This window comes from Calypte anna, chromosome 13 (assembly GCF_003957555.1).
Source record: "Calypte anna isolate BGI_N300 chromosome 13, bCalAnn1_v1.p, whole genome shotgun sequence".
NCBI lineage: Eukaryota > Metazoa > Chordata > Aves > Apodiformes > Trochilidae > Calypte > Calypte anna.
Window position 1 is genome coordinate 12605298 of NC_044259.1, and position 142515 is coordinate 12747812.

Here is a 142515-nt window from a genome sequence, read left to right on the forward strand (position 1 = left end):
TTCAGCCTCCAAATGCTCATCCAACAGTGGCAGAAACTGATGGCTGCAAGATGCTCTCCACCAGTATTCCTGGGGAAGGTGGGGGGGATTCATATCCTGGGCATATCCCCACACTCCCCACTGCCTCACTGCTCAGGACCCAGGTTAAGCACCCATGGGTGCTGGGCACCTGCTGCATGGCTTGGACCCTCTCCAAGGCTGAACATCATATGCAGGGGTTTCCCAAGAGAAGAACAGTCCAGATTCCTCTTGCTGATGGCAGTAATTTTTTTGTACATTAAGAAAAATCCTGAAGCTGATTGTATGTCTGATATAGAAGGCATGGCAGGATGCTGCAGAGACCATTTGGCACATCTCTCTCTGTGTTTAGTCCTGGTCTTGTGCTCCAGGGACACATCTCAATGTGGAAAGCCCTGGCGTGTCTGCTCCAGCCTTGTCTGGCAGGTCGTTCCCTGCTATTTTAATTCTTCACTTGGGAAGGTTTTTCTTGACACCTGAATGTGATTTTTCTCTATTTACATTTTATAGCTCTTGCTCCTTTCCCCTTCATAGGGCTGAGTGCAGTAACCTGAGATGATATTATCTGTATCATTTAAGTTTTTATGTACTTTGGTTAAATTTTCTCATAATCAACTGCATTTTCCCCTTTCTTCTGGCTACCTTCATCACTAAATGTTTTAGTGCTGGGTTCAGCATCTTTATCCTCCTTTGCCCTTTCCAGGTTATTTTTAATGGTGTAAGCAGAGTTTATCACACTTAAAAAATAACCAGGTAAGAGAGAGTTTGGGCACGTAAGTGTTCTTGATACACTGCAGATCCACCCTGAAAAGGCCTCAGATACAAGTGTTGCTCCTCTCATTCCAGAGTTCATCCAGCATCCTCCAGCTTCAGATCAGTGATACAAAGACTACTCATGTTCATAGGAACACCAAAAAACTCCCTCAAATCCAGCTCTACATTGCTCTCACACGTGCATTGGAGAATCTGCTTCAAGTTCCTCCTTGCTAAAACCATGCCCATGGGAAGAACATTTTGAAAGCTGGTACCTGTTCCAAGTACTAATGGCTTCTGTAGGAAACAGAAAAGTGAGACTGAAGGCTAAGATGTTCAAAGCTGCCTTAATTAGTAGAGCATGAGCTTCCAAATTCCTTGAGAAGTGCAGCAAATATTGGCTTCAAAAATCACGGTGTGCTCAGAGAAGTGGGAACCAGGGAGTTTGGGGACATCTTGCCTGCAGTCTGCTTGGCTGGCTCCACTGAACTTGGAATCAATCTGATTCATTGCAGCAGCTCTGAATTCAGAGCAAAGGGAGCAGATGAGGCTCGTTGCCTGTTCCAGCCAGAGAGACTGCAACAACAGTTGAGGTTTTCATTTAAAAAAAAAAAATAAGGTTAGTTAAGTAGACAGCCAGGAATAGACTGTCTGCCTCTCCATCCCCAAACTGAGCCCCACTGATAATTATGCACAAACTGTCAGGACTGTTTTGGGAAAGCTGTTTTGGGAAAACAGTGCTAGAATAAAGCAGCCTGGTGTAGTTTTGTGCAAACCACAGGCTTGGGCTTTGCCTGGAGAACTGGGGTTCTCATGGATCACCAGAGCCCAGAGAGGAGAACAGGTACCATTCAGTCCTTGCAAAGTGCAGCAAGGGCTCTTCCTCCTCAGCTGCAAATGATCCAGATTAGGCAGCTAGATCTGGGGATAGGCAATGGATTCAGGTTATTCCTGGGGAAAAGCACGTCCTCATGCAAGGCAAATCTCTCCATGTGCTGGTTCAGCTCTTCACAATGGGTGATGCATGAGGCTCACATCCCTCCTTGCTTCATCCTCTGTTCTAGTATTTATCCTCCCAGCAAGCCACTGCTGCCTCATTCTCCAGGACTGTGCTTCCACTTACACATCAGCAATTTCTCCAGCCACAGGAGATCAGTGATATTACTCACTTGATTTAAGGCCAAGAGAGTTAAAAGAGTGTAACTCTCCAGGAAACTCTTCCAACAGCTTGGTTGCTTTTGCACCTCTCCAGGCTGCAGACAGATCCAGACTCTTCTTCCTTCCACTTTGCACCAGCCTGGAGGAGCAACTGCTGGCAATGGCATTGCTTTCCAAACAACACCCTAAGCATTCTCCACCAGCATCCAGCTTCATCTGTGTCCTGCTTTGGGCCAGGATAGAGGTAATTTTCCGTTTTGTACTTTTGCTTTCAGCTAAGTCTCTTGTAAGGAGCTGCACGTGCTGAAATTAACAGCAAGTTTCTCAGTCAGTGTCTGCTTCTGGGACTGATACCACTCGATGTTTATAGTTACAGCTAGAGACTGGTGTGCAGAGCCAAGGGCACTGCTCAGCTCTGAGGAACATTTTACCCTCCAGAAGGAGAAAAGGAGTAAAGAAGCCACACTTGCAAACCCTCCTTTGGGGGAGAACAGACAAGATAAATGACCAAAACTGACCAAACAGAGTATTCCATCCCATACATGTCATACTCAGTATAAATTTGAGGGATCACAAGGGTCAAACCCCTTCTTTTCCTTCCTGCTTCCCCTTCTTTTCCTGTGCCTGTTTGCTTTGGCATCCTGGGAGGATTCCATCCATTCCTCTGCCTGTGCTCCTGATCCATGCCAGCCTGAGTCTGTGTGTTCGTGCCTTCAGCTCCTGACTGCTGCTGACTCCAGGATTCCAGCCTGGACTTTCCCAGGGCTGCCCTGCAGCCTCGGTGGTGATGTGAGAGTTATTGGGGGAAAGGGGAGAGGAACGAGGGATCAATTTTCCTGTATATTTGTATATATTTAGTAATTTTTCCTATTTATCATTACTGTTTTATTAAAGTTGTGTAGTTTAGTTTCCAACCTGTAAGTCTCCTTATTCTCTCTCCTTCCTTTACCTGGGAGGGGAAGGGGGTTAATAGAGAGCATCTGACATTTGGTTTAATTGCTGGGCCAGTGTTAAACTGGGACAGATTTATTGGTGCTGTTAATTTCAGCAAGTGCAGCTCCTTACAAGAGACTTAGCTGAAAGCAAAAATATAAGACAGAAAATTCCCTTTATCCTGGCCCAAACCAGGACAAACTTCTTCCTCCTTTCCCACACTTCTGAGCTCTGTTTAACCAAAGTAAAAGCAGGCAGACTTTCCTATTGACCACAGGGATTTCGCTTCCTCAAGTGGATCTACTGGGAATATCAGCATTTTATTTATTTTTATGTTAAAAGATGTGCATTGGTCTGTCTCATGCAGATAAATCCTCAGCTCAGTCATACCTCAGGCAGCTCCCTATCTTGCTTCCCAGCTAGGGGACAAGGATTCATGGAAGCTGGTGGTGTCTCTCCATCCCTGGGAGGGATGAGGAGAGGGCTGGATGCACTCCTGCAGTGCTAGAGTTTGCAATTTCGTTTTAAAAACGTGTAATCATCCTCATTTCTGTGAACTATTCAAGCATTTGCATTGTTTCACAGCATCTCCAGTGGAGACTGGAAGCAGCCCCAGGTTTCTGGGGAGCCCAGCAGGATTGCTGCAGTGGGATGTGCCAGAAGACAACCCCCACAAAGCAGCAGGGGAGGGCTGTGCTCCTGCCAAGAGGTGAGAGTTCCTGGGCATTGCCTTTTATTGGCAAGGAAAAAAAGGGAAAAAAAACCCCAACAATCAATTCTGTTCATGTGAGATCTGAGCTGAGCATCAACCAATAAACTCTGAAGGATAAAGAAATGCCACAGGAAAAAAAAAAAAAAAAAAAAAAAGGTTGTGACAGAGCCATGTCTAAGGTTCATTCATTTTTTAAAGATTGGTTTTCCTTTTCTCCTCCTGAATAAAAATGAGACTTCCAAAAAAAAAAAAAAAAAAAAGAAAGTATCACCAGTGCACCCAAAATGCCATCCAAAGGATGAGTGGAGGAGTTGACTTTCCCTATGGGTGCAGCCATCTGGCACAGGGCACAGATCCCCACTCCAACCCCAGGGTGGTAACGTGTATCTGCAGCATCTGTGAACCCAAGAACAAAACCAAATCATAATGGTATTTTGATTACCATTTCCCCCTTGCTATTAGAGGCAGATATGCCATCCCTCTGGCACTATTTTGTCCCCATATAATGTGTGATTAGGTTGGCTCAACAGCTGGAGGCTTGGAAAGCCAGGTCCTGTCCCACTCATAACCACTCAGCAGGAGAGAGGGGATCTGACAAAAATACATCTCCCTTGCAGGGATACAAAGGACCCACTGCTTTCCATCACCCAGCCCTGCAGGAGTCTCAGGGTTGGTATCTGGCCCTTCAACAAGCCAGGCTTTTCCCTGAGGAGATGCAGACAGACACAAGAAGGCAGAAGAGCACTGATTCCCTACATCTTTGCCATCTCAGTTCCATGCTGTCATGCCATCTGGGGGCTTTATCCCAGGAGCTCCTGCCACATTCACTCCTGTTATCACTTTACAATGCTCCCTCGCCCTCTCCTAGCATCTGCTGACCTAATCCCTCTGGTCACCCCTGTTCCTCATCCTTCATCCGAGGCTAAATGATGCCACCACCCACTTCTGCTGCACTCTGCCCTGCAGCATCTAAACACACAAGCTGCAAAACAGGCAACCCAGGTTGCTAGCAAAGAGAGCTTCGAATTAGGACTGAGCTGCTAGTAATTTATCCCATATTTATTTTGAAAAGATGCCTAGGGAAGGTACAGTGTTTCCCTTTCCAGTTAGATGCTTAACAGCTACAGGCTTTCTTCTTTCTCAGAAACATAAAACCATGTTTATTCTGCACGTACTAAATTAATATCCAAGGCATTGCTTTCAACAGGTCAAAATCAGAGCTCTGTCTCCAGAAACACTTCAGGAAAAAGAGGACAGGGAGGAATGCTGGAATTTTAATAGGAAAAAAAATCATCTATTTATTTTGGACTGAGACAGCTGCAAGGGTTATAAATTATTTTACTGGGTAGCTCCAGCAGGATTCACTCCATCTTAAAGCAAGAAGAAAAGACCTGGAGCATCCATTTCCAGTGTGATCCCTGAGGAGCAGCCAGACTTCAGTTCCTGAAAGGCTCTTTAGGGGATTTGATCATTCAGGATGCTTTGAAACATAAAGTTCTTCTCTACATGCACACCAACCATGTTCTGTTCCCAGTTAAAACTTGTACAACAACTCCACTGAAGTCAATTTACAAGGCAAACATTTAATTTAGCAAGCAGGCTCACAATTCTAAATTTAAACATACGTCAAGCCAGCTAGTATCTTTGTTTTAATTAACTATCAAACTTCATGGCTGTCATTTCTGGATATAATTGAGGAAGTTCTGCCAAGGGCAGACTGTAATCCTGTGTGCATACCTACAAAAATGTCTGCTGCTCCACAACCACTTTTCAAAGGGCTTTTGCAGGAGCAAGGGGACAGTGGATGTTATTATAATGCTAATATAATAATAATAATAATAATAATAATAATAATAATAATAATAATAATAATAAATATTATGTTATTATAAGGGTCCACGTGGCAGTACACTGGCACTGCAGTATTAAATCAGAGGTATTGTACCTTTCCAGTCTAGATTCTCACAGTACCAGGTTATGCATACGTAGCTTTACTGGTGTACAGTTTTAGTGACTCTGCATTATTCAACATCAGCCAAAGTCTTTGGGCTGCTGGAGGTGATTCCATGATGATAAAGGGAATGTGTTTTGCTCTAAAGGCAGGAGCAAAGAGATTTCATGGCTTGGCATCTTCTCTACCCATGGCAGAACAATGGAAGCATCAACATTTCTAGTAAAGAAATCAGCCGGTGACACACTCTCATCGATGATTAAAATGAAAGTACAAGCCACCTTAACGTGAACTTAGACTTCAACCTGCTCTCTAAATGAAATTCTTTCCTTAGCACAGCAGCCGCTGAAATCTGCGGGAAGATGCCATCTAGCGGGGTGTGGAAGTTTATTTAAGTTTAAATCCGCTGCCTGGTGGGGGGCGAGGGTGGCAAGAACTGCGAATGCCGAGGTGTGTAAGGGTTGGCAGAGACTTTCTGTTGTTGCTTGTCTAGGAGCTAAAAATTTCCCCACACGGGTTTACATTGGAAGAGGCCAAAAATTTCTTTTGCCAGAGCCCCCCGCAGGGCACAGGATTGTCACAGAGCAGCACAGCAGCTTGCAGGACATCTTCCTCATCACAAAGGCTCTTTGCACTTCGTTTAAGAAATTAACCCAGTCCCCCTTTTAGGAAAAGCGGTACCGCCATTGTTTGCTTCTTAAAAAAACCCAAAACATCATCCCCTGCCTATAAATTATCTAGTTTACGGCACAGTAGAAGCCACTTAATTGGTACCCAAACAAAAAGCATTCCTTTTTAATGAGACCCATCGCTGGGGAACTGATTTGGAGCAATCCCGCCTGCGGGTAGGGCCAGCCAAGGAGTCGGGTGGCTTCTCCATCCTTCCAGAGGGGGGAACGCCACCTTTGTCCCCCGTTTGCAGTTTGTCCATGGGGCGAGCTGCAGCCTTTTGGGGAGTGCCCTGACCCCTCTGGAGGGCACCTGCAACCTTCCAGGCTGCTGGGTTTCCCCAGCAGAACCCAGCCCAGGCCCAGGGGTTCGTTTAAAGCCGGGGACCGGTTCTCTCCCTCCGGTCTCATCCCTCCCTCCATCCCAGCCCCTGGTGTTTTGGAGGGAGGGTGTTACCCGTGTCTGAGCATCTGCCCACCCCAGAGCGCCCGGCCAGCGGCTGCCGCAGGGGACATCGCCCAATAGCCGCGGGCAGCAACACCGGAGCGCTAATTGCGGAGCCGCTCTGGAGTAATTAACCACCTTGGCATCCCACTCCGGTGTCCCACCCTCCCCACCCCAGGCCCCCCAAAACGGCCGCTCGGATGCCGCTCCCCGCCGTCTCCTACGGCCCCCACCCACCCCGGCTTCCTCCGAGAGCGGTAATTAGAGCCTCATTAGGGGGAGCCTCATTAGCGGCGGGTGAAGGGGGGGTGCCCTCCGGCTGCGATGGGCGGAGCCGTGACAAAAGCCACGCCCCCCCGCGCGCGCGGAGCAGGGCGGAAGTGCTGGAGTTGCCGCGCGCAGCTGCCGCCGCGCGTGGGGGAAAGTTGGGGTCCCTGAGGGAGGCGGCGGCGGCCGCCGTGACCCCCCCTCCATCCCCACTCCCCCACCTCATCCTCCGTCTCCTCCTCCTCCTCCTCCTTCTCGGCGGCGGCTCCGATGCGGCGGAAGCAGAAGCGGCTGCTGCAGGCGGTGGGGCTGGCGCTTGCCGCCCTCGTCTTCTTGCCCAACGTGGGGCTTTGGTCCCTGTACCGGGAGCGGCAGGTGGAAAGCAGCGGGGCAGCCGGGGGGGAGGCGGCTGCGGGGCCGGCGGGGGCAGCGGAGGGGGAAGAGGCGGTGAGTGGCGACGGGGGAAGGGTGCGGGGTGTGGGGGCTGAGCGGCCCCCGTGTGCGGGGGAGGGGGTGGGGAGGAGGGGGGGCGCTGGGTGAGGGATGCGGGGTGTGACTCGCGTGGGAGTGGGAGCAGCGGTCAGGAGGGGGTTGTAGAGGGGGAAGGTGCGACCCTCTGCCTTATCACAGGAGGGAAGGCTCGGCTAGGGCTGGGGAGGGGGGAAGCGAGAAGCAGCAGCCGCCCCTTGTAGAGGAGGGGGTGAGGAAAAGGGGTGCAGGGGTGGGGTGCTGTGCCCCCGAGGATGGAGCCCTTGCTGTGTATCCAGTGTCTGGGGGGGGGGGGGAGACTCGGCAGTTCGTGGATTTGGGGACCTGGAGGGGCTGGTTGCTTTTTTTGGCTGTGGTTGGTTATGGAGTAAAGCGACGTCTTCGCTCCTTGCTCCAAGGAGTGAGGAAGCGGCACTTGCCCCACACTTGCAATGAAAAGAGCAGTAATTCTGCCTCCCCGGGGTGCTCCTTCTGTGCCATTTATCCTCACCCGCCTTGGAAAGGTTCTGGGAACAAGCATCACCCTTACCTCTGGGGCTCTACAGAGCTTAAGGCAAGGGTTAGCAGAAAGTGCCAGGCAGAGCCTGAGGATTATGTCTGTGTGCTGATAGTCCTTTGGGAAAAGAGAAGTAGATAACTCATCCTGAGAGAGGCAAAGGATGCCTGCTGGATACGTGGCCTGATGATATTACAGCACATGACTGCATTCCTTTCTTGTCCCACTGGTGTAGTAGTAAATTTAAAAGACAAACCCTTCTGCTTAGTGTGTGAGACAGGAAGGCTGGATCACCCAAATTAGACGTTTGGAAGCTCTGTTTAGCTGCGTTTAGTTTTAGCTGTGTAATTGCTCTATCCCCTTCTGGGTTTGGCTTTGTACCATTAAGAATGATTGGGACTTAAAAGCTTGAAATGTCAGTGTTTAAGCATCAGTTCAGCAGCGACTCGACGAGGCTCTGCTTGTTTGAAACCACTTAAAACTCTTAGTTGTCTAAACCTTTCCCTCCTTGGAGATTTGCCACTATGACTGCACTGTGAAGGTGGATAAATCTTCTGTGTCAATTTCTGCTCTGAAAGAGAAGGCTCTCAAAAAGAGGTAGTGTCAAACTGAGACTGAACTCTTCCCAGAAGAAATGTGATTTCAAATTCAAGCATTTAATGCAAGTCTAGATATAACCATGATCATATCCTTGCAATGTCCCATGCTGGTAGGGGAAGGGGTCAGCCATAACACATAAATTTGTAGCAGATTTTCAAACCTGCACGGGATTCCCTGTGCACTGATTATTACATGCCTGGAGTTCCTGATGTTACTGCCTTGTGCTTGTGTTTCTGTTGGATGCAGGGAATTAATTTTGTATGACTGATAAAAATCAAGCCCTGCTTGATAGCTTCACACAATACAGTGTTAATGGGGAAATGAAGCTCCTTGTAAAATCACATGTCTTCTGGAGGTTGGGAAGAGAAAGTTGGTACTTATTTGTATCTTCAGAGTGCTTTGTTGGATGGAGGTAACAGCTCATTCTGGTTAAATCTATAAGGGGTGAAAAAAACAGTGGCAAGCTTTTTATTTTCTGAAATTGTTTTTGCATTGTGGGCTTTGGGTAGCTGTAAGGTAGGCAGTTTCTACACTTCTATGTATGCTCAGTGTTCTTGGTATTTAGATCTCCTTTACTGGCCGTGTTGTACAGGATGTTGACTCTGTTTTATTATGTTCAAAGTATGGCAGCTGCCAGTAAACTGAGATCTGCTTTTGTTTTGCTGGTGTGTTGAGCTGGGCAGGAAATGTCTGTGCAGCTTGCAGGAGAATTTACAATAAAACCTCCCAGTACTCTTGTAAATCAGAGTTACTGTGTTTTAGGCTGAAAGCATCATATTCCAGTCTAATTAATGTAGAGTTATGATCTGCACTGGGTCTGTGAGTGAAGATATACTTGTATCACATGCCTTTTTTTTTTTAAGGATTGGGCCCTGCAATGGTAGTTCCTGTTACAATGAGCAAAGGAAAACAAACCCTAAAGGACAATGGGCTGTCTTGGTAAAAATAACTTTAGATGGAGGAAAATAGACACAATTTTTTTCACTGTTGTCACAGAGTTATCTGCCAGCTGACTGCAGAGAGGTTTTCTGGGGGGAGGGCATCCTCAGATTCAATGGTTCCAGCCTCTCTTTCTTGGTCCTGATGAGCATTCATGGGTTTTGTACTTACTAATCAACTTCCAGCTTGTAAATGAATGTGCTGTTTGTCTGCTTGTTCACTTGGATTTCTTAACACCAAAACTCCAGATGATAGGAGGCTATATTATAAGTTACATTCATAGCAGTTGGAAAAGATTTTCTTCTGTTCCAGGCTTTAATTTGCCTTTTTGTACAGGCTAATCTTAGAATTGAAGACATTTCAGAAGTGATATATAATGGAGCTTTTCAATGAAATCTCTGTCCAGGCTCATTCTTTTATCTTTAAATGGTGTCTGCTGTTTCAATCAGTAATTTTTATCTTCCAAAGTAACAGCAAAAAGGGGGGGGGGAGAAGATTTTAAGAATTAAAGCTTATAAACCAACCCCTAGAACACAGAGTTGTGATGGTAAAATTTTGAAGTTTAAAACCCTCTTGGGGTTTGTTTAGTTGTCCATCTTGTGCTGCCTTAAAAATGGCAATATATCAGTGTAGGTGCTCTAGCCTTATTTAATCTCTCTAGTGCCTGAAACAAACATGTCAGAAAATTAAGCAATTAGAAGCCGTGTAAATATATTCTAGGAAAGATTATGCAAAATGGTTCCTGTAGAAGTGCCTAGGCAGCTAATTGCTTCTGTATTTACATGTTCAGGGGAAACATTATGGTGGCTGAAAATCATGTACTGCTTTAATAAGGTGGTTTAGGTCTGTGTTGCTTCTTTTTACCTCTGGGCTTCTTCTGCAGCTCTGTTGGGTGCTCCTTGCTGCACAGGGCAGGATTGGCCTCAAGTCATCAAGGTCTTGGCCTCAAGGTCATGCTGCAGATATCTTTAGAAAGACTGATGCATTGGGTTACTCTTCACTCCAGCTGCATGCTCAGAAGTTTCCTTTATCAGTGTCTATGTGCAGAGGCTTAGCAGATGATGAGAGCTAGGAAGTACTTTTTTCATGGTGTGCATAACAGGTTTTGCTAGCACTGTGGCTTGAGATGGAGGTGATGGCATTGAGGTTTTGTCTGATGGCAGAAGAATGAACGTGGTAGCTTCTTCATCAGTGTACTTTGCTCACCAGTATGTGTGTAGCAGTATGTGTATAGCTCATGCAGAGTGACTTTTGTCTTCATTTTTTTCTGTTTTCAAACAATAGGTACCCAATAGGTAAAACCGTATGATCTGTATGTGTGGGGATAGGAAAAAGCAAGAGAAATGCAGCCATTCCATTTATTTCTTGGATCTCTACAGCTCGGAGATTACTGGGCATCCTCAACCAAAATCTTTAATTGCTGTGTAGTTCTGCAGTACATAAAAGAGAGTTTCTGGGCTGGTAGTTTATGCTTAGGGTAATTCAAGTGATTTCTAATGCTCTGCAGAGATACTGCTCTGTACCCTTCTGGTCAGGCTGGAGATGTGTAAGCTGTGTGATCCCTGCTGTTATGGGAATGTGTCATTTGAACTCAGGGGGATACTGACTTCTCTTTGAATTGCTGGCTAAAAGCATTGTACCAAATTAGATGCCTTTCACTGCAAGTGTTTTTATCTGATATGATGCATGCTTTATGGAGTCACGCTGTAGCTTCTTGTAGTAGTAATTTGTGCTCTATAAATTCACTCGAGAGCGTGATGGAAGTATATAAATCACATAGGTGATTGTGTGGTGCCCTCTGCTGCCAGCCGGCTGGAGTGGGATGTACCTGCCTGCTGATCGGTTGTGATTGAGAAACCGACTGCAAACTGGTGATTGAAAAATGGTTGTCAGAATGGTCCTCTTGGAAAGTCTGAGGCTGTAAACTTTGCCTTTAGTGCAATTAAGCTTAAAGCTTCCAGCTGCTACTGCTGAAAATAAAGCTCTGCTGATGGGCTGGGTGGGGAAGGATGCTGTGCTGCTTTCCAGAGCGCTGCTGCTCATGTCCTCAGCAGATCAGCTTTGCCATTCTGACCTGGGGGCAGCTGTGAAGCTGTCAAGGGCTGTCATCTTCATGTTGCCACTGGTGAAAGCTAATAAGGAAGAGGATGGTTTAGCAGAGTCTGCTGCCAAGGCTGGGGAGAGAGGAGAAAGACTTTGGAAAAGCAAGAGGAAAACCTTTCTGCTCTCTGCCAGCCCACAAGTAAATAGAACATTGGACTTCCCACACTTCCCAGTCAGCTTTGTAGGCAGTCAGACTGGTTGAGCCCTAGACCTTGCTCAAAGGCTTGGTCCCTCTCAGACCTGTCAGTGACTGCTGTGTTAGCAGTTGTATTCACTACTCAGTTATCAGCTGATATAAAAGCAAACTTTAAATAGAGTTTATTTTGGTGAGCAAAGTATTAAAAAATGGCATCTAAAATGAAATTCAGGTGCTACAGCTGAGCAAGCTGTTTGAATTTGAGTGACTGATTTCCAGCGTGGGCTACTCTAAAGTGGAACATTTCAGTGCACTTGTAAAACAAGCAGCTTTTCCAGTGGTAGGAAAGTGTGGACCACACTTCTCATTAGCTGAAGTGAACATGAAGAGGTTAAACCATCTCACAGCTGGGAAGCAGAAAGTAAAATATAGCAAAGCTGTTTATTATGAAACTGGAGCTTTTAGTGGTCTTCACTCAGGGTTTCATTATCCCTTTTGGTGTTATTTACTGTAATGGCAACATAGAACTTAATGAGGAAATGGCCCGTGTTCTAGATCTCCTATGCAGTGTGAAAATAGATAGTTTATTGTATTTACTGTTCTTCAGGGGCTTGTTGCTTTCATGAGCAAGAACTCCTATTATTGGACAAGTGTTTGTGTTTCACCACACAGTTCTTAGTTGCTGCAATGGTACCTTTCTTTATGGAAGCAAGGTTTCAGCAGGAAATCTTTTTGGCATCTGACATCCAGACTTCTGAGGTCACCAGTGAAAACCATGAGCGTGTTTTTCCTGTATGAAAATGTATCCTTCCTGTAGGAAAATGTATCCAACTGTGAGAGACACCAAAAAATTAAGAGGAACTTCAGTTTTACATTTCCTGGCAGATAAATGCCATGAGTTTGACTAAACAGATAGAAACTCTAATTGAAAATTTCTTCACCAGTGAGGAAAGTTGGGGAAATTATAAACCAAAATTCTAGTTACATGGTATCATCTTCCACTCCCAGTTGAAATACATTTAGAGGCATCCTTATAAAAAAGGGAAGAGCTGCAGCAACCTTTCTGTCTCTCTTGCACAAGCTTCCCTGTGCAGCCAGCTGTACCCTTACTTACACAGTGTAAGAACAGATCTTGTCTAACTTAAACCTTGAGGAAACTGTTATCCAGGTGTAAAAGCAATCTGCATGCTGCTCCTGTTCCTTTGCATCCTTTTCCTATACCCAGCAACACAGGCAGGATGCCTTCATCTTCCTTCTGGAAAGCGAAGAGCTGGCGTGATGCATTAGGAGTTTGTAGGAGCTTTGCCACTGTGTGCTTGGAATATCACCAGGAAAAAAAGTGCTGCATAAAATGGTTTAGATTCAGTATGAAAGCAGGGATTGCAACCTGCTAGCTTGGGATCCTGTTGACTTTAGCAGAGCTGTCATCACTGGGCTTTTATGAAGTGCACCTAAAGTGAAGTGCACTTTGCTGAGCTCCATGGTGCTACAGGGTGATGCAAATGCCTATGTAAACAAAGCTGCTGTGATATTTACCATCAGTCTTCTCTGGTGTCCGTCATGCTTCGTGTTTTCCATCCTGTTAACTCTGTAGAATAACTTCCAAGTTGTGCTGCTTTAAATTGTTTCATAGTAACATGAATAATGCAAGATATTGTATAGACACAGGGAGAGCAGTGGCTTCAGTGACTTTGTGCATATGAAATCTCTTAATAGTACTGGGTAATCTCACTGAAGTGACTAAGTGTGTGTGTAGATTTTCTTAATGGGTCAGACTGGAGAGGAATTTTTCCATGGCTGAATGGATTGAAAAATGGCTTTACTGTGATGGTAAGCAGACTTGGTTATTTAAATAATCAAGTATTTAAATACTGTTTAAATTTTATTTCAGTCAGGTTGAGGTAGATTGAGTTGAAGCAGAATAGCTACTTTTGTGTCTGTATCTATTCTGGAATCAGGTTGGGAATAGCCTGGATTTGGACTTTGTATTAACCCAGGCTAATGTCCTCGGACAGAACAGTTTCTATCAGTCAGCCACATCTTTCCTCTCAACACAGCTTGGCCTGGGATTCCTCTGCTTCTAGAGAGAAGTATAAAAGACATTTTTATTTGACTTCAGGTCCTAAATTGTTTGCAAAACCAACAGATGCCAGTGGGGTTTTTTAGCAGTTAACAGAAAGTGTGAATCTGTTCATCACCTTCCAGAATCCTAAACAAATCCTGATGCTTGAGTCACTTTCAGGAAGATAACAGGGTGATGCTTGATTTCCAAATCCATGGATAATAGGCACCCCCTTACGAATTTTAAAATTTTATTTTCTACTTTTGGACTGCCTTTGTCTTGCTTAAGATGAATAAACTTTTAAATTCTCGGATTTACCTCCAGATCTGTCATGCTGCTTATGACTTTGTACAATGCAGGGCTCTAGGAAGTGTTCCTGGTCTTTTTTTATTCAACATGAACCTCTCAGTGGTAATAGAATCTTTTCTGTCAGTGTAACTGACATTTGTGGTATTTCCTCTCTTTTGTGTTACCCTGGTTAGGTGCAGCTTTGTTAAGAGTACAAGTAGTACTGGATATCAAAATATGGCTGACTTATGAGACTGCACCTCATTTTGTTGGATTTACAGGGTCTGGCACATGAATGGAGGAAGCTACAGATAAGTAAATCAATACATAGCACAATAAATTGCCAAGCAGTCTCCTTTTCAGGTGCCTGGGTAGAAGAGTAACTTCTGTGCCCGAGATCTGCTGGCAGGTCTGCATCCAAAGTTGTGTGCACCCCCTAAAATAGAAGGAATATGTCACTTCACAGTTCTACTTATTGTTCATAAACTTAAGCTTTAAATTGCAGCTTCAAAGAAGGGAGGCTTACCATTTCTTGGTCTATAAGTTTGCTTTTTTCTTAATAATAAGCTCTTTTCCTTTTTGCAGTTCCTTCATTTTCTATAATCTTAGCTCTAAGGTAAAAAGAGAACCCTCTTGAGCATGTATCTATAATTAAGGCTTTTAAGCCACAGTTACAGTGGAGTGTAAGCAGTGTTCTGGTTTTGCTGATACCCAGGGAAGAGACTTGCTTCACTAGAAAAACTGTTGATTTTATTATAATTGAACTCTCTGTTATCCCAGTCAGGGGAGTTCTGTCTAATACTGCTTCATGCCTTCCCACTTTGATAAGTTATTTTTCTAAGACAGATGACTGTTAATGGCATATTCTTTTTAGTCCACAGGAATAACAATATTTTATTTATTCTGCTTGTAATTTTCTTGGGAAAACAGGCTGCCAGCTATTGTGAATAGTGCCCCTCATGAGTATATTCACAAAACTTGAGGAAATGTCATCCAGCTCATTTTGAAGGTTGTACTTCTTTGGGTCTTCCTGCAACTCTGTTCAGGCATCTGAGCTAAAACACAGCTCTCATTAACTGTAGCAGTGTGGCATTCAGCAGACTTTCCTCTTTTGAAGGTCATGATATCAGTACATGTGTCCAACAAAGAGGCTGAGCTGAAATTCCTCACTTAGCCTGGGTGTTCTCAGGTCTCTGGAACTGCAGTGGGCAAGAGCACACTCAGAGCCAATGACTAAATGGTAGCTGATGGCTTAAAATTTGCACCCTACCTAACTTCATTATATTGCTCTGTCCTTTACTTTTCTGGATTATTGAATCAAACTGAAATGACCAGTTTAAACATATTAAGGGTTTAAAATGGAAACCCTATTTTAAATGAGTTGGTGTAATTCCTGTGGGTATTATGATTCTTTCATTGGCCAGAAATAGAAAGTGAAGGAAGGGGAAGAGGGTAGAGTCAGCAAAGGCTTAAAAATACATAGCACAGCTCAGCGTGGTGGAGTTCACTCTGGATGTTTATTTGGTGGTTGTGTCTTTCAGTCTCAACTCCATATTCATTTTTCAGCCATAATACTTTTTTTTTTTCCAATTACCACAACAAGTAGCACAAAGCAACATCGTCTAAAAACTACTTTACAAACAGTGACTGCTGGCATTGGTCTCTTAAGCTGTGCATTGCTTCTGCAGCAAAAAACCTTCTTTCTGTTCATCTCCTCACTGCTAAGATCTGTTCCTCACATGTAGCTGAGCTGACACATTTCCCTGATGTAGCTTTCAGCAAGAGAACCTGGCCTATTCCATGTGGATGTGGTTCACAAGTTTTCTGATGAAGTCAAACTTAGAAAAAGCATTTCAGAATATTTTTAAATGTGTAGAAGCTGCAGCTGTTTACTGAAATAAAGGCCAATCAAAGCAAGTATTGAAGAGTGGTTTTCCAGGTACAAATATTTAAACTTGTGTCTTAAACTTGGATGTCTGTAGATGGACTCTTCCTGCTTCCTCTTCCAGCAGAGCTGTTTGGTAATAAAAATAAAGGATCTGCAAAACAACAGTAAATCAATCTGTCTCCTTGCAAGAACTTTCTGGATCCCTGAAGTCTTCCTTCTTGTTTGGAGGGAAATCATCATCTTTTTTCAAAACATCAGATTAGAATGACATTTTGTCTAGGTTAGTCAAAGTCTTGTAGCGTTTTAGGGCTTTATCAGTTCTTATTTGGAATCACTGTCAGCTCTCTCTACTACATACAGAGCTGTTTTGCTTCTGCCCTCTTGATCAACAGTTTTTTCCTAGGTTAAGTTGTTATGAAAAGCTCTGCTCTGCTTGCTCTCTGAAATCCTTTGCTTCCAGTTATGTGAAAGCTAAGGTTACTTTTCAAAGGAAAGTCATGGTCTTCTCCATCTTGGGTCTTCCAAATAATCACAAGCAAATATTTAGTGGCCAGTCTTATTTTTTTCTCAGTGCAAGATGGCACAGGCTTGTCTTTGTATAAATTACCTTTACTTGTGTTCAAATTAATTTCAGATATTACTTCTACCTAGTTCATGACACAAGTAAGAAAATATTTTTTTTTCCATGACTGAAAAGAGGTAGGTTTTTTTTTTTCTTTGAGTTTACCTTGCATTTCTCAGCCTTCAAATGAAGTCCTAAGAAGAAATTTTCACAGGGACTAGTAAGCATGAGCTGTTGCTTAATAAATAAAACAGGTGAAACAGTTTGAGTGTTCTTAATGTTTAGACCAAAGTTTTCAAAGATGTCTTAGAGGGTGATGTTCCTTTGAAAAATTAGAGTCTTTGTGACTTTGATCTGGGGAATGATATAAAAATAACCATGTAACCAGGTCTGGCATCCCATAAGATATTTTTTTCTTTTTCATTTTTAAGAGTGAGCAGCTCCTTCAGTTCTGCTCAGACTCACTTTAATCTTAACTCTGCTTCCTTGAAAGTGCCTCTCTTTAGAGACTCTACTTTCAGCTCAGATAAGTAAAATAAAAAGAAATTTCTTCAATATAGAAAATCAGAACCCCAAAAGCTAGATAAATACAGACACAGCTATATTGTAAAGGGCTTCCATTAGGCAAGTAAGTTATTTTCTGTAACATTACAGAAGGTCACTTAAATTTAGCCCGACTGTCAGTTCATGTTAGCCACTACATTACAGGATTATTCTGGATCTCAAAAAGAAGTGAACCCTGTGATTATCTTCTGTCTTCTCATTTATCTTCCAGGTGGCCTATTGCCAGGCTTTAGTGTATGATAGCCAAGCAATAAAGAATAACCCTTTCTTTTCTGCCCCTGTGGATGTTAGTTTTGCTGATCCACCAAATACACTCTTAACTACCACTTCACTTTGGTTCTCATGCTGTGTTGGAAATATCCAAAACTCCTTTTGATGTTTTTACTGTTGCATGCTGCCTGATTTGTATTTTGTAGCTGTTTTGGCTTGTGGTTCAAGATATTAATTCAGCTTGCAGGGCAGGGGGGAATCTCCCTTCAGAAACCCAGCATCTGTTCCCTGGTGACTTTCACAGTGGCAAGGAAGTTATGGTGGAGCACACAAAGTGCTGGGAATTGGACTTCTCAAGATTATTTTGCTTGCCTGGTTCTGAGGGCGTGGAAACAGGCTACAGAAACATCTGCCAAGTATTGGATGACCTGAGATTTTCGTAAAGAAACTGGCACAAGTGTATTTGGATATAGATACAAAGACCAGAGGACTACCCGAGTTATTGTGACCATTTTCCTTCTATTGCTGCTGAGTCTCTGGAAATTCTCTTCTTCCCCCATTCTGCCCCAGACCTTTTTCTGATCTCCAAATGTGGCTTGTGTCCTCTGCTTCTGGGGATGTGGAATTCTTATCTGCTGTGTGGAAAGGTCCTACTTGTGTTGTCCTTGATTTTGGATTGCTGCAGAGCATCTGTGTATAAAAGATAATCTTTTCTTTCGCCTTAGTTGAGTGTTTTCTGCAAACAGGAACTTGGGCCAGCTGATTACAGAAAGAGAGTCCTTGGCAAAGCAATTACAAACTAACAAGAAAGTGTTTTGAACCTCAATATCTGCCAAAGCTCTTTTCCTTGCATTTTGGCCAAAGCTGTTATCAACATAAAATAATACTGGTTACCATGGGTGGAAGGCCTAAGCTCTGGAAACAAGTGATGTCTTGTAGCTTTCCATGTGCTGATATTTTTATAATAAGAGGCTGCTCACAGTAGGAATGCATCTGAGAAGCTGTGAATTGATGAATGTGAGCAGAGAGTTCTGGCATTGCTGAGAAATTAGCTGGGAATAGTCAGTTGTGTAAATGAACTCAAATATTGGCTTAACCTGAAAACATTAAATGAAATAAAGAACCACAAATTTTCTCTTTGGATATTTGAAAACAATTAATATGAAAACTTGTTTTTTAAATTTGTTTTCTAGAGAGCAGGAGCTTTCAAGCCTAATGCAGTAAAGTCTTATTTTTATAGTCCTTGAACACAAAACCTGACAGACTGTATTTGCCAACATTTACATTGCTCTGGTGACAGTGCTGCTTTTTAAAGGATGCCAGAGGAAATGCTCTGTGCCTGACCATATGCCAGTGATTAGTGGGACCAGTGCTGCAGAATGAAGTGGAAGAGATATGGTTGTGTATACAAAAAGCAGAATGTAGGGGAATGTAGGGGTTTATGGATTGGAATATTGGATATGGAAAATAGTTATTTTCAGGATTATCTGTATCTAACTGACATGCCATCTTTCAAATTAGTTGAGGTTTAACTGAAAGGACAACTGGTGCCTTTCTCTGTTTCCCTCAATTTCTTCTTCATTCAGAAAACTGCCCTTGTTCATGTAATACAGGTATTTGTACACTTTTTTTATGTTAGTGAATTTAAAGCCCTAGGAAGCGAGAGACTTTGGTACCCAACTGTTTTGGTGTATTTAGGCCTAGGTGGATTTAAGGGCCCAGGCAGACAGTGATCCTTGGATAGTGATTCCCAACTGTTCCTCTCCAGCCCTGATATTCTGGGTCCAGGGTTCTTGGCATTCAGGCCCATGGAGTACATGCTCACATTTTGCTTCTGAGTAGCTGAAGATCTCTACAGACCTTACTTGAAGGCCCCCACAGCCCACTGTTTCAATTACAAACCTGGAACATGAGTATCAAGTCAGATAGTGTTGCAATATTGCAATATCAAAGTTTCTTGTGTGTTTTGCCCTTTCCATCATCAATGTAATCATCATCTAAGTGCTGTAAAAGATGTTCTCCTTCCTGACTCTGTTCTTCACACTTTGTATGTTACACTACTCCAAAATTTTCTGTTTTATATAAATGGGAGAAAAATGCCCTTTTTTCCTTATCACAATTGATGTCTGTGTTTGAACTTTACTACTATTTGTTTATGAAAACTGCTTGTTTTCCCCTCTGAAATCTTTGGCAGGGCAGCTCAATACAACTTGGATTATGGGAAGTCACAAGAGGTTAGAGATTCCCTGAGAACTAGTAAAAAGAATCTATTAGACTGCTGAGTAGCATTATCCTGCTAGCATCAAAATTAGATTGCTACTTTTTCTAGAGTAGACATTTGCCTATTAATATTTAAAGAAGTAATGCAAGAAGCCAAGTTATTTCCAATTAAATCCAAGTTGTGAAGTAATTGTCTTGAGCTTGGTACAGCTGTGACTTCCCTGTCTTATGCTTCTTTTATGTAGAATTTTTCCTTGCATTTAAGAGTTTTTAAGGCTATTTTAGGTCTGTTTTTTTAGCTAGCCTATAAAGCTCATGCTTTTGAGTAATTCTTGAGATAATTAGAAAACCAGAATTAAATTTTTTAGACCCTTCAGGGAAAAGTGATGGCTTGATCATGAGGATTGATTTGTGTTCCTATAGCATGCAGCAGACCCTGCCAGAAATCTGCAAGGTAGAAATAAAAACACCCCAAAGGAAGACTGCTTCCCATAAGGTAACATCAACTGGAAGTATAATTTCCTTCCTTAAAGTTGCTTTCTAGAAAATGCCTTAAAATCTAGATTGTTTGCTAATACTTGTACCAAAACAGCAGCTTCTTGGCAGTGCAATAATTTGATTTTATACTGTGTCACAAATGCTGCACAGCTTTCTGAAAGGGACAGCTGCATTTTCACTGGTGGCTGAATCCAGCTTTTAAATATCTTGGGAGTTTTCAGTTGTCTGATCCATGTTGTCTCTCTAGGTTTTGTAATTGCTTCATACTTGAATCTGCTGGCTCAGGCAGGAGATTTCTGGGTCCAGTTTCTTCTTCCTTAGCTTGTCAGAGCTGTGAAAGGATCTGACTTTGGAAGCTTTGATTATTTTTAATCTCTCCCTAACAGTTGTTAAGGAATTTAAGGTCTAAACATTTTAAGAGGAGCACGGGCTTACCTCATTTGTAAGTCCCACCTTCACAGTAACAAGATGTCTTCTGCAAAACATTTTCAAGCTCATGGAATTTGGATCCATTAATTCCAGGTTCATGTGGGATTTTGACTGTATCTGCAGGTAGTCTGCTTCTCTTTAGCAGAAATAGATGTACAAATGGCTCTTTGAAAGGTTTCTGCTCTTGGGTAGGAAAAGAAAGGCAATGGCTGTGACTGGAAGCTCAGCAATATCCCTTCAGTCTTCATCTCTTCTCTTCTGGTGGAAGGCTCTTGAAAAGTTTGTGTCTCTTCCTCCTGAAGTGTCCCAATGCACTGGTAAGGAAAACTTGTGCATATACTCCAGCGATCTTCCCTATTGAGGAGAGAGAAAAAAATACCAAAGAAATTTTTTTCCCATCCTATTTATAAACTGTGTCAGCTTAACATGAGAGAATTTGGGCATGTGTTCAGTGCTGCTGGATTATGCAGTTAGGATTCTGCTCTGGCTTCCTAAATGAGAACAGTGTGTAACACATCACCAGTCAGTGTGTGTGTTAATCTGTTCCTGGTTCTGTGCTGTGTGCAAGTCAGCAAGAAGGGTCAGGAATTAAATAGAGAGGAGATCAATTTGTGCATCTGGGTCTTGTTTGTAATCACAGAGTACAAAGCTTCTAAAGCCTCCAGAAAATCTCAGTGGCTCCTCTGGCAGAGAAGACCCTGAAAGGTGCTTGGTTATAAAGTATTCTTAAAATTTAATGAAATATAATCCAATATTTTAATTGCATGTTGGGGCTTATGAATTTAATGTTGACTTTAGCCATTCCCCTTAGTACCTAAGGGGGCTGAATATTGAACAATGAATCTTCTCCAAAAGATCTTAATCTGTTCCTTGTTACTGGTCTTGGACAACCTGAGGCCAGTATGCAAGAGGTTACTGAGATCTGCAGACAAAGTGGTGGGAGTACTAAACAATGCTCTTTAGCTAAAGAACTGCAGAACAGCTATCCAAAGGATTTTATTGTACTTCAACCAGTAGCCACAAATGCTGGCTTGTGTCCCTGGAATGCAGAATGTTTGAGAAATGACACAGTTTGCAGCAGGAGTTAGCCAAGATTTAGTTTAGGTACAACCCTGCCTGGTTCATGCTGTGCCATCACTTCAGTCAGCCCTGAAATGTTGCAGGTTTTTGCTTCTTTGCTGTTGTCTTCTGCTTACTAACTCTGTCTTTGTTATTCCCTGGATAGTCAGTGTCAGTGTTTCTCTTATACCTTTGCTGCTTTAGTGATTCTGGCTCTTCCTGATGGTTTACATTCAAGCCCAATATAGATTGGGCAGTGAGAGATCTGATGTAGTTCTTGCCAGCTGAGTATTCACTGACCACAGGAGAGGCACAAAGGGTGTCCCATTCCAGCTGCAGAGGCTGATATGGGAAAGGGACTGAATATTCTTCCCTGGAATAATGGGCTTTAAGGAGAAGAGGAAATAAAAGTCCATTTCTTAATCTTGTCCTCAGACAGCATCCTGTATAAAAAGAAAATGGCTGTTGTGGAAGCACTTTCCTTGTGTGTGTTTATATAGCAAACTGTAAATCATAGAATCATAGAATTGGCTGGGTTGGAAGGGACCTCAGAGATCATCAAGTCCAACCCTTGAACCACTACTGCTGCAGTTCCCACCCCATGGCACTGAGTGCCACATCCAGTCTCTTTTCAAATATCTCCAGACAGGGAGAATCCACTACTTCCCTGGGCAGCCCATTCCAATGTCTGATCACCCTCTCCATAAAGAAATTCTTTCCAATCTCCAACCTAAACCTCCCCTGGCACAACTTAAGACCGTGCCTTGCTGAGAGTTGCCTGGGAAAAGAGACCAACCCCCCCCTGGCTCCAGCCTCCTTTCAGGGAGTTGTAGAGAGTGATGAGGTCTCCCCTGAGCCTCCTCTTCTCCAGCCTGAACACCCCCAGCTCCCTCAGCCTCTCATAGGGTCTGTGCTTGAATCCTTTCACCAGCCCAGTTGCCTCTTTTGGACCTGCTCCAGGACCTCAATATCCTTAAACTGAGGGATATTGTAAGGTGTTTTGGTATCTTGCAGTGTAATGTAGCATTTAGAAACTGGGTTCCGTTCAGTGCACAGCTTTCAGAACGAAAGGTATCCTCTGTGGCTTTTGTTGCTTCAGCTTTCAGATTCTGGTGCTAGAAGGAAACCTGCTCTACTTGGGAAAGTTTCTCGTTGGAAGAAGTTAAAAAACAGCACCGCAGCAGGGGATAATCTCCTCAAACTAATCTCTTGGGCACTGCACGTACTTGATAGACATTTCAAGACCTAATCCTTCTCTAAAGAGTAAAGGAAAGTTCATTTGGTATCTGGACAAAGACCCTTTGGCTATCTGGACTTGACTTAGTTGTCTGCTGCTTGCTTCTGGGTGAGGAAGTGCTGTCTGAGCTGTGGATATAAGGTGCTATGCAGCATATTTTCATAGTACTTAAGCTCCCTTGACCTAATTCCCTTGCTTTTTTACTGGAGCATGGATTAGCAGTGGCTTGGCAGAGTAAAAGTAAGCAGCATTTAATTCTTGTAAGTCAAGTCTTGTGTGACTAACTTGGGTAATGCTATCTTTTTGGAAAAAACAGGGCAAGCTCCTCAAATGAATATGGTAAATGATAGATGGGTGATCCTTGTGCCAGATACTGATGTGATAGATAAATTGAATGTCAAGGTTTGGATGGTGTTGGCTACTTGTGACTGCAGCTTTCCTTCTCTAAGTCACAACTGATCTCTGCTCTAAGCTAGAGCAAGCTTCCTTGGAGGTCTAGACACATTCCACAGGATTCCAGATTATTCTGAAAATACTTTCTAAATGCTGTCTTAATTAAAGATTTCTTTAAATCAGGATTAAGTTATTACCATGTTCCAGGCATTTTCTACAAGTCTTTGAAAGCCGCTGGTACATTCCTTTCAAAGTTGTTCTACTGCCTGTTAGGAGTTACAAAGTAATATTGTGTCACTTGCTGGTTATAAATAAGTTCAAATAAATGTGTTGTTTGGTTGTGGTTTGTTGTTGGTTTTTTTGGAACATGTTGCCTTTTTGTGAACTGACACTATCCAAGAAGGCCAATGGCATCCTGGCCTGGATCAGGAACAGCGTGGCCAGCAGGTCCAAGGAAGTGATTCTGCTCCCTCGTGAGGCCACACCTCGAGTCCTGTGTCCAGTTCTGGGTCCCTCAGTTTAGGAAGGATATTGAGGTGCTGGAGCAGGTCCAAAGGAGGCAACCAGGCTGGTGAAGGGACTCGAGCACAGACCCTATGAGGAGAGGCTGAGGGAGCTGGGGGTGTTCAGCCTGGAGAAGAGGAGGCTCAGGGGAGACCTCATCACTCTCTACAACTCCCTGAAAGGAGGTTGGAGCCAGGGGGGGGTTGGGCTCTTTTCCCAGGCAACTCTCAGCAAGACAAGAGGGCAGGGTCTTAAGTTGTGCCAGGGGAGGTTTAGGTTGGAGATTGGAAAGAATTTCTTTATGGAGAGGGTGATCAGACATTGGAATGGGCTGCCCAGGGAAGTAGTGGATTCTCCGTCCCTGGAGATACTTGAAAAGAGACTGGATGTGGCACTCAGTGCCATGGTCTATTATCTGCAGCAGTAGTGGTTCAAGGGTTGGACTTGATGATCTCTGAGGTCCCTTCCAACCCAGCCAATTCTATGATTCTATCATTGAGTCCCTCTTAAGGATTTTGCAGTTGTGTTGGTTTTGTCCTTTATCGGTGATGGAAAGGGAGGGTATTTCTGAAATCCTTGGATATGCCAGACTAGATAGTGCTGTGTAAGACAACAGAATACCAGCCATCTCAAATGCTTTTGGTTTGTTTTGCAAAACCTGCTGCTGCTTCTAAAATACTGGCTGACCAGACATTTATGGGTTTTGTACTTTAAAAAAAAAAACAAATTTCTTTGCGTGGAGCTGCTGTCAAGTTCTCACAATTGTGTTGCTGCAAGTATTTAATAGACTGTTTAGGTGATTTGAAGATAAGTACTTAAGATATGTGCCTTTGAAGACAAGTTGTGCTGTCTGGGTCTGTCCCCCCCCAAGCTGTGTGAGTGAAGGTGCTTGTCTGCCATTAAAATAGTGATTAGAGCCTCAAATGTAAACTGTTTTTAATTAGCTGTGTACCAACAGGGACTGAGTGCATCTTTTGGACTGTACTGCTGGTTTATGGTTTTAATTGGGGTTTTAGGATTTTTAAAGACACTCTAACTAGCTGCATTCTGTGTATCCAGTGGAAAAGGCTGTGTGTTGGGAGAAGTGAATTTCTGTAACAGTGAAACAGAGTTCTTAGCTTAAAAGATGTGTTTGTGAGAGAGCCCTGAGCGAGTGGCTTCAGTAGAGTTGTCATCTTTTCCCAGTGAGTGCCATTAACTTCTGCAGAGTTTGGTGTTCAATTTCCCCTGACTCAACCAGCTTTAGGAAAACCTGGCTGCTGGTTTGAAGATGAAAGCAGTGCAGAGGTGTCTTTCTGAGCTTCCAGTTTGCCTTTGACGTTTTACTGCTCAGTTCTATAAAATTGGAAAAAGGTTTAAAAAAAATAAAATTGGAGCCTTTTCAGTTGATGTTGCTTTTGCTGGAACCAATGAGCAGCTGTGGAGCTGCTTTTTAAGATGATGTTGAAATTCTGACTGGAAACTGCAAGAGCATTTCAAAGCACTCAGCTCCAAAACAATTGTAATGTATTTTATATATTGTAATGTACACAATGCTAAATTTTATTACAATAAGTGAAATTTTATTCTTATCTACTTGCTTTGCAGTCTTCTAATGTACCAAAACCCGTGTAATTATCTACACTTAGTAAAGATTCTGCAGTGGGAATGGATGACTCTTTATGTTTGCTGTGCAACTGTTAAGTAACATTGAAAGGCTGCTAAGTGGTCAGTCAGCAGAAGTGTTATTGGGGAACTACACAGCTACTGAGCAGATAAAAGCTGAAGACAAATTTGGAAGTGTATTTTGTGTTCTGAAAGAAGGATGGGAAGTGGTTCTTTTGACCTTTGCACTTAAATCAGAAACTAAGCAATGAAGACAGTAAGTCAGTTCAATTATGGGGTTAAGAAAAAGATTTCTTTCCTAGGAGGTATGATAGTTATTTATCTCCTAAGTTTCCCAGGAGATGTGAACTGAAAATAAGTTATTCCACTTAGACCATAGGGGTTGCCACACCAGCCCAAAATTCATCAAGTTAAATAGAAGCCTGCTTTCCTCTACTTTCCATTAGAGGTAGGATCATTTCAGCTGGAATAGCCACTTTTCCAGAACGTTTTGCTTGAGTAGTCTCTCAAGCCAAAGCCATGGAAGGCTTTTTAATACAGTAATTTGGCATGAATGAATGCAAAGTTAGGCAAAGCATGCTGAGCTGGTGGCAGCTGAAGGCTTGTATAGAAGCACTCCCTAAAGGAAGGGAAAAGGAAGGGAAAAAAGCTTTTCTGAGGGCCTTGTCAGCAGCAGGTTTGTGTGCAGAGTGCTGAAACTTTGCCCCTGTTGTATTTCCTGGAGCAAGTCCCCAGCCCTGTAAGTCCAGCTATACCTGTGATGTTGCTGAACTTTTCCAGCCTCAATGCTCGTGTACTTTGTGCTGATTTATATAGCTCAAGAACCTCTGGAGCAGAGAAACACTAACACCTTGTTTGCTTGGCTTTCATTCAGAGGGAATGGAAGATCAGGGTCAAAATTGAGTTTCTGACTGGGTTAAAATCCGTGCTCTCCTTTGCTATATAAGAAGCTGTAAGCCACTGTTTATTTGAGGCAGATATTAAATTAAAAGCCCACGATGTGGAGTACTTGAGATGTAATTTTGTGCACCCATACTGGTGATAAGCTGGATAAAACAATTGCAGGAAACTTGTTTCTGGGGGAAAAGGGAAAGGTGATATTCAGGATATGACACTTTTATGATAACTTCTGGAGATCATTTCTCTTATCGAGAAGATTTTTTGATATTTGACTGATACAATCAAAACCAGCTGCCATATGGGAATTTGAAGGTTTTTTTAAAGCATTTTTTTAAAAGCCCAAGAAGTCCAATTAGTAGAATTCAATTCATAGGAGTTTAAAAATTAATGTTAAGTTACCTTATAAAATATAGATCACTTGAGACTTAAACTAAAAGCAGGCATATGGTTTTGATTTTTTTCTTTCCAATGCTGGCACGGTACTGAGGTGAGACAACTCTTTTCCTGGTGCATTATAACCAGCTGCAGAAGTTTTAGACATTTCTTCTAAATGGGATTTGACAAATGTCTCCTAGAAGCCAGCAGCTCTAAATATTCTGAGGGAATGTTAAAAATAAAGGTTTAGAAATTCTAAACTTTGGAAAGTTTAGAAACTTTCAATGTCTGAATCAAGAAAATTTACTTTCTGCCCTCTCCAGGGGACTTTCTTGCTAAAAATGTTCTTCTGGGAGACATGCACAGGTGCTTGTCAAAATTCATATAGAGACTGGAACAAATACTGCCATGGATGGCCTTATGTAGTATGTTACTCACTGGTCTTCTATTGCTAATACTGGAAGGTGGATGCTAGATTGAAATTCAACATGTAACTGAATGCTGAACTGAAATTTATAACAACTATGCACATTTTTCAGCAGTCAGACAGAACAGAAGTATGTATTTGAACATATAGAAACGTTGTGTGCATCAGTGAGGACAGAGTGGCCTCTGCTACAGAAACCTTCATGATATTTCAATTAACCTGCACAGAATTAAAGAACTTAAAATGGTCTTGCTGTGCTTTTGTCTTTGCTGCATAGCTTTGAATGGGACACTTGCCCAGAAGAGCATCCACATGCACGCATATATATATATATGTATATATATATATATGTATGTGTGTATATGTGTTATATATATATATATATTATATATATGTGTGTGTATATGTGTTTTATATATATGTATGTGTATGTTATAAAATGTTGCTTGTCTATTCAAATGTTATGGCTTTGAGGTAGAGAAGGGGCTATGTGTTTTTGGAGTATGCAGCAGGTGCCCTGGACTCAAAATACAGATAGATTGATTAATCACTGCATAAACCATTCACTCATTTTTCCATACCCTGAGAAAGGTTGGCAAAATCTCTGCGTTTTGCTGGAGACACCTCATTAAAATGTGATTCAGTTTGCAGCATCCTGAGCTCTTGGTGTGGTCAATGCAGGAGAGAGAGAGAGAGAGGAGACATCCTGAGAGGACAAGCAGAGCCTGAAGGCTGACTACACGAAATAGGTAGAGGAAATAGCCCCCTAGGCAGGGATGTGCTGAAGAGAGGATACATCTAATAAGGATTGTTTGTGTTAGTAGTTCATCCAGTAACTGTGGTCCTAATTGTTTAAAATTGCTGGGGGGTTGCCAAAAATCGTTATAGAGAGTTTTAAATGGAAATGAGGCTTGCTTAAGGGTTACCAGAAGTTTTCCGTGCAAAGAATTCTTTGGTAAAAAGATATTTCAGAACGATGTATGTATCTTTATATATGTAAAAGACTAACTATGCATCTAGCTTGTACCACAGAGGGTAAGCAAAGGGAATTTCCTTGCCCATCTGTTGTACCCCTAAAGACCTCTCCTCCAGCTTCGGACCAATTTAAATATAAGTCAGATTGTGCCCATTGAAGTCTCCTGTGTCTGCCTGGCACTGGGGAACAATTCCAAGGGAAGATTAGAGATGGCTTCAAGCATCAGTGAGTAACTACTTGAGCAGGGACCTGCGTGCTTTGCTTGGAGGGACAGGGATCCAGCCCTGCAGCAGGGAGGTGAATCAAGCTAATGCGAGTCTAATGATTTGGATTTTGCTGCTTCACATTAGTGTTTAAAACTGCTTAGATATAATCCCCCTAGCAAATCTCTCCATGCTTTGAGATAGTGAACACTGACTGCTGCACACTGATTTTTAAATACGAGTTGGTTATACTGAATTCTTGTGCAGCTGAACAAAGAATCTCACTGATGCCTGGCAAAGAGAAGTTTTCATGTTTGATTCTGTTTGTGTAGGAGCATAATATGGCTTTTTGTACTGATGTGCTGTAACAAATGAAACATTCAGCCAAAGGGTTGGTTTTGATACTTGCCAGTTGTGTGGTGTCCCTGGAAAATGTATGTATCAAATATTCGGGTTGAGGGAGAACTCTGCTAATTTGCTGTACAGCTACTGGTTGCATATGATTTGTCTTACAAATTATTATTAAGAAAGTTTGCACTGAAGGTTGCTGTTCATAATATCAATCATTTCTCAGTGGTTGCTTACTTGAGCCACAAAGAAATTTTTGCCCCTGTCACCCAGGATGTTTCTGTTTTCCCCAGATCTTGCTCTGGTTTCTTGTCATGACATCATCAAGAAAAAAAAATCTCAGTATGTGCCCCCCAGCTGCAGCTATATCAACGTACTTCTGCTTATAGGTCCCTTCTCTGTACTATGTATGGCGTCCAAAGATTTCTCATTTCTGATTTAAAGACAAGCCACAGTTTATTTGCTGAAGCATCAATCAAAAGTATGCAGTGTTTTTATGCAGCAGCTGGAAGACTGATCTTAATACTTCCAAATCCATAATAGCAATGAATTTTGGCTTGCATCTTCTTGTAAGGAAAAGGAAACTATCCTACCTTTAATGGAAAGTAGCAGGAAGTTGGTTTCTATTTAACTTGATGATATTTGGGGTAGTGTTGCATCCTTATGGTCCGGGTGGAATATTTTGGCCTGTCCAGAACAACTCCTCGTTTTTGAAAAGAAATTTAAAGTCATTTTCGAGGGTAAAGTATTTGATTTCCCCACATTATCACCATGTACTATAGTTTCTCCATACTTTCCTACTTGGATGAAAACTTTTAGCTTTCTCTAGTCAGAGCTGTTATTTAAATTGTTCCAGACAGAATATTTCTTGCTGAAGTTGGAGCATTAAGTGATGAAGGCTTTTAACTACATGGGCATTGGGGTTTTGTTTCATGCATTGATTTCTCTGAAGCTTTCAAAGAAGATGACTTAAATAACACTGGTCGTGTGGAGTTGTTGTTTAACAGGGATCTTCTTTGGCTATCACTGAGATTAAAATGTTAGTATAGGCTTGATGCAGGTCTCAAAACTAAAGCAAAGGCCTGTTTAATTTTTTATATAGGGCTGGCAATTTAAATGAAGCAACAAATTAGATTAAACTCTTTGGAGGTGTTAAAAATGGGTGTACTAAGCAGCCAAAAAAGTGATGAATTTCCAACCTACTAGTAAACATTTATTGAATCCTGAGGCTCACACTGAGGTTTCTGTTTTTACAGAAGCAATGCAGATGTGAATTGTAGTTTGTGAGTGACAGATATAGCAGGAAGAATAAGAAATTAATTGCCTGAATAATGAGACAGTAACTAATCAATGTGAGTTAAAGATGTGTTTTGATGCGAGGTGTGTCAGTAGTAGAGGTGATTTGATGATCTTGCCCCCTTTTTGCAGTTTACTTCCCCCTCCATTTTGCTGGTACAGTTTTGGATGGGGACCTACTGTAAGCTAGATCATGAGATGAGCTGGATTTGAAACAGCAATAAAGCTTTTTGACTGAGCTTTTCTCCTAAAAATGATGGGGATAGAACAGCAGTGTAATTCAGCAAACTGTTTTTGCTGAGCTATGTAATGGAAAAAGACTGTTGGTCTTGTCTAGTCAAAGAATTTGCAAGGATTTACTCCAGATCATGGACAAAAGTGTCAGGATTTATCAGTCATAGATTAGTTTTATTTGAAAGTACTTAGCAGCCTTGATTTTTTGTAATGTGAATTGAAAAGTGATTCCACTAAATTGCATGTATTGTCGTATTTTTTACTTCTGGCAAGATTGACATCTCATTACAGTTCCTCCTAATGTAATTTGTGAAAATCCAGTCCTATGTAGGCTGCTTCTGAGCAGTTGTCCTAAATGGGATTACTGAAACATTGACATTTATCTGAACTTTTTACTTCTGTAATTCATAATAGCCAACTGGCTATTGCTTTTTGGGATGGTGAGCTTGTCTTGCCTCTTTGCACAATGGTAAATTTAGGGAAATACATAAATAATTTCCTAATCTGGGAGCACCATATGGACATTTAAATCTTGAATTCTCTTTGCTTGTTTTAAGAAATGTTATTAGAAGTAAAGACTGGATCACTTAGTGTGTGGTCTCCAGAGTATTTTATAATATGAGGTATGGGAAAACAGATTTAGTTGAAGGCATCTGAGAAGTGATACTGAGAGAAGTAAAATCTTGAGGAGGAGTGAAAATATTTCATTGCTCTCTTTGCATGTTGAAGTGAATTCAGATGCATCTGAAAGACCAGTCTGGCAACTTGCTGTGCAGCACTGAGGCAGTCATTTTACTGTATGTTAGATATGAATAATGAAGTGATCTGAGTCCATATTCAGTGTGCATCTCTTAATCACATAAAATTCAAAATTGAGTTGTTTCCTAGCCTTAAATGCCTGGGTTATTTATGAGTCTCTTGCCTTTCTAGCAGAAGTGTTAACTTTCACATGTAGCATTTTATTTGCATTTTCAAAAGAGTTGCTTTTTTGTAGTGCCTTAAAATATGTAGCTTGTCTCCCAGAAGTCTTGGGTGTGCCAACATCCAAAACTAGAACTGTGTGTATTTAATAGATATAGTTTGGGATTCAGGCTAATATTCTTGGGGGGGGTGGAAAGCAAGCTTGTCATGTAGCATCATGTAGCATCATGTTCCATGATCTCATTGGGTGAGATCACCCACAGGCTTAGGTGTGGCTGGCTTTGGTTTGGGCTAAATAATCTCTCTACTTTTTACTGCTAGTTTTGGTAAGCAGTATGGTGGGGTTGTTTTCTTGAAGTTTGGCCAACTAGCCTTCCCTTTGCAGTTCTACTTTTAAAGTCATCTTTCTTACCACAGCTTTTATCTCCTGTGGGTCTTTTCCCTCAGAGTGACACTGCAGAGATGATGTTTGCCACAGCAGGTTAGTTGATTAAATGTTGTGACAAACTACAGCTACTTGAAAGCATCTGCTGTCATCTTTAATTTTACAGTGTTAAATTACTCTGTTTTAGGTGCCAAAACTTTCCATCTTCCTTTTACTGAGGTCATTATTTGTGGCTCACCTGTTAACATGTCATCCCCTTATGTCTTCCTTTAGGGAGAGGAGAACAGATGTTGCTACTTATGGAAAGATGCTTCAGGCACTTGCTGCAGGAAATGGTCACCATGCTGTCAAAAGCAATCTTTATGGGCAGGCTGGTCTTTCAGAAGGAGATGTGTTTACAGAGCATGAAATTAACATTTTTGCACAGAGGCAAATAATTGCTTACAACAGAGACTTGAGTAGTAGATTTGAAGCTTGAATTATTAGTAGTAAGGTCAGATGGAACATGCAGTGATATCCACCTACTAAGCAAAGTAATTTTGAACTTTAGCTGTTTACTTATGCTGAAAGGTGTCACTTTTGTTAAGAATTGTGTTGCTGTATCTTTATATTTGATGTAGTACCTTCAAAATAATTATTGAATAGGAAACTATTTTTTGACTTGCAGAAGGCAAAAAAACCCATTTCCATTATGTCTTGAATTATTACCTAGTGGTATTCTAGCAGTGGCAGAGGTTTTAAGAGACTTTAAAGATAGGATGTGTGAAACTGGCTGTTGTCATGAACAGAAGGGTTTTCTGTGAAGCTTTGTGGTCAGGAGATGGGTGTAAAGGGCATTGGTCTTAGGAAGTGTTGGCTGTTCTAAGCTTCTCTCACTGATCAGGTCAGAGCTTTTTCATGAGCAGTGGTGAAAAACTGTTTCTAAAGAATGGATATTGGCAAAATTAATCAGAGTGATTCTATGCTTATGACACAGATCAAGTCTTGAACTTCAGTCTTCTATGGTAATAAGACCAGTTCATCATCAGTAATTGCATCGCTTCGTTCCTGGTTTCCTCAGCCTGCTTACTCCTTCAAGGTGACTTCCCCACTCAACAAATGTGCATGTCTGGCAGAATGTTGAAAAACCACAGAGCTTGAAGTAGATTACCTTTTTGTAAAAGAAATTTTTCTTCCAGTCCAATTAAGCACATCACAGAAATTAGTCTGACTAATGTTACAGCTAAGTGTCCAGTCAAAGTTCAAAGTGGAGGTAGTTTTTCCCACAGCTGCAAATGGTGCTTAAGGCTTGAAGTGCTCCTTTTTCAAAACATCTGTGCTTATTCAGGGAGGGAAAAATAAAAAACATTTCGAAAGCTGTTTTGAAAACCTTTTTAAAATCCTGCAACTTATAGCCATGATTTTTCCCATTGCTCTTCTCTGGGACATTATTCTTGTCTGTACTGAAAGTCAGCGAATGTAGCCCTTGAAAGGAACACCCAAGCCCTTCTTGTGTTGAGATGCATACAGTGAATTAGAGATGCTCTGTAAAAAGACCTGCTAATAATCTACCCTCTTTGAAGTATTCTCTACCAACAGGAACTTTTTTTTGGCCTGTTTAATAAGATTTGGTAGAACAAACACTTAAGCTTATGTCAGGAGTTTCTATTATTCTCCCCTCTGTCTTATGGACAGCCATGCATCTTATTTTTTAATTGCCTTTTTTTTTTTTTTGTCTATGCTTAAACAGTAATCTTTCAGTATGAGGTGAGACTAGCAAATATACTGGACACCAGCCAAATTGGGTCCTTGTTTATTCTGGTGCAACAAGCTACAGAATTTCTATTTCAGAGACTGTCCTGTTACACAAAAATTCTTCAGTCCCATGGAGCTTCATTATAGCAAGATCAGACCATGTGCTGTGGAGGAAAATTTATATTTTATTATAGGGCTAAATGCTATGTTTTTGTAATGAACCTGGAGTAAATGTTCCAAATAACTTGGTTTCTTTGGAATATTGTTCTACTGTGCTATAAAAACTAGAGTAGATCTAGGAAAACAGGAAATATTGTGGTATATTTAATGTGATTCACATTGAATTCTTATGAGACTGCTCAGCTGCCAGAGTCCTCACTTATTTTAAGCTTTCAGAAAGTAGATAGTGAAGATTTTTGGATTTCTGTTTTCAGTGTTTGCTCAAGGGAGAGATTTCCCTGCAGACCTTTGTGATAAAATGACACTCCTCATTCTTATTGCCTCTTCATCCAAAATAGAACGTATTAATTTATCATGTAGCTAAAAAGTCTCTTCTCTAATTTCATGTTTTGCTTTTCATTTCATGTCTTGCCACATCTTTACAGTGTGGAAATGTGTGAGGACTATTTGTAATGCTTGCCCACCTTGCTTTCTGCCCAGTGATCTCTGCTGCAGTCAGCATACTCTTTTTTTTTTTTCATTTTTCTGTTATGAGGTGTCTGTAAATATCTTGGGATGTTTTTTCAAACAGTAAGGTACAGATTGATACACTCTGTGATGTATCATCACCCAGAAATAATAAAACAGCTGCTGAACAACTGCATAAGAAGTCACTAAAGTCTTGCATTTGTACAGTCAATGCCTTCTTTACTCAGCCTTTTTATTGTATCCCAAATTCTTTGATGTGTTCTGTTGTCAGGACCACTTTTGCATTTTAATTCTGTTCTTCACTTAGCTGGCAACATCAGCAGATTTAACAAGCACACTTTTCCTTCCAGTGTTGAAATCGATAGATAATTTTACAGGGTCTAGAAAGATTCTGGCAAAGGTCATTTTAGCACATGACCTGAATGTTTGCATCAAGATATGTAAGTTTTTATTAGATTTGAGTGTATTTCAAGTTGCATATTAACAGTAAGAAGGCTCAGGTTTGCATCATTAAGTAGAGTGATGCCTCTCTTTTCTCTCCTGTCTGCCCAGTTGGTATCAATGCCAAGCAGAAAGCAGCTTTAATCTTGACACTGCTGTCATTAGTTAGGCATGTACAGAGTTTTGGTATCTTTATCTGCAGCCCTGCTTTTCATCAGTTCCCCAGAAGTGTTTTGTTGTCTTTCAGTTACTGGAAATCTCTTCCATCTTCTACAGGCACTTGGAGATAATGTCTCTGGGACTGACAACCAGGTTCTATTTTTTCCCTATTGTGCCCTAACCAGGCTCTGTGTGTCCTCTTGCTCCTCTGGCACTATGAGCAGCCAGGTAGTTTCTTGCCATGTTCATAGAATCGTAGAATCAGAATTGGCTGGGTTGGAAGGGACCTCAGAGATCATCAAGTCCAACTCTTGAACCACCATTGCGGTTCCCAGCCCATGGCACTGAGTGCCACATCCAGTCTCTTTTTCAATATCTCCAGGGACAGAGAATCCACTACTTCCCTGGGCAGCCCATTCCAATGTCTGATCACCCTCTCCATAAAGAAATTCTTTCTAATCTCCAACCTAAACCTCCCCTGGCACAACTTAAGACCCTGCCCTCTTGTCTTGCTGAGAGTTGCCTGGGAAAAGAGCCCAACCCCCCCCCTGGCTCCAACCTCCTTTCAGGGAGTTGTAGAGAGTGATGAGGTCTCCCCTGAGCCTCCTCTTCTCCAGGCTGAACACCCCCAGCTCCCTCAGCCTCTCCTCATAGGGTCTGTGCTCGAGTCCCTTCACCAGCCTGGTTGCCCTCCTTTGGACCTGCTCCAGCACCTCAATCTCCTTCCTGAGCCGACGGGCCCAGAACTGGACACAGTACTCGAGGTGTGGCCTCACCAGCACTGAGTACAGGGGCAGAATCCCTTCCCTGGACCTGCTGGCCACGCTGTTCCTGATCCAGCCCAGGATGCCATTGGCCTTCTTGGCTTGCAGTGGTCACTACGAGGGAGCATCTCTAGGGGAGAGCAATGTCCCTACACATGACCCAGCCTCTAGAATCAGCATTTCATTGCAGAGTCCATGATCCTTTCCTGGCCTTGGGGTAGCCTCATCTCTGCTCAGGGTGGAGACATGGGTAATTAAAAGCCTTGGGGTGCCAGAAAGATTCATGATGTGCACAACTGAAGAACAAACAGTTTGGGATTTTTGTGCTTGGCTTTTTGTTTCCAATGGAATAATGCAGCTTGTGCCTGGTGTCAAGGAGCAGCTGGAGCTTCTTGGTGAGAGGAGCTGCTTACAGGAATGCTGTAAGGGTCCTGTTGGAGAGGGTCCTGTAGCTGTTACCCAGCTGTCATGGGGGGTAGTTCTGTGTGCTGCCTTCTGTGCTAGGGGAATCTTGAGATGCAGACAAAGCACAAGAACATCAAATCAACTGGCACTGTAAATATGGGGAAATAGGAGGTATGTTCTGATAGCAATGATCTGTGCACTTGCTATTGCTAGATGTGATGTACGAGTTGTCTGAGCAGCAGTTAAATAACTTCTTAGGAAGAGGGGCATGCTAAATGTTGGGATTTAGTGCTGATGCTTTCAGTTTAATGTAACACTCAAGAAGCATCAAGACTGCCAGAATTTGATAGAGAATTAACTTCAAAATCCTTAAAATAGCTAAAATGAAAATGATGTCACTCTGTTTCTGAAAACCAGAAAAATGTGATTTTGCTGTGTTGCTGCTAACAAAATGCTCTTCTGAGACTGGTGCTAACAGCATGAACCAGAAAACAAAGCAAAAAGTAGGCTTTTTCAGAGCAACACCTGGAGCAGTAGTAGATATTCAGTCAATTTTTTTTTCCTAAAGCAAAGCTGTTGCAGTGATATGGATACTGTGGATTTCTCAGTGATTGGAAGGCAAGTGAGCGGTGTCAGCTTTCAAACTGCCTTGCTCACCCTACCTTAGAAAACACAGTGCAGTCTCTTGTCTTATGCCTTTCTCCATCACAGAGTGCAAGGCATCGTGGTAATATAGTTTGCACACTGGGAAGTCCCAAAATTGTGTGGTTTTCTCTTGATTTGTCATTTTTATAGAAACTATTTAGACTTTTGTCCTTTGGGTAGGTTTTGTTCTGTCCTCATTTCAAAAATTGGTGAAGTATTAGCAGCCATTTCTTGTATTTTACTAGGGTTTTCCAAGGACCTGGTGCCCATCCAGGTAGATTCCATTTTATGAAAGGCACAAACTTTGTTCTTTCATCATTCAAATTGTTACATATTCATAGAATCATAGAATTGGATGGGTTGGAAGGGACCTCAGAGATCATCGAGTCCAACCCTTGAACCACCATTGCGGTTGCTAGGCCATGGCACTGAGTGCCACATCCAGTCTCTAATATTCTAATATTCTGTATATTATCTAATATACATATCTAATATTCTGTAATTGTTTTTATAAAATGACCAAACAAAAATTTTCAGTCACCTGTTGGTCAGATCCACCTCTGTGCAGCACCCATCTTAGCTGTAATTTTGCATTGGTTACTGTGATTTTCACATCTATCATATTCCTGTGTTGAGGATACATGGGATGTTTATTGTGATGTATCTAATGAGATTTCTGAATTTTTGCTAGTGTTCAAAATATTTGGAAGTTGTGTTGATTGGCTTACCATTCCTTAAATCAAGAGTTTATAACTCAAATACAGGGAATTAATGGAAATTATGGAATTACTAGATTTCATGTCCTGCATTTTTATTAAATCTCCATATAGATTACTCAAGAGTTCCTGCATATGCAGCATAATCTTTAAATCTAATTGGTAAGTCAGATTTTGGAAATGGCACTCTGAAGTGTGTCCTTGTAGAAAACTACTGCAGCTTGTGTGCCATTTTTACCTGTTAAATGGAGCGTGGATATATGCAGACATCTGGAGGGTTCTGCTTCAAATGTCCATTACTCAAATTGATCTCCAAACCTGCTGTTCACTCTTCTCTCTGTGACTATAAGGCTTGTTGTACTTAAGGCAGCTTCAGGTAGCACAGAATGATGTGGAAATAACATAAATCTCTATAGTTATCATACTCATAACTTCATCAAGGAACTGCAGTCACAGACCAGCTCTTGGCCACAGGTACTACATAGATGTGAGTTCCTTGGGAGAGCTCACTTAGTTTTAAGTTTCCAGAAAGCAGGTAAAGCTGTAAAGCAGAAAGGGAAAGTGGGAGGAGAGGGAAGTCTTTCATCTCCTTTCGAATGGCAGTTCAGAGATGACTTGGCTACATCTTCATACTTCATGTATTTGCTGTCAAAACCACTCCTGACTGTCACACCTCAGGCAGGGTGAGTAATGGGTTGTGTCTCCCATCTCTGCTGGAGGACAGCCCAGGGAGTGACATCTTGTTTGGGGAATTTTACAACGTTGCTGTGTGTTAAAGCAAGGTCAAAGAAATTTCCTTATTGCTTGAAGGGGAATACAAGAAGTTTTCAGATGTGACTAAATGCTTGCAAGAGCTTATTCCACAGTTTTAAGCAGATCACTGACATGCTTCTCTGTGGGAAATGGAGCGTTTCTGTTGATGGAAAAGGCTGTAAGCATTTTAGTGAGCAGAAAAGATGAGAAAGCTGTCTTGAGCAAATTAAAGCAGTGAGTCCTGTTCTGAAGTCTAAAACTAGGCCAGCTGGGGTTTTAAAAGCTGAAAGAGAAACCTGAGACCAAAACTGCTGCGTGTCACAAGGTGTGGAGAAACTCGGGGCAGCTTTCACTGCTTGGTGCTCTGTGCTGATTTTGGAAAGGCACTGTATATTGGATTTGGAGACCTGGATTAAATTAGTCAGACAGTAAATTGAGAACAGCAAACACTGCAAGACAGTAATATTATTTCTAAGGGAAAATGAAAAACAAAATATAAGGTAGTTGGTTAGACATCAATGACTAAGCCGGATTTCATATTGATGTCTTCAGCAATAATAAGTTTTCAACTTAGTTTAATTATAAAGACAAATATAAATTACATTAATATACAAATAAAAGTAAAGTTTTAAGACTTTTATTAGCTGATAAAGCCATACTTTCAGCTAGTGTCCTTGAATGTTCTGCAGAAAAGGCTTTGTGTCTGTATGTGCTGACCTCTTCAGTTGCTTCTGGTGCTGCTATGTCATGGGGTAAGGACTGATCCATGAGTGCCTTTAGTATTTATTTGTAGCTTTACTTTCTGAAGGAATCAGGTTATTTTCATTACCCTGAAGTGTGGCTTTCTCATAGAAAAGCACAAATCTGAATGGGCCGATTTCAGTGTTGTTCGTGTTTCATGTGGAAGTGAAGAGGATGCTGGCCAAATGGTATCGTGACATCCTGCAGGACGGTTTTAGGTCTGGTTTGAACCTGTTGCTTGGATCTGAGTTGCAACACAGCTGTGAAGACATACTTGGCTTTTTGTCTTTGAAAGCACTTAAGCATGACACATGATGAGCTGCCATTTACTCCTCAATTGCCTTTTAATAGTTCTTTAAATGCTGAAGGTATGAATTATGTTAATGTAGCTTTTAAATTGTTGATGGACTGAAATAGCTTCAAAAAAATGAACCTTTTGAAAACACTTGGATCACAAGACAGGGCTTTTAGCAGCTTTTTTTTTTTTCTCTAGTAGTATGCTATCTCTTGTTCCAGTAAACGAAGACCTTTGACCAAGGTTAATGCTCACCTTCCTGACCTAGGATGAATGCCTCCAGCTGGTGCTGGACATCTTTTTATTTTTCATGAGGTTATCTGAAAGTCTCAGCTGTTTCCATGCCAGTATGAAGGATGGAAGCTGTTTGCTCTGCATGAGTGTTGCACCAATTTATTGTTCAACACATGCTAGTAGATCTCTGACAAATAAACAAAAAAAATGTTTATTTCTTCATGGTGTGGTAAGATTTGATGTCTATTTAGTAATGAAAGGGATGGTCCCACAATCATTAAACCCTGGGTGCTTCTTACTGCAGGGAGAGGGAGGATTCCTCCTGGCTTCTCCTTGGCCTTACTTCTCTCACATTTCTTTCTGGAACTCCTGTGTACCGTGTTTTGAGACTGAAGAGAAGCTGTCTGTAAATGTTTCTTATCATTGCTTTGCTGTGGCACAGTTGATGACACCTAGGTTGTACCAAAGGTGCATGCTCTTGAGTCTTCCACTGAATCCACCTAGTAAATGGAGGAATGCTTTCTATTTGCTTCTGTGATTTTGGATTGTTTTGTCATCTTCAGCATCTTGTAGAACATAAATTCAAGATAAACTTGCTGAGGTGCTGGGATAAATGAAGAGACCTAGGACAGAACAGATGCCCTGTTTTTATACTGCATCCAAATATCATATCTAATAGGGTCTAATCATAGCTCCTTGGATTAAAATAAAATCAACAAACAATAAAAAAGTTTGAACAGGGTTTGAGAAGTATAGAGCGTTGTGATTAGCATATGCACTTCAGCAGGTTCTTTTTTTCCTTGTGTACAGAAAACTCTTGGCTCACATCCCCACCCTCCCTTCTTTCATTCTGGCTGGAGTCAGGCACACTAAATAGAGATTAAACAAAAGATTAAAATTCCATTTTTGTGCATTTGGCATTTGAACGCTGATCAATTGCTTTGGCAGCAAGTGAAGTAACAGCCTCGCAGACAACAGAAGGGGCTTATTTACAGCAATCTGTCTAAATCCATTCTCAGTGTATTGCTTAATATGCCTTTTGACTTTAATTCATTTTCAGTTTTTAAAAAATGAAGAATGGAAACAGGCAGGAGATTAGTTTATGATATTGCTGGAGAGATAATCACTCCTTAGTGATAAACAACTTGAGGAAAAGAAAATGGGTTTGATCAGAAATGGAACTTACAGCCTTGCTGTAGGAGATAATGGATAAATTCAATGGCTTGTGCACTTACATAGCTTGACTTAGATGATCATCATGAACCCTTCATGCTTTTAAATCTTTTTTTGCTTTGTTGTTTACAGCTGACCATTTCAGAGACTAAGAGATTTTTTGCAAAAGGTAGAGCAAAACAGAAAATTGCCTTACAGATCTATTTTATAGTTACAGAAGTCCAGGTCTGTAAAGGCAGTTTACCCTAACCATGCAGCATTGATAACTACAATATTCAAACAAGTGTCACTGTATTCCACAGTTTAATATAAGGGGGGAGATGTGCTGGTGGGGTTCGAACAAAAATGTTATGCCTCCTGCTATTCCATTGGATTTAATGAGAAACTAGGATAAAATTGACATGAAATGTAGCATTACAGGTAATGTGGTTTCCTGAAAATAGGATGTGATCAATAGTTAAAGCAAAAGTCAGTCCTTGGAACTTCCTGTGTTCTGCAGATTGCTCGGATGTGTCTAGAGCATCTGTTGGAGGGGGATCATCAAGTGGTGTCATTTGCATAATTGAGTCAAATCCCATGTAGCATCCCATGAGGAAAGCACTAACAAAACCAGCATTCTTTTCCCTCTGTGTTGTGTCTGAATTTCTAAAGCTCAGACATCTTATAAAACGAGAAAATAAGAAAGACAAAGGAAAAAAAGGAGCCTCCAAAACAAAATCAGTGTCAGCAACCTGACCATTTTCACAGTGAGACTTGGAGCTGAGTGTATGCACCTCTTCCTTCTGCCCATTATTTCTGCTGCCTCCTCTGCTAATGGTGATGACATGAACATAAACATTGCAGCTAAGGTGAGGAAAGCAATGTTTTATCATTCACATCGACTTTTTTGGTAGTCTGCAGAAATTAAGTTCCTCTTTGAAGTGTGATTTTAAATAAGAAATACGATGCTAATCAGCCTGCTGCAGCTGCCCCTCCCATTCAGGGCTGTGTGGATGATGTGTGCTGGCAAGGTCACTGAAGCAGAGGCACTGATACTAATTTTTTAGCACTCAAAGTCACCTCAAAACTAATATTCAGACATTGTTGACAGAACCTGTAACACAGCAGACGTGTCAGATACAGAGTTTCAACAGCGATCTGCAAAACCAATGTCAGCATTGGAAGTTTGCTTGCAAGGGGTGCAGTGAGCAATATTCTAACCCCATAAGATTTAGCCAAGTTGAATTAAATTTAATGGAGCATTTCTGAATTTGATTGACTACTGTAACTTCTCTGGCCAAGACTAAAAAACCTCCAGAATGCAGCATGTCTGTCATGACCATTTGCAGTTATCTCTAGCTGTCAAGATCTTTAAAGCCACTTAGAGACTCATGTCGACCCAACAGAGATTGATGTTGTGTGAATCTCGTTTGGTTTTAGTTGAGCAGGGGAGCAACATTGTGAGCACTGCAGGCAGAGGAGCAGATAATGAGTCACCCTATACAGCCCTTATTTTATTTTGCTGGTGCCAACAAGGTCTGTCCTTGTCAGTCTCCAAGACAGACCTATACAGAGCCTGTTTTTCAGGAGTTCAGTGTTGATAATTCTTATTCCTCCAAGTCCAACACTGCAGTTTGAGAAAGCCTACATGGTACTCTGTATTTTCCCCTCTTGCTTAATTTCAGATATACAGATTTACTGAGGTTTTTCTCTTGGTGTGAGTGGCCTTTACAAGCTGAACAACATTTTTGTGCACAGATGTATTTGGGACCAAGAGAAGGCCTCCATCTTGGTAGATTTTCTGCTGTCTTCCTGCCTACTTTGGGCTCTGTTTGCAATGCAGTGGGATTATTCTTTTCCATTTTCTAACAGTGCTGGAGCATGCCCTGCTACTGCCTGCTTTCACTCAGCATTGCAGTGATTAAATTGCTTGCACTGGGCTGTTGCTTGCTCCAAGGGTATTTAAATGTATGTTGCTGACCTCTCTGAAAAATGGCTTGAAGCTGTGCAGAAAATTTACTTCCCTCTTCATGTCCTCTGTGGAGCAGAGAAACACAAGGGTGACTCCAGCTCAGAGCCTGGGGGTGCTCATCCTGAGCAGGGCTGGCTGCAACTGCTTTTTTATGGCTTTTAGGTTGCTGTTTGGCCTGATGAGCACTGGCTGCTTTGGAGCAACAGCTTTGTAGTAGTAGGAGATGCCCCTTCTGGAACAGCTGATGGCCTAGTGGCATGGCTTCAGAGGATGCTGAAGAAGCTGGTGTGAAACTTTGTTGGAGTGGTTATGCTTTGAATTGGTTTCCCATAATCTATGAGCTATTGCAGAGGCAACTCTTCTGTTCTGCTTGCGTATTTTGACATGAGAGAAATCCACACAGGTACCTGCAGCAATGGATGGCTAGCTTATAACTGGTTTTCTTCAGAGGAAAGGAGGGTGCCTGTGCCTCTAATTCTAGTTTAAATTACCTGAGACCCAAGAAGAGGTGGGGTTTAAACCACTCTTACCAGTGCCCTGTAAGGCAATTGGATTCCTTTTTGCTGGCGGGTGTCTTTCTCTTCCTCTTTTTCTCCAGGTTGCCTGGCATCTCCTGGTGACTTTGTAGGGGTTTGGCATAGGGTGCTGGGTTACCACGTGCAGAATGGGTGTTGTGAGGCTCAGAGTCACATTTTGTATTTCTCCTTTCAAATCTAATCCCTAGACACTCGTACTCTCCTTTTCAGGGGTGGGTGGGAATTCTAGAAGTGCAAGTAAGGGATTTACGTGTGTTGAATTGCAGCAAATGACAGAAGTGATAGTGGCATTGTAAACAATTCTCCTGGTGTGTTCATTCAGTCCAGAGTGCTATAAACAAGACACAAAAGACTGAAAATATTGAGGTTTTAGATTTGCCAGTTGTGTCTGTGCCCAGTATGACACTTGTGCACAAGCCTAGTGCTCAGAAAGTTGGCAAAACTCTCCTGGCAAAGCTGTGCTTTGGTCTGCGAGAGCTTTCCAAGACTTTTCCTGGCAAGGGAGTGTCCTGAAGAGGAAACTGGCCAGTGAGCAGGCCTGGAAAAAGAGGGATCTTGCAAGACAGAGGCAAAAATCTCACAGAGAGTACTGTGCTCTGTGAGTTACTTAGTGAGGATGCTCAGGAGGGTGGCTTGTTGTCTGAAAAAGTGGAAGCCAATGTGGTGGCCAGGCAGGCAGGCACATTGGGCTGCTGCAGTAGCACAGGGTGGCTGCTTCATCGTGTTGAAAATGTCATCCATATGACATTAAAACCAAGCTGCAACTTCTGCTGTCTGTCACACAGCTGTCATCCAGACCTCATGCTAGCTGGCAGGAGCTAGCAAAAGCTAGGTAGAGTTTGCATAAATTATTTGTGCAAATGTTAGGTCAGTGCCTCTCATAAAACCTCTTTTCCTCAGCAAATGCAGGTGTTCAACATGTGCAGTCAGCTGTGAACTGAAGACATTGCTGGTGATTTCGTTTTACACCCTGATAGGTGCAGAGTGAAATTCAGGAAGGTACACCACCAGTTCGTGTATTTGAAGATAAGAAAGGATTTAGAAGAATAGAGTTTGTGTGCTAAAGGGTCTGTAATTAGCAACATAAAAACCAGCTATTACTTTTTACTTCTATAACTTTGGTGTGGAAGAGAAAAACATAACAAATATGCCAAAAATTAGGCAATCATGCGATAAATTAAAGGAATCAAATACAGCATCTAAGCAGAGCTTTAACAGGATTTTACTTAAAACTGGTCACTTTTCCTCTGGCTGTCCTTTCTTGCTAACCAGCCTGTTCTGGCAGTTGCCTGGTTTACACCACTGTTAAGTTCCTTAATACTTGTTCACATCATGAAGTAGCTGTGTGACTGATTTCTTGCCCATCCTGAGAGCACATCAGTTCTTCAGTGAAAAGAAAATTAAATGGCAGGAAGGATAATGCTCTGAAGTTTTGACATTAGTAAAGTGAAATGTGTAGCTGAGTGTCTGGTTTCATGAATGAAACTTGACATGTCCCAGGTATGTTACCATCTGCAAAATGTCAAGAAGCTGAGTGTAAATCATTTTGTGATCTGGGATTGAAAAGATCTAGATTGATTTAAAATCTCTTTTGTGGAGGAAAAGAAAAAGAATAAAGAAAAGGAAATAGGTTCTAATAGTTCACAGGCCAGACTTCAATCACATTGAGCTCTGTTACTTTTAGATTGATTTACTACCCTTTGGCATGGCAATACAACCAGCACAACTCAAGGTTTTCAGGCAGTTCCTTTGATAAGAGTTACCACCCATAGCAGAGCAGACAGTGCAAAGCATGTACCTGTGTTCAGCTGCTCTGGTTCATATTGACATCTTATCTGAAACCTTTTTTCACTGGTGGTTTTGGAAGCTAATACACAGGGCCCCCTTGCTGCTGAGTGTTGTAGAAGAGAAGTGATGCCATGGGGATAATCTGCAGAACCTTCACAGCAAGCTTCACACCAAGGTTCTGTCAGACTGCAGTGAGGTGAACTGCCTCAGACTGAAGTCTAGTGCATTGGAATTACAAGTAAAATGTCCAGATATCCTGTTTTCCCTAGACAAGTATAGGTATGAAAGTAAAGATTTTGTAATTTAACTACTCAGTCAAATTATGTGTGTATCCCAAATACCAAAGATGCTCAATAACCCTGCAAGGTTACTATGCCAACCATTGCTTTTTGGTGGGTGATCGGTTTGATTGACCCATTAGTGAGACTTGAAATCTCTTGCCCTCAAAGAATGGAAGCATGTTTTTCTCTCTAGGAAGTTCTAGCCTATGGAGTTCTCTCTGCAGGTCATGGGGAATGAAAAGGGTAAAGCCACAACTTCTTTATGTAACTACTTCTGCAGTAATGATGCTACAAATTACTTGCACTTATACTCTACCAGCATATTACCAAAAAAAATTGAAAACTCTTTTTTAAAGATGTTAGACCCTAAATTCTACTTACATATTTCACATTCATATATATATATTTGTCATGTGTCTTGAGAATGTCAGTGTTTGAGACATCATGGTTTTCTTTCCACATGCCATAATCTCTTTGATCCTGAATTCACCCCATCTTTCATTTGCTAACTTGTTCCTAAAGCACCTATTGCTTTTGAATTTCATGAACAACTTCATGAAAACAGGAGCTCTAATTGGGTTCAGTGCAAACTCATGCCTTGTGTAAAATTTGCTTTTAAGTTGAGCAGTAGGAATCTTAATGAATGACCTTTTAAATCTTATTTTGATCTTATTCAGGTATAGTACTGTTCTCATTAATAATGATCCTGCAATAGGTCTCCCTATTCCAGCTCTATTGTTAATTAAATAGGACGTAAGATGTTCTGGATGTTTTCAAAATGAAAATGGGAGCTTTTAATAGATTCTCTTATTAAAAATACTGGTCTGCATGTATGATGGTGTACTGAAAAAAAAATTCTCAGAACAGCTATAGGTAAAGTATTGATCTGAGGCATGCAAAACTTGTCTCCTCTCTTATCCTTTTCAGGGTAAAAACTACCTACTTGTGATTGCCTCACCTTTAGGCAGATCTCCTCTAACAGGAAGGGGGAGGCTATTAATAAAAGAATTTGCACGCTTTGTACCTAATATATTCTATCTTTTGTTTAAAAGGCATCATACGTGAGGCAAAAGAAAGACCCTTATTTTGGTGATGGACAGAGGAAAAAAGACTGGCATAACAAAGAAGCTATAAGGAGGGACTCTGAGCGTGTAGGTATGTAAGATTACAATTAAAATGTTTTAATACAGATTAAAACTTAATTTTATTTAATTTGGTAGGCTGCATACAGAGCAGCATGCTCAGCTTCAGGGTCAAAATGATCATAACATGATGCAACATTTATTTTGTGTTGAAGCTAGTTACATCTTTTTTTCCCCCACTCAACAATAACCATTTTGAAGTGAAAATGTGTTAGTAACATCTTGGTGTTTTTATGATAGGTGCAATATTGAATTTTTAAAAGCTTACAAAAAAAAAATGTGCCTGTACCTCTCAAAAATGGGAGCCTAGAAAGGAAGAAGAGAGTTGAAAAGTGTTCTAGATTATAACGTTTGTGTAGGTTTTATTCCATAGTTCTAGGTTTTGTCATATGTTGTATAAAAGGGCCCATTTTAAGCATCACAGCTTGACACTGGTGTGTCTGCAAGGGCTCTGCCTCCTCTGTGCAAGAGCTCAGGTTGTTAAATATACATATCCATCTGTGCTGAAAAAAAGCAACAGTGGTAAGATATTCAGACCATATGTATTCATTCCACAGGGAAACAAAAAGCATTCTACAGATTCTTCCCAGCATTGTCATAGTCCCTTCATCTGTCTCTGATGTTGTAAGGAAGCCTTAACTTCTATTGTTTGCACAACTGAGTGGTTTGTAGGAAAACTGCTTATCAAATAAAATTGTTAGGTTGACATGATTGACCCCATGCTAAATATGACATACAGCATAAAATTAATGAAGGTTTTTTCAGAAGATTATAAGATGACTGCTCTCTTTTAGACATATGAAGTAATTTGTGTCCAGTTAAGCACCAATTAGTAGTAATGATGCATGTTTGCTTTCTGTCTGTAGGAAATGGAGAACAGGGAAAACCTTACCCAATGACTGATGCAGAACGAGTGGACCAGGCATACAGGGAAAATGGCTTTAATATCTTCGTAAGTGATAAAATTTCTCTGAATCGTTCTCTTCCAGACATCAGACATCCAAAGTGAGTATACAGTTTGCTTTTCTACAAGTGAAATTTTACAAGCCCTAAATTACACATCTGCAGGAGTATGCTCTATTTTCATTATGAACTCTTGTACCTTTGTTCATCAAGTGCTGTCCTTTCACAGATGAGTCCTGTTGTCTCTGTAATAAAGAGCAGTGTATATTAATTGCAATGAAAATATAGGAGACCAAATCAGAGGGGAAAAAAAAATAATCCTCTTTCCATTTAATTTTCTTAAAATTATCAAAAATTTGCAAGCCTGCACAGACCTCTCACAGCTTCACAGCTCAGTTCCTGAGCCCAATAATATAGCAAACAATTTAAGGTGGAGTTATTTATTTCTGAAATGGAAACTGATGTAAATATCCGACTCAGTTGACAAATGCCATCATCAGGTGATGACTTTGTCACTAAGAACTCCGTCCAATTTTGACATTGGGTGTGAAATGAAAATAAATTACTCAGGAGTAGAACACTGCAAGTATTTATGAAGAATTTTATTAGATACTGACATCTTCCCCATAAAAATTTCACTATGGGTTACAAGTAGAAACTGGCTTCCATTGCATGCTGACTTTTGAGTTCATCTGATTTTGGACATTGTCCTTTAAGATGGTGTCAAATTGGATTTTGTGCAAGCCAGGGGCAGTTTTTCATTAGCAAAAATGTTTCAGTTAGGACTTACCCTTATTTTATACAAAACTAAGAGATTTTTAAATAGTGTTTGTGTGAAAGCGTTGTTAGACATTTGAATGAAAGCTTGTTTTGTATAAAGCTATTTTTATCAACATTTAGTGAATCTGAATTCAATATCTGCTTAATTCATTGAATTTCCAGAAGTCAGGTTTTATAATTTGTTAGCTGCACATTTGAGAGATTCTTTAGCTGTCACAGCAAACTAATCAAGCATGGCACCCTTTTTCAATATATGCTCATAAACCAGAGCAGTAACTATAGCCTCATAAATATTTTAGACATGCAGCTGAAATGCTTAAACATGGAGATATATCAGGTAACTGAAGATTCTTGTTGATCAGCCCACACTCAAGTTCTAGGAAATACAGTTTGGATTTGATAACCTAAATTATACCTGGCCTCCATTTACAGGGACTGCCATAGGCTCTGAGAATTGAAACTTCAGACACTGTCAACATTTCTATGTCTGATTTAATGTATTACCTCACATTCTTCCTTGATTCCCAAAATTGCTGACTCCTCATTGCTAATTCTGCTTTCTAAACTGTTTTAAAATATGAAACATCTAAGTCCAGTCCCCAGATAAAATTTAATAAGTGTCTGGATCACCAACAACTTTAGCTGTGATTAATGATACTGCTGCAGCTGCTTTGCCTGTTGTTTGACACATCTTTTCCCCCAGTGTAGCTGGTTATAACTGTGGAGGTCTCAAGGAGGGAATCAACAGCATGTGTATAATGGATGCTAGGATTAGCTGGGCAGGGAGGGGAGTTATGTATGATGGAGATTTGCATTAAAGGAATGCACAACTGAAAGGGTCTGTTGTGCCTTTCCTGGGCCCATTAAAATATATACTTGAAATGGTATGGTTTGTGTTGTTTGTGAGCTTGATGAGGGCAATTTGTAACAAAGTTCAGCTAAAACAAAGTCCATAAGGAGCATTCTAGAAAGAAGTGAGCTGTGTTTTAGAGCAATTATATTACCTAGCCTTTTACATAAGGTAAGAGATAACAGACTTGGTTGGTTGGGGCTGTGCTTGCAGACAGTGGGGAATATAAGGAGGAGAAAGGTAAACTGGGGAAAAATGCAGCATCTGTCTTGTCCTAAGCTTTGGGGCCATAGTTGGCATTTCCCCCAAAGCTGGCCTGGGTGGGTGGAGACAAAGAAGTGGCCACTGTTTGTTCACTTCTGAAATGGTTTGTATGGGCCTTTATGTACCAGATAGTGTCACCTCTGCTTTCTCTTAATCCTGGGATCTGAAGGGTTAGGAAAGCACATGTACTTGGATCTACCCGATACAGATACAGTTGCTTGTTTCAGCAGTTGTCTTCCCCTGCTAATGTTTCCTTTAAGTGCTTCTGAGTTTTTTAATATTAAATTCTAATTTTGCAGGTCTTGTAAAACAATTGTAGATGTGGTAGCTGGAGGGAAACAATTTTATCCATGCTTGAATGTTAAACATAATAGCTGAAGTTTGCTGCTTGTTGAAGTTAGAAAACGAGAATTCTAGCTTAAGAAGAGTTAGAAGAGATTTGGAGGCTCTTGTTTCATATTGGAACAGAATTATAACTAGTGCTATCTCAGAAGAGGTTAAAATTGCAATGCCAAGGGCTGGATGAAAGCAGTCCATGCAGTTTTATTTTGCATCTTGCATCTGTGCATTACAGCAACAGCCTGCAAGCTCTTGGCAGCACCCCAAGACAATTCATTAAACTCAGAATAAGCTACTGTCCTTTCTCAGCACCACAGTCACTTCCTGTAACCACACATTTATTGAGCTTGTATAATGTAGGTGCATCCTTCTCCATTCCCTGGGAAAGGTACCAGGGAAAAGCTACTACTGGCAGAGCCGCTATTGTTCTCATCTGCCCTTCCGGGGAGAAGGGAGGGGATTCTCTGCTTGCAGGCACTGTATTGTGCACACAGAGAAAGCCTTGCCTGGGAGAAGTCTGCAAATCAGCTCTGGTGCAGGCTGTGCAAGAGTTCCAGTGTTGTAGCAGGGCAGAGAGCAGAGTATGACCTCCCTACCCTGGTAGTGGAGAGGGCAGCCAGCCCTGCTGGCAATGTCATTAATAGATTCTAAAAATCTCTGTTCGTGTAGGCACCTCATCTGTTTTGCACTGGATGTGAGAGTTCTGGGAATGAAACAGATTTTTGTTCCCTAGTGAGCAACTGCTGGGTATTTTCTAACTAGAGTTGTTTGTGGTACAGCCTTAGATCTTACCTGTTTAACAAGGTTCAGACTCCACTGTTAGAGCTGCACCCGCAGGAAAATAAATCCTGTGCCCACTGCTGCAGTTTGAATTTTCTTCATGAAGCTACCATGAAAGCTTGCCCCATGAGCAAGGGCGGGTTACCCCTGTTTCAAATCTAAGAAGATTAATGCTGTGGGTAAATGCCCCAAAATTCAAGGAGTCCCTACAGGGCTGTGACTCTTGAGCCTTATCCAAGTTCTGCAGTGCTTTGTGTTGAAAGCCCAGCTCCACCAGTTCTGTCTGCAGAACTGATCACAGGTGTCAAACTAGACTTGCTGAAAAAAATGGAAAAGATAAGATTGATTGTGTAGAAAAAATATTACCTGAATAATTTGTTCAGCATGACAAAGGAAGCATTTGGTGTAGAGGCTGGAAGTTGACCTGTTACTGAGGGAGGTGCATTTGGTTATGGAACAGTTCTTACTATGCAATCAGCATGTCTCTTCTATCTATTGTTCACCAAATTCAAACTTCTGGGACTGTTTAGGGAAGCCAGTGTCCCACTAAATCCTTACTCCCTACAGATTTCATTTAAAATTTTTTGGATTGCAGATATACATACATGTGATTAGAGTTACCTGCTTCTCTGAAATCTGGGAACAAGCAAGCTAAACCAATGTACTGGTAGTGCCTAGAAAAGTCACATTCAGCTTCTGAAACAACCCTTAGAAATCCCTCCTCGTGATCTTTGAGGTGTGAGGGTAGGACAAACAAGTATTCTGGAAAATTCTGTATCCAGAGTTACAACTGCAGTTTCATTAAAAGAAGCTTTAGCACCTATGAGATCCTTCTGACTTTGTATGTTGCTTACTGACCATTAATAGTCCTCACTTCACATGGACTGTTTTGTTGTTGGTTTTTACTTTGGCCAGGTAGACTGGATGAAGTCAACACTGTCTTGATAAGTGGGTTTTTTTGAGGCACTTTGCATCAATTTGAGGAATAAAGGAACTAAGTTACTTGATGGTAATCAATATGGAAGTGCTGTTGTCTTGTCACTGCCTTTTAACCTTACTCTACCTGTGTCCAGCTGCAAGAATAAGCTGTACCTGGAGAAGCTCCCAAACACGAGTGTGATAATTCCATTTCACAACGAGGGATGGTCCTCGCTCCTCCGGACAGTGCACAGCGTCCTGAACCGCTCCCCTCCTGAGCTGATAGCAGAGGTAGTGCTGGTGGATGACTTCAGTGACAGAGGTATGACAGTTTCTATTTAACAATCTCCATCAATGTTTACCTAGCTAAGGAAACAATTAACTTGCAAATATGTGTATAAAGACTTCAGACTGTTTAACTTGTCAACAGCAGAGCTCAGGTGAACCTTGCTCCGGTATTTTTGAGAGGCCAAAAGTCTAGCAAAAAAACCTCTTGTTCCATATCTAGTTTGTGCTGGTTTAGCTGCTGATGGCACAGGCTGTCCTGTGTTTTGAATAATGTGAATGAACAGAGAAGCTGGTTTTAAAAATTTGTTAAGGGCCTGTGTAGCCTGTAACATTTAGCACCAGAGCTGAATTAAAAAAAAATAAAAAAATTAAGAGCTCACTCCTCATATTCTGCCTTTTTTTTCCCTAGACACAGAAAACAGTTAAAGTCTTTAAAAGGTGTCCAGCTCAGAATGCCTATGATTTGGCTTGCTTTTCTCCTGAATTTTGCACTCCTGAAAAGTAAATCTGCAACGTCCAAAACTGACTGCTCTCACTTTGCTGACTGCTTACAACTGCACTCTTTATTTTCTTTATTTGCCAGGAGTATTTGTTTAGGAGTGGGTTTGTGCTACATGCAAAGTCTTGTAGTCACTGTCATTAAACCACAAAAACCACTTATATTTGTTGCACCAATGCGTAGAGGTAGTTGCTGAATTTACTTGTTCTGTAGCAGAAAGGCAAGCCATCTTTTTCTCTGAACCATTTAGATCTAGCAGCTCTATTTTTTTCCTTTAAAATCACTAAAACTATTTAGCTCTATCAGCTGTAGAGTTCAGCCCTGCCACTGAAATTAATCAGCCAGGGAAAAGAGCTCTCTACAAGGGTACTAAAAGATACACCTCCAAAAACCTGACACACAGGAAGTTCTTAAAATGAGCTTGGAAACAGGCTCATGAGGATTTAGTGTTCTGACCTATGCTGACTTTCAAATAAGCACTGTCCAACAGCTTTAATATTTGTTCTAAAGTATGTCTCTAGTTTGCAAGCAAGGCATGCTGGTTTGAACAAATCAACATTCTATGAAATAAGAATTTCTTTAGAGCATTTTCAGACTAAACTGGAGAGAGGAGAAAAAAAAAAAATGCCAACCTCCCAACAAGGTCTCTGATTGCTTCTCAATCTAGAAGCAAATTAAACAAGCTCATGCTGTAGCCACAGCTGAATTGTACAAAGAAGTTCTTTTGAGAGAAGTGAAAGTGATGAAATCTATTTTCCTGTAGATGTAGTTTCTTCGTTCTCTAGATGGGTTCTTCTGACCAGGCTAAAGGGAGCACTCGTGGCTCTCCCACCCCTGCTTCTCATTAGTCTGTAAATAAGTTGTTTGTTTCTGGAGCTCCTCTCCATCAGACACCCTTCTTTCATGCAATGGTTGCAAGATGTAGCTGAGATTAATAAGAGTGCAGCATCCATTTGTAGATGGATATAAAAGACTATTGGACAGTGAGCTAAATCTTCAAGGGAAGAGAATAACACAGTGCTAATATAAACTTTTTTTAAAAAAAAAGCATTTTCCTGCTAGCTCAGGTAATGCAGTCCTTCTGGATACTTTAATGCGTGAAACAAAACTGCAGAGAAGTGGAGGCTCCTTAACCCTTCATGATCTTGGCTTGGAAAACTGCTGGTTATAAATCTCTAGGTTCACTCATCTGAATTTAAAAACAAACAAAAATAATAAACAAGCAAAAGGTCTGGCTGCTGTGCTCTGCAGCATACCTGAGTGGCAGCTGTGTTGTTTTGCATTATTGGAGCACTTGGAAAGATGAATTATCATCTGCAGTCTTAACTGTTTATTTCTTAATTTGTTTGAGACAGTTTTGTGATATTCAGCAATAAACATTTTTCAAACAAAAAAGGCTATCACAATGACAGCAAATCTTAACAAGCAGCAAAAGCTTTGCAAGTCATGTTTTTGAAATGTTTACTATGCTTTGGTTTTGAAAAATTGAAATGTACTGGAGCAACTTGCTGTCTGGATGTTTTTGTGTGTGTGCCTGTCGTTTGATGTAAATCATCAAAATCTATTCTGCCTTCACACAAATTTAGTGCTGGATTCCACATCAGCCACGTTGCTCTGGGAAATCTACCTGTCAGTGGGATCAGGCTAATGCAGAAATCCAGTTTGCCACGATGTGCAGTCTGTGTTGTTTCCTCCAGTAGCTGTCTGTGAATCTTTCTTTTTGGGAATTCCCTGGATTGTTGAGTTGGCTTAAAAGAAGCTGCTTTCCAGCATGTGCCATAGGTCACAACAGAGTAAATACTGTGAATACTATTTTGTACTTTCTCTAATAGAAGTCTCTAGTATCAACATAACATTCCCAATAAGACTGCAATAGCTTATGCTTTTCCCCCTCCCCCCCAAACTTAGTTGGAATATCTGTGTTATAAGGACTTTCAAATCATAAGCATTTCAAGACAATCATAGGGATTTAATGTGCAGAAGAATATAGGTTATATTGAAGAGGGTGGAGTCACTCATTCAGAAGACTTTGAGAATATGAATCAACCTGCCCAATATTGTCTGCCTCTTTCTTCATGCTACTGAGAACAGTTAGATACCCACAGACTAACCTCCTCCAAAATAATACCTACCCTTCTGGTGAATGGAAATCAGAATGCAGCACATGGGAATTATGACTTTAAAATTCCTGATCATGACAATGCTTCACTGTGGCAGTCCTGTGTGGATTTGGGGCTTCGTTTTTAATTTGTGTAGCTATTCTTTGGTTGTGATCTCATTTAAATTAAACCTTTTCATATGCTGGCTTACAGGGTACTAATTATATCCCTCTGAGCTTGTTGTTACCAGAATGTCCCTAAGTAAACTAAATGGTTTTTTTCTTGTATATTACTTTTCTCCTGGGGACTGTCAGATGTGAAATTTGTTTGCTTTTTGATTATTTAATGGCAATGCTGCTGACTGGTAAGTGGGTTCTATTATCCCATAGAAATGGGAGGAGGGGGAGAGAAGTTGAAATGCAGGTCAGTTTGTAACACCACAGATTTTAGTATTAGTGCTGATGGCATTTTATAATTGATAGCAGGCAACACATAATAAACAGGCAGCTCATGGATTCTTTGGGGTCTGGTTCAGTCCCTAGACCTACAAGCTGAATCTGGCTGTGGTTGTGAGAAAGATTGCTCATCTCTGGTGTCTGTCTTGTACAAAATGGATTATTGGTCTCCAGCTAATTCTTGTAGCTTGTAGACACCTCTGCTGTATATATGCCACCTCTATGTTTGCACGAACAAATATAAAGCTGTCCTCTGTCTCCCTAGATAAATAAGCAGCCTTAAGCTGAAAGAGCAGAGGGCATATTTTTGCTTTGCAGAATGCTTGTCTAAATGTTCTTTGGTTTTCCCCCAATATGTATTTGGTAGTTCTTCACAGCAGTGGCACGTGGGGTATACACTGTGTAATGAATGTCATTTAAAAGAGGTGTCTTGCTGTGGACTTGGGGCTAGCTGTGTGCAGAGAGGAAAATGAGAGTGCCATACAGGGGGTTCAGAAGTACTTTGGGTTTATTGTGTGACTTAGCTTGATGGAAATCAGTGATTGTGCTTAACTGCTTGTATTTCAGATGAAAGTCACATTTCAACATTCAGTTCTTTGCATGTTGACTGACAGCCTGTTCTTATGCATTTTTAAGGCTGCTTTTATGTAAATGACACTGTTTTAGAACAAGTGTTGTCCCTCATTGAAGAATGACAACTGCAGCATCAGTCATCTCTAAGACATGCATTATATGCAGAGCACTATGTTGATACAGTAATAAAGCTGAATGTGACAGTCCTGAAAACACTGCATTCTCCAAACATTAGGATTGTTCTGGAAGTGTTAACTCAGCTGTGCTATATTCCTTATGGCACTGTGTGTGTGTAGTAGCAGTACATGAATCCTTTACATCCTTCTTGCAGTAACCAGTCAAAATCTGCACCTGTAACTGGGAGGCAGTAACAGTTTTAGCTGAAATACCTCAATATATTTAACCCAGTATGACAATGACATTTGCAAAGTCAACCTTCTGGGTTTTAAATTAAACTCAGTGTATTTTAGGATGTGGTTATCCAGGAGGCCTTCATACTTGGCTATGTTTGATTTGGAGGAGAAAATCGTGTTATAAGTCAGGTGTATGGGATCTCATTTTCCCCTGTGGAGGTTATTAGGAAAGATCTGGATTTCAGCTTTGTCTCCCTTTCAAGACTACCCTGTTTCCTTGAGCCTTATTTTAATTCATGATAATTATAGTTATATAGAGGTCCTGGAAAAGTGTATTTCTTTGGTCATTTTTAAATTTTTCTTATTCTTTCCCCACGTTTATCCAGTCCATGTCCTGTTTGGGAGACAAAACATTATGAGCCCAGACTTTTGGCCATTTCTGAAAGTCAGCAAGAGGCTTTTAGTGAAGGAGTCCAAGGAGTGTTTTCTACAAACCAGTGTCATCTCAGCTCTTGGACTTAACCAACATTTTCCCTTTTTCTGTGGTCACTCCCCTTGCATGGGGCTGGTCAGCTTCCTTTCCTTTGCATCACCTTCCTCTCTCCACACCACCCTGTAGCTTGCTTGAACATTTACTGGCAGGAGAGTCTCAGAGCCCACCTGTTCACCAAGTGTCAGAGCACCAGTCAAATCCCCCTTTTTCCCTTTTGAAGATAAATCCCCATGACTTTTTAAATCTATATTGCAGTACAAGTCATTCTGGACATAGCCATTTGGGATAATCTGAATGGAAATACAAATGTGGATAAGGCCACTTGGCTGAACCACATGCAGTGTAGTTTGGTCTGAAGGGCAGGAGCTGCTCAGTAGTGTACTGAGGGGAAAAGGCATCAGGTGATTAATCTGTTATTTGGTGCAGCATCAGGGATGTAGCAAATACAACTCTGTTCCATTAACCACATCTGCCAGGCCTTAATTGAAAGAAATCATGTTCTTTGTATCTAAAATAGAAAAAGGCGTAATACTTAAATTCTTTTTGATCTTTAAATGGAGCAGTAAAGGATTTATGCAGCTAAAACGATTATCTTTTCATCTTTAGCCACATGCATTGCAAAAGTAATTTTTTTTTCCTTCTTTAATGTGGTAGAGTGCATCTGGTTAGTGTATCTCTGAATATGGAGTGACTGTGCTCAGAACAAAGTGGTGACAGTCTTTCTTACTGAATTTTGAATATGATTCCTTTAAATCTTTTTACCTTCATGAATTAAGAGAAAAAAAATAGCCCAAGCTATTCTTAGGAAACTAAGCTTTTCCACAGCCTTTTCTTCAATGATGCTTCCAAGGTCTCCTGTGGAAGTTGTGGTAACTGCTGTCTCCAATGATAAAAAGATTATTTTTGTGCATTAAGTCACAGATTAATAATGATTTTTCCTTGCTGTTAGAATTGATTGTGCATTATCACAGGTCTGTTTAGATTCATTAATAACAGCTTTGAGGTAACTGTCAGCGAGATCCACCCTCTTGTAGGTTTCAGAAGATTGGTACTTTAGATAGAGAAACTTGGAAGTCTTAGAGAACAATTGTCTACTTTCATTAGAATTTATTTGTGTGTCATGAAACATACTCATTTTGTTTGTATCTCGTTAAATCTCAGGCTCTTAATGCTCATTCTCTGGGCCTTCTCATTTTTCTTGTGGTTTAATGATACCAAGTACAGAAAGTCACAGTGAGGTTACAATTAAGTTCCAAGAATTTCAGTATTAATTTGCTTCTAAAGGAAGCCAATACTGATGTCATTTTTCCATGTAGAAAGTGATTTGGCTTTGAATATCACTGATTATGGTAGTGGTACAAATATTACAAAGTGAAATGGGCTTCAAAGTCATTTAAGTCATTGTCACACATAGCTCAGGTGTCATGTTTGTTATCCAGAGCCCAGTGTGACTTGCTGGTAGAACAGCTGAACCTTTATACTGGTGTAAGAGTGAATTTATGAAGGGACCAATACTCTGTTCAGAAGTGAGCATCAGAGGGAGTGGAGTAATAAAATAAAACTTGGTGCAGATGTCTGATTTTTTGTTCATGAAAGAGTATTTTGTTATTCTCTGTTGCTGGCAGCATCTTTTGAGTGTGGGATACTCAGACAGCTGTTAGTGGCAGAGCTTGCTTTGGATCCATAGTGAAATGTGGATGAGATTCAATTTTTTTTTTTTTTTTTGAGTATTCATTTTTAATGTGTCTTTAAACACCATCCTGTGTATCCCCATATTAAAAGGATATCTGAAACCTGCATTGTTCAGTTAGACAAGGGATGGAGAGAATTAAAAATATATCCTCTAGTGTTTTAAGGGAGCTGAGAGCCCATTGTTGTTTACTTCAGCTTTTTTAATTAGCCAGCCAGTTTACTTTTCATCATCTTGTATTTATTACTTCATGATCAGTTGCTGTGTCTGAAGGATTTTTCTAGAAAGGAGATGAGATGGCTTAAAAGGTTCAGTTTACTATGACCTCTTTCTAAGCTAATTATTATGTAGCAATGGATGTCTGGCAAACCCAAGTTTAAAAAAATAATTGAGGAGCATAGTTTCCATTACAGCTCATTAAATAAATCTAACTGCATGGCTTGCTACTAAGAAACCCTACACATGTAGCTTGTATTATTAGTGGAAGTTTGCAGGAAAACAGCTTTTAATTTTTTTTTCCTCACCTTGAGGTACATGTCCTCATCTGCTAGGAGTGAAAAATCTAAATATCTGCCAGCTGCAGTGCAAATCAGCATTTTAATGCTTTACAGCTGCTTCTCTATAGAAGTTAATTAGAAATGTGATTCAAACACCCTCTGCCAGTACTCGTATATGATGTCTATTATTGGTAATCATAATTTCTGCTATTTAAGTATGCATTTTGGGTGGTATTAAGAAAGCAGATGTTCCTACGTAGGGACTTTGATAAAGGTGGAAACTTCTTCACTTTGAAAAAAAATTGGAAGGTAATCCTACTGCAATTTAAAAATAAAAGTAGATAATCAAAGCCACATTTCTTTCTTGTGTAGTTTTAATTTCAGTGATATTTTCTTAGTAAAGAAATACCACACTCATTTTCTCAATATAGGATCTATTTTTAAGTGCTATGAGGACTAGTTTCTTATTACCAGTAAGTCAAGTATATGGTGATGTCTTGATTGGAACGTGGTGGACAACCATGCTGAACAGTGGAAGTCAAAGCTCAAAAAATAAAAGCAGAGCACCTTCAGCTGCAGGTAGTATCCTCTTCCTTCTGTCATTCAACTCAAGTGAATGTCAGGTGAGATCAGTATTGTCCCTGAGATGGTTTAGCTTTGTTATCAGCAATCCTGGATGTGTGCTTCAGGATTTAAGAGATAAATTGACCTTCCTGGCTGATGTCAGTAACTTACACTAATAGTTAAATTTCTTGCCAATAAAATAAACAAGAGCATTTGGAACTGATTGTGAAGAGGTGTAGAAAAAAAGAGTGAGTTTGTAAAATATACTTCTGACATGTCAAAGTTTGTTACTTCCACAATTTTTCTGTCTAATACAAAAAGTGGAGTATAAAATTTGCAGGATTCTGAACCAGTCTGGTGTGGATGTTGGCCTCAGACTGCTGGAAGTGGTGATGGATTGTCTGAAATGTTTTGCCGTGTTTTTCTTGCTCATACAGCAGGACTGTAGATATTCTTTCAGTTAAACAACTGGATAATCAAAACCACTTATTTGGCCTTAAGATGAGGGCATAGATTCCCTGGTTTGAAGGCAGTATTTGGGACAGTAATGCCCTTCCTGCTAGTCACCATGGCTACATCAAACTTGAGCTGAATATTAAGTGTGCTGCAAGGAGTTCACTTCTGTTTCAGCTGCTACAAAGGCAATGTAGGCCAAAAACTGCAGCTCTCTGGTTTGTATGTCAGCAAAATATTCTCTCTGATGTTAAAAGCAATTAACAAGCAAATGACCAAGAATCACCAAATCACCTCTTTAAATCAAATGCAGTCAAGAGAAGAGGGAAAAAACACTAAGTGGATGTTTTAGTCTTGATACATATTTAATGAAATGGGAAGGGAGAAGAGTAAACTAATGAGAAGGACTCTTCCCCTGAGAAAGATGGGCTACAGCACAGGAGGAAAAACTGATATTGTGAGTTGACCAGGGAGTCTTTATGCAGGAGTTAAGAACTGATGCATACACCACAGGTTGGCTTCACTGCTTTTATGAATAAAAAGTGCTTAAACCTTGCAGCATGAGTAATGATAAGTAAATGGATTTTTCTGAATTCCCCCAGGAAGAAACAATGGGAATAGACTTCCTTTACAAATGAAACTTTTCTGAGACATTAAGAAATTATGCTATAGGTAAAAATGATTATTCAGTGTGTATTTACCTGCTTAGAAATGCATCCTGCTAAACTTTCCCTAGGATTTAGGTGTTGATGATGCAAATAAATGTGAATTTTCTGATTTAAGGTTGCACCTTTGTTTCAGCATTCAATCCTACTATCTCCTGAAAGCCATAACTGAGCAAGGTTTGTATGTCTTCTATAGGGTGAAGGAATGTATGAGTAAATTCCCTTGGCAAATTCAGGAAGTAATGGATGATACAGGTAAGAGAGCAGAAGTTTATGCACTTGAGTTTATTGGAGCACACAGCCCAGGCTTGCACAAGTGGTTTTTGCCCCAGCAGCTTGCAGTCTGCTTTATTTCTTAGGGTCCACTTTTGTGTACTTCACTGTATCTAAAATGGAAGCTTTGTTTTAAAACATTTAGAAAAAGAACAAAGTCAATAATATTTCCAGAAACCTAACTCTTAATCTTTGTTACAATCTAAACAGTGACTACTGGTATCTTAGCAAATAAAGAAGTACACTTCCAGCTATTGCCATGCACAGAAACTCTTCTCCTCCCCATAGTTTTTGTTGATAAAAATGTGCTGAGGCCCAACACTGATAGAGAACAGGCAGTGAGAATTGCCCTCTAAGTAGTTTCCCCCTCCTCGCAGAAGTGTAACTGGTGAAGAAGCAGATAATAATTTTCTCCCTTTCCAGGCCTTTGCTTTTAGAAGATTCAGCTTGGAAGGCTGTGATCTGCTTAATCAGTTTGCTATTACTGGGACTGGTGTTCAGAGTGAATTTCATTATATCAGTTTATTATCTTACCAACCAACCTCAGTAATCAGAGGGTGAAAACACTGAAAGAAAATGAAAACTCGTGTAAGTGCTGCCTGTTTAGATAACAGCACATTTTGGTCTTCAAAAGTATTGCTCATCTGCACAAAAGAACAGGGAGAGCAGTTAATTTGAATGATGTGGAGCTTTCTGTTTCAGGGAGGCCTGGCTTGCACATTGTGAGAGATTCTGGAAAAGCATAATTCATTCTTAAATTGTTAAACAGCATATTAGGGCCAAATATCTTAATGATGATGAATGGATTGATTTGTAATCTTAAGCATTTCTGTGTGTGGGAGGGTGGGGATGGGAGGCTGAGAGAACCTGTAAACAAATGACAGGTTAACAGTTGCACTTCAGGTTTTGGTGGTTGGAAACTATCTGTCTGCTTGAAAAAAAGGAATTCTACAGATCCTGCAGTCCTTTCCTGTGCCCTGCTACAAGTTTCCTTGCTATGCTACAAGTGGTCACCAGGCTAATGGCATCTGAGGACAGCTGTAAGCAGGGCTGCTGCTGAAACCTCTCTGTTCCCTTCACCCAGGGTTATTTTACAGCTCATAATAAAGAAAGCAGTAGGTCTTGACTGCTTCTGCTAATGTATACACTGTATATCAAGTTTATTGCAAAGTCTTGTAGCAAGCTACCAGCCTGATTTTTAATCTGCAGATAATCTTGTTCTCATTTATATGGTTGGGCTGCATTACTTTGCCCAGCGTAGGAGCAGGCATTGGAATCCATCCAGGTCACCTAACAACTTTCATTAAAGAAAATTGCCCTTGTAATAAAAATTACTTGGTGTGACAAGATTCTGTAATATATTTTTTTAGAGTCTCATAAAATTTTATAGCAGTTAATGCCTCCTGTTTGTTTTGTTTTGTTGTGGTTTTTTTTCTTTTAAAAGCAAAAATTGACTTAATTGTGACAGTACTTGTAATAGAATGAAATATTTTCTACCTGGGTGTGTAGAGGCCAGACTGGGGGACAGGAATAGCTCAGGGATAAGGAAATAAGAAAACCTTTTATTTAGAAAGCACATTTTGTTGTGGTTTGTATGTCTTTTGTGAGGTTGCTTGAAAGTCTGTGACTCTTTAGTAAGGGCAAACAGATACAATAAAGCCTTCTCACTTGCAGTTCATGTTACAGAAGTCTAAATCTTTAAAATACCGTGATCAATCATGGACTTTTCTGCAGTAATTGGGAGCAGTGTACCTGAGCATCATCTCTCCTTGCTCTAAGGAGATACCCATGTATATTTTACCTTGGGTGTAGATTAAGTAGGGTGTACCTCCTGGTACAAGCTTATATATGCTTGAAGTGATGATTGTTTGTTCTCTTTTCTGATAAACTAATGCTTTGTGATAAATTAAAAATGATAAGGGGTGAGCTAGCTGTGATGTTAAACAGTAGTGGCTGCTTTTTTAATTTTTTTTTCCTTTCTTTATAAGTCTAACCACTGCCTCAGGAGGAAGGCAGCTGCACTAATAATGTATCTATTCTCTATAGAAGGCCCCCATTTGAAATATCTGTAATTGAGTGGACAAAATTTCTGGTTGTTTGAGAGGATCTATTCAGAAAAGAGTTGAAAAGGATGAGGGGAAAGTGAAAAGTGTGCTAGATAGCAAGAAGTACTAAGGGCTCTGTTGGGCAGGGAAACCTACATAGCTACTGTGGGACAATTAGACTTGTCAGGCAAAACACTAAAATGTTAAATAGAGCTTTGAAAAGGGCAAAGAGCTTGCTAGGAATACTTTAAAAGCAAAGAAGCTGATACGGGTGATCTTTGAAGAATAACAGGTGATGGCTGCTTCAAAAAGGTGGTGCAGAATGTGTGTTAGTCACAGGAATTTGAAGCACTTTTTTCCTCCAGTAGCTAAAACCCTGAAGCACAATTGCTGGGTTGGCACCATGGAGGAGAGCTTATAACTTAGTTTCTTTTATTTGCCCCTTTGCTCTTTTTAAGAGAGAAATTCCAATCCCCAGCTTCCCTGGTGCCCTGTTCAGGGCTCTTCCACACAGTCTGCCTTTTCATCCCTCTCCTTTCATGCCTGCTTTGGAAGCCAAGGAAGACTGCTGTATGGATGGAATGGATGTGTGATAAACCTGTGAGATTGTTTGTAATGGAATGATTGCCACTACCCAAGTTTGTTATGTCAGATTTTAAGATTAGCTAATTATTTAGATTTGACAAACCAGCTTGTGCCTAGCAAGGGTTGTTTCCTCAATCAGTTGCTGATGGAAGCTGATAGTGTGGTGCATTAATGAACAGTTCCTGGCACACTCTGAATGGGGTTTGCTGTCAACTAAGTCAAAACTTCAGATGCCTAAAGATCAACCCATTAGTGATGATTAGGCTGGTGTCAGCTAGTAGCCTATTTTTAGGTTTTTCTTTGGTGCTTCACTCTTTGATGTAAAGACAGCTGTGTGCCCCTCACTCTTTATGTAGACCAAGCTTTTTATTTCCACATCTAAACAAGCTGTCCATTGTTTTGATCACTCAGTGATCCTTTTCTGCTGGTCTCCTGTTTGAATCCTTGTTAATTGTGGTGACTGCAAATGTCTGTGCTAATTCAGATGTGGCTTCAGTCTATATTCAGTAGCAAAAATATTTCCATATTTAAATGCAAATATCGCCTTTGATAAGCATTCAAATAGCCACCCAAATATATACAGTGGCTATGCTTGCCTTGTCAGCTTGCAGTGATGTCTGACTAGCTAGGCTGTTTGCTGGGTTTTATTTATGCATGGTTGGTTTTTTCTGTGTTTTGAAGGAAGAAAATTCAACTTAAATGTACTGGGTGCAGTTTACTTTTGAAGGTAAATTATCTTGTGTCTCTTCCAAGCTTCACTGGTTTTCCAAAAACATGTTTGAGAGCACCTACTCCAGTGAAGTTCTCTCACACTTTAGCCTGCCTTGTAATTCTTTTTCTTATTCTGCTCCTTGCTTTATCCTGAATTCTTCCACCTTCTCGTAGTTCCCCTCCCCCCCCCCCTTTCTTTTTTTTCTTATTGGTCCTAAGGTTTTGGAACATCTTCAGAAGCTTTGATTAAGCAATAATTTTTAAACCCTGAATTCAAAATAAATCATTCTTTCTTTTTTTCCCTGTTGCCACATTTGTTAACTGTTAGGCCAAACTTCCAAAGAAATCTCCCGGTAATCAAGGAGCTGAATTTTTAAGAAATGATTTGTTACAGTGTTGAAATTTCTCATTTTCATACAGAACACCTGAAGAAACGCCTGGAAGATTATATGGCCCAGTTCCCCAATGTAAGAATCCTCCGAACCAAAAAGAGGGAAGGGCTGATAAGGACTCGAATGCTGGGGGCTTCTGTGGCCATAGGGGATGTCATCACCTTCTTGGATTCCCACTGTGAGGCCAATGTGAACTGGCTGCCACCTCTGTTAGGTAAGCTTGTGGTGCTGTACATGGCTGGAGCCTGACCTGCTAGAGAGCTGGCAACAGATGTTGGTGTTGGATCAATTTTATTTCGCCCCTGCTGCTTTCCCCTCATGCTGTTAGTGGACAGAAGAAAGATGAAATGCCTTAAAAGAGAAAACAAACAAAGCGAACAAAACCCCCCAAAATAACCAGCCAGAAGACTCAGGTGAATTGCTGTCAACTTGTAGCCTTTAATACAGGATTTTTTCAGTTCTAGAGGCCTTCGCTGTAAAATAAACCCTATCATACTCTTTGCTTAATTAAAGAGCAGAGATAATATTCTTCTCTTTCCTCACTAAATTTAATTTTATATGATTTAGAACTTGCTAGAAGAGTAAACTATTCCATGGTTCAACAGCTGCAGAGAGAAATGGCTTTATGATGCAGGGAATATCTGGATAGTTTTGAGTGATTTTAGGGGTTTTTTTCCTCCTATATAACTATATTTAACTTTATAGTCTGCAAGCCTGTGGAAAATACTACTTGTGAATGACAGCTGCTGGTGTTTATTAGCAGAATATGTGCAGTCCTTTCCAAAGGCAATGCTTTGTCTTTAAAGGGACATCAGTTTTACAGTGTCAGTTCTTGTCAAGGATAATTAAGCTAAAGAGGCAGTGCCTTCTGTTTCTGATACCTGTACCTCTGGCTGGTACCAAACTCTAACCAGCCCTATCACAAGTGAACAACCTGTCAAAGCTCTCTATGAGATGTCTCTGTTAGATAAACTGTGGCAACAATAATTAAGTGGATATTTAAGAAGAACTAGTCAGTTTTTTTCAGCAGGATTCTTGCATGGTAATACTGTTCCTTTCACTAGAGTTTGTATCTGGAAAAAGTGTAAAACCATTTACAGCTTCATGAGCCCCAGGGAGGGAGGACAGAATTAGCTCAAATGCCATTTAAATGAGAACACCTGGGGTATGCTTTAATTTTAAAGCATAGGTAAGATTTCTTTTACACATGCATTGAAAGCTGAAGTGTCATTTGTCACCTCTGCTCTGAAAATTAACATTGAACAAGAGACTGTCTCAGTAATAAAGTATTTAAGAAGTTCCAGATGTTTATGCAGGAATTAATCCTGTCTTTCTTCCATCCAAAAATACAAATGTTGAAGGGAGGAGGTACATTTGAATTTCTTGACCCTGCTGAGAGTAGTTATGCCATTAGTCTGCCTCGCTTCCTGCCAGATTCTGGCATAGCAATTAAAGCTCAGTGGTACAATGGGTTATGGCTCTGGCTTTCAATCAGTGCAGAACAGGTTCACATCTCGGTCACTTCTTAAGGTGAGGACTGTTCACTAAGTGCAGGATTGTCTGGTTGTGTCTTTTGATTCTTCCTCTGTGTGACAGTCACTTTAGCATGAGTGTCTTCTTGAAAAATCTCCGTAGTTAGAGCTTAAATCTCTGTATTGCACAAATATGAAAGAAATTTGTATGAATTAGAGCATCCGCCCAAAGAATAGTAACAGGAATAAAGCTGTGTCAGTCTTGGACAACCTGATATTTTGATCCTCTCTTTTATAATTTCATGGTCAAGAGAACCAACTGGTGCAGAGTTTCTAACGTGTTTCTCCAATCTTCAGATCGCATTGCCCGAAACCGCAAGACCATTGTTTGCCCCATGATTGATGTTATTGATCATGACCACTTTGGATATGAGACTCAGGCTGGAGATGCAATGAGAGGTGCATTTGACTGGGAGATGTATTACAAGAGGATCCCTATTCCTCCTGAGTTACAGAAACCTGATCCCAGTGATCCTTTTGAGTAAGTTACTGAAATGTAGTGTGGTAAGAGCCAGCTAAGAAAACATCCTGTTACTTGGGTTGGTTTTAGACATCAGTTGGAAGCTGATGTTAAGCAACTTGCTTTTTGGCAACTGTTTGCTTTGTTGGTTTAAAATGCATTTTGTAGTAGTTGTGATCACTCCCCTTTTCATTGGTATTTTTTGCCACCATAATTCTGTAAGAATTTAACCTTATACTTTATACTGTGTAACATTTAATGTCATTTATTACTGAGATCTTTCAAACATAACTTAGTATCCCTAATGCTCTGCCAAAACCAACCAGCCAGTGGCAGCTTATATGTTGTTGCCAGGTGCGGAAGGGGAACAAAACCCAGCTAAATTAATACAGCAGTTTTGATAAGTGCATTGCAGAAGTAAACGTGGAATGAAGTTGTGTTTTGCTGTTGCTGGGCCATTCTGCTGTCCTTTGTACTTTTGCAGTGTTCCAGAAAACCCCAGTAAAACACCCTTTTAGGTCCAAGCTTAATGACCTGATCATACTACTGAAACAGCACCTCATGCGCTGCATGTGGGTCCCTCTGAGAGAAGTTATGTCTGTCACCTGCTGGGGAACACTTTTGCCTGTTTGGACAAGAGGCATTGACTGGTTCTGGAGGGAGCCCAGTCTGGTCCTCATTTGCAAGTGGGAAGTTAGTAGGTAATGGAAAAGCAACTGTTTGATGCTCCAACAATGCTGCAAAGGCACCAGGAATACTGGGTGGTGGAAATGTTTTTCAGGTCTTTCTTTGTTTTTTTACATGTTTAGCTAGAGATCTGTATCTTTGAATGTGTTTGTAATATGGAGTCTGGTTTTTCCTTAAGGTCTCCTGTAATGGCTGGAGGACTGTTTGCAGTCGATAGAAAGTGGTTCTGGGAGCTGGGAGGGTATGATGCAGGTCTGGAGATATGGGGAGGAGAGCAGTATGAAATATCCTTTAAGGTGAGCTACGTTCTCTGGAAATTACTTTTGTTTTGAAAAGTAAGAATTTTTCCAAGGCACAGAATGTGAATGATCTATCTTGTCCTTGCTTTTGCGTGTGACTGAAGGTGAAAGAGCTGGGAGTAGTAAGATAGTGCACAGAAGAAGCAGCGATGATGTGCCCAGTCATTTGTGAGGGTCAGTTTTGGAGCATGATTAGCTGGGGAGTCCCCTGTTCTGTGGTCACAGCTTCAGATGCATGTGCTCTTCTCAGCAAGGGTAAGTGGAGCTTGCTCTCACTGTAAGGCTTCTTAGCACTTACTCTGGCAAGGTGATTGAACACTCTTGTTCAGGAAAGGAGGATTCAGGTGCCTCAGTGTCTGCCCAGTTGAGTACCTCAGTCCTGAGCTTGAGTTCCCAGAGGTGGGAGTAACTTACTGTCTACAGTCAATTCATTTGACTCTTGGCTGCAAGGAAGTGAGACTATTAATTACCCTGTAAGAAATGTTCAACAATTGGAATATTAATGCTGTTGCTGGCAATGACTTTGGATCATTGTCTGGCTTGGGGACGGTTCTGTTACTTACTGATTGACCAAACTGATCAGTTGAAGGATTTCAAATGTTAGCCAGCAGTAACAAGACACTGTGAGCCAGGAAGACTGCTAGTTACCTGTGTTGTCTTGGAATAGGGCCCTCTGAAATTCATTCTTTGAAACCCAGTGTAATCCTTTCCACAGCCTGGAGCAAGCAGAGTGAAGATTTCTCTGTTAAACCTTGTTTGTGTCACCGTGTGGTTGAATATATATAATTTTATGGGTGTCTGGATGCCACTGAACTAAGGTAGTTGACCTTAGTACAGGAGTTAGGGATGCTAACATAGTGCACAGTTTAGCTTCTGCAGCTAAAATCCATCTCTCCCCTGGGGAACAAGTCATGGCTGATCTCTTACAAAAGATTCCTAAATCTCTGTGCAATTCAAAGGCAAAGCAAACCATATTCAGGAGGCTGTATTACCATACATACATACCATGTACTACTGCACAGCAAACAATGCAAAAAAAGACAGTGCTTTCAAGACTATGTCTCTTCTTCCGTTGTTTGTTCACAAAAAAACCCAACCCTAATTAATAAAGTCACATTGGAGGTCCCTTGTCCTATGTAATGAAAGGAGGAGGGGAGGGGTGGGAGGCACCCTCTTTGAAGCTGTCATTACTGTTAGAGACCATTTTTTGTTGTTGTTGTGCTGCATGTAATGGAATTGTGTAGCAGTTATTCTCTGTGGGGGGCAGTGGCATTATTCATCCTCTTTTCCTTGGCCCTTTTTGAAAATCCTGGTTTCCAAGAGCAATGACAGTGGCTGGACAAGCCCTTTGTCTCTAATGCCCCAGCAGACAGTCACACTGCCTGAGCTGCAGGAAATAAGACTGCTTCATTCATCTGTTTGCTTATCCTCTCCGAAACACACTGTTTTATTTCAGCCCAGAGATGGTAATTTATGGAGGGATAAATTTGCTTTAATTAATCTCTGCAAAGACCCCCTTTTTCTTTCTTTGTGCAACAGAAAGATGAAGTTTTAACTGAAAGAGGCCCAGTGTATTTTCTGAAATTAAGATAAATTGATACATTCATCTGTGGCTGACACGTTTAATAATTCTGCTGGAACTGCAAGAATAGAAGGTTTGTTCGTGGAATTTATGAAGCTGTGACATTTCCTGGAGAGCTTAGAGCTATGTTTTTACCTTTGGAAGCAGACTGAGATTTTGTAGGTAAAGGGCCATTGTCATGCAATTTAAAGCTCTGGTTTTAGACATGGGGTACCTGCTTACACATTATTTATGACCTAGTGGAAATTCAGATTCTAAGTGTGCCTAATTTACAGCCCAGCTTTAGCAAAGAATCCATTCCTGTGCCTGGGAGTTGTGGGTGCAGGTTCTCTTTTTGTACCATGGATATTAGGTCAATTTTATCAGATGTGTCTCTCTTGAGAACAGATTTTTTTCTTTTCTTCCCGTAAGCATATTCGTTTGGCCATGAATGGACTGTGCTTTACAGGGTTGTGGTTTTTTTTTGCCTTCATTTTAAAATCCATGGTTCTGTTGCTGAGAAACTGGAAATAAACAAGTTTATTTAGGAGCCTCTTGCCTTTCTGTTTTGAACTCATATGTGTTTCTTTCAGCAGCTGCTCTGCTTCCATCTGAGAAGAAACTTTCAGGCTGAAAGCAAGCTAACAGAGAAACTATCAGTGTTTAGCACCTCAGAAAACACTTAGCCAGAGGATGGATCAAGCTATTTTTATTGCCTTTCTCCTTGTATGAAATGTATTCACCAAACATCAATAGAAAACACTGTGTGCTGGAGGGACAAAAGAATTTAAATGAACTCTAAATGAGAAACAAAATTTCTAACCCTAAGTGCTGGTTGGTAGTTTTTTGGGTCTTATACATACCTCAAAACAGAAATGACTATGTTAGAAATGAAGGAGTTGGTTTATCCATTCCATATTGAGGCAGACAACACACATTTCTTCCTTCTCTTTATTTGTATTCCCAGAATAGCTCAGTGTCTATAAACCAATACTTCTACAGGTCAGGGGTCTTCCAGTTCCAGATCATCTTCCTCTTACAGTCCTGAATTTTAGTTGCAGGCATTACCCTTGTTCAAATAAGCCCCATTTGTTTAATGAACCCTGTTTGCAGGGTGCTCCAGGCAAACTGCTCTGCAGATGTGTATGGCATAAAAACCATTCCCCTCCATCTCAGTGGATTACCAAGTGTTGACCTTTGAGTACATTCCTGTACTTTGGAGGAAGGAGATATATACAAGCACACACAACTAATTCTATGCAGCACTTGTTACCTTTCCTTTCTGATGCCCCTAACTCTGTAGTTGTTATTTCTCTGTTCATTGGACTTAATCAAGGTGGTTTGTTTCTTTTGCTTTTTAGAAGTCACTTCCATACTTCTCCTCTTTTAGAGTTTTTCCTGGTCTTTTGTGTCTTTCTGCAATGATAGGAACAAAACTGAATACTTTACCTGAAGTGACAATATACCTTTTCTCATCTAAACACAGCTTAATAACTCTGATTTTCTGAATGCTTCTGCATACTCCACAAATACCTATATTCTGTTGTCTACATAACCACTTCGTTTTCTTTGGGATTGATATATTTAATTTGGAGCAGTATATGAAGAATTTAAACTGTTCCTTTCTGAAAATACTACTTTGTGCAGCACTTACCTATGCTCAGTTTTGGTTTAGTTTTTGGTGCTTAGTTCTAAAGCTCTCAGCTGCAGTATGGGGTGACTTCTTTCTTCCTATCTGGTGATGCAGAGATCAGTTTCAGACCATTGACTTGAATTTTTGGCCTCTCTTCACCCTGTGTGCTTGGTTCAGATTCCAGAGTAGCCTCCCACAAAGCAGCAGCTGGAAAGTGGACTCCTCCACCCTCAGACATGTAATTATTGGAAAGTGTTATCATTACTCTAAAATGCTCGAGGGTAAGGAGGGGCTGTGCTGTTGTGTGCTGAGTGAGAGAAGTCATTGTGCAAACACAGATCCCAGTGCCTTTTGAGCTACCTTAATCTTTTATAGAACAGCAAATCACAGCTGGAAAGCAGCTGATGCTTACAATACAGAGGATTATGATTTTCCTGAATTATTGGCTGCCCTTGCTTTCATCCTCTCACCTACCTTCTTATGCAGAGAAACTCCCTTGACTTATCCACTGTGTCCTTTTCTTCCCACCTTTCAGCGTATGCTAAAACAACCAGCCAGCTTCTCTCCCTTGGTCTGTCCTGGGGTCTTTATTTCTGTTGTGGCTTGCAGAAGCAGCTTTCTTTTCAGGGCTGGGCTCTTTTCCTTTGTGTCCTTTCCCTCTCTCAGGAAGCATTGGCTCATCATCGTGCAGTCATTGGAAACCATAAACCTTGTATACCCAAATAATTTGTGTTCACACACAGACTACTACAGTATTGTATTGTGTGTCTGAGAGGAGAGGTTCTACTGTCTTATGTGACATTGTTTTCTGAAATAGCAGGAGGGGAATTGGATCAGTATAACATTCCCATGCAGAGAATAGGTGGCATATTATCTTGTGCTTTCATAGCATAGTAGCAGAGTCAAAGGCTCTTGAGTCACATTATGAATATGGAGTTACAGCTCTCCAGGCTACAGAGAAGATGGAAGTAATATCACTGGTGTTGTTATTCTACTTGCCTTATAATATGGTGGGTTTTATTAGGGTGAGATTGTGGCCTTAGAGAAATCTGCTGCTTATGCCCACTGACCTCAGTGTAGCCAAGTTTTCTTTTAATTCTAGCAGATGTGTCAGCTGCTAGATTCCTAGCTCAAAATGTAGAAGGATAAAATTTTGCCTGAGGAGTAAGAGAAATTTCCTGGTCTTTCCTAATGAGATCTGATCAGATCGTTGTAGAAAGCACTGCCTGCCTGCCTGCCTGACCAGCTTTAATTCTTGTTCTTACAGCATTCTGGTAAATGGCTGATTGAAATTAAGCACATCAAGTTCAGGCTTTGATGTTTACTGTCATGTCACCCAGGGAGATGAAGCACTATCTCACCTTTCTGTAAAACAGCAGCAGGGAGAAGCAACTGGATTCCCTTACCTAAGGAGAACACAGTGACAGTATCACTGTGAAGGCACCAGGTGCTGTCCTACAGAACTCCACTGTTTCAGCTGTTTGGCAGCACTGTATTTTTAGCAGTGTAAGTTCTGGTGTGTCATGCCCGTGGCCTGTACCCTTGTTTAAAAACAACCTAATATTACTAAATGTGTGGAAGCATTTCCTTGGCTAGCATGCAGCTGTTTTGAGTTTATGTCACTGAGTTATTCCTTGACAGACCCTTGGATGTGATTAACCTGACCTTTAGCTCTAGCTTTCTAGTGCTTTTGTTAGCTGTGTTTTACCAATGCATGTCACGCTCTTCCCCTCTCCCCCTTCTTCCAGTTTTGTAGATAAGGACTGGTAATTGTCTTTATGGAGGTTGTAATGGGCTCTGTCACCACACAAAGCAGCTCACTAATAAAATAAATCAAAGCAGCAATGAATGAATGGAAAGCATGCTTTTAAAATTAGATTTGTTCTGCAAGTGCCATACTGTCACTTGCAGCATAAGATAATGTTAAAGAGGCACTGAGTTGGCAAAGTACCTTGAAAGGGTCACTGAGCTCTGCCAGTGGGAATTAGGAAGCTTTCCATTGCTTCCATGCAGCACTGCTTATTGAAGCATCATTTGGGAGTAAATACTTTAGGGCATGATTAGGAAAAGAGCATGTGAAGCTGGTCTTAGGTTTTGTTTATTCAGTAACTCAGTTCTAAGTCGTTTTTCTCATATTATTACATGTGCCTATGTAATGTCATCTGTGCCTGGAGTCTTGTACCAGCTTGGAGCTCTTGGCCCAACATTTCACCAGTACTGTGTAGCTTCCCATCCCCCCTTCCTCTCCAGTGTAGCACTGGGTAGGTCAGTGCTGTCTGCATTACTGCCTCCCGAGCCCTGCAGTGTAGCAGCAGTGCTCTCCTCTCCAGCTGCATCCTGAAGGAAGTCTGAGTTGAGCAGTCACAGCAGCCTGACTAAAAGCCTTCCCGTAGGGATCAGGGGCAGGTGAGGCATCCTGTGGACAGGCAGCAAGGATAACAAGCTGGAGTTTGCTTTGGTGCTTGTGTTGCACTGAAATGCAGCTGCTAATGGGGCTTTCTTGATGCAGCGTGTGTAAGAATGTGAGTTGCTGAAGAGTGTGTCTGTGCAGCTGAGCTCTGGGCTTCTTCATCTGTTGCTGCACCTTTTTATGGTTCCTGGATCTATAGATCTGTGGCAGTTCCTAGATCCTAGATCTGTGGCAGCTCTTACAGTCTTGTACAAACCATTTCTGTCATAGAAACACAAAATATCCCCAAATCCTTGTTTTCTCAGACCACCTGTTAATTTCCTAGCACTGTGGGAATTGCACTGTGGGTCTCTGCAGTGAAAAGCATAGTAGCTACCACATAAAAAGTATTTCTAATTCCACTGGCAACTTCACAGAAGCTGAGTGCTGGTTCCCTTTTTAGTCTTTATTTTTTCTGTATCAGCCTCTCAAGACACAGCAGGGACAAAAGGAATAAAATTCTGTGGAAGGACTGTTTGTCAACTTTTTTCTTGTCTCTCTCACCCTAACGACATGTAATTAAACACCCTGAACTTTTGAAGTTGCCTGTGAAAAATACTCCTCTAACTGAGAGCAACCAACCCCCATTAAGTTACACACAGTCAGCAAATGATGGTAATTATTAGGGCCAGCAGACAGAGCTGAAACTCCAGAGGACTTTAGTGTCAGAGCTAATAGTTATGCAGCAGCCTTAGCCAAATATTTCTCTTCCGAGCTAAGTATTTAATATTGTCACTGTAGAATATTAATGGAATTGCCTGCTATGTGTGAAGCTGTTGACTAAGCTCATTGTACAGTGAACTGTGGTGGCTCAAATTAGCCACAGTGAAGGGAGAGATCAAGAACACTGCACCAGCCTGCAGCACCCGCAGGCTTTCTTTAATGCTACTGCCTTCAAGGCATTAACATAAGATCTGGGGACAAAATGAAGGGCAAGAGAGTGTCATGCTTCAAGAATTCAGAAAGTCGTTTGTTTTGCATACTGAAGAATACTTTTTCTTTAAGTATTGATTATATATCTCCGGGAAGCACATAGGAATATATTTCTTAAACCTAATGAGGTAGATTGGCTGTTTGGAAAAAGATTTCCTTTGGTCTCACTTGGACAAAAGTATTACATCTGTGCTGTAAATAAGGAATAAATGAAGTTATTGCAGAATGTTAGTGTGGAGCGAAATGTGGATATGGGGAAGGGATCTTCTGGGCCTAAATTAGACATTAACCAAGCATCAGGGTAGTCTTCAACTTGCAGAGTGTTCCAGTGACTTTCTGAGGGCTTTTCACCAGGCAGGGATTCCTACTTTATTGCAAGGCTGCAAAAGTCATGAGTGCATGTCAGCAATGAAGCCATATGACAGCAGTAATAACCTGGGGAAAAGTAGCAGTTTCTTCTCATTTCTAGAGCTTGAACAGGCTCATGAATTTCCTGTAGTGTTTCACATAACACATGACCTATAGGGGTGCCCTCCCTTTTACAGCAACTTATACAGCCTACACCCAGGTTTTATACAGCAGTTCAGTTTAACTATTGTTGTAACAGCATATACCAATTTAAAGAATGCTGTGTGCTTTTCTCTGGGTACTTGGAATTTTATTCTGTTCTTTTCTCCAAAGAATGTGAAATTATTCTGTTTAGCCATTGGGCTTCACAGCACTTGGGCTAAATCAAAGCTTGCTGCATGGCTCTAATCAGCTAGTTACAGGATTTTAGACTAAGGCAAGAAGGGGAAGATACTTGGGAGAAGGTATACTTTAAAAAAAATAAGAGTTAATCTTTTTCATTACTTGGAATGTTTTTTTTCTTTATTTTTCTCCATATAACCAAGAGTGAATCTTTATCTCTGCTGTCCCACAGGTATGGATGTGTGGGGGTCGCATGGAGGACATCCCTTGCTCCAGAGTTGGTCATATCTACAGAAAATATGTTCCATACAAGGTTCCAACAGGAGTAAGCCTGGCAAGAGTAAGTGGCAGTGTCCCCATGACAGATGTCTGACTGCAGTGTGACCATGCTATTGGCTCATCTCACTCCACACTGGGAGACAAATGCTGTTTTTGTTTAGTGGTCAAATTGAGCAGTTTTGCAGTGGTGGGTATGTAACACAAAGGGAAGAGAGCCTGGGGGAGGTGCAGGCTGATGCAGGCAGCTGTCAAGGCTCCATTGGCCATTCTGGGTGTTGGGAAGAGGCTTTGCAATCAAGTACTGGCTGTGGAATCACGAATAAAAACAAGATATGGCTTTATGTGTGTAATATCTCAGTCATTTTATAGCTGTGCTCTCCATGAGCAGCAGGTTTCAGTGTAGTGATTGTGTTGTGGTGATTGAAAGAGCTCTTAGCTTCAAGCATCACAGACCACTAAATGGGCAAGCTTTAATTTTCCACTATGGAATGTCCTGTGCCATCTTATTTCTTATCTAGTGTCACCCGAAGAGGAGAAAGGGCTTTTGCCCGTCATGCCCTAGCATTCTCTAGTTAATTTCTACATTGAGAAGGGATTGTATTGCCCTCTGGTGGGGGAAAAAAATCATAGAAGGAACGCTGCAAAACTAAAAAGCACCAAAAAGGATCCTGCTGTTCTGCAGTCTCGGGCTTACACAGTGTTAAAATGTTTCCCAGTTTAATAGCATTGCCCTGGTTACAGGTTTGGATTTATTACTCAGCCCAGCAATGACCTGTCAGAGCAATAGAGTGCTCTCCTCTTTGTGCCATCTCTTCAGGAAGGAGCTGTATTTCTTTTGATTCAGTGTTGAACTCTCTTGTACTCCCACAGTGCTGGAAGGAAATGGTGTACAAGTGTAGGAAAAGCTGTTTCTTGGCATCTAAGATGTTACAGTTGCCTTGAGATGAACATTTGCTCTTGTGTGTAACTGCATTTAGGGCAGGGTCAGCACACTGCCCATTCTTAACATCTTAATTTTGGGGGTCATAAATGACCACCACTGCTGAGTCACTGATGTATTGACTGCACAAGGCATGGTGCTGTTTGACACTGAGAATGTACCTGATGCTGCCAGAGAACAGTCCAAGGTCCAACAGTGAGTGTGTTGTAACAAGCAGTAGGGCCAGGATCTCAGGAGTGCAATGTTCATTGCTGTCTTGGAGTTACACAGTGGAATAAGCTTAACAGAGGTATGTGAAATATACTACTGCCAGTAAATAAACCCTTTACTTCTATTCTGACATGTGATTACCTGAAAATTCCACATATCTGCAGTATCTCGAAGTTTCTCTTAAACAGCTTTTTACTCAAGAAAAAAAGGAAAAATAGTGGCAAGAGAATATTGTGAACCAAAGCTTTCCAGAAGGGAGTCCTGCAAATCCTATTCGTAGGTGGATATAAAAGATGCAATAAGAAGGGTTTAAGGAAGCAGCTTTCTGTCAGGGACCTTTGAATGTCCAGTGGTATTTACCAGCACCATATTCTGACTAGCTTATTTACAGAAAAAAACCCTCAACTTTTGATTAATGTTGCTTTTCTTCACCACAAGGAACTAGATATAACAGCCAAACACCAGGATTCTGTTTTAACCTCAGCTAAAAGTATCTTTCTTAAAGTCTAGAGAATAATAAAAATCATCTTCATCCTGAAGCTAGAGAGAGAGACTGGATGTGAATAAAAATCCTTTCTGATCAAAAACATGAGAGCTGCTCTGAATGCTAACATCAGTAGATTGTGCAGTGTGTTCTCAGATGGTTTTTCCCCTCTCCTTCTCACCCGTGGCTGTTACCCACGCAGAACCTGAAGCGGGTGGCTGAGGTGTGGATGGATGAATATGCAGAGTACATTTACCAGCGCCGCCCAGAGTACCGGCACCTCTCTGCAGGGGACGTGGCTGCTCAGAAGGAGCTTCGCAACAGCCTCAATTGCAAAAGCTTCAAGTGGTTCATGAACGAGGTCGCCTGGGACTTGCCAAAGTTTTACCCCCCGGTGGAGCCTCCGGCAGCTGCTTGGGGAGAGGTAAGTTTGTGCTCTGGAATCTGCAGTGAGCAAACAGGCTGCCACTTGATTTCTTGAATCATAGAATCATAGAATTGGCTGGGTTGGAAGGGACCTCAGAGATCATCGAGTCCAACCCTTGAACCACCGTTGCGGTTGCTAGACCATGGCACTGAGTGCCACATCCAGTCTCATTTTAAATATCTCCAGGGACGGAGAATCCACTACTTCCCTGGGCAGCCCATTCCAATGTCTGATCACTCTCTCGGTAAAGAAGTTCTAATATCTAACCTAAATTTCCCCTGGCACAACTTAAGACCCTGCCCTCTTGTCTTGTTGAAAGTCGTCTGGCAAAAGAGACCAACCCCCACCTGCCTACAGCCTCCTTTCAGTTGTCTTACACATGTGCTCCACTACTGGTTTGCTCTGTGTAAGGTGGCAAATGTTTAAAGATCCTGCTTGATATGTTTCAAAGTCCGGAACTCATCTCCCATTATATTGGCCTGATCAAAGAAGGCAGGTAGGCAGCCATTTCCATTAGTGCAGAGCTACAGAGACAAGAGAGATTTGGCTTGTTCTGCATCTTGCATATTTAGTAGAAGGCAGAACATGCCAACAGGGAGGACCAGGGAGATGCAGCAGCTGAGCAATAGTAGAAATCTTTTATTTCCGAGGGGCTACACACCTGTGTTGAGCCACTCTCCTCCTTAGGTTTCCCATCTGAAAGCCAGGAAAAACATCCATGGGGTTGGGTGGGTTTTTTTGGTTTTTTGTTTTGGTTTGGCTTGGTTTTTTAAAGGGAAAAGTTCTGGGTAAAGAATCACCAGAGAAGTGAAGCTGTGGATTCTTACACATAACACTAAACGTAGTGGGTTCTCCAGTTCTGTAAATAATGAGTTTTTCTGTGTCCTGGAGATTATTGTGCAGCTGCTGATGGGTCCCATTTTGAGTTCCTGTGCTTTTTTCTAGCTGTTATCTGCCAGCACAGAAATAGTTATGTGAGGAATCTTAAAACTGTGTTTATTAAAAATACTGTGTCACTATTTGAGGCAATTTAAGCTTGCTTTCCTGTCACTTGGTAAGAGTGGGAGGTTCAGTGACTAATGTGCTGTTTCAGATACGCAATGTGGGAACTGGTCTGTGTGTGGATACGAAGCATGGAGCCCTGGGATCCCCACTGAGGCTGGAAAGCTGTGTGAAGGACAAAGGAGAGGCAGCATGGAATAACGTGCAGGTAAACAGTCCCTCTGATACATCATCATCCTCTAAATAAAGCTGGGGAGTGATAAGTTACAGGAAAAAATGCTTGAGAAGGAAGCTACTGCAGAACTCTGCCAGGTGAACAGAGGATGCTCTGGACATCAAGGCTTATTATGCTAATTAATGATACTTGATGGGCTTGTAGCAGGATGTGGCTTGTGCTTGTGGCAGTGTCTGGAGCCTGGCAGACTTTGTGCCGAGTTTTTGCCTCTACTTTGAAGTTCTCAGAGTGAGGAAAAGAAAGCACAAAAAAACAATATGCCAAAATAATAAAAGAAACCAGTAACAAGGCAGCTGTAATATGTAACAAAGTGAATATTAACTACAAAGGTTGTGCTGAAAGAAGTGATAGAGGAGCATCATGCATATTAATAAACCTGCAGGAGCATTCAATAACTGCTTACTATCATCTTTCTGACAGAAGGCAAATGCATTATAAACACCCAACCATTGCTGGAGAGAGATGAAACCAGTCAGGCTATATATTCACACACTCAACATATAAGGTGCCAGAAATGACAGCTTTATTGTAACAGAAGGGAAGGAAATACTAGTTTGTCTAAACTGTAGCAGCTGAGCTGAGAAAAGATCAAGAAAACAATGCCTCTATTACAGAGCCATGCATAACTCTTCAGGGAAATTACTTCAGTAGTGGGAGACAGAGGGCTGTCGCATACCAATTTTGATGCATGAAAACTAGGAACAAAACCAATTTACTCAAGCACAGTCCAAAACCAAGCTTCTATTTTGTCAGGAGGATCTTGGACAATTAGGAGGAGAAAAAGTGTTTTGAGCTTCTGCATGGAATTGAGCCTAAATCATTGTGGTAATGTCTCTCCTGAGAAAGGTTTGAAAGTGAGAGAGAACAAAGTTTCTTCTTCATGCAAAAGTTTTGTGCCATGCTGCTTCAAATAGTAGCATCTTGCTCATTACCTGTCTTTCTTACTGCCTCATGGGATGTCTCTGAAGAGAGGAACATTCCTCCATCTGTATCCAAAAGCAGCCCCAGAACAGCCTTCCCCTCAGGGACTGAGAGGCATGTGCTGGCTGATAGCCCTGCAGAACTACATTAGCTAGTGCTGCTCACAGAGGATACCTGCAACTTTGCTAGAGATGCAGAAAAAAAAAGAAAAGAAAGCAAAAGCTTGACAGCAGTCCGTGCCTTTAAACAAGTTTATCTTTTGTGGGCTTCAGTCCTACAGTGTTTAAATCATGTCAGAAGTCATGATCATCAGACTGAAAATGCAGCTTGACCACACTACTGTCTCAAGCCATGACTAAAAGCAAATAGCACAGGGGCAGTGCAAGGAACAGTGCATGCATGTGGTGGTACTTCCACTGGGTGTTCTCCTGTGGTCCAATCCCAGTGGCACTGGCATTTCCAGACCACATGTGCTAAGTTGTGCAGCATCGCTAGAGCTCAAACCTTTTCTCTTCTATTTTTTTTGTAGTATTTTTTCTTCCATTTCACCCAAAAGTGCAGAGAGATCATTGCAGGGTCAGTAGAAAAGAGCACCAGGCATTGCCCTAGTGATTGCCTTATGGACACTCTGGTGAAATGGGGAGCTGTGGGCCACCTGATCTCTTGTCACAAAAGGTGTGGGACAGACTCTTCTCAAGGTGACTGCAGGCTGCCTGTGCAGACTTGAGTATTTACTGCTAGCTTGAACTGGGAGCTCCAGCAGCTCTCAGTCTTTTTTGCTAGCTGTGAATTGCTGTAATTGGTCAGCTCCTCACTTAAACCCTGATGTATGTCTGCATTGCAGAGACATTCAAGGCTGCTATTAGTACCCAAGCTAAGGAGCATGGCTGTTTACAGCAGCACAGTCTCACTCAGCATGCTGTGTGGCAGTCTGCCGGGTAGCTGTAGCAGACCCCTACTCAGCAGTCCCTGTCCACAGAGGTGAAAGCAGTTTCCTGGACGATATTGTCCTCTCCCTGAAGCCATCCTCAGCCTGTGGGCAAAGAAGGGAATGTCTTTCTGCTGGTGAAAGTAGCCAGTGCCAGCCATCCTGAGGGTCCTGTTTATCCCGGCAGGTATTCACGTTCAGCTGGAGAGAAGACATCCGTCCTGGGGATCCTCAGCACACCAAGAAGTTTTGTTTTGATGCCATTTCCCACAGCAGCCCTGTTACCCTCTATGACTGTCATGGAATGAAGGGAAATCAGCTCTGGAGATACCGAAAAGTGAGTGTGTGTGCACATGCATATTCACATTTAAGGTGTCAAACTGCCTGTAAGCACTTAAGTTTCCTTAAAATGTCACCAGCCATGTTTTATTCCTTTTCTTCATGTAGCTTTGGTAAGAAAATCTGCAGACAATCTATTGTCATTGTGCCATTAGATACCTGTGATTAGAAAGAGGTGACTCCACTATTCCCCTGGTTACAAACATCTGGTGAGGATTGCTTTTCCTGCACTTGCTGAACAGAGGGACACTCTCCTTGCAGTCCTGTCCACAGCTGACAGTGAGGTGATGCAACACCCTTGCAAAACCTGTTTGCAGAGAAGAGTGCTGTGTTTATTGGTTTGTTCTGAAGACCAGATGATCATGCCAAAACTAGATAAGGATTTATTCACCCTACTAAACAAGGCTTTTGTGGCCAACAGATGAATTCTTGGTTAAATGTCCTATCCTAGTCCTTCCAATACGCATGCACAGTGCCTCCTGGGTGTGATTTACAGGAGGATGGGAGCCTGTGGGCTGGAGAACCTGGCTTCAGACATTGCCCAGAGCTTCTTGGTGCAGATAAGAGGATTGGGATGGACACTGTTGCAAGAGGTGGGAATAAACCCAGACACTTGCCCATCAGTTAAGTGTGAAACAAATTCCTCAGATACATCCAAGTGACAAAATAACTTGCTGTGGTTTTTAAGACTTCTCTCTCTGCTGGTTTTAGAAAAAAGTTTCTCTTCTCTGCTTAGCAACCTCACATCAAATTTCTCTTCTCCAGGACAAGACCCTCTACCATCCAGTAAGCAGCAGCTGTATGGACTGCAGTGAGAGTGACCGAAAAATCTTTATGAACAGCTGCAACCCTTCATCTCCAACACAGCAGTGGATATTTGAACATACAAACTCGACTGTCTTGGAAAAGTTTAACAGAAATCTTGATCTTTAAAGACTGATTATATATATATATATATATATTTTACAATTACAGTTTTTACTGGGGAGGGTTACAAAAATTTTTTTAAGAACACTTTTTTTTAAACAGTTAATGAAGGTAAAAGGGAGAATCTCAGGAGAAGGTAAATTAGCTGGCCAGTCTTTATTGCAAAGATGCTACATCCTTCTCTTCTGGGGATGGTGAATTTTTCAAGGCTTTGCCAGAACCACCACTTCTGTGCTGAGGCTGAACAGAAACTCTGTTTTTAGAGGAGTCTGAATGTGATTCAAATGGCTTTTTTTTTTTTTTTTAATTGTTTTGTTTCCCACCTGGGTCTGTTGTTAAATGATTTTATCTGGGACACTCCAGGACTTTTTGTAGCTGCTATACTACCCACTGAAGCATTCCCACATAGGTGCTTCATCTTCTAAAGTTCACCTAAGTAAAATTTTGGGTGCAAGGTTTAATCCTCTGACATCGTAGACATAAGAAAGAGGACTACCAAAATGGGACATGAAATTAATATTTCAATTTTTTTTCCCCTAAACTCAAAGATATTTCAGACAGGTTGAGTGTACATTGAGTATTATTACTTTTCAAATCATAGCTCTGATAAAGGAATGAGCTCATAGTGAAAGTGAAGTCAAGTGTTGGGAATATTGCTGCAGTTATTAATGAAGAGGAATGTGGGTTTATGGTCCATGCACTTTGCAGTTAGTTTGTCACTCACTGTTGAACCTTCAAGGTGAAAGATTAGCAGTCTATTTAAGTAAACACAGTTCTTACAAGTAAAGTTTTTTTTGCTTAGTCTTTTGTGATCAAGTTTCAAATTTGCCTCCTACTCAGCATCTTTTTTGCATGAACATTTCTAAGGTTTTCAGAGTTAAATCTACTACATGAAGACAACTTACATTTTTCCTTTAGCATTTTGGAGGCTGACTTAATTTACAGTTGGTGTGAGCAGAATAATTCAAGATAATTAAGTCAGAGTAGACATTGGCCATTGGTCTTTATCCATTTGTTCTTCAGTCAGTAGTTTGTTGCAGTCATGAGTTTGGTCAGTAGTGTTCTAGCTTTGTGGGAATGTGCTATTAATATATCCTCCTTTTCCAACATCCACAGCACTGTGCAGTTTACTGTCACTGGAAATGTGTTTGCTTAAGCAGAGAGATGGGATTGATGGCCAGTTTCATAGTGCCATGTGTCCAGAAACAAACAAGCAGGCTCCTTCTCTGCAGAGTCCCAGGAGAAACTTCTGATATTGCCAATCCTAGGATCAGATGTCTTTGAGGCCATGTAGTGCTGTGTCTGTCAGCTGGGAGCAGACTTAAGACACAGCTACCTGCCTCTTAAGTCCAGTGTAGTGACTATGAGGCTCAAAATAATTTCTCAATTTACTTGGCCCATGCAGTCACAAAGCAAGGGAAACAAGGGCACTGCGTTGCAGCTGGGACCAAGCTTGCCAGATCTGTTGGTGTCTAACACTTCAGTAGTGAAGAAAGAAAAAAGCTCTGGGTTGTCCCTGTAACAGTTTTGCAGGAGCATTGCTATGGAAGTGAGACAAATGTCAGACCTGACATCTTTCTTATGTTGTAGCTACAACACGTCTGTCATTAGGAGCCTTTTTAATTTCTGTGAGAGACAGAGCCACTTTCCAGTGCTTTGTGTCTGACTGGTGCTTTCCTTAAATTATTTGTGCTCTCATTAGTCTAGTAGTGCTGGTTGTTGATTGCTGGATGGACTAGATGTCTTTATGAATGTTTTAATACCTGTGGAACAAGAAGCTGTTTGTCTATGAGCAGTGCTAGTTTTTTATAACTGGGACACAATCAGCAAATTGTATAAATGGACTGCAGGTCATTCTGCTTGCAGCTTGCAACTGTGTGTGTCTTAGTTTTCTAATAAGAGGATTAGCTTCTGTTTCTAAAATGCATGGCTTGCTTTGTACTTGGGCTCACCTTGTAAAGAGAGTCCCAGCTGCTTGGCTTGCTGGATGCTTGCTTCAGAGAGAACTGCAGTACCAAACAGATCTTTTACCACTTAATGATCTTAATCTGCAGAGAAAGGACAGCTCTTAGCAGTATGCACCAAAACAGTAGGTGGTTGTTGAGGCAATTCCTGTTTGATAACTGACCAGTACGTGAAAACTGGAGCTTTAGTGTGACTGGTCCTACTGGGTCCTCTGTATGGTTGTTGGTCTGATCTGTTTTCTGAAGGTTTGGGATCTGTACGTGTGAAATGCCCCATGAGTTCTGTACACTTCTGGCTCACTGGGCTTTGAGCTATTATTTACATCAGTTATACTTTTCAGTACCCTAGAGGCTTTGATGACTAGGGCAAAGGCTTAATATAGCTAGCCATCCACTGACTGAAAAATAGAGAATAGTATTTCATTATCTACATCTTTAATTGAGCCTTTGCTAGTTAATTATTCCAATTACTTTTGGTTGTTTGTGAGCAAAGTTGTTAAAGCATTTATACATAAGCAAATCTTCACATCTGCATACAAGTCAAGACTGGAGACTAAATATCAGTGATTATCTAATGCAAAATAAATGTTTTCATATTTTTTTCCAAAAAGGTATCCAAAGCACCCTTCTCATCAAGGCTGCATAAATTCTGCTGCTTTTAAGTATCAGAATCCCAGACACCAGGGGAATCTCTGGATGTGTGTTATGTTGTATAATGATATTTTGATTTGCTCTTGAAGCTCTTGTTTATTTATATTGGTGCTAATCTCTAAGGCCTACAGAGTTAAGAGGTTTGGGGCTCTTATGTGTACAAAATGCCTATGCCTTTTTTTCATGCCTGGGTAACTAACTTTTTCACACCATGATAAAACAACGTGTGGGCCTTTACTGAAAGGGAAATACAGCATCATTAAAATAAAGATGTGCCTTTTAAAATGTAAATGTACAGCAAATGCTTAAACTTGAACCATTTCCTAGTGCCTTGCTGGACAAGAGAGAAGAGGGGAAGGGGTTGGGACACGAGGAAGTAAGAGCCTGATTCACAGCGTTTGTGGTTTTTAGAATGTCTGATTTAAGTGTAAAATTTGTGTGACTGACAGTAATTCAGGTGCTTTTGGGTTTCTTCTGTTAAATCAATATTAATGACTTGAGGGGGGGGGGTTGTCATGCCTAATAGAAAGGCTTAGAAAGCATAGGGGCTTCTTCTTGGTACACTGCAGCAACCAAAGCTAGAGCAGAGGATGTCTTGGTTGGATGTTGGATGTTTCACCACATGGTGAAGGCTCATGCATTTCATCAGTATGCAAGGTCCTGCTTTTTATTTTCTGAGCATCCAAATCAGAAATCAGAAATAGTCCTAAAGGCATATAGAATTTGTAGCAGGAGTGTCTTTCAGGAAGTTGATGCCTTGCATCACTGAGAAACTTTTTATTAAAGAGTGTGTTTAAATCTCTAATACAGAAGTAGCAAGAAGTGCAATTTCTCAGCATAAGTTTTTATTCTTGTTTTTTTTATGGTACTTTTTGCACAGGGCTTTGCTTTTCTTTACTGGAAAGCTCCAGGCAGCAAACTTTCATCCTCTGTGATGCACTGAGACATCCATGTACTGAAAGTCAAGCAGACACCACCAGCAACTGGCACTGCAAGAACACAGCACTCTCACAGCTACTGTGGGATCATTATAGCAGCTATGCTGGCTTACATCACAAAAGGAGAGGAGAGAGGGCAGTCTCATAACTGTGTAACATCACTCTCACACTGGGCAATCTCATAACTGCTGGGTAAAAAGGGAAAAGACTTTATTTTAATTTCTTTCAAGATGCAGACAGACATTTAAATGGTTTCAAGTGGGGAGAACAGACAGCCTCTAGAAGTTAGCCTGTCATGCTTTCAGTTGAAAGACCCCTGGTAAAGTTGTGTCAGAAGCAGTCTGGCTCTGCTAGCATAAAGGATTCAAGTGTACCTTGCATCCCATATCTGCTCCCAACTGCTGTGGCTCATGTTCCTACTTCCCTACTGGATTTCTAACCACTTGCAACAAAGGAACCTGGGGGGTGCCTGAGTTCATCTTTATCTGAAAAGTGGCAATCTAGGCTTCTGTCTCAACAAACACTTTAGCATGAAAAGCTTTTTAAATAGTTAGCAAACCGTTGCCAGGATGGTGAGTAGCTTTAGGTTAATGTCAGATTGTGTGGAATACATGGAATACATAGCAAAAGGGGAGCTGGACTGGGAGCAACAGAAGTCTGTGTGCTGCTATTTCCCAACCTGTGTAAGATTTAGCTTTAAGTTGATTATTTGCTGACCTAATGAGTGTTGAGTCTGTAATTTAAAACAAGCTGCAAGTCCTCACCTGGTGTGAATAGAGGGAAGAGATGCAGTGGGTAGAGAATGGGAATGCTGAGATCTGAAATTCCTATCAGCATTCAACACTTAAGTTGCCAATCTGTTTCATAGTCTTCATTAACCAGTCAGATTGATTTATTCACATTATAAATTCAAAATGTAACTGAAATGAACTCACCTCCTGCTCTGATTGCTCCTTTGTAGTATCACACTTTAACTTGAAGATCTGTGTGTGAAACTGGGAAATGATAGATTACAGAAATTCTAATAAAAATCCTATGTCTGTTTTTTGACTCTGCCTCTACTAGCTGACTATATTCCTTTATTTCCTGTGTTTTGAGCTTTCTTGATGCTTCTGTATGACCCAAAAGGCTTCAATTATTCCAGCAGATGTGGGGATTTAGGAGTTTTATATAAGCAACTGAATCCGTGGGGTCTTAAATCTGCTAGTTCAACTCCAGGAAGAAAGTCCTAGTACCAACTTGTGAGCAAATATGAACTTCAACCACAAAACAAGCCAAAAAATGATCAAGCTAATAGACTAGAATGTTAGCCCTTATGATGACAATAACAAATAGCTTTAGCCTCCAGGGCAGAGAAGGGAATTGGCTTCAAAATGCATTCTCTGGGATCTTGGTGATGAGGTCTAAGATTGTCTATTCCTTGTACTGCATGCTTTTTATTTGTAAAACTGGATGGTGCCTCTTGAACCAGTATATGTTTATTTCTGTGCATATTAGGACCAACAGCTGAATATCTGGGGGGTGGTAAAGGACTTGTAGCACTTTAATGTAGTAGCTTTCATAAACTGGGAATCGTCGACAGAATGCCTAGTGTTTTTTCAAGTTGAATGGACCTTCCTTTTATAATATATTTAAAATAAATTTTTAATGTGTTTTCTGGAGTGGTGTATGCAGAAATGACTGTCCCTGCCTGTTTTGCTCCAGTGATTGGTTTCTCTGATTATAAGGATAAGCTTAATTACCTTGGTCTTACGTTTCCTCAGCATAGCTTTCCTGCCATGTCACATACTGCTCTCCTCCAGCCCTTCAGGGAATTTCCTTCCCAGCTGTCCCTCAAAAATATTGGGTATAAATTGCAGGGTTTATTTGGTTCATGAAGGAGCAGATGGAGAGCCTGTACCTGAGTGATGTGTTGGGCATGTGTCAGGTTCAGGTAGCTGGGGGCTGCCAAGATGCCTGTGGAGAAGGGACTATGAACTACACCCTGCCCCTCACATCTGCTTCCAGCCAGCTCTGAAATCAAAGGGAACAACTCACCAGGCCCCAAAACTCCAGCCTGTCAGAGGACTCTGCAGCACATCAGCTCAGACAAGTTTAACAGAGAGTGACAGTCATGAGGGAAGGAGACACCTGAGGAGAGAAATATAAGATGGGGATAAAGCTGGAGACGTGGAAGGAGACATCTGTGTGCAAGGAGGAGCTCCATGCCCAAGAGTGCAACACTGGAAGGGCCACAGTGGATGCCACGTGCTAAGGTAGGACATGCCTGATGGATATTAGCTATGGACAATCCTTGTTGATAGGAGACACCAGGAAGCCCAGAGGAACAGAAAACCCAGCACAGAGTTACACACTGGACCCTAATCTCCTGCTTTGCCCATCTCCCAATTCATTCAGTAAGGTGAGACTGCACAGTGGCAAAGAGGAGATGAAGCTAGGGAGGAGGCCAGGCATTTGGATGAAGTCAGCTGAAGGAAGGAGGAAAGGAATTTACTTCAGTGCCTGTTACTTCTCAGCATCCAAGTCGCTCATTAGAAGTTTGTGTTAACTGGCAACTAAATAAAACTTCCCTTAGTGCTGGAGCATCCTCAGCTGCAGTGAAGGCCTCATGGCCATGTTATGGATACTTTCCACAGGGAGGAGTGGGGAGAGCAGACTTGCAGCCCCAGATCAGGTTAAGTTTATAAACATTGCATGTGGCCCTATCCCAGAGTGTCCATTAGTACAGAAAATGAAAATGGTCTGATTTCTGAGGTGGGAAAAAAGTAAAAAGGGCTTCTTCCCAGGATATCTTTGGCAATGAATCATAGAATCATAGAATTGGCTGGGTTGGAAGGGACCTCAGAGATCATCGAGTCCAACCCTTGAACCACCGCTGCAGTTCCCAGCCCATGGCACTGAGTGCCACATCCAGTCTCTTTTTAAATATCTCCAGACACGGAGAATCCACTACTTCCCTGGGCAGCCCATTCCAATGTCTGATCACTCTCTCCGTAAAGAAATTCTTTCTAATCTCCAACCTAAACCTCCCCTGGCACAACTTAAGACCATGCCCTCTTTTCTTGCTGAGAGTTGCCTGGGAAAAGAGCCCAACCCCCCCGCGGCTCCAACCTCCTTTCAGGGAGTTGTAGAGAGTGATGAGGTCTCCCCTGAGCCTCCTCTTCTCCAGGCTGAACACCCCCAGCTCCCTCAGCCTCTCCTCATAGGATCTGTGCTCGAGTCCCTTCACCAGCCCAGTTGCCTCCTTTGGACCCGCTCCAGGACCTCAATCTCCTTCCTGAACTGAGGGGCCCAGAACTGGACACAGGACTCGAGGTGTGGCCTCACCAGCGCTGAGTACCTTATGTACCATTTCTGTCCCAGGACACCTGAATGGCTCCACTGAAGCATCAGTTCCAGATGAGAGCTACATTTCAGACTTACCTTCAGAGAGTAGTGCTGTTCCAGCTGAGATTAAAAGGCCTGGTAGGTTCCCCTAATTTGATTAGAGGGCTGGCTTGGATGGGCAGGCTGTTACAGCTCCAAAGGCACTAAAGCTGCCTGGGTGCTGATGGGTTTATGAAACATTGTTTCTCACTTCATTGCAGCTCCCACTACGAATTATTAGATCAGGTTAGAGATAGATACCTAATAAAAAATGTCTCTATGAGGCAGTTTATTTCCCAGCAAGCTAGTTCCAGACTAGCAGACTGTGAAATCTTGAGGATCCTGTGAGGATAAATATGCTGAAACAAACTGCAATTACTTGAAAACCTCCATGCACTTGTTTTTGACAAACTGAAAAAGTGAGCTGGAGGTACTTAGCATTGAATTGGTAAACAATGAAAAACTCTGTGGTTTGTTTGTTTGAGCTTTTTGGTTGGTTGCTTTGGTTTTGGTTTGTTTGTTTGTTTTTTTTTTTCGTAGTAGACATTGCAACAAAACCTTTTTATTTGCATGGGATGAGAGTTTGCAGCCAAAGGTGAAATCTGATGGTAAGTACCTACCTGTTCTGGCACTGACAGTGCCTGTTTCTCCTGCCTCTCCCAGCTTCCCATCAAATAGTCCAAGGAGAACCTGCAGAATCTCCTGTAGGACAGGAGGCAGTCCTGCCTGTTATGATCATGTTCTCTTTTGTCTGCTTTCTTGCTGCTGTTAACATCTGTCCTTACATCCTGTGCTTTCAGCTTCCCAAATGTCCTTCTTCAAGATTTTTGCAGCTTGTAATTTGATTTTAATTTGTAATGTTAAGATAAACCCAGGAAGCTCACTATCAGGAGCACTGAGATGGCTGCCAACCTTCTGATGTTTTCCCTTTCCAAAACCAAGGGATTATCTGGATGTTTTTACCAGGACAGAACTATTTCAGGCAGGCAGACCCCAGGGAATTTGGCTAGGGGCTTTTATAAGGATCAGCATCTTGCTTTTCAAAACCTCTTTGCTTTTAACTAACTGCTTGTTGGTCTGTGGGTAAAGCCCTTTGTTTTCACCACCTTCTATTGAAGTGTCTGGCAACTGGGAATCCTCCCCAGGAGGGTGCACTCTGTGGTTCCCTACCAGTCACAAGGAGAACGGGAATTAGGAATTGCCTGAGCACACCAGCAACCAAAACTGAGAGGCACAGCTGCCCAGGGAGAGTTTAAAGTCCCTGCCCTCCGGATTTATTCTGAGACATGTTTGGTATTGCAAGTAATGCACGGAAAATAAGTTCTTTGGTGTTTCCACGTCGTCCTGTGAGGCTGCAAGGCGCCGGTGTCAGTGGTACCGTGGAGGATCCGGTGACCAAGGGTCCGGAGGAGTCTCTCTTGCAAAGGTAATTTCTGTGTGAGGTTCGGCACAGCTCATCCCGTGCTAACACACATGGGGCCACGTGTGGAATTCCAGACTTTAAAGTGATTCCAGTCTGCAGAATCTTTTTTTCTCTGTGTGCGAGAAGCCTTTTCTTCAGGAAGATGCAACGGAGCCAGGCCCAGGCGTTTATGGACCGGGTCGGGGTGAGGGATGCGCAAGGGGCTGCAGGCTCCCGCCTGACCCTTTGCTGCCGTGCTGGTTCCGCACGACCCGGCTGGCGAAACCCGGGATAGGAGCCCACGGTCCGGAGGCTGAAGGGGGTGAAGCCCGAGTCTGCCGTTTCTCTACGCGGAGCCCTGGAAACTCGAAGGACGGGCGGGCACTGGGACGCTCGCCTACGGCTGGGGCCCGGCACCCCCTCCCCTCCGGCGCCGTCTGGGGCGGAGGGAGCTGTGGCGTTTGCTGAGGAGCGGACCAGGGGCTGCGGGGAGGCCGAACCAGCCGTGTCCCGGCAGTGCCGGTACCGGGGGGGGTGGGTTCGGTTCTGCGGTGTCCTGGCAACCGCGCGCGGCCCCCGCCCCCCCTGCGCTCGCGCGCCACTCCGCTGGCGACCTTCCGGCTGCCGTGCGAGCGCAGAGGCGGAGCGGGGCTGGCGGCGGCGGCAGAGTGGCAGCGCCTCCCGCCAATAGGATCGCGGAGCTGCTGCGGCGCGCCCTGCCCCTCCGGCGCCGCTGTCCAACCAGCGCTCCGCTTGCATGGCGGGAGGGGCGGGACTTCCGCTGCCGGGGAGGCGGTTTTGTGTGTGTGTGAGTGTGTGAGGTGCGCGCGGGTTCCCGCACCCCGCGGGCGGTGGCACTTGGGGCACCCGGTCCCGTCCGGTCCGGTCCGACCCGGCCGGCGCTGAGAGGGGGGGCGGCTGCGGCGGCGGCAGCAGCGGGCAGCCCTCCCGGGGGTTCGGTCCCGTCCGGCAGCGCTGAGGGGGGCCCCCCCCTTAAGGGGGCCCCTGCGAGACTGGGGGGCCCCCGCGTGTGTGGCGGGGTCCCCCCGAAGGTGCGGGGCATCCCGGTGGTGGTGACGGCAATTTCCCCGGTTCTCGGCTCCCCGGGCGGGGTGAGGGGCGGGCAGGTGGGCGATGAATGGTTTCAGCACCGAGGAGGACAGCCGGGATGGGCCTCCCGCCGCCCCCTTTTACGGCCAGAGCTGCTGCCTCATCGACGACGGCGACCGCTGCGTCCGCCCCGCCGGCAACGCGTCCTTCAGCAAGAGGATCCAGAAGAGCATCTCGCAGAAGAAGCTGAAGCTGGACATCGACAAAAGTGTGAGTGGCGGCCTCCCCCGCTCCTGCCCGACGCCCCCGAGCCCCCCTCCGAAGGGGCGGCCGGGCGCGCCGTGCCCTCCCGCAGCCGCTACCGCAGTGCGGTCCCTCCCGGGGAGGCCGCGGTCCCTGCGGCCGTCGCGAAGTTGCTTCTCCACCCGGCAAGTTGAGCTTTGGCCATTGCCCCGGGGGGTTCGCGTAACCCCTGGAAGCTGCGGGGAGAGGGGGATTTGCGGGGGGGATTTGCGGCTGCGAGCTCGGTTCCTTTGGACCGCGTTTTACCGTCTTCGGTGTCACCAGAGCAGGGCAAGCGGACAAGGTGGCTGGGTAAAGATCCGGCTTTTCCTCACGGCACTTTGCTCTCAGCAACTCTTAAGAGCCGTGTTCGGCAGAAAATCTCTCACGCGGTGGGGAGAAGGTTCCGAGAGGCAAGAACAGCTTTGCTTCAGAGGCGAGAGTGCTATTTTAATTTCAGTTTTGTTTCTTAAACAGCTGATGCTGAAATCCATGCTGTGGGTTATAATTTCAGGAAGGTGTCGCTGACGTTAGGGTTTTTTTAACCCGTGAGTACTCGGCGTTCCAGCGAAGCAGATTATTAAAAATGAACCATTCCGTGTAGCTCTCAAGGTGTGCTGCTCTGAAACACTGCGGAATTGTTCCCTGGCCCGATTTACTGCTGACCCCTTAATGACACTAAGTGACAGCTGTCAGCTCAAGATAGAAACGGGTCCTTTGCCGAGTAGGGAAATAGGCAGAGCAGTGCAACTCGACAAGATTACAGATGGAATTTCTCAGAAGTGACTTGGTTAACAGAATTCTGCTTTGCGTGGTTTTCTTACCTGATCTTTAAAGATTAAAACCATGTTTGTTTTTTTTTTAAATCTGAATCAAGTCTTTTTGGCACTGCCCCCAGCTAGTTAGGTGCCTTTTGCAGAGCTGAAATACATAATGCCACGGGAAGAGAGTGACTCAATTTGAAATACAATCTTATTCTTAAAACAGGGTATTTCTTCTGGCTGTAGTCCTCAGCAGATTTGTCGAGTGATTTAGTTGTTTCTTTCATTTTAGAAATAACTCTTTGTTGCTAGGTGAAAGGCTTTAGAAATAAAAAGACAAGATCAGACCAGTGAATTCAAAATGAAGGGAAAGGATGAAGTGAGGTACATAAGGTGAATGCAAATGTCGTGTGCCTGTGTTGTCTGAAGATATTTTTGCCTTACAAGTACCAAATTGTTTCATTTGTGATTTCTTTTTTTGCTTGCATGCTAGTTATAGTGTGATAATACATGTTAAAAAGAAGGTTCTGAGGCAGGATAAGCTATAGAAAAAAGACATACTTGCTTTTATTTTGCTTGTTTTAATTGGGGTAATTAAACAGCTTTTATTTGGCGTAGATATTTAAACACCTGCATTAGTGATCTTATGTGCTGTTCAAACTAGAAAGTTCACAAGAGTGGAACAGAATAACATTTTTCTTGGTAGCTGTCTGGTAATAAGTCCTGAAGACTTTCTCCAGACAATTACCTGTTTTGTTTTGTTTTTTTCTGACGTGGTTGCAGCTGTAAAAAAGAAATATGTTGTATGCAGAGGTTCAGGTTCAGCTGGAGCTCTTGAGTGGTTCATTTTCCTTGCCTTTGGTCTTTGTAAATTGTCTCTAGCTCAAGTGTACAATATCAGCCATGGAATTTAAAATTAGGAATTCCATAATGTCATGAGAGTTGCAGTCCCTCAGCCTCGTGTCTAAGTGGCTACTGTTGAATATTGTTTCTGCAGTACCTGTTCTGATTGCTTTTCTACCACTTCTGATTCTTAGGTGAGACATCTGTATATTTGTGATTTTCACAAGAACTTCATTCAAAGTGTTCGAAACAAAAGAAAGAGGAAGACAAGTGATGATGGAGGTGACTCTCCTGAGCATGAAACAGATGTCCCAGAGGTTAGTGGGTGCTAAGTGGTTGTAAGATGCTTTACCAACTCCCCTTCCCTTCCTTCCTCTTTTCTTTTTTTTTCCCCCCCTGTATTACAGAACTCTAGAATAATCTCTTTTCTGTGCCACTGTGTTTTGTGTTCCTTTTGGTAATGTTTCTGGTACTGTTGACACTGCAGAAAGTTGTGCAGAGGTGAAGTTGGTGGAGGAGTGGAAGGAGTGGAGCTCTGGCCACATCAGCAGAGCCCTCTGCTGGAAGTGCCACCTCTATTGGCACAAAGCACTTTATTTCTGGAAAAAAAAAAATTAAAAAAAGAAAAAAGGCAGCAAGAGCCAAGCTGTCTTAACTGCAAAGCTGTGTCCCCACACTTCTTGTATGGAGGTGCTGAAAGAGCAACTTTTCAGTTTGGGCTTTGTTTTGCTTTGTTTGTTGTTTTTTGGGTTGTTTGGATTTTGGGTTTTGGGGTTTTTTTTTTTTGAGGATGCCTGACTTTTCATGGTAGCTATTTGTGTCTCTATTCTACAAGGCTTTCCATGAAAACTTTCCCATACAGGCTTTACTTAGTTTCCCAGGATGATTGGTGAAGACCCAGGTGGCCTTCAACAATGTTGGTGCTGGAGAGCATGCAGGATATTTGGTTGTTAGAAATTGAGGGATGCAAATCACTGAACTGAATAGTGAACTCTGCAACCTGTCAATTCTAAAGCAATTATCTTCTTGGTTTTTAGCAGAAATTTCTTTTGTCTTTGAAACATGGCATTTTCCACATGTTCTTCATATTCCTTCCTGTAGCCCCCCTCACCACCACTCTTGCTTTTAAACAGTTCACTTCCCGTTGAAGGATTTGAATTTTCTTTCTTCTCTGTACTCTTGTTTTATGTCACAAGCCACTTGTTCAGTGCCTGCTAAATTGGTATTTCATGTGTGAGCTTTTTAACCATGTGGGAAAAAAAGGTTCCCCTTTGGTTGGAAGTTGCAGAGGTATAATTGAGAGCAGAAATTGCCCAGCAATCCTGTTGACAGCATGTGAACCAGAATAAAATCTTGTATTTCTGAGGCTAGTTTGATCCTTTAACATTAACAAATACAAAATAGATTTGGATTTGTCAGTAAAGCAAGCTAACGTGGTTCTGAATGCAGGCAAGAAGAATTCCTGTTGAGGAAGAAACAGTTATTTTTAGTTAATTTTAAATTTCTTCCTGATTGAAGCAACAGGTAGCACTCATCCCCTCTTCTCTGCACCACTTCCAGGTTGACTTGTTCCAGCTCCAGGTGAACACTCTGCGGCGTTACAAGAGACATTACAAGTTGCAGACCAGGCCTGGACTCAACAAGGCTCAGCTAGCTGAAGTAAGTGATGCCAGAGGCAGTATCATCTCTGTTGTTAAAAAAGCTTATTCTCTTCTTTGCTGAAGTGTGCATTGCTTGCACACTAATTCCTGTAGTGACTCTGGTTAATATATATTGTGTGAAAGGTTTCAAGGGATGATGCTAACAGGAGGCTGTGTGCTTTCTTTTACCTGAAACAGTCATGGAAGACATGGAAGCGAGCTCTTGAAAGCATGTTTCTAGTAACTTGCTTTTCTTTGCTTCCTTTCCTTCCTTGTTTGTAGTTCCAATCTGTCACCTTTAGGGAGCAGAAACAGAACCTTGTTTCCAGTGGCTTAGGAGTTAACTGGAGATGGCTGTTGAACTCAGACTCACACACTACTTGTTACCTTAAGTGTGCCTGTTAGTTTTTATTTCCTCACAGGCACTTGAACTGGTTGGAATCATGTCTTATTAAAGGCAAAATTACTCACCATGACTTCAGATGCCTTATTTCCCTCCTTTGTCCTAATGTCTTATGATTCCTAAGTCAGTAAAAGGCTCTTTCCTTAAGTGCCTCTACTGCTGCTTTTTCACCATATGGGATAATTGTTAAGAAAGAACTCTCCGTATGGCTTTGTTATTTGAGCTTGATGTGACTCTGCTCTGCTCTCTTCCCTGACTTGATCTGAAGGCATTCTGTGGGAAAAATATTCTCTAAACTTAAAACAAAAGCAGTTACTGAATGGTAACAAGGTTGTTTTGGAAGCTGACAGTTTCACAGCTGTTCACCCAAAACTGTCAGTTTTGCTTTTGCTTTAGAGAACAACAACTGGCAGAGTAAAAAAGACAGCAAGACTGCTTTGCTCTCATTCAAAGTCAACTAGGAAATGAATGTACAGGGTATAGAAAACGTGTAGTGCAGTGTGTGCAGGAGTAAGGTGAATGAAGCAGAGTGGCTCTGTGTCCTCATTAGTTGTGTTTTGCTGTGTTCCAACTAACCAGCTTGTAGTCTCTCAGCTGCCTCCTGCCATGATGGACTACTTATTTAGGCAATATACAGTGGATGTGCCCAGAAGGAAAAAAACAAGCAAAACAAAACCACACAAAATAGAACTGCTCTGCAAGCAGAAAGTAAAGGGAGCCTAACTTAAAGTTATCACACACTTCCCAGATTTCCTGTGAAGTCTGAGCAGCTTTGACCCTACGCTGGATCCACGTCCAGCTCCCATGCTTGAATCACTGCTGCCCGAGGCTCTTAGACTCCTGCTGCTACCCCACCGTAAGGAAAACTCAAACTTCCATAAATCTTCTTGAAGTAACTTATTGCTTCAACACCAACATCCAGTTGTAGGGATGTGTTTGGTACCAAAAAAGAGCTTCTTCCATATGACAAGTGGATCCCATCCAGCTCTAACATGTTTTGTATGTTCATTTTCTGAGGAAAAGGCAGCAAATGTTTCAGAGCCTGTGCTGGTGTTAGAAAGGGGTAACCCTAGCCAAATCCTAACACTCCCATTGCAAATCCGTTGGTGTTCCTTCCAATGGAAGCTTACCCAGTTTATTTTCATTTGGACTCTAAAATCTTGCTACATTTGAGTCACACAGCAAAGTGTTTCATTATTTCTGACACTCTCCTTTAAAATACTGAGATGCAGGGAAAACTTGTTCTCTAAATAACCTCAGTGTGAAATGCCACTTAGGACAAGCTATGCTGCTTTGGCAGGAGGACATTCTGGCTTCCAAATTCCACATGTAGGTTGGCTCCAAATCCTGTGGATATAGCAAGACTGTGCTGTGTTCATATGAACATTCCAGCTGTAGAAAGAGAAGTAAATGAGGACTGACAGTTTGAATTGGTGCATGATTGACTATAAGTCTATTGTGCTCAGTGGCCATGAAATAATTTTTGCAAAGTGAAGAGAAACTCTGCTCTGATTATTTCTACTTTTAAATTTCAGAATTTCTGTCTCTTTACATGTTTTCTTTCTAGACTGTCAGTCGTCACTTCAGGAATATTCCTGTGAATGAGAAAGAGACACTTGCATATTTCATCTACATGGTGAAGAACAACAAGAGCAGGCTGGACCAGAAGTCAGAAGGTAGCAAGCAACTAGAATGAAGATCATAAAGACTTGGAATAAGAGAGACCTTGAAGGAACAGATGGTATTGTGCATATTTGGTATATAAAAACAGTTGGAGTATATTGTAAATTTTTTTCTAAATGCAGTAAGTCTGGATGACAGAAAAAAATTCAGACATTCTTATCAGGAGTATTTGAAAACATGTGCCCAGTATGTTTCTGAAGACTTCTTCCCCTCATTTCAGAGTCACATTGGAATAAAGAAATGAGGATAATGAGGAAACCAAGTAAACCTGTAGGACTGTGGAGTTTATCAACCTAATGTTTTAAACCATTTCTGGAAATCTACATCTCAGTGCAATTCAGATCACAGATGGGATTTTTTCAATGAGTTCAGACTGCATCAGAACCACCATGCAGTTTGTCTTGGTACAGGACTGGAATAGCAGCAGAGATAAAATTCAGTATTGAGGTGCGTGGGTCAGAAGTTTGTCTGAAGCTTGCTCCCCACCCACATGTGCTCTGCCTTGCCTTGAGTCAGTGCTTCAAGTCCCAGACTTCTACAAATGCTGCAGCTCACCAAATCTACTCCAGTGAATGCTACTTGACTAGTCTGAAATTTATTACTTTTGTTTGTTTGTTTTTAATCACTTTTCCTCCTGCCCTCTTCTGACATGGATGCCAAACAACTCTTTGCAATCTCTTTTTCTAATTTCTTTTATTTAAGAACTCACTAATTAATTGTCTGTAAGCATTTAAAAACTCCTGCATTTCCTCAGAATGTGGTATTAAGGCAAATGCAGCTTATTTGCTGGGTTTGGTCACGTTGGTAGAAACACTCACTTAATTCACTTTCGTGTATTCAAGTCTCAGAGTGGTGGCAGGGGAAACAGTGGCTTAAGACATCTTCATGTCTGTGCAAGATCAGATTTCAATCATAAATGATGTGTGTTTTACATTGAAGCTAGTCTTTAGCAGGTGTCACAAAACTGCTGTGTGGATTAATGGGCTCTGCAGTCTCTGTTTAGTGTAAAGCAGGCTTCTGCTAGTGGGTGTAGCATCAGAACCAGGGTAGCAAACTGAATGGAGCACGATGTGTTTCATCTCTCTTTGCAGTGGGCAAAAAGTATCAAAGCACTTGCCTTGTGTGAGCATCATCTCTGCTTTCGTAAGAGCTGTGTGAGGGGAGGGTGGCATGCTGGTGCTCTGTACCTGGGCACTGTAGGAGGATATCTCTCTGATTTTGTTATTGAAACCCAAGATATCCTTACAAATAACACTGTAGTTATTTTGGCAAAAGGCACTTAGAAAACTGTTGGTTGTGACTGACTTCTCCAGTGACCTCAAGTTGTATTCAAGGGGATCTCATAATTTGAAGCACCACTGTTTCTTTGCTGTCCTAACCAATGTCTCCATCCTGGTACAAGATGCCAGGGCTCCACATAGACAGTATATTCTCAACAAGCCTTAATCAACAAAACTGAACAGCAGAAAGCTAGCATTTTATCAGTGGCAGGGTTTAATATTCCAAAACTGGATGAAGTTTTTTGAAGAGCTAAACAGACAGATCACGATCCCAGCTTAATCCTGCATGTTCCATAAGTCATGAGGGGTTCATGTAGTGAAGCTCTTGCTGAAGCTCTCCAAGGGTCTCTTTAAAAATCAAGTCACAATCTGAAGCAGGTTGTTCACATCAGCTCTGAAGTGTTTGCTAATACTCCAAAATCATCTTCAATGTGTCTGTCTCCTGTGTCATAGGCAGAATACTGTTATGGTACACATCCCATCTGTAGTGTTTTGGGGAGTGTGATTATTTCAGCGTTTCCTTGTTCGACTCAGTGTGGATTTTAAGAACATCAGCCAGGAGAGGTTCAAGGAAGGAGAGAATGTCTTGCATTGGTATTTCATGAATGTTTTAAAATTTCCTAGTGACAGTGGTCCTTTCCTTATTGAAAGGAGGGAGTAATTCCCACATCCATCAGCATGATCTGTCTTTTATTGAGGACAGATAGCTAAAAGGGTGTGTTCTCTGACTGCATGTTAATCTTCAAAGTGCTTATGTAATCAGAGGGTATTACCAAGGGAAAATGCATTTCTGAGTTGAGAGGGTTATGCCTCGTTGTAACTTTTAGACCAAAACTGTAAAAATGTAGTTTATTTGCAATTTACTTTTTTGTTGTTGTATTTTGTTTTGCTTTATTTCTAAGAGTAAATAAATCTGTTGGGGTGTTGTAGCAGCCAGCAGCAAAAATGATTGTTTTCAAGGAAATATGGTGGCAGGTTCCATCTGTTCAGGTGTATTCACTGGAATGCTTTTTGTGCAGAGGTGGTATCCAGGAATTTTTTTTTTTTTTTTTTTTTTTTCCTGAAAATAGTCAACTGATGTGAAATGTGATCCTTGTTTGTTTCACTCCTAAAGCAATTATACTTTTTTGAAGAAATCCTTAACAAAGTGTGATAATGAAGAAATGTTTACCAGCCATTAGCAGTTGTTTATAAGGTGGCAAGCTTGGTGGCAAGACACCAAAGAAACAGAGGAATCTTTGGCTGTCAGACCCCATGGCCTTATAAACCCTTGCAAATGCCTTATTACCTTGTTCTCAATTTAACTGGAGCAAAAGAAAGCTGATGTCTTGTTGGAAGGGTGAGCCACTTGATGGCTCCCATGCTATAAACTGAAATCACACGTCAATTCAGTAGCAATATCCATGTTCAGGGTGCCTGTGATTCTTGAAAATCATTTAGTGTCTAATAACCAGAAAACGCAACAATGCAATTGTCCTTCTGTATAATACCATTCTGTGTACTTGATTCCTTATGCTGCATGCCAATTAAAAAAAAAGAGACTTTCCAACATTTTTGTTTTAAACTCCAAATGAAGCGTGTTTGAACCTCACACTTGTGAAGCCATGAGGTGGGACGTTTTCTCAGCACTTTTAGATGGGACTTGTTGGAAAGGTGAAAGACCCAAATCACTTTGGCTGGTATGATAAGATTTTTTTTTTTCCCTTTTATGTTTTGCTTTTCACAGATGGGCCTTAAATTCTGTCTAGCTTTGAACCATGGAGCACAAGCCTTGGGGGCATGGAGGATGACAAGGTGTCATCTTCCAGTTAGAATAGTGGAAGCTTATTTCTTACAAGCCTGCATAGGTGACATTCACCCTGGAGCAGAGGAATCATCTTTGAAGCCCTCCAGCCATTGCATAGCCTAGTTCAAGTTCATAGCCTCACTCAGTTCTCATTGAAGAGTTGCATTAACTTCATTAGACATCTAAAGAGGTGTAAAGCCATTAGCATGAAATCCCAATAATGTGGAAACATCTCTTATAGGGTTCATTTTATTCTGCATGCTGACTCTCTGCTGCCTTTAAGGGAAGGAGAAGAAATCATTGCTGGTAGTTACTGGCTTGAGCTCAACTATAGAGAGTTGGAAGCATGTGAAGATTTGAGTTGTTGGCAACCTAATGGCTGAAAAGTGCAAATATATCCAAGGAGGCTGTGTTAGAATGCATGGTGTTTGTTTTTTTTAATTTCTACATCTCAAAGAATATTGTATATCAACCTGAAATAAGCAGTTGCATTAAAAGCTCATGTTTCTTTTTCCAGGCACTTGAGATGCTCGGCTTGAGAAGAGCAGGGAGGGGGGAAGTTTGTACCACTTGTCCCCAGTACTCCAGTGTCCCAGTTTTCCTTAGAAGTGTGGTTGTAAACCACTAGGTAGGCTGGGACACAAGACTTGGCCAAAATATATCAAGTCTGGCAGATCCAGTCAGTCTTAAGTGCAAGCTGGCTTCAGAGAGGTTCTGAAACCAAGAGCCAAAATAATTCACAGTAAGTGCAAGTTTTCAAGTGGGTCGTGATGGCACAAAGATGAAACAGGACATGGCCCACAGAGAGACTGAACAAAACCCACTTCCACTGTTAGCAAAATGAAGATTTGTTCTGCACCAGCTCTTGTCATGGGTGTTTCAGGAGAGGGGGTGAGGGGGGAGCAGTGCACTTTATGCCTTTTGGTTGAGCCAAATGTAAATACCCATGGGAGATCTTCAGCAGTAACTGCAGTCGGGGGGGAGAGAAATGGTCTGCTGGGAGACTGTTTATGTAAATTTGCAGATCTTTATACTTCCCCAGAGCACTAGAGACACTTTGCCTCTACCGTTTAGAAGAGTGGGTAAAACAAGGTAGCCTCCTGTACAGAAGGAGTTCTTGTATTGCCCAAACTATTGACTGAAGAGTCCCAAAGGTGAAGGAATGTTATTGATGCCTCACTCCTCTTGTCACTGATGCCCTTTAGCCATCTCTAGCTTACCAAGTTAGGGAGTTCTCATTTTCCACTTTCAAAGTGCAAATGAACTGTTAGGATATAAGATGCTCCTTGCACTTTTTTCACAGCTATCCCTGGTCTTATGTTTTTGACTTGCCTGGGAACACATCTGTTTGGAATGAATCAAATGGTTTAAGAAATGGGAGGGGGGCTTCTGCCTTAAACCTGAACTTCCCTTGCAAGCAACTCTGCAGGCCATTGGGTACATCCACAGGCACCAGGAGCCTCTTCTTCAGCTGAGCTGTCACAGGGCTGGGTTTACTCCTGTCCTAACCACAGCTCTTGGCTTGCAGATGGGGTGCAGGGGAGGTGAATAGCAGGTAACTTGCAGAATGGCTTGAAGTCTTAGCAGGCTTACTAGGAGAGAAAAGCTGTTCCCTCTTCTGTTTCTGGCCTCCATGTATTGTGCTAATATTATGCCAAATGTTTTGGACACCTTGTATTTTTAACTGTTGTAATATAGATGTGTATTGTTAAAGCAACCTAGTAACTTATAGCAAAAACTGTAGAACTGATTTCTCTGAGGTTTAGGAAATGTCCTGCTTCCACTGTGTATGAAACTTTAACTCTGTACTGTCTGACAAAGATAAAATGCTGAATTTCACTTTAATAAATGATCTAGCTAGCAACAAGGCCTACATTTGCTTCTGTATCTCTTTCTGCCCTTGGCACTTTTGGCTTCAGAGCCAATGGAGTTTTGCTTTGTATGGATGTTTTGTGCTGGGCTTCTCTATTTGCTGTCACTTCCCAGGGTCACAGACACTGCAGAGATGTAGGAGAGAATGGCTCTGCTGACCAGCATGTGTCAAGCCTGAAAGAGAAAACTCAGGTGATGGGATATTTTGTGACAAAGCTGTGTTGCATGGGTGCAAATCATGGCATCTTTTGAATGCAACAAAAAGATGACTCACAAGAAAGATGGAGGTGGTTGGAGATCCGTGTGACCCTGTGCTTTGGGGAGTGTTGGAGAGTTTTCCATGGTAAGGATTTTTTTTTACCCCTTCATCATGAGCAGTTAAGCTGCAAAGTTTTCAGGTGAGGGCAAGGTCAGGATATGTCAGTAGAAAGGGAAAGGCAGTGTCATTTGCATCCCCAAACTGGTGAATGGGGACTCCTCTGCCAGCACAGTGAGAAGGTGTCCTGCTTAGGAGAAAAGTCAGAGGAGCCAGAGGACACCTGCAAAGGCAGCATCCTCTTGTGGAGGGGTCTTCTTTAGCATCAGAGGGCATGGTGGAAACCCAGGATGCAAATAAACTGATAGTTAATCTGCTGGGTTTATAGGCTCATGAATAATGCTGCTTAATCTTATGTTTGCACCCTGCCAGGAAACCCGCAGAAGATTTCAGGCTCAAACCCAAGCAGGAAACAACTCAGTCTTTTTAACATACTCACACTGAGAAGCTAAGGGACCAACTTACTGACCTGCTGGGCCTAACACTTCACGTCCCTTTCCCTGCTCTCCGCTGCCGAGCGAGGGCAGTGTTAGCTCAGAAACCCGGGGGTGGGATGCTCCTCAGCTCCACCTCAGCCCAGAGCAGCTGCCGCAGGGATCAGAGCAATTTCTGGCCCAAAGATGCCTCTTCGGTAGGAGATGGCTGTACTTGTCAAATATCAGACACGGAATTATGCTGCGGTGGGTTGTGGGGATCATAAAAATAGTTTGTTTGGGAGTTTTTGGGTTTTTTCCTTGTTGGACATTGAAATTGAACATGTCCAACTCTGTGTGAGCCATCCTACATCCTCCTCGCAGTATTGATGGAAACCAGGCTTCAGTTCTCTGCTCCTGAGCAGAAAGGGCAGCACAGAGGACTGGGGAAAATGCAAATGTAAATTCAGTGGTTTTATGTTTTAGAGATGTGGCTGAGTAGGTTGAATGTTTAGGTGCTGGATCTTCTTTTTTCCCTTCTTTTATTTATTTCCCCTGTACCCAATAAGGGATGACTGCAGAGCTCTCTGCCAGACCTCAATCTCCCTTTGCCAGGGAGCTGATTTTACATTTCTTATACTTGCAGGCAGTGTTGGCTTCTTCCCTAAGTATCTAAGAGCCCCAATTGCACTTCTACTTGTTTCTGGAATTTTCTTCAAAATCCCTGCAGGAAGTACTCCGTGATGTCTGAGGCATCCTGAGCAGACAGCACCAAGGTACGTGAAGAAGAGCAGAGACAAGGGGGCAGGGAAAGAGGGAGCTGTCAGGTAACTGGGATGGCTCTGCTGCTTCACCAGTCACGACAGGACTGCCAAAGGAGAGCACAGTGATGGGCACCACACTAACAAGCTCACTAACCCAGGTTGCAAAGGAGAGGAAAAGCTCTGAGTCCAAGAAGTGTGTGAGCATTGCCTGTGTCTCTTCCTGAGCTTGACACCTGTGTGGGCAAATCTGTTTCTAAAAAAAAGGGGAGGTGGTGGGTTGTATCCAGTGGTCCTGGAGCCAGCTCGTCTGTAGCTCAGTTTGGTGTCTGGGTTTCCACCAGCTCCTGCACCCCTTGAGCAGGCAGGAGGCTGGCAGGTAGTGCCTGATCTCCTGTGGGAAGAGGAGATCTCCTGCTGTCTCTCACTAGGCTATTCCTTGTCCTCCTCTCTTCTTTTCCTGACCCTGTTTTTCCCACTCCTCTCTGCTACTCATCCTACTCCATGTCCTTTACACACTTCCCAAAGCAGTTTGACAAAGGTGTTTTCACAAGGGCCTTCCCACTTCTTTATGCCAGGTGCCTAGGAATGGGAGCATAAAAGGACATTGGGTATGGAATTGCATGGGTTTAATTCTAAGCAGCTGACTTGATTCCTGGATGTTTTGTAGGGTGAGTTGTTGAAAACAGAAGCCCAAGCTTGAATTTGAGAGTGTTGATGACCTTCAGACACAGAACCATATCATGGGAGCAAAACAGTGAGGGTAAGCAGAGGAGGAAGTTTTGGGGTTGACGCAAGCTTTGTACACTTGTTCAGACCCATAACTTGATGCAAGTTATCAGTTTGGGAAGGAGCTCCCAGACAAGACAAAAAAACAGCCTGTTCTGGCCCCTAAATCCCCCCCATCTGCTTCTGCAGGTCAATTACAGGCCATGAGAATTTAGTCAAGGTAGCTGAAGTTTAAGGAAAAAAAAATTTAAATCTCTTTTCTTAATTCCTGTTTTCAACCATTAGTGACGCAATAAATTCCCCCACTTCTCTGGTTACTGTAAAGCCTTTCAGGGTGGTCAAGGGTGAATTCCTCGTGTGAAAGAACAAGCAGGAAAAGGAAGTTTTGCAAGCAAGGACTTTCCCTACCTCGGGGATCTATCACAGGCAATCAGCAAGGCTTCAGGCACATGTTTTTTGCAGTCCCTCAACTCAAGCCTCTCAGATAGCTGCCAGTTTTGCTCCCCTCTCAACAGCAAAAAGCCTTTTCCCTGCCTGCACTTCCTGCTTGTTTTCCAGCAAGTTCATCTGCTCCTTGGCCTCCTGGAGCTGTGGCAGCAGCACCAGGTTTTCTATTGCACTTTAGCTTTGGAGTAACAGGGAGAGATAGAGCTTGTCCAGCATCACACAGCTACAGAGCTAGTATGGAGCCTTGCTGAGCAAAGTGCCCTCCACCAGCTAATCCCAGACAGCTTCCATCTTTAAATGGGCCTTAAACCCAGCTGCTGTATGGGACACAAGTGGGCTTCTGTGTCACACCCATCATCCAGCTTAGAATCATAGAATCGACTGGGTTGGAAGGGACCTCAGAGATCATCAAGTCCAACCCTTGACCTGAGGGCTGTGCTGAGATGCAATGAAAGAACATTGAGAAGTTGTCAGTAAGGTGTCATTTCTGCAGAAGACATTTGTTAATGGGATTGCTCCAGACCTAAAAAGGACATGGATATGGATAGGTTGTTCCACAGAAAGCCTCGCCGAGCACCTTAGCTAACCCTACACCAATCACATGAGTCTTGTGAGAGGAGTTTGAAAGATGGGCTTAGGAAGACTGGCCCAGAGTGCAGTGCTCTTGGTCTTCTCCCAGCACAGGCAGATGCAGGGAGAAATACACTGTGGGCAAAGCTCAGTGCTAGCAGAGCAAGGCAGGGACAGCCATGGGGTGAAACCTCAGAGTGCTTGGATTTAATTGTTTAAAACAAATAAAAGAAAAAAATTAAAAGGTAGGAACCTTTACCTGCCTTGTGGCTTTAGAGTCTTCTCACACTTGAAGTTCATTTTTACAGCTATGGGCTGGAAATGCTCTTTCTCTTTAGATTCAGCTCAGAATCACATGACTCCAGAACCATGGAGATTTGAGAAGAACTATGGCATGTCATGAACTTTGCAGCTGAGGGGGCTTCTGTTGGGCAGAAAATCTTGTCACCTGAGCAGTGCACCTTGGAGACAGTCTGACTTGGGAACCAGCAACTGGCCTGAGAGTCTCCAAGTGTTGGGAGAGGATCAAAAAGCTCTTCTGGCAGTAAATCTTTCACCTGCCATGTTACTCACTGGGGCTTGTGGCCATTCCTCCGAGGTCGGCCCCAGGTCAGGATTTCTCCTGTCTCTTTGGCCCCCAAACCTGGAGATTTTTGTCTTATCTTTGACGCCATCTTGACACTGAAAACAAATTATGGCCCAATTACCCTTACTGCAAGGGGCTGGAGATACCTTAAATGGCCAGAACTGTCAGGAGCTTCCTTAAGAGCAGATGATTAGAGTGGGGTGCTGACTGGAGAAGGGGGCAAGGACTGGAGGGGACCCCCAGCTTGGGGCTTCCCTGTCCCCCTGCTTGGCATGCCAGGAGGGGACATCCCATCCAGCCCAACTCACTCTGACCCAGCCATGCTGTTCCCTTGGGTTCTGGAGGGGCCAGAGCGGGGATGGGGTTCCCTGCTGCTCTCTGCCAGTGGTGTCCAAGGAGTGTCCCCTTACCCCATGCCTCCCTCAGCCCTGTGTCACCAGCTGGGGCCAGGCCAGAGAGGCCCTGTGACACAAGGCAGCTGCTCTGGCCCTGGCCATGACCTTCAGGGTGACCTTGAGCAAGTCCCTGCTGGGGCTGGAGGCTGCCTGTGCCTCTGTTCTGCACACACCACAGGGCTGGGACATTTCTGTGCTTACCTCAAAGAAATAGTGAAAAGTAGCATCACGGCTGAAAAATGTGGGGTACAGAGATCCTGTGCCTTGGGTGAGCCCTGGCTGTAAGCAGCTGCTGAAACAGCCAACCTGAAACTTAAAAAAATTCTTTTTTTTTCCCTCTTTCAGCAGCATTAAAATGCACTCTCCCCTGATGTGTGCCCAGGAATTTCTTGCCCAGGCTGTGCTGCCTACCTGAAGCCAGCAGATGGTTTGAGCACAAGCCCATATCCTGCACCATGTTTATCTGGGAGATGCTCCCCAAGTCTCTGACCAGGCGGGCAGGGTTGGATGTGTGCAGACCTGATCACTTCCAGGATCCCTGGGAGATGGGAAGTGGAGCTGTGCAGAAACACAGAATGCTCTCCAGGACTTGCAGGTTTGCTTCAGGTACCTTTGCACTCCCGGGTGAGGGTGGCAGGGGCTGGGGTGTTTCTTTCCTTTTTTTTTTCTTTTTTCTTTTTTTTTTTTTCCTTTTTTTCTTCTCTTTTTTTTTTCCTTTTTTTCTTCTCTTTTTTTCCCTTTTTTTCTTCTCTTTTTTTCCTTTTTTTTCTTCTCTTTTTTTTTCCTTTTTTTTTGTCAGATTGGTATTTTATTTGGCTCCATACTGTCTACTGAGCTGTCCAGTGTAACCCTTCGCTTGCTGCTTCCGAGATAAGAATAGGCTCCCCAGAGATCAGATAAACAGGCCCATAAATACCTACAACAACAACAAGCAGGGTCTGGGCTTGACAGGGAAGGAGAAGCACGCAAAAGCAAAAGAGGATTTATTTCTTTGCACACCAAATCCCAGCGGGGCAGAACACAGGGTAGGAAGCACCCAACAGCCCCTCTGCTCCCAGTCCATGCCCCCTTGGCCAGGCAGGGGCACAAGGAGCTGGGCAGGGAGGCAGCTGAGTTTTCTCTGCTATCCACGGTGGGTGGATTCCAGCAGCAGAGGACATGGCACGTATGATGTAGCCCCAGGGCCAAATGATCCCTGCAAATGTGCTTCTGTCCAGGCAGCTACAGACCCAAGCCTTCACACCGGGTGCTTGCTGCTTCCCCACGGCATCAAGTTCACGGCAGGGTCGAGCTGTAGGTGTGTGTGTGCCCCCACCTTTCCTGGCTGCTCAGTGAGGGTCTCAAATGGCCAAAAATTCTGAGTGGGTGTCCAAACCACTCGTCCACCAGGTTTCTGGGTAAAAACAGAAGGGAGGCTTGGGGAAGGACCTGCTGCCTGTCTGTGGCTGCAGCTGGCACTGGCAGCCCTGTTGCTGCTGCAGCTCCTCTTCCAGCCTCTAAGTTTTTGCTGCCTGAGGAAAAGAGGTTTGCCTCTGTGCAGGGCTCACACCCCCCTGCAACTTCTCTTACTTTGGGGGTGAATGGGTGACCCCATTCCAGGCTGGACCTGCTTAGCATCGACACCCATTACTGGACACAGAGCAGCGTGTGTGATGCTGAGGTGGGGATGGAGCTGCTTGCAAATGCACCCCCTCCAAAGCATGAGTTTTGGGGAGCAGTGAAACCCTGAGGTTTAGTGCTTCTTTGCATACTCCTCCCCTCCCCAAACACTAATCTAATCTCACAGAAAAATCCCTTTGCTGGGCAGAGAATCACGCTGCAGATGTGGAAGTGGAGAGGAGAAAAACCACAAAGGACTGGGGAGTGAGGAAGGTTTGCATTGGAGAGATCTTTTCCAGAAGTTTGCAGCCAACAGGTACCACCACCAAAAACCAGTGGCTGGAAAAGAAAGTGTCCCATGGGTGCAGGCAGAGCATCACCCTGGCTGTGCAAGTTTTTCTTCTTAGAAGAAAAACTGGAAACCGTCAAGGGAAAAAAATGCCACAGTGTTTGGGTTTTTTGTGAGGCAATGAAGGTTCCCTAGGCTGCAACTGATGTCTCAGAGTCTGGTGGTGGGACCTAGGACAGGATTCTGTGCAGAGTCCTCCTGCCTTGTGCAGCAGCACAAGTTCCAGCCCCTGTTTAACCCTTTCTCTCATCTGATGCCGGGGGGAAGCCCTGACTGGTGCTGTATGGATATGGGTATAGGGACTTGTGTGTGTTTAAACAGGATTGGGGCTGGATACATTTATGGAGTGCTGGATTACAGTGTTAGTCTGATGGCTCAGAAGCTTCACTGTAACAACCCAGCCTTTTAAGGCACAGTTCAATGTAGCTATTTAACAGGATATTTGGGGCTGATTTTCTGAAAATTTTCTTTAGTCTCTTTTTTTCCCTTGAATGTGTTCAGTTTTAGAAAAGCCCTGTTCTAGCTTCACTCAGTGCTGTGGTGCCACACTAAACATTTTATAGCCTGAACAAAAAAAATTACTTCCATTGTTCTGCTCAGGCAGTCAACTTTCATTTCAGCTTCATTCAAAGAGATCAGAAAACAGATCAGAAACTGAGAAGGCAGCCAAGCTGCAGTTCTAAAGCAAGGGAAGGCTTATTCATGCCGCCTGATCCTTCTGCAAGCTTTAATTTTGCCCAGGCTGAGTTTGTGTGTCTGTCTGCATTTGTACACGTACACACAAGGTGGTTATAAAACCAGAGGTGCTTCCCTATGGGTGTTCTGGTGTGAGCTGGTGCATTTTCGGTGTGCACGACAACACATGAATTGACCAATGTGTTAGTGATTTACAGAGGTTGCATCACTATTTGTATACCTTTAGTCTCAAGCAAAACTTCAGTTTCAAATAGAAAATTATTAAGAATTATCAAATATTTATGCCTGAGTGGTGACAGAAATTTTGGGCTTCATGAGCATTGGTGTGTCTGAGGCTCGTGGTACCCGCTGTGTTTGGACAGCGAGGAGGAGATGTTGCTCCTTCCAAAACAAGGCTGAGACATCTCTGAGGGCATCCCTCTGAGAAAGTGCTGCCAGTGCCAAAGCCATGCAGAGGAGCTGCCTGGGCAGGGAAGAGGAGCTGAGCCCTGGTTGTCTGCCCGGCAGCAATAAAACCACAGCTCTATAACTCTACTGTGTGCAGCCCAGCCCTGATCCTGCCATCCTTCTTCATGCTCCATACAAGTCTGGTCCCTCTAGAAGATCTCCTGGGTGAGGAGGGAAGGGGATGTAGGGCTGGGGCAGCAGAGTTTGTGCCCTGGGGCAGACTACGGGTGCACGCCCGCAGAGCCCTGCTAGAGCGGCATAAAAAAACCTCCTAAAAGTCCCACGGAACTGAGTCCCACAGTAGGGAGCTTCCTTGCATGGATCAGCCCCACAGGAGAGCACTGACATCAGAGGGGTCCCTAAATCCTGCAGCACCCCTCATCCCTGAGGGCAGGGAACCCGACCGCAGCAGCGTGATCGCAGGAGGAGGGGTTGGACTCGAGGCTGTTTGCGTAAAGTTTAAATTTTATTTTATTTATTTTTAATTATTCCGTTTTAAATACGTGGTGTGGCGCGCCCGGTCCCTCGGGAAGTGGTCATGCAGATTTGAGGTAGAAAACCCGGCAACGGAGTGTTCCCAAATAAATGCACTTCTAGGTAGTTTTACCGCAGCCACATGTCGGTCAGGCAGCAGACGGGGACGGGGAGACGGGGGGTTTCTTATTTACAACAGCAAACAAATCAAACCGGTTCAGCTCGGCACGGAAAGACAGGAGCCACCGATCGCTGCTGACAACGGGAAGGAGCAAAGGGTACTGCAAACGGGGAAAAGGGCAAGGGGGAGAAATGGCCCCCGACGGGCCGGGCAGGATCCGGCCCCGCAAGGCGCCCTTGGCTTGTATCCCGCGGAGCATCCGAATCGCAGGGGGGAGCCGGGCTCGGTACCCGCATCCTGCCCGCACCCGGGCTCTCTCCGACATTGCACATGGAGGGGCGAGCGGGGAGCGCCGACGGCGCGGCAGCCCTCAGGGGTTCAGTTCCAGAGCCCAGACCTGCTGGGGCCAACCCGTCCGGCCCTTCAGCTTCTTCTCGCCGTGGCCCGAAGGCTGCGAATAGACCTCGGGCTGCTGCGAGAGAGGAGACGAGGAGAGGGGGGAGAAAGGAGCGGTGAGGATACCCCGCGGATGGCTCCATCCACCCGGCCGCACCTTGCGCCCTCTTTGAGGCTCCGAGTGGCTTTTAGCAGCCCGAGGACAAACAGGGTTTTTTGGGGTGCCCACCCCTCCACTCCGCCCGCCGCAGCAGGGAAAGAAGTGGCCACCCTTCCTCCGAAACGCACCGAAAAAGCAGCCGGGAGAGGAGAAGGACAAAGTGGCCGGAGGCTTCGCTGCGGCCGGTCCGGGGAGTTTAATCCTCGGGGAAAGAGCCGGGAAGCCCTCGCGGCCTGTCGAAAGCCCTCCGGTCAAGACCGGCCGGGCTTTTCAGTGCCGAGGTTCCCCCCCGAGTATGTTTGTTTTGTTGTTTTTTTCTATTATTATTATTATTATTATTATTATTATTATTATTATTATTATATGGCTCCAGCGGGGCCAGGAAGGGTTTGGATTATTATTATTATTATTATTATTATTATTATTATTATTATTATTATTATTATTATTATTATTATTAAATATGGCTCCAGCGGGGCCAGGAAGGGTTTGGATTTTTTTTCCACCCCAGTCCAGAGGCTTTCCACTCCCGTTCCCGGCTAGCGGAGAGCGGGACAGCGCGGTACCGACCCGGCTCTTACCATCTCCCGTTTCCTCTTGTTCTCCCTGCCGTCGGCCTTCTTGAGCTCGGCTTTGAAGCCCTCGGTGTCCCCGGGCTGGCTGTCCTTGGCCAGCACCTCCATCAGGTAAGCGATGTAGCTCGTGGCCAGGCGCAGGGTCTTTATCTTGGAGAGCTTGGTGTCGGCGGGCACGTTGGGGATGCACTCCCTGAGTTCGGCAAAGGCGCTGTTGATGCTCTCCGTTCTCCGTCGCTCTTTCTTGGGTCCCCCGACCCCTTTCCTCCGGCCCAGGCGGCCGCTGAGAGCCTCCAGCCGTCCCTGGCCGGCTGGGCCGTACTCGGCGGGGCTGTAGTTAGGGCTTTGCCCCGTAAGCTCGGGGGTTACCTCGGCAGGGTTGAGCACCCAGCCGGGGAAGTAAGCGCGCTCCTGGTGGCACCGCGCCGCCGGCCCGAAGAGAAAAGGGTCGTGCAGCATGTGGTGGTGATGGTGGTGGTGGTGATGGTAGCCCCCCACCAGGTTCATGGTCCTCCTTGCTGGCCCCGGGGGCCGCGCCTCAGCAGAGCACCATGGCCGGGACCATCCCCGACCGACCGGGCCGGCGGGCAGAGGCGGTGGGGAACACGGCTTCTGCGTGAGGCTGCGGTGGTGGGGACTGGCGCTGGAATTTGGGTTGATGCGGTTGGAGTTTGGGGTTTGTTGTTTAGGTTGGAGGTTTTTTTGTTGGTGGTTTGTTGTTTTGTTTTGTTTTTTAACCCCTTCTGGAGCCTCCCAACCCTGACTTTATATAGGGCCTGACTCCCCCCCCCGCAGCGGAGCCAATGGGCAGGGAAGGATACTTGGGGGCCCCGGGGGGAGCGGGGCGGTAGCGGGGGCGTGCGCCGCGCTGTCGACTCGGTTTATTTGGGCTCACACCTCCCCTGTTTGCGCTCCTTTCCCGTTCGCTCCGTCCTTGCAAGGAGAAGGGTTGAGGAGTAACCCGAGGGGAGACCCCAGCCCTCGCCCCGGTGCACTTCGATCCTCTCCGCTTTCCTGCTCCCGGGATGGAGAGTGTCCGAGTCTCTCTCGGAGAGCCCGTCGCGGGGCGGGCCGTGGCAGTGGGTGCAGAGGACCCGCGGGTGCCCGGAGCCCCGAGGGCCGGGCCGGACCGTGTGATTGCGATGGTTCGGAGGTTTTCCACTTCCCAAGAGCCTCAGTCGCTGGCGGAGAGGAGCGTCCGGCCGCGGGGCCACCGCGTTCCGTCTCCAGGCGCGGCCCCGTGGGACAGGAGCGCGGGGAGGCGGCGGGGCCGTGGGGGGGATCTTGGTGCTGCACCAGGAGCCGAGGCTTGATCAGCATCCGCAGAGGGAGATGGGTGCTGGGGAAAAGGCAGTGGAGAGAGGCCGGGTTGGGCATGGTGGTGGTGACAGGGATGGCTTGGAGGATCCCTGCACATGGAATGCTGCCCACGAGTGTTCCGTGCACACCCGTGGGTTCCACAAAGGCAAGCTGCACACGGCTGTGCAGTGCACGCCTTCAGGCACGCTGCACACGTGTGCAGCACACACCCACATTGTGCAGATACACACTGTGTGATTATACATGTGCTGTACATGTGTGTAGTTGCACCACGCATAGACACGGATCACACAAATAACACTACACGTTGCCTACATGTACCACGAATGTGGAGATGCTGCACACATATGCCACAAATGTTACACACATGCACTTAAATGCACCCCTATACCTTACATACACCCTCACACACATACCCTACACACACACACAATGCCAGCACAGATACATTACATATGCACACATACTGATCACACATACTGTCTATACAGACATACAAATGAGTGCTGCACATTCATTTAGAGACAGTGCACACACATACATATAAATATATAAAAATTATCCTGTACATGCACAGAAGCAAATTTATATCGGGGCAATTGGGACCTGACCTGTGTTTCCCTGTCTCAACCTGGCCACGAAAGGGCTGGGGGGGTTCCCACTGGAGCTGGGATCTTGTACTTCACCGCAGCCCCCAAGCCCAGTGTGGGACCCTACAGAGGACATGTCCTGCTCCCCTCTGTACCTGTGGGAGACATATCTACAGGGTGGTGTCTCCCAGACTCCGTGCTTCACCCCCAGCCCTGCCAGGTGACTTTGGATCCAACCAGTTACTCTGGGTGAGGGCAGCCCGGGCACGGCCGTGGCGATGGCAGCGCAGCGGGGCAGGAAGGGGCTTTGGGCCCGAGGTATGTTAGCGATTAACAGCGCTTTCCAGCGATTCATCTTGCAGCGGAGGGTGGAAACGTTGGAGGGTTGTTTGCAGGCGCTTGTATTAATCATCCGGGCTAACACACCATTAACGTCCTCCTGCATTTTAAAGATGACAAATTTTATTTGACTTCTCTCAATCATGGTTCCCGGGCGGATTCGGGAGCCACTTAAATGCCTCGGATTTTCCATCGTTAGTTGTTACAAGGCAAGTTGCAAAGGCAGGAGGCCGGGGGGGCCAGGGCAGGGTGCAAGCGGGTCTCCAGTTCTGCTGGGCCCTGGCGGACAGGGGGGGGGTTGGCTGTACTGCATCTGCCCAGCTTCTCTTCCCCCTCCCTCTCTGCTTTGTTCTTAGCTGCTGCAAAGCTCCCCCCTTTCCCACTGCCTTTAAACAAGCGCCCTGAAAACATTTGCTAGTGATTACTCTCCCATTAGAGCCAGGCTTTGGGCAGAGGGTTGTGTCCTCGATTTCCTCCAAAACACCCATGGCTGGGTGAGATCCCAGCATGGATCTGTTGGGGGCCAGTGTCTGGGAAAGGTTCAGGGGTCCCACTTCATACCTTCACTGTCCCACCCCCCTTCCTATGCCAGCACAGCATCATCAATGGGTTGTGCCCTACTCCCTCTTACAAGCCAGCCAGTCTCCTTGCTGAGTCTCTCCCCTAACCCTGTAAAAGCCCTGATCCAGCAAGCCACCAGGATGGGGGCTGTGCCACCCAACCCCATCCCTGGAAAACACACACACCCTCCCCCCCTTCCTAAACCCCCAACTTTCTGTCTCCATAGGCCTACATTGCACAGGCTGCTCACAGCCATGCCCAGCTTGGAGCCATCACCTCGGCTGGTGCATCAGAGCCACCTCCAGTCTCCAGCCACCAAATCAGGTAAGTCCTGAGCATTATCTTGCGTTATTTCCCCCCCACCAAGGGTCTCTGGACCCTGCACAGTTTGGAAGTGCTCAGCTGAGCAAATAGTGGGACTGGTGCATTGATTTTCCTTTGGAAAATTTTATCTTTCATGTTTTAATAAAATAATAAAACCAGACCCCTTTCCGTGCTGACACCTCCTAAATCAAACCAGACTGCCTTTGTCATGGCATCCAAATTTAGCACTTCTCAAACTTTTGGTGAGTTTCTTTAATTTCATGTCTCCCCACTTGCACAGAAGGCAAATGCTGAGCAGTTCGGATTAGGCGATTTATGGTTGGCGTGGCAGGAGGAACCACATTTCTCTCCACCTGTTTTCCTTCAAATCCTTCCCAGAGAAAAATTTCCAGCTCTCATGGCTGGGTGATAGTGAGGAAAGAGCTGGTGCTGCTTGTCAGGGTGGGAGGGTGAGGCTATCCCGGGTCTCTGTAGCCCCCAGCACCCCAACACCAGCAGGAGCCACCCAGCTCTGCACCCATCCTCTCCCCTGGGATGGGGGCTACAGTTCTGGCCTGGGCCCCCAGCCACCTTCTTATCAGAGCCCAATAAACAGCAGCCTGGGGTGTCCTGTGACTTCGACGCCAGCTCTAATTCCTCCCCCCACTGGCTCCCTTATCTAAATAGAAGCGTAAATCAGGGCCCTGGCAGATGCCCTGGCAGGACAGGGACTCCATAAAAAGGGGCTCTGCTCCAGCTCTGTTTACATTGAAGCCCCGTAAAATATTCCCCTTGTCTTCCCTGCTAGCATCTCCCTGCAGCATCCCAACACCCTCCTGCACCCGTATCCCTCCCCCACTCCAGATTCTGCTGCAGTCCCAGGGTACAGCTGGGAATTTCCCAGCCCAAACACCCAGTATGCCTCCTTTCCCCTTACTCCACGTCCCCACCACCACGTTTTGCCCAAGGCACCTCAGCACCCAGCCACTGCCTCCAATCACCCGCTCTGACAGCCCCTACAAGCTTAGTGAGGGGCTGAGCCAGTTCCCTCAGGCAGCTGGGTTGTGTCTAAAGGTGCCCCTGGGTATTTATAGCACTTGCCCAAAATAATGCAAGAATAATCACTCAGCACCTTCCTAACAGTTCTGCTGCTGAAGGCCTGGGGGCAATAGTTGCAAAAAGCCTTGGGAAACTGAGGCACAAGCAGGCTGTGCTGCAAGGAGAGGTTCGTGGTGTGAACTTGGGTTGGCTGTATGCACATTACTGCTCTGTGGAGATTGTTTTCCTCCTGGTTCTGTCAGGAGGCAGAGACCCTGCAGAGGTGAATGAAATCGAGTGAGTTTGGTGGGCAATAAACTTAGCTCCAGGGTCTCGGTCAAGGCTATGTCAGAGCTGCAAAACCCCACTCTCCAGGAGGGTTTGCCATTCATGTGTTGCTCTTGTGTGGGGTGGAGGAGTGTTGGGACATGGATCTTGTAGGGGCTGTGAAGTATTGGGATGCAGGGAGCTCGCATATGCCAACCCTCATGCACTCCTTCTCCCACTGCTTCCCAGGTTCCCCAAACAACATCACTGAATTGCTTGATCCTACAACATCACACAAGCAACCTCACCTAGGGTTCATGCTGTCCAAGCACAAAAGGAACAGGTAAATTAAGGGTGAGCCAACCTCCTACCATGGCAGTGGTTGTGCCGTGCTGAGCCCAGATCTCCCGTTCTCAGCAGCAATCCATGGCATCTTCTCTATACAAACACCTCCTGTGCTGCCCCTCCGGCAACATAAAAGATTACTGCAACCATTGCCTCTCAAGAAATACAATCTATTTATGGCCAAGCAGCCACTGCCCTGTCTGGATAAATCAAAAGGAAAACAAAGCTTTATGGAAAAAAGATTGTTAAACTTTCCATGTGCTCCTGAAGGGATGCGCCAGGCGCTCGCTGTTTATTTTTTTGTCCTCTCTCTTTGCTCGTGCTGTAAATGACATTGTGTTTACAGAAGTTTTTATGTCATCAGAGCAAAGTCACAGCTCAGCTTCCTCTCCTGTGTATTTTATGTAGATGGATGTGTCTGTGAGGAACACTCAAACTAAACAGAGTGCTGGTTTATAGGAAAATGTATTTATTTGAAAAATCGTAACTCACAATTTTGGCAAAACCGGGCTCCACATTTATTGCTGCTAATGGGGTGTGGCGGCCATAAATTAACCTGGAAAATTGCTACAGCCACATCAACAAGGGTTCATTGTGCTGACAGAGCAGAGCAGAGCACTCGCTCCCCAAAGACGGCTCATGTCAATTTGCAATTAGGTTTTGATGCAAACAATAGGTAAAGGAAAGGTAATGGCAGCCTTACAGCTCACTGCTGGAAGTGGCCCCAAAATCATTAGTCCAAGCTGGTGTGTGTGCCCCAAGTCTTACTTGTGTTCTCCCATCTGATCATCATGGAAATCAGTAGAAGGATGGAGGCTCCACCTGCCATAAGGGGATTTCTGTTTATATTGCATTACCTGTCATGGACACGCAATTGGAGATGATGGGAAAAAAATCAGTTCATGAACTCAAACTGGCAGCCCAGGTGACCCACATACATGCAGAGCTGGTCAAGCTGCTACCTGGCTGACTTCCCCTTAATCCAAAACAAACTTTTGCACTGAACCAGAAGTGATGCTTCTGCCCTAAATTCTTTTCTTTCCTCAGTCCAGTTCCCTCCTGAGACAAATACTGACCTCCAAAGCCCTGGGGCCAGGTGCTGACCACCAGGCAGGAGGTACCACCATCATCCCACTGTCTCACATCTCATGGCTTAGGGCAGGATTTGGGTGCTAACCCATGGTGGCACCTCTCATGGGGAGAAGCAGAGAAGGGCTCCCAGTTGATGCAGGTTCCTGAAAAAAACCCAGCAGCTTTCCCTTCTCTGTTCACTTTCCACTTCTGAAGCATATTAACAAGGTCTCTAAAATGTCCTCCTGCAGGGCATCAGACAACTGCTAATGGCTGGGGATTGGGAAAGACATTTCCTCCACACAAGAAGGATTGCATAAGTGTTTATTAAGGCAGTTCCTGACATCTTCTAAAGCATCTGGTTTAGGACATGGCTGGAGACAAGCTGGTGGATCTGGATGGAGTAGAGCTGGGCTTGCTTCTTCCACTTTTTCCTCATCTGGATATGGGTGCAAATTTAGGTTGTCTCGTGTTTTGTGTTTTCAGGTTTCTGGTGGTCTCAGGTGAGGCCAATCAGCTGATGAGGGGGTGGCACCCAGCACTGCCCAGAGGGCTATAAAAGGTTGCAAAGAGCTGCCCCACCTTCTGGTGGTGTCTCAGGTGAGGCCAATCAGCTGATTGATAAGGAGGCAGCACCCAGCACTGCCGAGAGGGATATAAAGGGCTGCGAGGAGTGTGGTGACCAGGAGCAGGCAAACAAGAATGGGGTATGGCAGTTCATGTGGCAGTTTGTGCAGGCAGGGTAAGCAGGAGGGGCACAGACACTTTCCAGCTCTCTTGAAGGAGCAATGGTCTCCAAAAAGCAAAACTTGTTGCTGTTAAGACGCAGGGTGTGTCCACGCAGATGGAACCATGAAGAGGGACAGCAAGAGGGACGTAGCTGCTCAGGCCTCTGGCTGTGTAGTGTCTGAGCCTCGTGTTAGCACCAGAGGACAGTGTGAGTGGGGTCTGTGTGCGATGCAAGCAGGTGAAGGACTTGCTATGCCTGGTGGCAGAGCTCAAGGAGGAGGTAGAGAGACTAAGAAGTGTTAGGGACACTGAAAGGGAAATTGACTGGTGGAGTCACACCCTTTCTAACCCAAAAGAAGTCCAGAAGGAGACGGTGAAGCCCTGCCCCTCTTGCCATCAGCAGTTGGAGCAAACCAGGTGGATGGGAGGGAATGGAAACACATCCCTCATCGGAGAGGTAAAAGAATCCCCTCCCAACCCCCACCATCTCCCCAGGTGCCCTTAGAGAACAGATATGAGGCCCTGTACTCAGAGAATCAGGCAGAGGACAGACAAGAGGAAGATCTGTCTGGAAGGTCTCCTGTTTGCCCCTCATCTACCAGATGGGTTACAACTACAGCTACAAAGAAAAAAAGAAGGATAGTTGTAGCTGGTGACTCCCTTCTGAGGGGAACTGAGGGAAAACCTATCATATCAATAGGTGGCTAAGGGATTGGTGCCACTGGTGGAACTTTGGGTTTTTTGAGCATGGACCAAATTTTATCAAACCTTGTCTCTTCAAACCAGATGGGCTTCATCTATCTAGCAAGGGCAAAAGGACTCTAGCCTATAAGTTGGCAGGGCTGATAAGGAGGGCTTTAAACTAGGTTTGAAGGGGGATGGGGTAGAAACCAGGCTCTCCAGAAAGGAGCCCAAGGGTGGACAGCCCAAGTTAAGAGCCAAATCAGCAGCCCAGCTGCTCATTTCTTTTGAAAGAAATGAGGGTAAAGAAGAGAGCCTACCGATTATGGAAAAAAGGGCGAACTACTCAAGAATTTAGAAATATAGTTAGGTTGTGTAGAAAGAAAATTAGAGAGACAAAGGCACAACTTGAACTGCATCTTGCCACCTCTGTGAAGGATAACAAAAAGTCCTTCTACAGATCCATCAATAGCAAAAGGAGGGGCAGGGAAAACCGCCATTCTCTACTGGATATGGGTGGGAATATAGTTATCAAAGATGAAGAAAAAGCCAAGGTATTTAACACCTTCTTTGTCTCAGTTTTCAACAGTAAGACAGGTTGTTCTGAGGACAGCTGGCTTCTGGAGCTTGTAGAAAGAGATGAGAATCTGAACAGCCCCCTGTAATCCAGAAAGAAATTGTCAGTGACCTACTGAGCTGCTTGGATCCCACAAATCTATGGGACCAGATGGGATCCAACCAAGGGTGATGAGGGAGCTGGCAGAAGAGTTCGCCAAGCCTCTGTCTATCATCTACCAACAGTCCTGGCTCACGGGGGACATCCCAGATGATTGAAAGTTGGCAAATGTCACGCCAATCCACAAAAAGGGCCAGAAAGAGGACCCGGGAAACTCCAGGGCCATCAGCCTGACCTCAGTGCCTGGCAGGGTCATGGAACAGATCATCCTCAGTGCAATCACACAGCACCTGCAGGATGGACAAGGGATTAGACCCAGCCAGCACGAGTTTAGGAAGGGCAGGTCCTGTCTGACCAACCTGATCTCCTGTTATGATCAGGTGACCCGTCTGGTGGATGAGGGGAAGGCTGTGGATGGAGTCTACCTGGACTTCAGCAAGGCCTTTGACACCGTCTCCCACAGCATCCTCCTGAAAAAGCTGTCAGCCCACAGCTTGGACAGGAGCACCCTGTGCTGGGTTAGGAACTGGCTGGAGGGCCATTCACTGGTGGTGGTGAATGGTGCTGATCCAGTTGGTGGCCAGTCACTAGTGGTGTCCCCCAGGGGTCAGTGTTGGGCCCAGTTCTGTTCAATATCTTTATTGATGATTTAGATGAGGGGATTGAGTTCATCATCAGCAAATTTGCAGATGACACTAAGCTGGGGGGGAGTGTGGATCAGCTGAAAGGCAGGAGGGCTCTGCAGAGGGACCTGGACAGACTGGAGAGTTGGGCTGATTCCAATGGGATGAGGTTCAACAAGTGCAGGGTCCTGCACTTTGGCCACAACAACCCCATGGTGAGCTCCAGGCTGGGGACAGAGTGGTTGGAGGGCAGCCAGACAGAGAGGGACCTGGGAGTCTGGATTGACAGGAAGCTGAACATGAGCCAGCAGTGTGCCCAGGTGGCCAAGAAGGCCAATGGCATCCTGGCCTGGATCAGGAACAGCGTGGCCAGCAGGTCCAAGGAAGTGATTCTGCCCCTGTACTCAGCCCTGGTGAGGCCACACCTCGAGTACTGTGTCCATTTCTGGGCCCCTCAGTTCAGGAAGGAGATTGAGGTGCTGGAGCAGGTCCAAAGGAGGCAACCAGGCTGGTGAAGGGACTCGAGCACAGACCCTATGAGGAGAGGCTGAGGGAGCTGGGGGTGTTCAGCCTAAAGAAGAGGCGGCTCAGGGGAGACCTCATCACTCTCTACAAACTCCCTGAAAGGAGGTTGGAGCCAGGGGGGGGTTGGGCTCTTTTCCCAGGCAACTCTCAGCAAGACAAGAGGGCAGAGTCTTAAGTTGTGCCGGGGGAGGTTTAGGTTGGAGATTAGAAAGAATTTCTTTATGGAGAGGGTGATCAAGCATTGGAATGGGCTGCCCAGGGAAGTAGTGGATTCTCCGTGTCTGGAGATATTTAAAAAGAGACTGGATGTGGCACTCAGTGCCATGGGCTGGGAACCGCAGCGGTAGTGGATCAAGGGTTGGACTTGATGATCTCTGAGGTCCCTTCCAACCCGGCCAATTCTATGATTCTATGATCTTCCCCTGTGGCATCCTGGAATGTTTGGGCAGCCACTGGGCCAGCCAGCAGGCTATGGCATGAGCTGAAAAATTTTTTTTTCAAGGATGGGTTTGTTTTCTGAAGATCAGGTTAACAAGCGCCTGTTGAGTTTTTATGCAACTGAAAATTATTTGTGAGCTGGGGGTTTTAAAGCATTTTAGTGCTTTTTCCTACCCTTTTCTCCCCTGTCTTACAAATGGGAAATGGCAGAAGCAGGAGTGCATGCGTCATCAGACCGGGGCTGCAAACATTTTCCTTTTTAGGATGAAAGTTTGGTGGGAAGAGATGATGAGGAGCTGGGGGTCAGTTATTTGTGTTGTTTCCTTTACACAAACACACCCCAAAAAGAAAAAAAAATTAAAATAATTAAAAAAAAATATCTGGAGATCCACAAGGCAGATCTTTCTTTAGTTAAAACCAAACATTTTCACATCCAAAGTCGTTGCATGCCACAGGTTGTATCCAGCCCCCTGCCTCACATGCTAGCTTTATAAGCTCAGCCTGTGCAGGACTGTGTTGTGGTGTTGTGTGGGGGTGATGGTGTGGGCTGGGCGGGTGGTTGGGCTCCTCGCAGGAGCTGCCGCCATCCTGGCGCTGGCCTGACCCTGGCTCTGGAATGTGTTCCCAAAATACACCATCACATAGGCATTGCAGAGCTGCCAGTCCCACAACATGCTGGGGACACCTCCTGGTACCTGCCACCCTCTGTCTTTTTTTTTTTTTTTTTTTTTTTTAGTGAAGCAAATGTGGGTGGTATAGGGCAAAAAAACCCTCTTCTTGAATTTTTTTTTTTAATGAAAGTTGTCCAAATCTTTCTCCCCATCATCCAAGCAGCTCCTGATTTTCTGGTTCAGAGCAGTACATTGCCTCCCCAGAACTCGTTATCCCCCAGCCTAAGCTGTCACCCAGCACTTGGTGCAGCACTCCCCTGGGTGTAGGTGGGGTGAGGTGTTTTGGGGGAAAAAGATGCTCAGATGCATCAGGTGTCCTATTGTTATTGTGGTCTGCAGTGCCATAGTAGACATCATCCTGCTTTGCTTTCAGGAAGTCAAAGGATAGGGATGTGCTGTGAAAAGTGAATCCAGACCCGCAGAAAATAACAGCTTTATTTATTGTGTGTCAATATGAGGCTTCTAACATGCTCTGGAGTGGAAAAAAGGAAAAGGAAAGGAAAGGAAAGGAAAGGAAAGGAAAGGAAAGGAAAGGAAAGGAAAGGAAAGGAAAGGAAAGGAAAGGAAAGGAAAGGAAAAAGCTGAAATGGAATTTATTGAAAATTAAAAAATCCTTCCATAAAAATGCTGATCCCTCCCCAGTTCTCAAAACTGAAGCAAAATAATTTGCTTTGAGCTGAAGATATTTCTGCTCTTGGCTCCTTGTTTCCCAAGAGCAGTGAACATGAAGGAAAAAGCAGCCTTACACATTAAAACACTTAAGCAATAATCCTGTTTTCTCTTACACTTTTCCCTCCCACTGACACTGATGTCAGAGCAGCCCTGGGGACATTTAGCAGATCGAAGCCAAAGCCAGGGGGTGCTGGTGAGGAGAGGGCCATTGCCAGCGTTTCACTGCTGCCTGTCCTTTCCAGCTGAGTATGTCCAGCTTTAGCACAGTGTATTTTCCATCATTATAAAGGCTTGCTGGGGGGTAAGTTTTGGCAACTAAATTTTGGCACACAGTTGTCCCCCTTTTGCAAAAAATAAACCCCAGCTCAGTGAGACCCTGCCAGGGCTCTCAGCCTGATTCCCATGCAATCAGGCAAAAATTATTATTCATAGGCTTGTGTGAACCTGCCAGTTTTGAAGGGAAACTGGGATCATTTCAGAGTAGTGCTCCTCCTAGCTGTGGCTCTCCAGGAAGAAGCTGGCTCTGTAGGATGCCTAAATCTCAGAATGAAAGTTTTCTGCAGCTGGGCAGCAGCAAGCACCCAATGCTGTCCCCTCACAGCTTTGCTGCATTCCCCTTTCCTCAGGACAGGATGGGGAAACAAGAGGGAACACCACTGTGAAACCACAGTTTCACAGGATAGTGGTTGTTTTCTTGAGCCAAAATGGCAAAAAACCTCATGTCTAAAGATGACAGGCTTAATTTGCAGTGCCATTAACCAGAGACAAAACCCTAGATGGGCTGGGTCTCCTGTGTGCAGCACTCCCCATGCTGAAGCTGATCTTTCCCTGATTCTGCCAGATAAAGGCCTTTGCAGGCATATTTCCCTTGCTCAGACCTTGTTTTACTTCACATGGATATTATTTAATATATGGGATGAGGAAGTCAATTCTCCCCCTCTGTCACACTGCCATCCATGCAGCTGTAATGTACTGGCTGCCCAGCAAGCTTGTGCTCCCCCATGTATTTGCAGGGCATTCAAATAAGCACAAAGCATGACCCTTGGGAAGCATCCTTTCTCACCAGAAGAAAAACTCTCACTTCCAATCTGGATACAGCCTTGAGATCTCATGGAAATAAGCCCCAGGATCTGCCCCAGGAGTAGTGTGGTGAGTCTGGTGTGAGCTGCAGGTGGGCAGAGAGACTGAGACAACCCAAAGAACCCCTGTAACTACCCATTTCTTGGTCCTGGATGTGGTTACAAACCACATTCCCAATTAAAAGCTGGTTTGGGGCCCAAAAATGTTGGATGTGGAGAGCAGCCCCCTGTGAGGCAAGGTGGGCTGCAGCACTTGGCCATGACAGTGGCACTGCTGGGTTTATGGGCTTGAACACAAGGCACTTTTTTAAATGAACAGGGTTGCTCTGGGCTTGGAGCAGCCCCCACCTTGGTGAGTGGGGAGCCAGAGATGAAGGGGCTGGTAAGCGGGTGGCAGAGATGAGCTCACAGCCTGCCTGCACCTCACAATCCAGCAGGGTCAGAGCACGGTAGGAAAAAATCCTGCAATAGGCAAAGCATCTCCCGTTTGCCCCTAAGCTCCAGCTCTTCCTGTGCTGATAACGAGCCCAGTAAATCTCCCTACAGCAGTGAGACATTTTTTCCCCTCACTCCTGCCCTCACAGCAGTGTCTCCACGTCAGGGACAGGCTGCTGGAGCTGCAATGGGACTGCCCTCCTCACCCCTCTGCATGGAAATACTCCAAAGCTGTGCAGCTCCCCAAGCACCCCAGCAGGCTCTGGCAGCTCTTGATCCCTGCCCTGCAGCATCAGAAGGCAGCTAGGGGACAGCAGGAGTTGTCTCCTCTCTAATTGTCCACCCACTTATGCCCAAGCCATTTACTGATATCTTGGGCCATCACAGCTGGTCCCATGCTGACTCAGGTGAGATGGAGACTGATACAGCCTCTCAGGTGCTGTTAACAGGGATGTAGTGGAAGAGCAAGGGAGGAAAGCCTGGGGTATACGTGTCCAAAGCCTCCTTTGCCTTTGTGCTTTGGCTGATATGGTGACCTTGGGCAGTTGGCAGGACCCCATCATTAGGTTGCTGTTCAGCTGGATGAACTGCACTGACCTGAGAGAGCTTAAGCCCACTCGAGCCCATGTAAAGTGAGCTCTGAAAAAGCAGATCTGTATGTGCTAAGTGGCAGGATGGGGTTTTCTCAAATCTGGAGTCATGGTGGGACCACAAAGCTAAACATTTCCCATGCTGGAGATGGGAACAGCGCTGCCTCCTGATTGCTCTGTCATGGATGACAAGGATCCAGGACCTCAGCCGGGCCCCTGCCCCACAATAAATGCCACCATGCCACAGTTGGGCTGCTGCCTTCTCAGGACCTTCCTCCCTCCTGCACCACCAAACACTGTTGGTTTCCCTCTTCCTCTCCCAGATCCCTCATAAACTTCCCTTTGCCGTCTCCACCAGCGCCATGTTCCCATTTAAGCCCTGTAGGCTGATTGCATCTGTCAGTGTCACTGTCTGGGGCTGGAATGTGTCACCCTGCTCTAGTGGAGCCATTTATTTAGCAATAGCAGAGCATTTTAGGACAAAGTGCTGGCTTAGATCACAGTGGGACAGTTCTCTTGCAGTGGTGAGCACCAATCCATCTCAGGCAGCAGGAGGAAAGCGCCACTGCTGGATTCTTTCCTATTTATTTTTCCTAAACAGAGGGCTGAGAAGTGGGAGAGTTGCCTACCAGCAGGATCCTGCACTTTGCTGGTGTGTCCTAAGGAAAGGAATCTTGCTCTAAAAAGTGTCCAAAACCCAGACATTTTTTAACAGCCTCCCTGTTATGTCTCACTGCTTCCGTAAGGACTCTCAGGGTGTTGTGCTGGTGGCAGGTGTGGTCCCACAGCTGGATATGCTACAGGAACTCTGAACATCAGTGTGATGGCAAGGCTTGGAGTTTTGGGGATCTGGAAGTGGTGGAAGAAGCACACAGAAGCATGTCCCAGCACAGCCTGGCATTTCTGCAGCAGTGTGGGCAGGGAAGCACTGGCAGTGATGGTGTGACAGTGGGGATCAGCCAGCTATGATTTACCTATGCCCATGTCATGCATAGCAGGTCCCTAATGCAAGGCGAGGGGGTCTCTTGTAGATATGAGATGTAATAATCAGGAATTCAGGGTTAAAACATACAATGAAACTAGGCACTTGCTGTCATTACCTGCGTAAGCATTCAAAACCTCAAGTGCTGGGAAATACTCTGTCCTCACCAAGGCATCTCCTGTCCCTGTCTGGCAGGGATGTGTGTTAGGGCGGACAAAGTGATGGAGTCGAGAAGCCAAAAGAAGAGCTGGGCACCATAGGGACAGACACTCTCTGCACTGGTGGTGCAGCAGGAGGGAGTTGTCCTCCATGTAGCAATGAAGGACTCAGCTGCCTTCCTTTGGGATATGTATCATCAGTACTGTGCCACTTGTAACAGGTTTCCAGTTGCTTTTTTTTCCCAGCTACCTGTGCTGGTGTCCTCTAGGGGGACTCAAATGTGCTGGGAAGTGCCTTTCCTCAGGGTGCTGCCCGGTGACCTGCATATGGTAGGGGTGGAAGAGACAGTCAGTCTGTAACGCTTTGTTTATAAGAACATATTTGCAGTGATTGATGTCCGAGCTGGGGAAGTATGCTTGCAAGTGAGACTTTAAAACATGAATCAAACAATGTTTGGAATACGTACGCTGCTCTGTCAAACATTTCTCAACGTTTGGAGTCTGCAGAGCCTGCGTGTCCAGAGGTACCAGTGCCTGGAGCAGAGGTGTCTGGAGGGAAAGCGTCCAGCCCGCTGCTAGGGTGAGCATGGACATCCTTCAGCCTTGGCATCCTTCAACCCTGGCATCACTTCTCCACACTGAGGGATGGATGGGGTTGGTTTGCTGGGGATGGTTTGGGGTTTACACCCTGGCTGCTCCAGCAAGGGATGCATGGGGAGGTGTCCTTTTAAGCCCTGTCTGTCACGGGACATTCCTTTACTCGATGGTTCTTACTGCCAAATCGTCCCCTGGGGCTGCAAAGGAATGAAAGCAGCCCTGGAGGACAGAGTCAGCTTTCAAGCTTCCTTCCCCTTCAGATAACCCGTTTGCCCGTGGAGAGAAGAAAGGTCTGGAAGGGGTGGGCTGTATCCAGATGTTCGCTAAGTGCATTAAGACCCTCAGCCAGAGGAGCACATGCTTCAGGTTAAGCCTCTGAGCAGTCCCAGCTGCAGCAGTATTAATGAAGTCTTCAGCTAATCGCTTGCTGAATGCTTTCCCTGATAAGGGTCGGGGTGGTTTATAAGGGACAGGGAATCTTCTCAGGGTTTCTCTCCCGGCTCTCTGCCTGCTGCTGCCCATGGGGACAGTAGGTCTGCCTGTCTCATTCCTCAACAGAGCCATTATTTGTCCTGCAGGAACACCAAGAAAACCATTAGAAAGATACTCTTCATCAATGGACACCAGCAGAACCTCTGTTCCTCCAGGCATGAACGCCGCCCGTGCATGGAAAAGGCATCGTGTGAGCAGATCCCCTTCTCTCCCAGGGCTGCTTTTGTTGCCTCTTGGCACAAGGGAGATTTCTTCACTCCACCGATATTTTTAAAAGGTATTTTCTTTATAGCTGGGCTTCTCCTACTTAGGCAAGGTTAGGAGATCATATTTCATGACTTCTTGTGGATCCCCTTTCTGAAGCAATAACGAACTATGGATGAGTGACCACAGTAATCCAGTCTGTGCAGGAGCTCGTTAATGTTGCCAGGTCTGTTATAATAACCAGCTACATCTGAGCAATTTACTTCTTTAAGTCACTTATTCCATTGGCATGTGAGAGGCAGCTCTTCTCCTGGCACAGGCAGCAGGAGCTTTGTTCTGGGCTCAGAGAGTGCCAGGGTGTTGCCTTGTGCACACTGGTAATGATGCACAATTTGATTATTCAAGTCACAGAACAGCCACAGGATTTCCCTTTGCTGCTTTTGTCCCTCCACCCCCACCCAGAGCAGGCAGTCTTGTATCCCACTGGAGAGGAGTGACTGGTGCAAAGAAATTTCCAGGTTAGAAATAGAGATTTTGGGAGAGGGCTGGTGAGCAGCTGCCTTGGGTCCACATCCAGCCCAGACCAGGCTGAACACCAGGGCAGCTGAATAGTGGGAGAAGCCAATGCTTCCAACTTGTTGTTCTGCAAAGCTTTGGCAGCTGCCTGGCTCCATCCTGCCCTGTCCCACACCCACCACCCCAACAAGCCTGTGGCACCCACTGTGGCACTGTGCCCTCTCTATGTTGCTGGACCCACAGCCCCGGAGCTGTGGGATGGAGCCCAACTCAGCACATGGGCAAAATGGAACCCAGAACACTGGTAAAACTCCTGCCCCACAGAGAGGTGGTCATCCAACCTCTGACTGTATCTCTTCCTTATTGAAAGCAGAAGCAGGCAGCCTTGCAAATATCCAGAGAGGGGAAGAAAAAAAAAAAAAGAAAGGCCAGATCCATTTGCAAAAACACAGGCAGAAATATTTCTTTGTCTTGGGAAGTGTCAGCAAAAGAAATTCCCTTTGAGGATAGGTTTGTGTTTGCAAGACTTCAAACCCCTCATCTGGAAAATAACAGCTTCTGTCTAAGGGAATCAGGCCCGTAAGGTACTGGCCAAGCCTGGAGTATTGGACATTAGGACAGTAATTAGGGCTCTGCTGCTGATAAGGGTGCAGACCTCAGCCACCTCCTGCTCTGCTCATGCCAGAGGAGTGAGTGTGCAGTTTGCAGGACTCCCAGCAGCACAGAGGCACCACTGGGTGTAAACAACCTGGGGTCTGGCTGGGCCAGGGCTCTCCATCACCTCTGTGGTGGCCAGGGCTGGCAGGAGAGCCACTGTGCCTGGAGCCTGGCACCCCATGTTCAGCAAAAGGGGGGATGTGCTCAGCAACTGTGGCCAACAGGTCCCCACTGGCAGCATAACATCAAACCTGATTTAGTATAGGGGGGGGGGGAAACAAAGAGAGGAAAAAAATTACATCTTTTTTCTCATTTTGCCTGCCTGTGTCATGCCAAAACCTGGCAGCTCCCAGTCTGCTATGGCTCTGCCATAAGATACCAGCTCCTCCTGCCAGCATGTGTGTTCCTTATGTGCAGGCACACCCAAACACGTTCAGGACCAAAAGAGGCTGCATCCTGGGCTTTACAGACCAGTAAAAACTGAGTCTGCCTTTGCTGTCTTCTGTGTCTAGTGGCAGAGAGCCCTGGGTCTGGCAAAGGGGCTAGTGTCAGCACCCTGCAGCCCCAGACTGCAGAAGAGGAGGTTGATGCACAGGTCTGCAGGCAAAGGTTGGCCACCAGGGACTTCTGATCATCTCATTAGCTCACAAGAATGGCAGAATATAATTGCTCATTATTCAGTGCAGTCCATCTGTGTGGGATTTTCTCAATAATAAGTGCATACGGCCTGGTTTTAATGTTTTTCAACGTTTTTTAAACTGAAACATTTCCTAGTGTTGAAGTCCGGGCAGAAATCAGTTCCAGCCCTGGGGGCAATGAGGGGATTTGGAGACACAAGTCTCAGGTTGACTTTTTAACAGGCTTCGTACATACTATCCTGCCTGTAATGCTCCTGTAATTGATGCTTTTGAATACTCCGAGGAGGCTGAGGTCCTCTGAGGCTTTGCAAGTATGTTTTACAGTATTTTCTGATGTGAAACATAAAAAAAAAATAACCCTAATCACAAGTCAGGCAAGCCAAGCTCCTGAGACCAACTTAGAATTATTTACACATGCACACACCCCTTTTTAAGTGATTGTATTTAAAGCTTTTAAAAATGTTTTGTGGTTGGTTATTTTTTTATTTTTTTTTAACAAATGCTGATTTTTTGTGCAGTCACAGGACTCCCCTCAACAGGCTGCAGGGAGGGCAGGATGCTCTGGCTGAGGCTGGGCTGTGCTCTCCTGCAGAAGGGAGAAAAGCAGGAGCTGATTTGTTGCATTTCTCTGCAAGATACAGTTTGAGATTTAATTCTGACCAAGCAGCAAGTGTCTGTTGGGAGTTCTGGTTGCTGGAATGGATGAAGCAAGTGGTTCAATCCTTTCCCAGCCTTGACTCTCCCAGTCTGTGAAAGCCAAGCAGGTAACTGAAGTGATTTCCCTGGGATAAGGGAACTTCACAGGCATCTTGCAAGCACATGCACACACTCTTTAAAGCCAGCACTATTAAATTGCCACCCTGACCACTGCCAAAATTCTGACCAATTGATTTCCTTGTGTGGTGAAACATTAGGCATTTATCCCTGCTGCCCTCCCCCCACCAAGAAAGTGTGGAAGGGCTGCAGACCCTGCTAGCTCCATGGCTCACCCCCTCCCCAGCAGTACCAGCCCTTATCCTATCTGCTGACTGTGGAGGGGATGAGAAATAACCCTCCTAATCCCTTATCAGGTTTGTACTCTTAATCCCTTTTAAGTGCCACTGTGTTAACTGGCTCCCTTTCCAGGGCCATTGCTCAGGTGGGAGCCATGGTGTCTCCTCCAGGACTCTGCCTGGACTACATTGAGAGGCTGCAGTAGCCCCAGCAGTACCTGTCCCCAGACCTCTTATCCTGGTTCTTCTGCCTGGGGCTGCCTCCACAAGACAAAGCAGACCCTGTCCTCCCTGTCGTCCCCATCCCAGGCTCCCACAGGCACAGCAGCACCCATCCCAAGGACCCCCAGATGATGTGGGCCCAGCGGTGCAGCCAGGGGCTGTTTTGGAGAGGGCTTTTTTCTGGGCCACCTTTGAAAATCTTGAACAGCACAGGAGTCTGAATCTGGCCCAAAGCATTTCAAATATTCCCTGACATGGGCAGGAGCACTGAGCTTGCCTTAAGTGGGCAAGGGATTTAGTAATTGCAGCCTCTGTTGTCCTGCCAAGGGCACAGGAGCTCAGCTCTGGCTGCCACAAAATACTTGTCAGAGGCTGATTATTCTCCAGCTTTTTGATGTTGTTGTTGTTGATGATGGGTGAGGACAGTTTGGGCCATGGAAAGGGTGGTAGGGTTTTTTTCCTTGTGTGGCTTTTTCCTTGTGTGGAGGACTCAGCAGGGTAATCCATCTCAGAAACGGGGTGACATGCTGGGAAAGGTGTGATGCATGCCAGGAGGGGAGTGACACACTGAAAATAGGATGAAACATATCAGGATGGAGGTGGCACACATGCTGGCAAGAGCATGACACACATCAAGAACAGGTGGTGCTTGTTGGAAAGGGGGTGACAGATACTGAGAAGGGGATGACCCAGTGTGAAAAGGGTGACAAATGGCAGGAAGGGAATGACCCCCACTAGGACAGCACCACATGTCCCAGCTCAGCAGCTGGTGATGGCATGAGGCAGCCAGAGCATCATGGCTGGATCCTGCATTTTCAGGCCACCTCAACCATCACACGTGTGTGTCTGAACATGGGACACTCCCAACCCAGAACAGTACCCACCAGCAATATACACCAGCCACTGGCACTCCAGTTTTGGCTAATGTCCTTTCATGGTGTATTATACAAATGCTATAAAAAACTCGTCCTTGGACTTCAAACATGCCACTTGAGATGTATGGTGGGAGATTACAAAGTTTGTTAAAGATCAGGTCTTCAATCATCCGGGTAGCTTCGAAGCTGCTCACTAAAATACAGATCAGTGCTTCAATTTTATGGGAGGCCTGTCCCATGTGACCAGACTCAAATCCCTTATTTTATGGCTTGCTTAGACATTCCTGGTGAAAAACGGTTTACATTTTGGGCCCCGGGAGCTCTCCTAAATCAGCTGCCAGGTTTTTGCAGCTGGTAGTAAAGGGAAGCGCTGTCATCGGGCTGCCCGGAGGTGAACAAATGAGCAGCCAGGCACGGGACTGACGGCTCTGCCCGAACCCTGCGCCAGCTCCCCGGCTGCTACTGCAGGGAGGGGACACCGCTCCAGGGAGGGGACACAGCCTGCAGCACTTTGGGCACTCTCCCAGCAGCGCCGGACCCACGGGAGCGTCTTCCTTCAGGAGACCCCAAAGCTTTGGGGCTTCGGAGGGACGTGGATGAAAGGGTTAAGCCAGGCTGGATGTCTGCAGAGGAGAGGGATGCTAATCCCCCGGCCCTGGCAGGCGCTAATTATTTGCTGATTCAGCTGCCGAGCTGAGCCCAGCCCCTTGGCCTCTGCCTGCTATCAGCACAGGGGATGCTCAGGGCTCTGCTGGGGATGCCTGGGGTTCTGCATCATCTGTTTTTACTCGAGAGGCTCAGTGCCTGAGCCCCAGCTGTCATTACCAACTTGAGAGCAGCACTATGTGGTGAGCAGGTTCTGCAGGGAAACTGAGGCACGGGTTATTCCTGGGCAGACCCAGGTTGTGATTTTATCTTCTCTCATCTTCCCACTGTGTTTCACTCCTTCCCTTAGCTGGCAAACATGAGGAAAGGTGCTGAGGCACTGCCAGGGCTCATTCCCTTTGGATGGCTCTGAGCCCCTGCAAGGACCAGAGCTGCCATCTGCTGTGATGGCACAGGGACCTGTGGGGACATGCTGAAGGGGAGAGCTCAGCAGTGCATTCTTACATCTGCTGACTGCAATGCCTCCTTTAATGAGCACAACAAGGTTCCAGTGTTTCCTGGCAGCAAAGCTGCAGGAGGTTACCACTAATGAAGTCCCCTCCCAAGTCCATAAACCCCCGGGGTTCTTTGCTGCCACTTCACTTGGGCACCTTCAGCCCTGAGTTATGGGCAGGCCACTAAGCAGAGCTCAGTTGGTAGCAGGACATGGCTCTAACTCCTGCCTGTACAAGCCTCTCCTCGCCCTGGCTCCTTCCCAACAGTGTTGTGACTGAAAGCAGCTGCTTTGTTGGAGAAAGGACCTTGGAGCTGTGGTCAGTGGAGGTGGAATGAGCCTGAAGGACGGAGGTGGAAGGAGCATAAAGGATGAAGGTGAGTGCACTGATGGAATGATGATCCCAAGAGAAATCAAAGCAATGGTTGGATGTGCTGTTGTGGAGGGGGAGGATGGCTGAGCCCATGGGGAATGCAGCTTTTCCCTTCCATTGCTTCCTGCTAAGGATGCTGGCATGGGAGCAGACGGACCCACAGGGAGGTCTTGAGCTTTTCCCTGTCTCTCCTGCATGAAGAGGTTTGTCTCCTCATGAGGTTACCACAGGTTTTCCCCCAAAGTGGCCATTCCCCTGGTCTGGGAGCTGGAACTGCAGTAGTGGAGAATGTGTTGCCTCCACCATGCCCTGAAGTGGAGAATACAGCTGCTGCTTCACATATAGGTGTCTTGAAGTGATGGGATGGGTCTGAAATCCAGCTGGGATGAGTTCCTCCAGCTCCTCCCCAAGGGAACTTGTGTGGTACCCAGGCAGCACCCCAAGAAAATGCAGCTTCTCTCACCGAGACACCCAAAACAAGATAAAAGCAAGGTTCCCTGTCCTGCACTCTGGAAATAGGCAGGGCAAGGCTTCAGTAAAATGCCAGTCAATCTCATCCCACCCTAATTAAAAAAAACCGAATTTCCATCTCCAGTAAAGCAGTCGGCATTCTCCCACTTCCAGCTACTTAGGAGGTGGTGAGGGTTTTATTTCCCTGTTGCAAATGGGTAGATAAGTACCTTCATAAAGGGAAAAAAGAAACAAAAAAGAAAAGACACAAAAAAAGGCTACATTCATCTTGCTTTGAAAATGCTGTAAATAAATCGGTTCACTCCCTGGGATAAGCTCTGCCTTCTCTTTGTGGTTGACTCCTGACAGTGCTAATTGGAGCCAATAGGCACATCATGAGGGGAGCAGCCCCTTTTACAGGCAACACTTTAGCCTGGTGAGCACGTTAACAGCCTTATTTCAAAGCCTTAAGGAGAGGGATCTGTCATAAATGCTGGCAGCTTTCATTGAGCAAACAGTGCTGCTAGAATATTAAAAAACAAAACAAAACAAAAAAAAAAACAGCATTTGGGTGGAAAAATATAGAAAACACATGTGCTTCCATGCAAGCTCTGCTGCTGCTCAAAGCTGGATTTGTAGCAATGTGGGGCAAGAAGCTCAGCCCCCTGCCCCTGCTGAGGATGGCTCTGTCAGGTGATGAGCATCTCTGACAGGGCTGGGTGACCAGGACATGAGGGCACTAAAAGATCTGAGTGGCCCTGAGGACCTTCTGGACCCCCCAACCCTGCCCATACCTCAGTGCAGGGCCCAAGAAAATATTCCCTGTACTGTGCTTCTCCTAAAAAAAGCCCTTCAGCTTCTTGGATGCTCAGAAACAGTGATTTAGCACATTTTTCAGTCAATGAAAGAGTTTAGTGTGTGTTTGTTGTTTGTTTGGGTTTGTTTGGGGTTTTTTTTTTTGTAAGGAAAAAATCTTGGGTTAAGTATAGAAGTTAGGAAAAATGGTTTTAGAATTATTTTTATCTGAAAATAAGGAGATTTTTTCCTCCTTAAAGATGTCAGTAAGGTTTATAGGAAAAGTTCTGCACAGGAGCTGGTGAAAGGGTAAAGGAGCCACATGCTGGGTGTGGGATGAAGTGGCCTTGGGCTGGAGCAGCAGCAGGACAGGCCACAGCTCACACTCCCCAGTGCTGGACACTGCATCTCTTGCTGCAGTGCTGCCTGCTCAGCACAGCTGCCTTGTGTCTAACACATGGGGATAAACTAAGTGAAAATAATTAGGGATAAATCAGGTCTTCCTTGCACAGACCCCCCTGATGGTGCCCTTTGCCAGCCACTCTCCCCTCCCCACACCCAGTAGCTAAGGATGCTATTTCCCACCCTCTGCTGGGTAGGGAGTAAGGAGGTTGGCAGGACTCCAGTGGGGACACGGTGCTGCCACAAGCCTTCCCCCAAAGATGAATGGCTGCCAGTTTTCTTAATCCAGCCACTTCGGAGAAATTGTTTGTTCTCATCCTGTTTGAAACAGCTTCAAAGTGGCTCCAGTCTAGACTGTGCCAAGATAAATTACAAACCCAAAGAGCTGATATAAACCATAGGGGAAAGAGTCATTTGCTCTAATGTAATTAAAACAAGATATCATAATGTATGTGAGTATGTATAGGTGCAGGCACGCTCTCTCCTGGCAGAGCAGCAGAGAAAAAGCAGGATGCTGCCAGGCATCTCCCAACAAAACCTAAACCACTTCCACGGGGGTGGGGGCTTCTGCCCACTTTTAAGAGATGTAGAGCAGGGAGGCCCCACCCCCAGCACCTGCTGACCAATCAGAATGTGGGAGGCAGTTTTGGGATCACCTCCTCTGGTATAAAAGGTGAAGGGATGAACTCTGCTGCAGAGAGTTTGTGTTTGCATGTGGGGCTGGTGTCTGAGCTCACTGCTGGAGGAAAAGAGGATGCTGGAAGGGCAGCAGTGTGGCAAGGGATGCCCTTGTGAGATAGGAAGGGACAGGGAAGAAGAGGTCTTCCCTAATGCAAAGGATGAAGCAGGGAATGTGGGTCTTCAAACATCAGGATGCCTTTCATCAATATACACCTGAAGGGACCCCTCCTTCCCATTTCCTATCGGGGCAGCTGAGGAAAAAGACCTTTTTTTTTTTTTTTCCCCCACAAAAGGTACAAGGTGAAACAAGCACTCCTTCCTTCACCTGGAATAGAGCTTATTTTGGATAAAACAAAAAATAGTACTCCTTCCAGTTTTAATTCAATTAAGTGCAGCTCGAGTGAGATAGTTGGGGATGCTCTTACCCCTTAAGTCTCCTCATTACTGAAAATGAGAAGGGAGAGAGAGAAAGAAAACAGAACAGGCTCTTAAACTGGAGGGAAAGGAAATGTCATCAAATTAATATAACAATTCTTATTTGTAATTATTTTGTTGATACATAAGAATACTTGTATAAATTTAAGAGACTTTTTGAAAAAGTCAATAATCACTAATTTTCAACATGATTTGACATACAGACAAAACTCAATAAGATTGACTATTATGAAGACAAAAAGAGACAATCACCAGTAAAGCTCTGTGTAATTTTGTTTCAGTAGCATTATTACACTAGAAACTTAATCTATGTGTATGTACAGCTGGAAGTTGTGTATAAACGTGTATGTATTGATGTTGGAGTGTACACACATGATCCCCCCCCCACACACACACACAGCACTCCTGCCCAAGGCCACTGCCGTGGGGCTTCCTGTCTTTAACTTCCTTGGGATCTCCTTTTCGGTTCTCTCTCCCTGAGAGAGAGCAACAGTGAAACATTTTCACCCCTGGTTTAACCATAAGACAATTCTTATTCCATTTGGTCCTGAAGCTCCTTTTCTGCTGGTGCTGCCAGACGCTGCCCCAGAGGCAGAGTGGCAATAGGGATAGAGTGACAACCCGTGACACCCCGATGCCGTGTCTGAGGCACACGTGTGGAGTTTCAGCTCATGCCACAAGAGGTCTCACGGATTTCATCGGGACAAATGAAATCCTGGTTAATGCGAGCAGAGGGAAAGCCCGTGGGACTTCTCCGAGGCAGGTGGAGCATGGCTGTGTCTGGGCTCTTAATTTTCTCAGGAACAACCCTAAATCTTCTGCCTGACAGCCCGCCAGCTGATCTCCAAAGCTGCTTTGTGCCTGGAGAGGCGGCTGCAGGTGAAAAGCAAATGGCCTTCATCACTCCCGTATATTTCTTATACATTCTTTGGGAGCCCACGGGTGCAGGGACCCCACGGCCGTGGGGCACAACGCTGCCTGGGGCTGAGCTTCTGCTTTTGTCGTGTTGTGGCCCTCGCAGGGCAGGGCGACCTGATTTGCACCTCGGCTTTGTCGGGATCCAGGGTTCCACGTCCTGCTCTCGTCCCCCCCACCGGGGCTGCCTCCACCCTCCCAGCACCCACCCCAGCTCTGCGGCTGCATAAATTTCAGCTCAGTGCTTTGAAGTCCCCAAGGAGGAGAGTTGTTGTTTTTGTTTGCGGCGGGGCTTATCGCTGCCGTGCCTCCTGCCTGTCTCTCGCCGCTCGGTCCCGGCCCGCCGGCCGTGCAGCCCCGATGCTGCGGATCGCCGGGCTGCCAGCGCTGGCTGATAAGGGTGATGGATGTGGAGAAGGATGGCTCCACCATGGCCCAGCCACTTCCTGGGAGCTGGAGTCGGCCCAGAGCTCCCTGAGCCCAGAACACGGAGTGTTCGAGGGATGGTGAGCCGGCACGGAATGGGAGAGGTTCCCTTGCCCGTCTGAGCCCTCCAGCGGCCTCGACAGTGGGTGTTGGTATTACATGTAGGTACCCCCACGTCAGCCAGGGTCTTTTCCTTGTTAGCTTGCCCATGGAACAGGGTGGGCAGTGTGGAACCAGATCTAGAGCCTGGCAGGGGGATGGTGCAAAGGAGATGTACTCCATTCTGTCCTCCTGGGGCTGACTGGGCTTTGCACACCTTCATCCCTTTGGTAGGGTGCACTGGTTTTGGCATTGAGATAAAATTTTATTTTATCTTTAGGATAAAAACAACAGGATAAAATGTTGCATCACATCCCTTCATATCTGTATCTTCCTGGACTTCAGGGACCCCTTTGCAGTGATTTTCAGAGCTGAGCTAACAGTTGGAGCAACTCCCTCCATGCTTTATTTCTTGTTCCTCACTCCGAGCAAAGGAAAATATTTTTGTGCAGCCACCACCAGGACAATAGTGTAGTTTCTTTGCAATGCCACTCTTGGTTTTCTCCCTCATCACAATTTTTCTTTGCTTTCATTTGATCCAAGCATCCCTCCTTTTTCTATTCCTTTTTCATTCCCTTTTCATCAACCTGCTCCATGGAGAAGTGCCCCTGCTCCCAGGTTTGAGCTAGAGAAAGAAACCAGCCCAAATCCCCTTCCTCTGGCAGGGGGCTGGATCCAGTCCTCTGTAACAGTCAGAGTAATGAAGAGTCCAGAGCACAGAGATTACCACCAGCTCTCCCAAAGCATTGTTCACTGATCTATGCCAAGGCAAACCTGGGGTAAAACACACTAATTGCAGTGCTTCAGTCAGACAATGGAAAAATCAGATGCCCTTCCATACCAGCCTCATTATGAGGATTTCTTAAATGGAGACTGTGCTTGTAATTAAATAGCCATATCTTGGCTTCCCAAGACAGGAGGAAAAGGCAATTTGAAAATGTATTAAAATAGGGAGTTTGGCAATTCTCCTGGATTTAGAACAATTCGTGGATTTAAATTGTTCCATTTCAAATAATGTGTGCTGGCTTTCAATGATATTAAATAAAGATGTGCAAGATGAAGGGAAGGCATTACTTTCCTGGATGCTTTTCCATCTCCAGCTAAAATGGAAAGGGGTAGCACTGAGAACTTACCTGCTAGCAAATATTTTTCTGGGCTGCTCTGTGTGGCTGACTCAAATGCTGAGTATAGGAAAGCAACAAATCCTATTAGTGAAAATTGTCCAAATTTTCTCAGCCTAGCTTCTAGTTTTATGCTTACCTTCTGCACTCCCTACCTTGCTCCTGCCACCAGTGGAACCAGCTCCCTAAGCATGAGCCCTGACTGTCTGCAGATGGATAGGCTTCTTTTTTCCAGGCTTCTTTTCTCCAGGCTTCTATCTGGAGGGTTGCTACATCAAGAATAACAGTCTAAAGGTTAATAAGAAAGGACTTCCCAGGCACCATGTCTTTTATTATACATACCCTTTGGGTTGACATGAGACATTGGTAATACTACCAAGTTTCCACATCTACTGGGTGAAACACTTCAATCTGAGTAACACATGAAAATTAACAGCTCTTTTACCACTAGAAAAGAAGAAAAAACCAACAGCCTTAATTTTTCTTTAGATTCCAGCCTTCATTCTGGGAAGGGTTATGTCAGCAATAGCAGTCAAATCACCTCACTGGACCATGGGTAACTGCTGGGGAGGAAGGGTCCAGGAGCACCCCAAAAAGATGTCTTCTCTTTTAAGTCACTCAAGGAGAGAGCAACCTCTTTGCAGAGAATTTGTACACCTTTGCCTGCTTTTGCATTTGTAAGTCGCTTATTTTAAGGCCAAGTAACAGAAAAATCCTCTCCCTCCTCCCTCTGGCATTGTGTGTGTGTGTGTGTGTGTGTGTGTGAGGGCAACTGAGAGGTGAATGGGAGATGAGCTATGACATTACTTACTTGGGTAGCAGGGAGGATGGAGAAGTAGTTTGAATCCAGCCCAAATCCTGAGCTCTGTGGGCTCGACATAAGCATTTAAGCCTTTAGTTGGGATCTGGTGATAGAAGAGGGCTGAAAAGCACATTTCTTTTGTGGTTAAAGGTCCTTTTGTTGGTCCATAAATCCAGAGAGAGGTCTGTTTATTCTGTTTACTGCAGTTACCTAACCTGTGAGCCTCTGTGTAAATCATGGCAAGCCATGATTTAGAGAGGAGCTGGTCTCCCTGTGGCATGTGCACTGTATCCCTCTGCCCAGACCCCCCCACAAGCAGCGTGCTCCTCCAGAAGCCATGAGATAAGAGCAATGAAAGTTGCAGCAACTCTAGCACCACTACTTCATATTTTTGGCATGATCACACATCGCTGTTAATAGAAAGAGAGAGTAACCTGAGCCAAATATTTTTTTTTTCCTTTTTTTTCTCAGGACTCCTTGGCTGCAGTGTCCCATTTCCATCCCATCACCTCCAGGCATGTCCAGATGCCACTGTCTGATGGAGCTTGGCCAGATGAGAAGGTGGACAGACTGATAACCCCCCAGAGGTTCTGCTCAGCAGCTGGGAACCCAGCCTTCCTCACCTGAAAGGTGCTGACTCACTGGAGCCAAAATCGGCTGCCAGATAAGGGAGTGACTCCCAGATAATGGCCCCAGCTGCTCTGTACAAGCCCCCCGGGGTAAACTGCCTGTGTTATCTGTCCAGAGAGCACAGGGAGTGAGAGGAAGAGGAGACTGTGGGGGAAAAAAATCACAGTGAAACTGGCAGCCCCGGCACGCCAAGCTTGGGCACACAGGCTTGGTGATGGAGGAGGGATAATGCAAAGCTGGAGGATGGTGTCTGGAGAGCCAGCTCAGCCCAGGAAGTGAGAACTCAGCTCCAGTCCCCACTTCCCACAACCCAGACTCCATCTTCCAGGTTCTCTTCAGCCCTCCCTCTGCCTCTTTCCCCCCACATCCATTAAGCAGCTTCAGGATCCCCTTGGCCTTCTCCATTAGGACGTTGCTGCCAGTTTTGATGCTAACCATTGCTCTCTCCCAGGCCCCCGTGGTTTCCAGGCTGGAGCAGCGCAGGGAGGGATCAGCCCAGGTCCTTGCTGTTTAGTCTACTGATCAGATTGGTGACAAGAAGTCTAGCAGCTGGCAGAAAGCACTTTTATAATTGCTTGGATGCTGGCTTTGAGCTGTTTGCTTGGTGGATCTTTCTTAAAATCCTAGAGTTAGGGGAAGGGGAGGATGATTGACAGGGGAGTGGATGAAAAAATGTTATAAATCTGGCACTGAAGTCTGGGCAGCTGGAGAGGACTCTCTGCTGACCTCAAATGCAGAAGCATTTGAGGTGTTGATCAATGGGAAAAGTAAAGTCAAGAGGCAGCTGGGAAAAGCACAACATCCTCCAGGCAAGATGGGCTGGCTTGCTCCACCTTCAGGCTGGAGCATCTTTGGCTGAAAACCTTGACAGGCTTCACATGGCTCTGGGTGTGCAGGTGTGCACAGAGATGCATGCGTGTGCATTTGGTGGTCCCTTGCAGGGAGAGGTGAGGGTCTGAGGACCCTACAGCCTAATGCCCATGAGCTTGGTCTTTCCAGCCCCAGCAACATGATGCTCTGCTTCAACTTCAAGGCTTGAAGGGTCAAGGAGCCCATGCTGCATGTCCAGTGATGTGTGAACCTCATTTGCCAGAAACCAGAGCTGTGTTTCTGTGTGAAACAGGTGGCAGACTGCTTTGTTACAAGCAACACCATTGAGAGGTGTGTGCATTGAGAGGGGGAGCCCAGTTGGCCAAATCTCTTTCAAAGCCTGGGAGTTATCTCCCTGGCTTCACATGTATGCTCAAGTGTGTAGGCAAAGCAAGAGGCTTCAGCTGGTCTTCAGATATTGAGGTTTATTCTCTGAACACATCAAAGTGAGCTCCACAGGACTCAAAGCTGCTCACTCGAGGTAGGATGCAGACAGCTCAAGGAGTCAGTACAGCAATGAGGAAGGGAACAGCCTGACCAAGCTCCAAGAGATGGAGCTTGTTTTCTCTAGAAAGCTGGAAACAAAGGGGGACATGATAAGAGCTTCCCAAGACCTTTATTCAACAGTGATCAATTGGTCTCTGGGTCTGCTGGAGCTGGGCCAGGATGTAATCAGCTCAACTTACAAGGAGAAAGCTCAAAGGTTAGATATTAAGACAAACTATTTTCAAGCACTGTAGGAGAGCAGTCAAGCCTGGTCCAGGTTACATGAAGGATATTTAAAACCTGAACTGGACAACTCTGTGTGGGGAGCAGTCAGGTGCAGGTGTGGGGCTTGGATAGACTTCAGTCTCCTGAGCTTGGTGAATAGGCAGGGAATAGACAGAGGTGCCATGTGCCCAGGACATCCCTGTCCTGCATCCCCAGCCATCCCCCCTTGCAGTAGTTCCATATGTCTCCAAACTGTCTGAGCAGGCTTGACCCAAACCAGCTGTCCTTCCATCACAGCCCAGCCCAGACTGAGCCATGTCCTCCCAGCAGCTCCTGCTCTACAGTGGGACAGGGACTGGTGAGACCTCCCCAAACCCTCCTGCCCCTTGCATCACCCCTCCAGAGTGGCATTTCTGAGCCTGAGAAGGAAGCTCAGAGGCTTTTACACACTTACAAGCTATTTTACAGGAATTTACAAAGCTTTGTTTTGGGCTGATGCCTTTTGGCGTTTTAAAGAAAAAAATTATGGGAGGGCTGAGGCTTATTAAAATCTAACACTAGACCAGTCTGCAGAAACTGCCCTGCAAGTTCCAGGCTGGCTTTTGCATGTGTGTGATAAAAACTGGCTGGGGCTAGCAGCAGGGTGGTGTGGCTATTGCCATATCCCAAACCGCATGTTCTGGGGTGTGTTAGTGATTTGCTGAAGTGCTCTGACTTTGGAAAAGTTCACTCAAATAGAGAGGGTGGGGAGTGATGCTCCTTTGGGGTTTTGATGGCCTTTTCACATGAAATTAGATCTCTGGCTAAATAAGCGGAATTAATCAAAATCAGTAAAAAGAAAAGCATTTTTCCTTCTGTTTTGGAGGGTGTCTCTGAGGCTGCAAAGGAGCACGCACACCCCGTAGCCACCGGCTGCTACAGGAGGACTCCCAAATCCTCTATCTCCTCAAGCCCACGCTCCTGCCCGTACCCTCTTGGTCGGTGCCTGCTGTCTGCTGGTGACTAAGGAGGTTTATCTGCAGGGCTTTGCAATCAAAGGGCTGCGATAGGCAGGCTAGGATTAACCCCAGAAGGGGAGGGAAAATCCCTTGCCGGCCTCCTGCCCCATACATCAAACGCAGCGGTCCGGGGGCTAATCTGCTGTGCAGCTCAGCAGTTAATCACAGCCCGACCCTTTGAGATGGAGAAGACTGATCTGGCTCCTCCATCCCCCGGCTGGGCTGGCATGGGCCCCTCCGTGCACAACCCAGCCTGGCATCTCTGTTTGTGGGAAAGGAACCTGGTAGAATATTTCATGGGACAGGCTGGAGATGAGGTATCGGACGAGGCTGTTCCAGTTGCCGAGGCTTCTATCCCACCTGGTCATGGGCAACTCGAACCCCCTGGGTGTCCACCGAGCCCTCCTGCAGCCCAAACCCTACCTCGGCCCCACCATTTCGGGTATCAGGTGCACGGTGGCGAGGGAAGCGGGCGGGCCATGAGCTCCATCTGCTGACAGGCAAATAGAGCAGCCAGCACCAGCGATGGGCTGAGAGGGGTTGTCCTCTGCGCTGCTGGGATGCGCTGCAGTGCAGTGCAATGCAGGACAGGGCAGTGAAGTGCAGGGTTGCAGTGTGGTGTTGGAATGCAGTGTAGTGCAATGAAGTGCAAGTCAGGGCATTGCAGGGGTAGTGCTGTGCAGGGGTACAGTCTCCCATGGGACAGGAGTGCTTCCCTGGGGGTGCAGCAACCGTGGTAGTGAAACCAAAGGTGAGGTGATGCAGTTTCCTGCAGAAAGTGTCAGGGATCGTAGTGGAAGCAGGACCCTATGGCGCTCAGAGAAGGTGGGCTTTGAGGAAACTCTATTAAGCACCCTTTGTGCCCCTGCTGGAGGTGGAAGCTTGGCAGGTAGGCCAAGGCACATCTCCTTACCCTGCAGCTGAGGTGGCTTTTGAGGCCATCCTGGGAGCTGCAGGTGGTAGAAGGGCAGGATCGCCAGGGAGGGCTTTGCTTTGTCCTCCGTGGTTTGCCACTGATCAGCACACATCCATGGAGGAGGGACAGATCTGTAAATGCAGGAGGAGCTGAAGTCCAGGCAGGCAGATAAACCCAGCCTGGCTGTAGCTCTTCCTTGTCTCCGTGCTCATCTTAAGAGGGAAAAACTCAAAGGATGGATGTGGGCGGAGAATGCTACTTGGCAGCAGGGGCCAGCCAGGGGGCTGAATTGGGCCAAGCATCGAGCAGGACCACTGGCCACAGTCGACATGTGCCACCCTCTGGACACTCGGTGTAAACGACTGGAAGGCACATGATGCCTCAGAGGAAATCTCCAAGCCTGACTGCGGTTGGAGGGAAGCCAGATGTTTGGCACCTCTGGGACTCACCTCCCAGCACTGCGGGATCTAGCAGGTTAAAAGGGCTCAGAGACAGACTCCTGGAAAAGGGATGCCGTGGGGTGACACTGCCCTGCAGCCCCAGCAGCTCTCGGCACATCCTCTCAGCCAAGTTCTCCCTGTTTTGGAGGTGTTTGGCTCTCCCGTCCCCTAGGAGCACAGGGCACCACAGGGAGCAAAGGGGTTCAGGACCCGTTCCATTAAGTTCTCTCTAAACTCGCAAAAAGAAAAAAAAACAAATCCAACCCCAAATTTCTGGATTCTTTCACCCTTGGGTTTCTCCCTGGGTTTCTGTCAGCCCACCCTTCCAAGGCATACCTTGGGTTTGTGGCAGATGGGGTGTCTGTGGAGCTGAGATCTGGGAACATGGGGGGAAGGAATTGTCTCTCACCTGCCCCAAGAGCAGAGGACACAAAATCAAAAATTTGCCTCTTTTAGAAATCATTGGAAAATGAGACTTCGTATAAAATCATTGCACATACATTTACATCTACGAATACACAAAGGCTATTGCTCTTGCAGAACAGTTTCTGTTCCTTCTGGCAGTGGTGTTATGGGATGCCAGCTCTGGGAGCTGAGATGTTATCTCAGGGACTAGCTGGCATTCCCAGCCTGAGCCAGGGCGTATCAACCCGTACTTCTCTGAGGACACTTTGCAAACGTCCCAAATGTGTTCCTCAGATTTATTTCTGGGCAAAAGCCAGACAGAAGGAGGTTTTCTGCAAGCAGCAGCTGCCTGCCAGCAAAGCCTTCCCTGCCCCAGGCTATGGCTATTCAAGCAAAACTCTTGTCCCCGCAGGTCAAATGCTTCCCTTTTGAAAGAGAGAAAGGCCTAGTTTCAATGTTTTTTTGGATGAGAGTGATTCCCTGGTGAGAAAATCAGTGTTCTGGGTTTTCCCAGAACAGCAGATGGCAGCACAGCCGGGGCTCCCCGGGGCTTTCCGCTCCCAGGTTCGTCCTGGAGGAAGCCAGCAGCAACATTTCCTTCCAAACTCATTTTTCTTGCGGCGCAAGGGAATTTTCCCCCGGCTCTGCCTTGCTTTGACTCTTTTCCCAGTTGGAAAGAGGGAGCACGCTGGCAAATTCAAGATGGTCCACATCTCTTCTTCTGCCCCATTCTAGGGTCTCATCCATGCCAGGAAGGATAAGCAATTCCCACTGCATTGAGCTCTGGTTTCTTATCCCTCTCAAGAAAGAGCCCTGTGGGCTAGAGAGAGGAAGAAAGCCCCTTCCCCCAGAAAAAACTCTCTTGGAAAAGAAAAACAGTAAATAAACAAAAGCACAAGGCTGTGAGATGCCTAAACAAGTTTTCAGTGGGTTTCCATGGCACCTGCCCGATGGCTGGGAGCACAGCCAGAGCCCACAGAGGTGTCCTGCTGCCAAGGAGGACAGAGGTCTCTCTCTTGGGAAGTTCTGGGGTGCCTGTTAACAGGGATGGGTGATTTTACTGAGTCACAAGTTGGGGCTAGCAAGCACCCCGTGCTGCACCACTAGCCAGGTGGAAGACTGGGGTCAGCCACCTTTAAAGAAACATCAGGGGGGGAAACTGTAACCACTGGCAGGGAGCTGGGAGCATCTGTTCCAGCCTGCTGGGCCCCTCTAACAGCCAGCTTGGTTAAAAAACAAAAACCAACCCAGCCAGGCAAATAAACAAACAAACAAATATAGGGAGAGAGCAGCTTCTGCTTTGAGAGCTCAGAGCCCTTACTGTTGAAATTGGGAGAATGGGCACAGGTTGAGTCAAGCTGTCCCCAGAGGTATGTATGGTGGACCCTGCAAAGATGAGGCCAGGGTCTCAGAAGTGGAGGTGGCTGGGACAGTCTGGGGACACTGGTGGTAGAGGATCTGCAGCCCCTGGTGCTGAACAACTCCCAAATATCTGCTTTTTACTCCTTAGGTCTCCTCTTCCTGTAAACTGAGATGGGGGCATTTCTCTGACAGGGACCTGGAGCAAAGGAGAGAGCACCAGCACTGACATTGTCATTTCCCAAAGGACCAACTGTGCAAGGAAGCCTCACCACAGCTGCACG

General features: G+C 44.4%; 3 protein-coding genes across 3 annotated transcripts; 2 read left to right on the forward strand and 1 right to left on the reverse strand.

Moving 5' to 3' along the window:
* The first annotated feature begins 45577 nt into the window (after nucleotides 1–45577).
* Nucleotides 45578–82203, forward strand: GALNT10 (polypeptide N-acetylgalactosaminyltransferase 10). Its single transcript, XM_030459219.1, has 11 exons — nucleotides 45578–45671; nucleotides 46525–46663; nucleotides 50648–50814; nucleotides 63156–63341; nucleotides 64957–65140; nucleotides 65985–66102; nucleotides 73604–73711; nucleotides 75487–75708; nucleotides 76805–76921; nucleotides 78985–79134; nucleotides 79902–82203. The coding sequence occupies exons 2-11, from the start codon at nucleotides 46554–46556 to the stop codon at nucleotides 80067–80069; spliced, it is 1530 nt and encodes a 509-aa protein (XP_030315079.1). The 5' UTR covers nucleotides 45578–45671; nucleotides 46525–46553; the 3' UTR covers nucleotides 80070–82203.
* A 6952-nt stretch (nucleotides 82204–89155) lies between these two features.
* Nucleotides 89156–99985, forward strand: SAP30L (SAP30 like). Its single transcript, XM_030458902.1, has 4 exons — nucleotides 89156–89704; nucleotides 91515–91637; nucleotides 92881–92979; nucleotides 94931–99985. Exons 1-4 carry the CDS (start codon nucleotides 89519–89521, stop codon nucleotides 95057–95059), a joined length of 537 nt encoding a protein of 178 aa, XP_030314762.1. The 5' UTR covers nucleotides 89156–89518; the 3' UTR covers nucleotides 95060–99985.
* Nucleotides 99986–108201: 8216 nt separating this feature from the next.
* Nucleotides 108202–109692, reverse strand: HAND1 (heart and neural crest derivatives expressed 1). Its single transcript, XM_008501588.2, has 2 exons — nucleotides 109025–109692; nucleotides 108202–108359 (listed from the first exon to the last, which is right to left on the reverse strand). The coding sequence occupies exons 1-2, from the start codon at nucleotides 109523–109525 to the stop codon at nucleotides 108258–108260; spliced, it is 603 nt and encodes a 200-aa protein (XP_008499810.1). The 5' UTR covers nucleotides 109526–109692; the 3' UTR covers nucleotides 108202–108257.
* Between the last annotated feature and the right edge of the window lie 32823 nt (nucleotides 109693–142515).

Bases quoted from the DNA above. Each gene is read 5' to 3' on its own strand.
- GALNT10 (XM_030459219.1), top strand. From the start codon at position 46,554: ATGACTGATGCAGAACGAGTGGACCAGGCATACAGGGAAAATGGCTTT. The intron at 66,103-73,603 runs GTGAGCTACGTT...GCTGTCCCACAG, and splicing joins AGTATGAAATATCCTTTAAG to GTATGGATGTGTGGGGGTCG. The intron at 76,922-78,984 runs GTAAACAGTCCC...TTATCCCGGCAG, and splicing joins CAGCATGGAATAACGTGCAG to GTATTCACGTTCAGCTGGAG.
- SAP30L (XM_030458902.1), top strand. From the start codon at position 89,519: ATGAATGGTTTCAGCACCGAGGAGGACAGCCGGGATGGGCCTCCCGCC. The intron at 89,705-91,514 runs GTGAGTGGCGGC...TCTGATTCTTAG, and splicing joins AGCTGGACATCGACAAAAGT to GTGAGACATCTGTATATTTG. The intron at 91,638-92,880 runs GTTAGTGGGTGC...CACCACTTCCAG, and splicing joins ATGAAACAGATGTCCCAGAG to GTTGACTTGTTCCAGCTCCA.
- HAND1 (XM_008501588.2), bottom strand. From the start codon at position 109,525: ATGAACCTGGTGGGGGGCTACCATCACCACCACCACCATCACCACCAC. The intron at 108,360-109,024 runs GTAAGAGCCGGG...CCTCTCTCGCAG, and splicing joins ACAAGAGGAAACGGGAGATG to CAGCCCGAGGTCTATTCGCA.